Raw genomic sequence first — 144,179 nt, forward strand, 5'->3', positions numbered from 1 at the left:
TCCACAAATGGTGTCTTATCATAGAAGCTGCAACCAGCTGCTGCAGCTATGATGGTGTTGCAGAGATTGGGGGTCAGAGTGGGGGGAGAGTGTGTCCTCAACCACTCCAGCTCCCCCTTTGCCGCCCTTGCCGGGGTAGTCCTAAGACAGCCCTGGTCTCTGTCCCACATGGTGGCAGGAGGCAGAAGACCCCCAGCTCCCCTCAGGGATAGCGGCTGCTGCCTGAGATCCATAAGCTCTTAGACACAAGGGTGCCTTTATGGTAGCACTAGTCATGGAGTCTTCTCCTGGTCACTACACAAGTCATAGTGCTGGTGGGAAAGGTTGGACTTGGCAGCAGCCTCCCCGCAGGAAGGATTTTCTCCTCCGTGCTGTTTCCAATCAGCCGGGTGGAGTTATCTCTTAATGTGGCAGTTGTAGGAAGCTGTCCCCGGCCTGCTGCCATCTGCGGATACAGACCCAGCCTGTCCTCTGCAAACACAACCAGCCGAAGTCTGCTCTGAGAGCACTGACTTCAGACAGAAGCTGACTTGCCCTGCAAGGGAGGGGGAGCTGGCTGGTTTGCACAGAAGCACATTGGCCTTTATTCTCTGATCAGCTGAAGCCCTCAGAAGTGGCTGTTAACACACTATGTGCGCGAGCCTTGGCATACAGGAGGCAGGAGAGGGACACGAGGTCGCTAGCCCTTCATGCAAAAAGCCCATTCCTTCCTTTCCAGTTCTGTTGTGAAGTGGCTGAACAGACGATAAAACCCTCTCCCTGTCCCTCCGATGTCATGATGGGGTGTAAAGCAATAGGGAGCCCTGGAGACAGAGCCATTAATGAATGAAGTGTCTAACATCCTAAACCAAAGCTATGATTTGTACCCACTGAAGTGGACAAAAGCAGCTCATCTCTCTCCTCTCCACCTCCCCAAAAGAAAGCTAAAACAAAGGGGTCAGAGGGGTTGAGAATCAGGGAGGAAAGTAGCTGTTTGGGCTCAATTTTCACTTTGCACTAGAGCTTGCTTGACTTCAGAATCACGTATCATCTTCTCTGTGCCTAGCAAGACCTCAGTCATGTCTTCCATGTTGATATTCCTAACACACAAAAACTGAGAGGGAAAGACAGGGCCGAGTCAGTTTAAAGAGAGCCTGATGCCCCCGATATGCACCCACATCTCTCTGCTCGGCGAATCAGGCTGTCTGGAGACTGAATGAGAGCGTGTTCCTCTACCACAGAAGGTCAGTAAGATAAAAATAACCCCCAAAAGCCTACATTCAGCTTGGAAGCACAGTGCTGAGCCAGGGACAATGATAATAGGAAAACACAATAGTTCCTCAGAGCAGCCCTAAAATAATAGATTATAAATGGGCAGAGGGGGAGGAGAAGGGATGGACGGCTATTTTATCACTATTCTAAGAGCATTCAGAGGAAATAAATTGGGATTCATTTGACAGACAGTTCTCAAAAGCCAAAATGTGCTAAATATAATGCTGAATTTCCCTAAACATAAAACATGTCAGAAAAAGTCCCTTGGCCAGCAACTTTTTAATATCTGTGCTTTTTTGCCACCGTCCCCTTGTTTAGCCTTTGCCCCATGATGGTTATTTGCCTTTCTGGAGAGCTTAATCAGGAGCTATTAGACACAGTCACTCTCTAAGCTGTATAATGTTAAAAGTCCATTAGCTCACCCCAAGCAAGGCTGGCAGGAGGGAGATGATGTACTTGCTGAAGTTGAACAAGCTATTTGCATGCTGAATATTTCTAATCACTGAGCAATGCCTGGAGAATCTGACCATTATTGCACTCAGCTGCCCAGTGACCTTTCAAACACACTGGCTTTAATACAAAACAAAGTGGCAAAACGTATCCAGCACCAAACCTGCAAAAAGGGACAGATGGATGTTTTTAAGCAATTCTAGGCACCAACTATGCACACCTTTAAAAAAAAAATTTCGATAAATAATCATTATCACAGTCTATCTTTCCCTTTCCTTCTGCCACATTCACTTGCATTATGCATGGTTGCTTGTATTATGCATGGGTTAATAAAATATGACAGACGTCTGCTTACTTTTGGTCTGATCACAATCAGCTTGATCCAGCAAAGCGCACACACTGAGTTTCAAGCACGTTTTCAAGTCCCAATGGACTTTAATGGGATTTGGGTCCTGTGCTGTGACCCTCCAGCCCCAGCCACCACCTCCTGGACACTTTTGGTCCGATTATCCAGCTGCCATGTGCATTCATCACTATACAGCAAGCAGATTGGTGAGACACCTAAATAAACCTTTACAGAAATGTTTTCAGAGGCTGCAGCTGAGTGGAGCCGGGTCTAAGCACCAGTCTCTGAGGAGCAGAGCAATGTGACCGTCAGGAATCTCTGGCCTTCTAAGGCTTTTAAGTAGTCATTTTTCCCTGTAACCCCAGATTTACCAGAAAATGTAAACAACTGATTTGAGACCACTAGCTGCTGGTGGATGCTTGGCACCAGGACAGCATCTTGCATGAAGCCAGCCACCCTGTACTTGGTTTAGAGCACAGTGCCCACAGGGAGAGTTTGGGGATCATTTCATATGGCCCACAACACTGGCCAACAGAAGCTGAGCTGAGGGCACACCTCACGTCAAGAGTGACTGCCGTCTTTCAGTGCCTGTTTCAGTCACCGACCTGTCATTTTGTAGCAGACACAAGCCTGTCTCACAGCATACTATACCCTCCATGAGGAGACCAAGAAGTGGAAGGGCACAGAGCTTGGATGTCCCCGTTGAGCCCAGAACCATAGCTGCCAAAACAAGGTTGCTTTCCACTGGAACAAGGCAATCAGGGAAAGTCCAAAAATTTAGATCAAAGCCAGGGCTATTTCTCACAGTGACAGAAGGACAACAGAAAAGATAGACCTTTAAAAAAACAGCTCTTTCAATGGCTTTTGGGGACTGGCTTCTATTTTGGGCAGTGGATGGTTAAACTCCTGCTGGTATTTTGCTGAATCTCCTGCAAAGAGTGACTCTGATGCTCAGTTGTAGTTTTCTGGTTAGAGCACCAACATTTCTCCAGGCTAGAGTATTGGAAAATGTGGAGAAACCAATTTATCACAGCCAGCCAGAAGTGACTGAGGCTTCACATAACATGCTTGAAGGTGCAGAGACTGCAGGCTTTCACAAAGCTCCTGGGGCTGTTGTTCCCTTCTGCTCTAATTTGAGTACTCCCCCCCAACATAGCACAGAGAATAACCCCCCACTGGCTGGTGGTTTTGTCAGCTCTGCAGCAGCTCAGGTGTCCCCCACGAAGAAGTGACAGGTTCTTCAGGGTCTCCCAGAAGAAGTGACAACAACTGGAACCAGTCAAATTAGCTGCTCCTCCTGTTGTGCTACTTGCCAGCAGCCCTATAGAAAGAGCAAAGGCAAAAGCTTGTCCCAAGAGCAGGATCACAGCCAGGATGCTCAAGGAGGCTCATACTGTGAAATGAAAGTGGAGCCTCTGAAGGGCACTTTTTCTTCCTCCCCCCCTTTCTGATGCCTCAAGGCCAGACCCTCTTGGCTGGGACTCCCCTCCCTTTCAACAGTGTAGAAGGCAGTAATACGCAGACACATAAAGGAGACCTCCTACATTCTTACACATGCAGCCAGCCCCTCACTAATTGTCCCAGTCCTTTTGCAACATCACCCACCAACGGGGAAAAGCCAGCAGGAAGGTAGCTAATGGGCAAAAGCAAAAAAAAATCTTATCCCTCATAGCAGTGGGTGCAGAACTGAAGCTCCCATTGAGACACGGGCTCACAGCACAGACTTGTCTCCTCTTGATGTCAGTAGGGAAGATGACTACATTGCTAGTTTAAAGCAAATTCCCTCTTACTCCAGTGTTTGTTAGATTGGCCAAGCCTTTAACCCCATGGGGCTGGGTGCTCTAAAATGCTTGTGTGAAGGACTTTCAGGAACTCCCCAACAGCAAAAGCACTGCGGTCCCCTTGAAACTAGCAGGGGGTACTGAAGAATAATAGGTTGTTGGTATCTAAACCCACTCACTACTTTGAAATCCTGCATAGAGACCTATGCATTTTGCAAGTCTGTCCCAGCATATACTCAAAGGCAAGAGGGGACAATAGGAGAGGAAGGAAACAGAGCCTTCAGTGTTCTCTAATATACAAAGAACACATCACCTCTCTGGGCTGGCAACATGCTTCACTGAGCTATACTATATGGAAAGGAGCAAATACTAGACTGAGATTCAAAACCTACTGGAGATTAGGATTCTGCTTCCCTGGAAGACAGACGGTCCAGGCAGAGGATATAACGTTCTCTCAGACCCACCTGGGAAATTGCTTTCTAGTCCAGTAAAAAGCCAAGCCTCCTCTCTCCCACAAGAAAACCCAACACACACATATTTTCCTCATAATGCAGGACGAACAAGATGGATACTTTTCAAAATGTTTTTTAATTAAAACCAAAAAAAGGAGCACACACCAGAGCTTGACATGGGCTAGCCAAACTGCTGGTCATCGGGACATTGAACTGGCATGAGGAAGGCTGTGTTTCTGCATAACTCAGAAGCACCGACACGGACACTGGGACTCCTGGGAAAGTACTCTGCCTGCCAGGCTACTGCTGCTTTGTGCTGAGCAGATCTCTCTCACGTGGCGATGGGAAACTTCATCCTGGAGCCCAGACTTTTTTTCCAACAGACAGAAGTCCTGGAGACTGGGGAAAAGACCATTTCAATGAATCTGCATTTTCCAAGCACTTGTGGAGAGGATTCCCAGTCGGTTCTCCTGCCTCCCCCGGCAGGTGACACAGGTTTAAATGGAGACTCATCTTTGGCAATAGCCACACTGGTAGGACCCAGTTCTGCTTCCGCTGAAGTCAATACATGTCCTTCCCCGGACTATAACCGCAGCTGCACCGGGGCTCATTATCACTAGCCAATTGTGCTTTAAAGTTAAATCCTCATCCACTCCATCTAGCCAGCAATTTCTGAGAGCTTCTTCAGGCTCATGTAATTGTGTACCAGTAAATTCAGGTAAATGTGAACATCTTGGCTACAGCAATGGGGTGAAGTTTTCAAATATGCCCAAGAGATGGAGGAGTCGAAGTTTCATTTTAAGACATGACTTGGGCACTAGATCAGGTATTGAAACCTCCCTGCCATCTAATAAAGCAGTTTCCAAAGCTGCTGGTGTGTTGCCCCACCAGCCTGGTTTCTTTACCACAAAGGCTGGGCTAAAAAAGTGACACATTTTTCATACACAATTTTTATCTGTTAGAATTGACTAGATATGCGCCTCATTTGTCTGTCAAATATTTAAAAAATACTTCAACCTGCTCTAATAATCACATTTTAAAACATGCATCAAGTTTGGATCAGAAGAGCTTCTCTGGGATAATCAGTAAGCCCAAATTGCTGATTTAAGGCCTAGATATCAGTCACTGGCCAGCCAGCCACAAAAAGCCACTCTATCCTTGAACTCTTAGAATTATTTTTGGCTGAGACTAACCCTTGTCACCATACATCTTATCCTACGCAAAAAAGGAAAGCGTATGTGTTTTTCAAGGCTACTGTTGCACCACAAGTTTACATACAAACACAACTTCTGCAAACATGAGACCAAAGTAAGATCTCATGTGTCCCAGGGTAAGTCAGAAAGTCCACAGGAGTCAAGGGAATGGTAACTGCTGTAAAGGATCAAGCCTAATACATGCATTAGAGAAGCAAAGTAGCTCCTTTGCTTGAGGTCTGGCTGATTCACTTTGCACATACCACTGCTTTAGCATTACATCCTTATCTAATGGTAAACCTGTTTCAACAACATGCAATACATATTAATGCAATATGCACTGCAACACACAATACGCATCCAAAGAAATATGCCAATGCAAAAATCTGACTTCTCACACATAGCAGGGGTAACAAGGAAGAGCCTTTTACAAAAGACAATCAAGAAATCACCTGAAACCATGAGACCCAAGGGGCCTCAAGCAATCTGCAATACTGAGACCTAATAACAGATGCTAATTCATGAAAGAAACACAAACAGTGGGACTGAGGTAATGGCAGAGATTTCATTAGTGCAATTAACATTTATAATGGTATGTTCTTTAATAGAATTTAAATAAGGCTTTGAATAATTACACACGCTAAAACTAACATTCCATAACCTTATTCCGCATGGAAAAGCAGCAGAAACAACCCTCTGGACTGTACAAGGTCCAATTATGAACAAATACATTCAAAAAGTAGATCAAAACAGAAACAACTCTTTCCCCCAAAAGCTGCATCATCATCATTAAAGTCAACTTTCTCCCCTAGTGTGAGAAGCGTGAAGAACAGATGAACCAGGCTTCAGCCCAGTAGATTTGGCCTCGTCAAATTACCAGTAGTGCTTTCCAACCCAGAGTCTCTCCTCATTTCTTTAGGGTGATGGAAGCTCATGGAAAAAGAAGTGAATTTCCGAAGCAATGGAAGGTGAGCTGTCCCTTCCCCAGGCCCAACAATGTACATAAATTATGGAAGCTTGAAAAAAAAATCTACATTACACTGTGGCATGTGTGTTTACGATGCATGTTCTCCTTTAGAAACTACTCACAGACAATGGGGCTGGGTGGGTGAAAAAAATCAAAGCAGCATATGAAATAGTAATATACTGTTTCAAAATCTGCACTGTCCTGCAGAACCAGGAATTATAATTTATTTGGATTGTTCTCAAGAGATCCAATCTACGCTGGATATGTAAAAAACAAGAGGCTAAGTCATCAAGGAAAACCAAATGAAAAAACCTGCACACTGCAAGAGTTTTTAAAAATGAAACAAAAAAAAAATCCCAAGAAACATTGACGAAAGCTCAGAAAAATTTATCATCAATTCTAAAGTGGGGCCTTGTGACATCATCTGGGTTAATGAAGACAGAGATGGACTTCCCTGGGTTCTCAGTCACTAGCTGTTGCAACTTTTTGGCTAATCGGTCATCCGGCTGGTTGGTGTCCCCTCCGTCTGACTGTGGGGAGGGGATGCTGGTGGTGCTGCCCCGCCGTTGGAGCTCTAGTGTTAGTCGGTTTGCTGCTTTGACATGTTCGATGGCAGTTCGAAGGTGTTCGGCAGGGTCTGAGCGGACTGAGGACAGCTTCCGCGCATGCAGCATGACGGTTTCTTCAGAGAGGTGCTCCAGCATATTGCACTGGGGGATGAAGTAGTTAGGGCACATCTTATTGACCAAGCAGTGCTGGAGATCATCAATAAGACCCAGGAGAAAATGGGCTGCGTAATCCTCCTGGGCCAAGTAGTTGGCTGGTAGCCTGTCGCAAGCCCACAGCATCATGCTCCGCAAGTGATATGGACTAATGGCTTTGGGGCGGGACAGCAATTTGATGATGATAGCTTTGCAGGCCTGATAGGCTTGCATGAGGCTGCTGGAGATGCACTTTTTCAGCTGCACTTCACTTCTGGCAAATGACAGCCTCCATTCATTGTCCTTCTTCCCCTTGTAGGAACACGCAGGCACTAAGTAAAACCCACTTATGACTTCCTCCTCTGTGATCTTCCCATCCCAGAAGTGGTTCTCCATCAGCCAGCTCTGCGCCACAGCTGGCCAACCCTTGAAGGACACCACAGGGACAATGTCGTACAGCATGCGGCTGCTGCCCACTCCCAAAATGATGGATATGATAGTCCCATTCTTTTCTACCTTCTCCACCTTTGGCATCCCTCGCTGAGGCTTTTTCTGGATCTCAGAGAGGACAATGCTAATAGAGTCATAGAACCAGTCTGCAACTTTTGTTGGAGAGAAGAAATAATTGGTAGCTCCATTGATATGGTCCACGATTGTGCAGCAGTCCTTCCATTTGCTGATAGTTCCTTCATCAAACAGACGCAGGCTCAGCCAGGAGTGGCACAAAGCCGAGTGTCGCATGTCCAGCGTGACTGGTTGGTTACGGTCGTGCAGCTTCAGTGCGGGCACAAGCAGGGTGAAGTCCATGTCATAGTCTGTGCCTCGTGCATAAACATTCAGCTCATCGAGATCAATGTCCACCACACCTTCCCGCACACCACCTGAAAGCAGCAGGTACTCGTTGGCTACAGGCAGCTTCTGGTCAAGTTTCTGAACCATGCCTGCAAAAGAGAGAAAGAGAAGTCCTTTCAAGAGAAAGCAAACACATCTAGGATACAGGATTTAACCAGGATTAAAACCCAACCCATACCCAGCAGGAAAAAAAGCAACCAGAGGCATCCGTCACTGTGTGACACAAACGTACATCAGGCCCAGCACTCAGCCAACCTTTAGTCCCAACTGACTTAGGGCAGGGCCTTCCTTGCATTCCTGGGAATGGGTGAAGTCCATCCTAAACATCATACTGGGAGCAAAAAATCATACTGGAAAAAAGCAGAAGACTCTGGTAAAACACAGCAAAGCCACTTCCAGGACTAAATTTAACTTCTTAAACACCTTCTAAACCAGTTTGTCACCATGTTGTTGCTCATTTCCATGGTATCCAAATGCTTCCCCGACACTTCAAAAAGAAAAGAGAATATTAATTGACTCACTGTTCTTATTTTCTCTGTGGTATAAGAAAAAAGCTGGACCAGCATCAAGGGGTTGGTTTGTGCATGAATGAATGAATAGCTACAAATGTTAGTTCAAGCAGGTCTGATTTTATATTTTGCTTTACATTTACTGATGAACAAGGCAACATGAACGAAGGCAATATGTCCTTCTCTTATGGGGGAATGGAGACAGGTTAAGCTATCAGGCAATTACAGAAGCCAGCTCTGAAATTTGTTCTTCAAGCTGTAATGATGGTATCATGCCATAAAATATCTGATCAGCTCCCCAGAGCACAGACATGAAGACAGATTTCCATTTTCATCACCAAAACCAGACACTTTCCTTCACCCTGCACTGCTCACACCAGTTGCGCAAAGCGTTTTTCACTGTGTATTCTATATATACTACTATACTTTGTTCACAGAACACAAACATCAGACTGAGAAAAGACTCCCCAGTAGCTGAGATATTAGCATCTCATTCAATGTTCAAATTAGGCTTAAAATTGAGCTCTGCGCTTCAACTGCTCTGTAGTCTGCTTCTGCTATCTGGGCTGTTTCACTCCTGGTGTTCGTCTTGTGGTTAAACGCTCTTGATTCCTTCCCAGCCTCAGTTCAGACAACACACCTAGGCCATGAGAGAACTAAGGCCAGTGACTCTGAATAGAGATGCTGAATCTCTTATAAGCACTGCAAAAGGGATATATCATTATTTCTTACAAGCACAAATGTACTAGTTTTTGTTGGCACACATCACTTATTCTAGGTTTTGAAAGGCACTATAGTTGTTTATCAAGAGTGGTCAAATGGAGACCTTCCATTACAATGAAGCCAGTCTTAGAGAGACATCAGTGGGAATAACTAACCAGAGGCATGATGAGGTGAGCCAGAAAGCTGCCAATCACACTGCCAGCCCAGGAACCACAGACAGACACAATAGGAGTGCTTTTTACTGAAACACTAACAGAAATGATCAGCATTAGAGTCTGAGCACCTATCCTGGCATAGCCCCAGGTACTGCAGAGCCTTTCCTGAGTTAATGCACCTCCATGGGATCACAGATACTGCCTGAACAGAATGGCTCTCCCTAGCAGAGTGCAGCAGCAGCATCCCAAGGTGCAGAGTGCTGCATGAGGCTGAGTGGCACTGCAGTGCTTTTAGAGAGACCCACCTGTCCCTTCCTACATGCTAGGACAGGGGCAAGGAAACGCTATCTGCATGCACACAGGTAAGCCAGGACCAGAACAAAATCTAAAGCTATGCTGAGACTGATTCCTTGGAAGAGCCAAGGAGACTGTAGGAAGAGGCCTATGTGTGAAGGGAATGTGTCTTGCGGCAGTATTCAAGGTAACCGTGCAATCCCTCACGTGAAATTCCTTGTTAAATACACTTTACCTGTTTCATTGCTTCCAAGAGCACTGGACCCAGTCCATTTTGCTGCACTGAACTGGGATGATTTTCCTGCCAGGCAGGTAAGGACACAACCCTTTCCATTTCATGCAGCTCCAGAGGCTGCAAGAGAAGGAAATGGCTCTGGAGAGTGCTAAGAAACTCTTCCTGCTAAGTCCTGAGCTAATCCCATTCTGCGATCTTGCATATGCTGCCCCATTCATCCTTAAAGGGTAATAACCAAGAAAAGCTTCTGTCAACCTCAAAAACATTTTCTGAGGCTTAGATACACAGTGAGCTACGTTACCCTGATATATGGAGTGACAAAGCCTTGCACAGGCTTCTCTGTCCCTGAGGCCAAATAAGCAGCAGTCGCTCCTTCGTTGTACCCGGAAGAAGGGGGTTTCTAACGGGTGCCTAAATTGACGTGACTTCTGGAGACATGACTGACACACTGCTTCCAAATCCTGTCCTTGAAGCAGCACAAGCAGCCTTGGTGCTTTACATCCCAGTTGTAACTTGAGTCCAAGAGCCATGAAGCAGAGTCTGGGTCAATCACATCATAGGGACAGGGAGCAGTTGCTTTTTTGCGAGCATAAAAGTCAGTACTGACCCTTACAGTGGGGCAGCACAGCTATTCAAGTTATGCAGGGTACTGATGGCCCATCCTGCCCAAATTTTCCACTGACCCCAAATTTTCCACTCAGGACTGCTATCTGCAGCATCTGCCATGCAGATCTGCAGATGTTCCCGAGAGAGACAGACACAATGTAACTATCCTACAGAAGAAACTGTTCAAACCTATAGAATTCAATAAACGATGTATTTTTCTAAATATTTTTAAACTTGAAGGATGAAAAATGTCCTGTGAAGTTCTACAGTGTGCCCTTTGCACCAAAACTTCTATCCTATGGTACAGCCAGAACCTTTGACTGAAAAAGAAAATGATATGATTTTTCTAAAAGGTAGAGATTCTCCACTATGGAATGTACTGTGGGACAAGTTGTTCTTCTTGGCCTGAAGAGATTGTCTGTCCTTATGTGGGAGCAATAGAGTTGACAGTCTGACCACATTCAATCAACAGCAAGTGGGATTCAAACCCTGCTTTCTAAATGCCCCATGCTCATCTCCCTGGAAAATAACAGTGAACATGTATCATCAACCTCCAAAGCCAGACAAGAGCAGGAGCCACTCCTCCAATGTTAGTTCTGTACCATCTTACAGCGCTCCTGCCTTCACTAATACAAAGCAAAGCCTGAATTGGACAAAGCCTGCACAGCCTGCTTTACTTCTAGAGGGGTTAAAAAAGGCCAGCTAGTGAAGAGGAGGCTTCTGTTCCTGGTGGGTAGAAAACACTTCAGGAAGAACCATCCCGTAGAGTCAGAGACACAGCTCTCCATGCACTGTCATGTAGCTACTCCCACAGAAGAGACACTTCTCTTCCCTATAGCAGAGAAAGGAGAACACCAATTTCAAGCATCCTTGCAATAGGAAATGCTTTCTGCCCACAGGACACTCTTTACACTTCCTATAGAAAGAAAATGTTTTGTGCTCCCCATTAAGCCTAGTTTGCAAGGCTGAAGACACCTGAAAGGGAAAGGTGTCATACATTGCCAGTAAGTCACTTGGTTTTCTCCCTTCAGAACTCTAGACCCTCCAGCAGAGGAGGAATATTAAAAAAAAATAAAAATCAGGCAATGGCTACAGGAAATGATTCAATATATTATCACTATCTCTCTACTTGGCTGGCTGCAGAGACAAATCCAAACCCTTGAGCTCTGCCTGGCACAGAACTTCCCCTTCAAGGCCTGGACCAGCAACATCTGCAGCTCTGCCACAGAGCTAGAGAAGGAATTTTTGCTAACAGATCATAGCAGCATTGCTGATCCAATTTAAGCTGTGGAGCAGGGGGTTGAGATGAGGTCCCCTTGAGGAAAATATATTTAGAATAGGCATAGAGTGTTCTATAAATAGTTGAGATGGCCAAATTCAGGATTAACTAAGGCTTTAGGGGTTTGTAATGTGTTCAAACTGCCCCCCTCATTCATAAATCTATTTGAAATGTGAAAGGATTTCAAGGAATCCCATTAGCCAACATTGTATGGCATACGCTACCCTGGCACAAAGCTTTCATGCCAAGTTTCAACAGCCCAAACGCAAGTTGAGAGAAGCACGCATACGTACATTAGAAGTAGGCACTCCAGCTCAGTAAGCATGTAAGTGCAAATACAAAGAAGAAAAATATCAAGATTGGTACTTGACCCAAGTACTTAAGATAATAGCACCAGTGGGCCATTTAAGTTCTCTTCTTTCCATCTCACTACCAGGACCACCTGGGAGGAGAAGGGAGTATGGGTTACAGATAACCTGGTGACATTTTTAGAAGCCCTGTTGAGTTGTCTGTAAAGACTGAACCCAGAACTTGTAGGGTCAAACACAAAAAAAATTATTTTAGCTGAAGGACCAGCTCTCATGGCATCAAAGTAGGTTCAATGATACTTAAGAAGTGTCTTGCTGCTACCAGGCAAAACACACAATGTGCAGTCATATCTTGTGTGACACGTTCTTTTGAAAAGGTTGTTTGGCAAAGCTGGTATTTCGCTAAGTGCGAGATTGGTGTTCAGTCACCACTTCTGTCTAAAGCACCTTAACGGAGTTCTGTTTTCCTAGCTGTGTAACTAGTTTAAGACCTTCCCAAGCTATAAAACTTGGCATTGTAACAGGTAAGTATGCTTACAAGCATGAGAAAAGCAGGGAATGTGAGAATTAGGAGCAGCACCTGTAGGCCAAGCTTGCTGGTTAGTTTACTAAACAGTCAGTTATGAGTAACACAGGTGAGCAAATGAGTTCTACAGACTGAATTTCATTCCATTGTTGTTCCTTCAGTGGCAGGAAAATAGGATTTATTTCTACTCCAACCACTGTGATACAAGGAGAATAAAGACAGAGAAAAGAGATTTTACTTTTATGTAACACCTACATTTGGGAAACATCCTTGAATGAACTAGGACTCTGATGCACATGGCACGGAGATTGTTCTTCCCATTAAAAAAAAAGCAATGCAAAGATGCTCTCTATCCATTACAATTTCAGATGAACTGATTTCATGACTATTGCAGCGTGTGCTGGGATCTGCTGCTATTTCATGACCAGCTTTGTGTAAATAAGGAGGAACACACAGACTTGTCTTTGAAGAAACTGACCACAAGAAAAGATTACATAAAAACTTACTTTTAACATATGCATTTCCTAATTTTGGGTTCCTTCTTGAAGCCTTCCTTCCTGATGCCTTAGATACACAACCATTGCCACCAAAAGGGAAATGTAAGCAAAGAAAGATGCCATTCTGTTAGTCTAACTTGGTCTCATCAAACTGAATGGGATGATGTTCAGGGCAGTCACTGAATTAAGGGACACGTCTGCTGAGTGGGAAAAGAGGTCAAAAGAGCAGTGGGGTGCTCAGAAAGGCTCCAGAAAGGAGGATCGGCAGAACCTTGCACGCAGCAGAAGCATATAACGGGAGTTCTTCTGGGAGCCAAGCCAGACCCAGGCATTAGATCTGCACTGCTCCTGTTCTCCTGTTCTTCCTTGACCTGCATCACCCAACTCCTCCTGCACAGCCTGCAAGGCTGCCTGTAAGCTGCTGGGACCATGAGTGGCTGTTAACGCCTCTGTCCTTGCAGACTTTCTGTGCCAGGAAGGGTTTGCAAGCTGGCTCAGAAAGCTAATGTGGTCCCTCACAGAACATCTTCAACTTCTTAAGATCACAAACGTATTCTATACATCACCAGCACAGAAGGCAAGCAAGAGGCTACTAAACCATAAAGATACCACGGTCAGGCTGCCAAAAACCTTTAGGGGCATGATGATCTCCAGATGCATGTAAATGATGCACACAAGCTTATCTGTGGGGTATACAGCCAGGAGTTTGCCCCTTCTTTCCAGAAGGAAAAGACCCCAGGTTAATGGCAAGGGGCTGGCTGCAGCCCGCAGGCAGCTGTGCAGTACAATTCAGCAAGTAAAGGTGATGTTAGCTGCTGCTCATTACTGAGCTTCTCTGCTCACCTCTTGACTTTGCCATCTAATTGGAGAAGAAGCACAAGTCTGTATAACATCAGCTGTTAAAAATAGCTGTAGCACAGAATAAACATGCCTGGTACCTGCCCTTCAGCCCCACACTGGGGTTCAGAATATGCCAGAGTACCATCTCCAACCCTGCTCAAAGACCCAAAGCACCATGTGTTCAGCCTAGGGACGGAGTGCTCTCTGTGAAGGATCAGAAGAACTGGGACACTCAGATGCTTTACACACCTTAACACATGCACATGGACAGAAGGGAGGGAAAGGAGAACTGGACAAAATTAGAAGTGACCTTCTCCCAGCTGCTGTCTCTCCCTCACACACCAGGAGAAAGCCTACAGAATTAAAATTGAAATTTTCTCTAGAGAAATCCAACATCTGAGCTGGCATTCTCATTGATATCCTCTCCTGCCATTCCTTCTTATTTTACAGGTAACTTAATCGCCACAAAACAAAAGGTTTGGATGCTCATTTCCTCAATCAATAGCAATGATGTGGTGTTCTGACACTGATCATCATCTGACCTTGCATTTAAAGTGTGCCCTCTCCAAATCATTAGCTTGTGGTCTAGCAGAAGTCTCCTGTTACTTGCAGCCAGTCTTGCACAGACCTGACTACTGTCTTAAGCAACATTTTTTAGCAATCATACTGAAAGAAAGTGAGCATCATGCTGCTGTTACTGCACCCCCAGCACCTGGGAAGAAACATACGTATATATCCCTCATGAAAGAATCAGAAAGTCCCCACTGACATCAATAGGGCTGTATGTTTAAATTTCTCCATAGACTCATCTGAGGCCCTGGGGCAAGTGAACTCGCACACAGGGAAGCTCTCCAGGGGAGTTCCAGGAAGCAATCATGTCTCTGAGGAGACCAGAAATGCTGGGAATTGCTTTTGATTCAACAGATCTGATTTGCCCTCATTGGTTCAGAACTTCCAGCAAGAAGCAGCACAGAGCCCTTGTAGGGAAGCTTGCCCTGTAGCACTGCATGCCCCAGCTCCAGGCATGTTTTCTGGGATATGCAGAAATGTGTCACTGGGAAACTAAGCACACTTTGTGGGGATGCAGAGCCTGAGCCCAGCATCTAAGACAAGCTGAGCCTACCCAGGTTTGCTGGGAGCTGACATACCTGCTGTCGAAGGCAGGGGTAGCGCCCATTCATCTCACCAAGGCAGCCAAAAAACCACTATGCTGGGCGTATGCCCCCACAGCAGCCAAGGGAGAAGACATATAGAAGGGATCTTCCTTATATAGGTGATCTCTTCTATAGGGAAGGCTAGGGATCACCCACATATACCACTGCCTCCCTCCTTTCTACTGCTTAATCCTTCCACAGGACCCAGCATAGTCAGGGCTCTTGATTTTCCCTCCCACATCTACCCAGTTTGATGCATAACCTTGGGCATGCCTTTTTTCCTTCTGTATAAAATCATTACCTTCCTGTAAGACCGAAAAGCTAAGGAAGTTTGACCTCCTGGATGCTCAGAAAGTGCTTGGAATTGCTAATGGCACTAACCACATACCAGATGTTATTAGCAGAGAACCAATTTGTAAGCTCCTGATAAATCTCAGGATCCTCCGCTTTGGCCAGGCAATTCTTACCCTTGGCTGCTCTAAGAAATACATGAAACCCCAGGCTAGTCAAGAAACAAAAAGCTCTTGTCATTTTTCGTAAAGACACTAGACAGGCACTCTGTGGTTCCTTGACAATTCTGCTGCAAACAGCAGATCCTGCAGAAGAGGAATGTTGTTCAAAGGAAAGATCCCCGCAGAGGTCTCCCAGCTATGCCCGAGTGACGTGTGTTGAATTTCAGGGGCTTCTTTAAGCCAGGATGGGAGGCCGGCTCTGATGCAGCTGGGTTGCACTGATTCTTCTGTTTCCCTTGGTAATTGCAAATCTATTTATGAGCAGCACAAGTTTTTGTTAGGCAGAAGAACTGAAAGACTCAGCTCTTTAGGAGAGTCTTTAGTTACAAAGCACATTTTGAGAGGACTGTTGGTGGAAGCAGGCAGGAGGTGGGAGGGGAGCAGGGAGACTGAACCGATACCAGTTTAGTCAAATATGGGAGGCGAGCGAAGGAAGCTGCTCTTTGCAGACTGATATACCAGTGTCCTACTGATTCTGCTCCTTTTAGAAATCTTGTGACATGGTGACAGAACACACTGCAGGGAGCCACTACCTCCTCCTAAAAGAAATCAGCTTCTTTCTCCAAAGTCGTCTTTAAAAACAATCTTAAAAGTAGTGTCCCAGTTTTTTTCCAGTTCTCATGTGCTCTGGTGGAAGCCATCCAGCTAGCTGAAATCCTGTATGCCAACGGAGAGGGGTATTTCACGGTGCAAGGGGAAAAAAGCAAAAAAAAGAAAGGAAAAGCCCAGATTCAAAGGGTGTGCCTGTACAGCAAAGGGCAGCACTGTCACAAACACTCAAATCCACCCTGGCACCAAGACCAGCAGCAATGTTACTGCAGTGACCTGCTTGGCTAAAATACTCGGGTCTCAGAGACACAATAGCAGGGCTAGACCGCTTGCAGAGCTGGAACCAGCATTTTCAGAGGGAGCCCCTGCATCACTGTGCATCTCTGCTTTGGGTAGTCAAGAGTTTAAGAGTCACCCTCCAAACCGATGTTGAATTTCCAGCCTGCCAGTCTGCTTATCCAATGGACTTACTCCAGAGTCATATTAGCCAAACTAGATAAGAGTGTCTGAAAGCTGAAAGCCTACAAAGAATATGTAGTGCAAGTCAAAGAGGTGCTTTAGGGTCTGAAGAATATGGGTGATGAGGTCTGAGAGCAGCTGACAAGCAGAACAGAAGGAAGAGGGGACAGAAAGGGTACTTACAAGAACAGCTTGCTGCTACACCCTCCTCAACACTGTACACTGTGTCCATACAGTGTCCATATTTTTAAGTGAGTGTAACACATAAAATTCCCTTTGGAAATGGCACAAGGTGCCATTTATCCTGGAACTGCAATCCCAGAGATAAAATCTGCCAGGGCACAGCTTGCTTTATCAGTTCTAACCTCTGGGACTGAGAGTACACATTTGGCAAGGGCTACACAAGGTCTAGATGGGCCATTTCTGCTTACACCCTTACGGAGCACTGCTAAGTATTCAGCAAGATGTTACATTGAGGGAGACTCACCAGGACGCCTCTCTTGGATCTCCTTACAAGGTAACAACAAGGGGCACAAAACAGGTTGAGCTTCTTGAGTGCAAACATGCAGCTCCTTGCAGGAGAGGCGGTTCTGCCCTTGTTTTCCTAGTCACTTCACTGTTACTGTGCTCTTTACAAGAGCATGACAACCTCAGTGAGGTACATAACACATCCTTCTATCCTAGCATCCTGACTCAGGCAACTGCTGCTGACTGCTTTCAGGGGAAGAGCATAAGAGCAGGGAAAGTACAGCATAATAACTTTCCCTCTGCAACCTTTGAGCAGTTTCTGGCTTTGGGATTTCCCAAACCACAGGCAGTATTTGTAGCTTTGTCTTTAACAGCACTGATGGACTTACCTGTTGGGAATGTCTCTCATTGCTTTCTAAATCATTTATATTTTTGGTATAGTCAGTGCCTTGCAGCACTGTGTTTCACAAAGTACATGTTGTGTCAAAAAGGATTTCCTTTTGCTGGTTTGCTAGGAAATGAAGAAACTCACCTAACCATGGCATCTTCTACAGATCACTCAAGATTTTACATGGCTTAGTCATCTTATTTCCACGTTGAAAAGGACAACTTATTTAAGCTTCATATACCTGATTGTCCTTCTCAGCACTTGTGTAGGCCCTAGTACTGCTACGCTCTGTGTGAAATGAGGTGGTCAACACTGCATGTCACATGAAAAGGTGAATTCTGTGCGGATGTCTTCACAGTCTTCTGGGAAATACCTCAGCAGCCTTGCTTGCTAAATTAGCCCTATCCACTGCTGGTTTGCTCAATGTAATGGAGTCCTCCTCCCCAGAATTTAATTTCAGCTTCAGGATATTCCCCCCAAAGAAGCCAAAACAAATCCCACCACTTTACAAAGGGTGTTGATGACACTGAAAAAGAACAGTGGAAGTAGGCTAGGGGAAGGTTTTGGAGGCTGCACAAGAGAAAAAAGTCCCCAGCCTCCCTCAAGCTCTCATTGCAATCTGACTAGTCAGCGCCAGGTGCCTCTCACAGAAGACACGTGGCAGCTCTCCAGTGATGAGCAAAGCCATTCCCTTCCAGACCCAGGAACACATTCTCCTCTCACTTCAAGTCAGCCAGAGGGCCACGTGTACGTATCGGGCAGAACTTGACTCCAAGGTTGCAAAATCCCTTTGGGCTCCTCTGGGATGGTTTTTTGTTCTCAGTTATTGTCTGGTATCTGTTTGCCTGTCCTGAAAGGGCTAAGTTGCTACATGGCTTTATGTTCAGGTGCCAGCCAGAGGGCTATGCCCAGAAGAATGCCACCACACCCTCACATTCTCTAAGTAACACAAGATCCTCCATCATAAATGCCCTTTGAGCTGTTCTGCCAAGTCTCCTGCTTACAGTTACCCAATACGCTGGAAATTCTCTCCCCAGCTGCTTAACTACCAGCTTGTTTTCTGTTCCTCTAGCACAGTTGTTTTCTACAAAGGTAAGTCACAGCCAGAGCAAATCACAGCACTATTCCTCATGAACTGGGCCTGAACCAACACTGCCCATCCTCAGTGCCTGCCTATTCTGTAATAACAGCTTTACCTCACTGCAGAGCGGCAGGAGATTTGTCCTTGACTCAAAAATTCTTCACTAAATCATCCAGCAAAGCTAAAACTTACATGTGGAGTATACATGGCAACAAACAGCTGTCAGAGGGTTGGTGGATAACCACAGCTGTAATTCAATCTAATGTTCTTGATTTTCCCTTAAAATCTGTCAAACTTGGCTCCTGGGGTCAACGACATGACCCCCTTCAATCACTTTCATTCTCTTAATCTACCAGTGACTAAATCTATTTAGCTTTATACCATGGGGCCGGTAAGAAAAAGTGGGAATGAAGGATGATTCCAGGAAATGAGCCAAGCCCCAAAAGAGCACTGGACACAGGAGAAATCCGTTCTCTGAGTGCAGAAGGAAAGCAGGTTTCTTCAGAAGCCTTTCTGAGGCATCTGGTGGAGAAGACAACATGAAGCGAATCCTCCCTCCAGTCCCCAGAATCCATTGGACTCCATCCATACAGCCCTGGCCTGGCCCCTTTGACACATCCTATATCTAAACACTGGGGGAAACCAAGACAGTTAGGCCAAATACGGCTGAGACACCCAATGCCGGAACCACAATATCATTTTTCTCTGCCCTTGCAGATGAGCATGGAGTAGACCAGCAAGATGAGGCAGCGAATGCAGATCCTTGGTCAGAAAGTGCTGAAATAAAAAAGGCTTAAACAATACATCTGTGTCTGAGATCATGAAGCAAAGAGCAAGCTTTCCTGCCAATTTCCTCCTCCTCCAATTAACCAATTTCCCACCCATCAGCAAGAACATTGCCAAAGCCATGTGGAGCCACATCAAGTCACCTATATGAAACATATTTGTTAAGGCCCCATGTACAGCAACAGCTGTATGAAAAGTGCTGGCTGGCTTTGACATTCATGCAGAATCCTCTTTGTCCACATTGCCAGAAAAAGAAGTTATAGGCCAGATTTTCTGCTAGCAGAAAACAGAGCAGCTCCCCCAAAGTGAATGGGAACACTTGGCAGAAATTTCAAGGGCATTCCTCCTCCTTTTCCATGGGAGACAGACAGAGGAAAAACCAAGCCCTCCAAACCTGCCTGTCCATGTCCCATTGCTCCTACTGTCCTGCCCCAGCTTCATCTTGCAGAGGTCATATCTGACAGCGCACAAAAGCCAGAAGAAGTTTCTAACAGGGATTGTCAGCCCCTAAATTCTCAGATTTTATAGTCATTTATGTGCAGCTGAGCACTGTCCTCTGTTAAAGAGCATAGCAGGAAGCACTGTGCAGACTCCATCTCCATTGAGCGCCGAGCGCCAAGCGCATGGCCCCAGCAGCTGTCAAGGATCTCTTATCCCTGCAGCGCAGGCAGCAGCCAGGAAGCACAGGAGCTGGAACAGTTAGAGTAAAAGAGAAAGGGAAAAGCAACCACTGCAACAGCAAGGTAGAACCTGGGCCACCTTGCGTGAAGGCACGCAGTAAAATGCCACTGTCACTCTGGCACAGGACTCCAAAGGTGAAATGCACTGCAATCTTAGGAAAGCAACAGTAAGAAGTCATGTAGCCAGATGGTCCTGCAAGATCCAGGTATTGCAACTGCCCTCCTTCCTGTGTAAGGTGGGAATTCGCTGGTGGGAAGGAGGAGCTGGTGGAGCTCTGAGGCAGGCACTGGCAGTGCTCACAGCTAGCTGATGCCCTGTAGGCATTTGCAGTGAGATGAGGGCTGTATTTTTGGAGCAGTTCTCTATTACCAGGAACAGGGCTTGAAATGCTAGTAACAGTTCAGGAATGAAGCACTCATGGCCCTTTGCACAGGACTCTCATCCCATTTTGCCTGCTCTGCTCACTCAGGAGAAATTCCAGGAGACCAGCCCCACATGTGTTGCAAAGCCTTTTTGTGCTTACCTGGCATGAAACAAAGCCTCACACACATTTATTTAGAGCAGGCCTGGTGATCTCTCAGCTCATCAGGATGATAGTTACATTGTGAGATGAAGGAGAGAAGAGAAAGCAAAATTGTTGCTGATCAAATATAAAATTCACAAAGCATGTTCCAGGAAGCCATTCTCTCCAATAGCCTAGTCCCAAAGTCCTTTCTCATCTAAAAATCTAGTGGAACATGGACATAAGCAAGATTTGGGTCTGGAGAACTGTCAGAAACTTATGCAAAAGACCTCATGGAGTAGGATCTCAAAGTTCTCTTGTAATGGAAAGCTGATGACAATCAAAACTTATTCTTCAAATCTCATCTCCTACCAGGGCTGCTTCACACTGGTGACTCTGAAAAGCTTAGGGGAGCAGGATCCCGTTCACTAATCCCCCCAGGTTTTAGAAGGCAGTGTCCCCAACCCAAACATCATCCATGAAGTAAGAGACAGGCCATGAAATCATAGCAAGATCTTCAAGTTTCATTTTCTCTGTGCATTTTTGCAAGGAGGACAGAGGAAAGGCAGCTACCTCTGAAAATTCAAACCCAATAATGTAGTAAGTTCAGGTAGTTCACTTAGCTTTCCCCTGCAAATGTGAGAGCTAGAAATGCTCTGTTTATGCTCTGCTTTATTTAATAGAGAACCTCACATCACTCCAGTAATAAGCCTTAAGGAAAACCACCGTATACTGGTAGATTTTGTCCTAGCAGGTCTGTTGCATTTCAAGTTTCTCCCAAAAATTAAACTACCTTCCTTATTGTCTTACAGTGCATAATCTTGAATTTCAATCCTACAAATTCCCTAATGTATCTGTAGCAATAATGAAAAATGCTAAAAAGCTGTGTTCACAACTGCTGATAAAGAAGTTAGGCTTAGAAGAGGCAGGTACATGGACATGACAGACCCTTCAAATTAATTCAGTAATTAGAAATCTCACCTATATTTTATAGATATTGCTGTGAAAACACTTTGTAAAATTTCCCTGTGGATGCTCAGCTCCTGCAGGGCTAGCTATCCCTTGCATGAGAACACTTCCCAGCACAACAGGAATGGATATTGTCTGAATAGAGAGTCCTGCTACACAGAAAGGAATGACTAACACTGTCCTCACTAGTTTCCCACTGAGAGCTGGCCCCCCACGCTGTGATTAATGGACAAAGAAGATTACAGACCTCCTAAATTTGCTAACACAGTCTATAGAATTAATTGCACAAGGCAGAAGTGGGAATATGAGGGTGTGAGCTGGCCCTTTAACAAGGATGTTCGTCCCTGAAGTCAGACAAAGCTGATGCACAGTTCATACCCAGAAGCCATCTGAGAACAATACTACTTATTTGTTCCTGGCTGCACTTGGGGAAGGAGCTGGCAGAGGCAGAGACAGAGAAATACTGATTTGCAGCTGAAGCCAAACAGCAACAAAGCACAAGTCATATACTGAGCTGCACTGCCTTTTTGGCTGGGGTTGTTCCACTTGTGCCCATGTAGACCTACCTTGTATGACTGGCTGGGCCCAGACCTGAGGCCCCAGCAAGCTCTTCTACCCAAATACATGCTGCTCTGCTCTCCCTGGCTCACAAAACAACCCACCAGGAGGGGTAATGCCACCAGGCAAAAAGACCTCTCAGATTTGCTTCCCCACCAGGGATAGAAGGTGTCATGCTGAATAGGGTTTGGGGCACTTCCAAGCTAAGCTCAGACATCAAGCAGCCCTTATCCACAGGCATAGCCCAGAGGAGGGCAAAAATATGCCAATTCCCAAAGAGGCAACATTTGCTTGTGCTCCGACGTGTCATTGGCATTCTCTGCCTATAGACAGGGGCACGACTAGGAGGACCCCCTCATGTAGAACTGGTTGCTAAATCACAACTCCCTGCCCCAAATTATATTCTGAGTACTCAGAAATTAAGCAAGAAATATTCCACAGAACTTTGGCTTTGAGAAGAAAGCACCATTTTACCCCTTCCCAGAAAGATGGCTTATGAAATCATAATGCTACTAAAACATCTCTTTGCTTTCCCGAGCTTAGGACAGTCTACTTTGCTGCTGGTTCTTTAGATCATAATATCGAGCTTCAAATTGTATTTCAAACTTTACTGCCAGTTACCCATCCACCTTAACAAGAAGACAGGAAACATTCCCCCTTGCTATGAGCATGTTCATTGTCCTTCCCTGTATGAGATCCCCACAGAAGTTGTGAGGAACCAGCAAAACAGGTACATGCTATCATCTCTTCTGACAGCAGATGGCACGAATGCATCAGTGTACTGGGCTGCAGAGCTCAGCAGGCCTATGGGATTTGTGAGCAGAGAGAAAAAGAATCGTTGAAAACAAAAGGCGATAGAGTTTTCACACTGCAGTATGGGCAAGGGAAGAAGTCACATGCAGGCACACAAACATCTTTCCCCACCACCTGCTAGGGTTTACAGTGAAGAGGAAGCCAGCTCTGACACAATTATTGCTATGAGAGGAAAGAGACCTCCAGTACTAGGCTATCTTCTATGAAACCAGATTTGGTACATAATTTTCATTGAGTGTATGTCACAAGTCCTCTGATAGTATACAATGTACGGGGTGGGAGCGAGATGCAAGTTTAAGGGGGGATAAGCCAGAAGATAGACACCAAACCTTCTACAAATCCTATTTAATGCCAGATTTCCAGCTTGTGACGACTAAAGGCAAACGCCAGCATTTTGTCCAAACCATCTGTACAGGGCTCCTTTTGTGTCATTTCTCTTTGAGTATTTATGCCACTTTACACAGCAGTATAACTGAGCAGGCAGTGTGCATCATGGCTTCAAAGCAGAACAACTGCTGTTTATAGAAGCACTGTTAAGAATTTATTGCTAATGCATATTAGTAAGTTATGAAAAGAGCAGCGCTCTGAATGAATCATTGCAGGTAAATTTAGTTCAAAATTTAGATATTCTATTTCTTCATTGCAAAGCAAGCAAATTCACAGCAAGCAAACGCCTGCACACAGGCAGAGGAGCAGTTCCTATGTTCAATGGAAGCAGGTACTTTGGTTTAAGGACACGGCCTTCCGGTGATTCAGACTAAAGGCAAAGGTGAAATCAACACCTTACTAATCAGTTTCCCTTATTTATTTTCATCCTCAGAACACAGTGAACACAACAGAAGTAATCTAGGAGCATTCCAACTTAAATACAAAGGGAGAACGCACATACACCCATGCTATATATTTGAAGAGCAAGATTTTGGAGCTGTTTCAGGGCAATAAATTGAGTCTACCTGGAGGTGGGGGAAGGGAAGAAAGCATTAAGAAAAAGAAAAAAAAACCCACAGTGTTCTTGTAAAGTGGTATTTGCCTGTTTTAATCCCGTGTATAAAATTTCTTAAGTAAATAAATTTAAAATGGGCCTAAATAGCAGAGACATTTGGAAGTCAAAACTAGCTTCTTACTCAAAGACATTTTATTCCTATTTTGTCAGTGTGACTCCTCAGAGATTCAAGATACAGACCCTCTGATGTGAGCAATGTGCTGTAGAATAGGTAGGGGGTTACAGCATGACTCCACCAGTAGTACCAAGATCCATCAAACTGTCTGTGTGTTAGCTGAGTTATGGGCAAGCGAAGGAAGAAGTCCAGAGTGGTTAGCGGGTGCACTTAATGCAGCTTTAGATGTCTGTGCTCTACCACAGACAGTTGTGAACATCTGGCAATGTATAACACATCTGGAATGAGGGAGCATCAAAGGAACAAAACCAAGTATCCTTTGAGTTTACAGAAATAGCAAACTAGCTACCACAAGCAATATGTTAGTAACGCTGCCACCGCACGCACTGTAGCACCGTGCCAAGCAACAGCAATCAGCTCTCAGGGGATGCTGGGTATCTCCTACAAACACTTCTGAAGCTGCATTTAAATAGCTATTGTCACACCCACACTTTAGCTGTAAGCCAGCAGAAAACTTAATGGATGACACAAACACATATTTCTCATTAGCAGACGTACCCCAGAACACTCCCCACCCTGGAAACACTGCTCAGAGGCTCTCATGGGAAATACTGCTGGGATACCTCTCTTGCTGGCTCAAGACAAACATATCCAGAAGCAACACACCAGCGAGCCCGTTTCAAGCTCCAGAACTGTTTTCCAGGTATTGGAACATAACCCCTGGACAGCACTCCATATGGCATAGGTTCACTGATGCTCCAGGGCAGGATGCAGGGTGTCCTGTCATGTTCTTGTTCCCCTGCAACCCATCCTCAGTCAGGAGTCTGGAAAACGGGGAGGTGGATGGATAACTCTGAATATCCATACCCATTTTCCCATTCCACCCCAGTTAAAAGGAAAGGGCTGGTGTGCAGGGAATGTCTGCCCAGCCCCAGCAGTCAGACATTGTGAGGGGCAGATCACTTGTTGCAAGGGGGCTGGGTAGAGGAGTAGTTTACAGACCACAGGAGGAAATCCTCTCCTTTGGGGAAGTCAGGATAGCAGGGATGATAAAAGTCCTGAGGACAGCCACACATCCGCAAAATAGCAGAGGAATGAGAAGAAGTGAATGAAGTGGCAAACAGAGCCCCCACATGGCCACAAAGCTTGCAGATTCACTGGGGAATAATTGTTGAATCCAAGGGAGAGTGGTCTGAGTTTCAAGCAAAACTGTGGCAGTTCAGAAGACACACATGGGTTTTAAGCATTGAACAGCAACACCCACTAGCTTCCCGACTTTGTTGCTCACTCTACCAAGGGTAAGATGAGCTGGGCACGCAGCAGAGAGGAGCCAGAGACTCTGCAATTCAGAGACATGCTTTTGAAAGCCCAAAGTATTTCAGCTCAGAAGCCCGAGACCAGAGTTTGTGTAACAGAAGAAACAAATGTAGAAACAAGTGAAGCAAAGACTGCTTAAGGCAGGGAGGAAATGCAGGAATTGGGCTTCAGGGAGCCTGTGTGGCTGAAGAGCAATCGCTTGATTGCATGAAGGACAAATGCTGGGAGATGGCTGGCTCTCTTGCCTGCTTGAGATGCTCAGCATGTAAACAGCCCTGGTTCAGTGAGCCCCCAAACCACAGCTGCATTCCCCACACCAATGGCTAAGTGACAGCAGCCTCTCTCACTTACTTCCCCTTCTGCTCAGCTGAGCTGACCCGAATACGTGGCCATCACACAAGCCTTATATCCTGTGCAAGTCAAAGCACTCTTCCTGCTTTTCCCAACACGCCAGCTAGACCAGAAGCTGCTCTGCCAACCCTTGTGTTCAAAACCTCTAACAGGAGCTCATGTATGGACTTGGCCCATGGAAACATGGAAGGAACTCAGGGCTCGTTGCTACCTTTGCCCCCAGGCTACAAGGTGCCAGACTGCCTTTCTAGACTTCCTTCTCCTGCTCAGAAACAAAGCTGGGATTATCACAGCATCATTTACTGGCTCCAGAAGCTGGAGCTTTAATGAGAGCATAAAATTTAACATCACTCTTGATTAAAAACAGAAACAAAAAATGCAATCATGAGCTGGTATCATTGCAAGGCACTCAACTGTTATTTTGTCCCCTGCACTGGGGAATGGCAGGGGCATGACACAACCGTTAGAAATGTGACCAGCTCAGGTGTAAACCACCTTGGCCCCTGACTGCTCAGGGCAGAGTTGGTGTGTGATGGTGGAGAGCCAGCCCCTGTGCTGCCGTGCAGTGGAGTGGCATGCCAGCAGCCTCCAGGGTAACAGGGGAAGACATTTTTTACCTCTTCTCTGTTGCTTCAGATGTCTGTCTCCACACACCATCCCACTGACCGCCCTGTGGTCACTCGTGTGCACCCTGCAAGTCACACACGCGCGCCATCCAGGTGAGGGCTGGGACAGACAGCCACACGCTGTGGGCTGCATGCGTGTTCTTCCTCTGTTTTACTGTCTTTTAAAAGCTGTTAAGTTGAAGGGGGAAGAAAAAGAATCAATAGACAGAGGAGTTGCAATCTCTTGTGAGTATCTTGAGAGCCTGGCTTTCAGCTATTTTCAGCAAATTAGTATAGGGCTCTTACTTACTTTTGCTCTCTGTGAGGTGAAAGTAGGACCACCACCAGCTCCGTGACTCACACAAACACCGGGAAGCAAACATAAAACAAGCCGCCTCCTTGCTATTTCCAAAGGCTTATTCACACCCTTTGTAACTATTTGATCTGCCTGCTCCAGCGCATCCCAAGTTGGAGAATGAGAACAGGCAGGCCTGGGGCTGGTCTTAGACAGCTCTTGCACAGAATTTCTGGCAGAGATTGAGCCAGATCTCAAACTTCCCAGTGAAAAGAGAGAGGAAAATGGAGACCTGTTTGCATTTTTGAGACAGTAGCTATCAACAGCCCCTGCCAGCTGGGCAGTAATGACTATTATGTTTTGTTACAAACCATTTTTGGCTGTGACACAGAAGAAGATCCATCAGCCATATTGCCAATTCTTACTTGTCTTCTGTGTCTGTGTTTTTGCTGAATTCCACAGTTTCTGGAGTCCTAAGATGGGGCAAAAGTCTCAGCTTAAATTTATGAAAAGAAATGAGCAATTCCTATCCATCACAGCTGCAAATAACTGAAAATACCCTGAAGGAGATGAGGCTCAGAAAGATTTAAAAAGCGGAAGAAAACAGAACAGAAATAAAAATACACCAAGAGTTTTTATTTTTAGAGTCCAACTCATAGCTTCTGAGCGCCTCAAGTTTAGCAAACCAGCTCACTGCTTTTCCCTCTGAGGTTTCCCTTGGACGGCTGGCATCAGCTCTCTCTACAAATTTACCGGTTAAAACAATGGCAAAGTAAAACCCACTGGGCCTCATACAGGGAGGTGGAGAGGTGGCACCAGCTAGGAAAGGGATAGAAGGATTCCATGTATTGTTCCCTGGGACACTCATGCCGTGGGAAAACACTCCAAAAAGGGATCTGCCTGCAGCCTTAGGGATGGCAAGGGCAGGGCAGATTCTTCCCAGGTCAGAGAGCTCCCTTCTCTGGAGGGCACGGATGCAGTGCATCTTTTCCCAGCACCTAATGGTCTCTGCCTCGCTGTGATCTTCTAAGTGCCCACTTTCACACTGGGAACTCTGCTGGATTTTCTAATATCCCTTCACACATCTTCCACCCAGCCAAACTCTCTGCAGACTCAAAGCAAAACAGCAGCAACCAACACTTGTACTGGAGGAGTTAGAAATGCCAGAGAGAGCAGGAGCGAAAGGCTCTATTACAGGGACCACTGCCTGCCTGCCAGGTCCTGCAGTGCAGCACAACTTGGGTGCCTCTGCCAGGGACAGTAACAAGTGGCTTCCAGGGGCCTGGAGAGCCCTCAGTTGCTCACCAGCTTTACTGCTGTGCTCCTTGCTTGCTTCCCTGCTCAGTGTGAGACGATCATTCCCACCAGAGTGCCCCACTTGTCCCATTGGGGCACCTGGGAAGAAGCATTCAGACAAGGCAGAGTACTGTGGCTTGGTGCCAAGCGGGACAAAAATGCAAGTTGAGCTCAGCAGTTATTCTAAGGCAACACATACCAGCGTATCCAAATACCAGCTCCAGCAGCACACTGCCTTCCCTTCCAGCTACTGTCATAGGTATTACAACCCCACTCCACACCGGACAAGGCTCTGTCCAGGGCTCTGCACACCTCCAGGCTCCTCCACCTTCAGCTGAATGTCCCTGAACATCCCCTGGAACACTGGCCAAAGGAAGGGGACAAGCCCGTCAGCACCCCATTTCACCCAGCTCTCAGGGCTGGCAGACTTCTGCTGATACCCATAGCACAGCAGCAGAAAACCTCTGCAATGCCATGCTCTAACACCAACAGCTGCAGCCTTCATCGCCGCTTGAGGATTATCCTCCTCTGACCCCCCTTCAGCTCCTCTCTGTGATCTGTCCACCCCACTCCACAGGCTGGCGCGAGGCCAGGCTCCCCCGCCTCCAATCTCCATTACTCCATCTGTCCAACTCCTGGCCTTTTTCAGCACTCAGCTGATGCATCAGGGGCACAGTCACTCAGCCCCAGAGCCCAGAGTCTTCCACCCTTCAGACCCTCTCACAAAAGGCTCCCCCAGGGGCTCAGAGCCTGTGACAAAACAAAGTTTTGAACACAGTGCTCCTTGAGACCACTCCTTTTTCCTCCCCCCCCCATCCACGTGCACACAGGGAGCTAAGAGCCTCACTGCCTCGCTATTTCTGGATGCGGGCAGACCCTCCTCTGCCTTTGCCGTTGAAGATGTCTGCCATAGCAGACAGGCCAGCTCCTGGCATTTGGTTACCTTCCAGGCTCCCTGTTTAGCTTCCATCCAGTGATAACAGATCCCTGCCAAAAAACTTAGTTGTCAAGGAGACCTCTTTCAAACAACAGTTGGGTAGAAACTGTTATTATCTAGGGTAGCACATCTCCAAGGTAGGGCACTCAGGTTAACTGCCTGCTAGCTCTACTTCAGTTAAAATACAGGCTCAGAGACAGAGGCAAAAGCCAAAATGGAGTTGGCAGCATAACCAGGCCCTGGAATTCGTAATTTCACATGCATACAGGACGCTTTGGAGGCAATGCAGAGGTCACCAAAGAGGGCTGTGTTCCTCCTAGCGCCATGGCTCAGCCTCTCTCTCACTCTCCCACACTGATTTTATAATCCAAATTCAACCTAAAATGCAAAGAAACAGATCCTAGCCTTTCACTAACATTGACTGTGTCTCCTCTGGGAACTGCATATTTTAGGTGGCAATATTTAACCTAGACACAGACGAAAGCAGAAGCACCTATATGGAGAGACCATAAGACCAGACAGGTGGGTCGGGATCGGTGCTCAGCAGAGGGTTGGCAGGCACTTCCTAATGAAAGCTGAAGGGCATGCAAAGAGTCACTCTATCAATGCAATTCTCTAGCTCCTGCTGCATGTTTCCTCCCAGTCCTAGCAGAGGACAGATCTCTAGGGCAATAAAAGCTGCTTTTTTATTTGCCTCTGCCTTCAGCAATAACAACTCATGTTTTCTCTGTTTCCTTCTTCAGAGACTGGGTCAACTAGGAGGGAGAAATTTGCCACTTCCACCCCTCTTTTACACTACAAATAAAGCTACCGCACGGCAGCATTACTAGCTACCAAAAACTTCACCAGCAGTGAGAAAGCAGCCAGAAAATAGCAGGCAGAAAGAAACAAAGAGTGCATGTGGGTAATCAGGAAGAGTTACCCTGCATGTAATCTTCAAAAACCATCAGAAATGAAGCAGTTGCAGGAAAGCAACGTATTTGCAAAACTACCAGGCATCAGCTGATCTATTTCTAATTGCCTGAAATGACAGCTCCTGACAGCATAAAGCTAATCTTTCATCTCTCGAGAGGAGTTTCAAAGGTAGGAGACATTTCCTGGCATGAGTAAAAAGCTGAGCTGGGAATTCAGGTTAGAAGACACACAACAGAGTGGGAGCCATTTTGAAGTCCGCAAGCACTTACTACAACACGTAGCTTTATTTGGTGCAGCCTCTTCCATATAAAACACGTAAAAATAGCAACTAGTGAGACGTGAAAATCAGAGATAGTGAGCCTATGCCAGAGACATTTAAAGGAAATGATGATCTGATGTTACGGCTTCAAGCAGTGATTTAAGACTCTATAATTAATTATTTGCTCTACACTAGCCATGAATGAGGGGGGACGTACCAAGGCTTATAGCTCCATCCTCAAGATAAAGCAAGCCTGAAAATTCACTGGATGTAAAGGAACAAAACTCCGCAAAGAACCTGGAATGTGAAGTTGATTTTCATTCTCATACCAACTTTTTGGTCAGTCTCCTACCATCACAAAGACCTAGACAGTCTTAGGTCTGTCTAGGCAGTTTGTCTTGTAGATGAAATTCAGCACCCATTTATTGCATGGCAAGGTCTTCTCTGAAGAACCTTCCACTAAAGGAGAAGAAAGTACTAGCAGATAAATTGGTAAATCCTTTTTAATAGATACATTTACTGAAATCCAAGGGCTGAATTCAGCCTACAGGGTCAAACCAAAGAGGACAACAAAATTTTAAGCCAACAATTTCTTTCTCTTTTAGGAAAGACTGGTCACTACATCTTCACACTTTCCTCCCAGTAATGTGCATTTAGGATCTCTGCCAAATTGTATAAACTCTACAAGTTATCACACTGAGAGCCACTTTATGCTCTCAGCACCATGGTGAATGCATGGTGACTCCCTTAACCTAAGTGGCATGTTCTTATCCTGGAAAAACAGGTTCACAGCCTAGCAAAAAAACATTTGCTCCATTGGTGGGCCACTGGAGGCCCCAGAATTAGTGCTGAGTGGAGGGAGAAAGTAACCTTAGAGTGGAGAAAGCAATTCCAGAAACGTGATTCCAGTCAACTGGTGGGTCTTAGAAAAAAATTGGAAACAAAAGGTTAACTTTTTCCTTCTCTGTGCTAAATTCTGTGTTTGTTAAATATAAAAAAAAAATCTACAGAGCAGTACAGAAGACAGAAATCCATTATGACCAGGATTTAAACATTCTGAAATTTGACTTCCTTTTGAGTTGAAACAAAGGACATAAAACCTCCGAAATTATTCACAAGAGGAAGAATCTAAAAATATTTCAGATAGTTGGGTACAGGAACAGCAAATAGAAAATATGCAAAACATTTTAAAAAACCTCAAGTGTTCTGTTCCAGAAAAAAAACAGCAAATCTTGTTATTTTTCCTTTACAATGGAAAATTGAGGCAAAGTAGTTTTGTGAGTTACTCCCTTCAGATGGAAAATTATCAAAGGTTTTTGCAACAGCTCTGCTTATCAGGTGTTTAAAACAGCTCTGCTCATGGCCTTTGCCTTCCTGAGCAGGATGCTCTCTTCACTGAAAGGCCAAACAGTTGGCCATGAGCAGTAGAGGCAAGCTTTTCCCGCTTGCAAACCAGTGGAGGACACGTGTGTAGCTTCCTCTTCCCTCACTTTTACACAAGGGAGAGGTCGTGCCCATGCAGATGGACAGGAGCGGGATCCCATCCAGCAATACCGGAAACCCACAGCCAGGCTTGGCTGCCCCAACACACAGGGGACAAAGGCGAACAAGCTGGAACCCAGCCTGGAGCACTCTGCCAAAGCTGTTTGCCAGGGGGAAATCCCAAAAGACTATGGCCTGGAGCCAAGCATGTAGGGAGAGAGAATTAAAGAAGTCCATCTGAAGTTGACCGAATTTCCTTCTCCAATTGTCATGCAGTGTCCTCGGGACTGATGGGAAGTAGCTGCAGGTCTTTCTGTGAAACAGGTATCAGGACAAGGAGGGAAAACCCCAGGAGAATGGAGCAGAAATATTTGTGAGAGTGTCTTACCCTCAACACAAGCCACTCCCTGCTTTCATGCTGGAATGACCACACAAACCACCATTTCCACGTGAACAAACACATCAGTGTCTTGTGCACCTAAGCAACATATAATATGAGCAGGCAGCACCGCATAAAGACTTATGCAAGATTTGGTGCTGAGATAGACACCAGGCAGCTGGTTCAGGACCACAAAACAGGATTGGATTTTCCACAGAGCAGGAAAGGACTCAGGCAACCCAAGTAACTTCTAATCCTGGGAAGTGCAACAAAAAACAGAGAGTTCGGTATCCATAGCCCACACCAGGGCTTGGCCCTCTCTGCTCAAAAAAAGCGCTAGAGGTACTCAAAGAGAAAGAAATAAGTCAGGGAGACCAATCAAAACCAATGAGCAGACTCCAGCCAGAAGGCAGAATTATCCTAGCCATTACTGGCATGCTGAATTTCAGCTATAGGTGAAGGCTGCAAACTTTGACAGTAGGGGAAAATCAGCTTCAGGGCTTCCAACAGGCCAATCCCCGACCACAGTTAGGTTTATTTAACAAACAAAACACACTACAACTTAGCAGTCTTAACTGGGGATTTTCAGGGTTGGGGTTTTTTTTCACTATTTGTGGTTTCCTAAAAAATTCCAGGGGAGGCACTGCCTTTCTTAGTGAATTTATAGCCTCCAGTAAGCTTGTTTCTCCCAGCCACCTTTCACAAGCCCTGGAGGAGTTGAATATTCTTCTTTTAAGTTAATTGAGATGGGCTGAATAAGCAAAATGACAATCAGCAAAGCATCAGCATGTTCTCAGGGCTCAAAGATCCAGAGGGGCGGGGACAGAAATGAAGAGCTGAAAAGGATGCGGCATATGCATCCCCGGCACTCAACAGATCATTTTCATGAGATACCTCTGGCCTTTCTTTACATGTCCAGTTAGTTATCCATGCTCGTGTATGTGTGCAGGCAGATACCAATTCCCTTCCTCGGGATGCGGAGCAAGTAGTAATCTAAAAATAGCTCTACTGACATCCAAGAGATTTCTCCAAGAGTAAGGTACAACTCAGTGAGAGCAAGGACATCGAACATAGCCTATAGCAAGCCTGTAGCTCTCCTTCCCCGGATCAATGTATTAATTTCTTCTGTGCTGGTGATTATAAAGAGGGGGAAGGGGATGGGGAGACCGAGACAAGGCCCTTGTGTGCAATGAAATTAAATGCACAGCAGCAGCCATCATTAATGATGCATTATGGAGTAACAAAGGGATCCTGGTTGATTGACAGTCCCTAACAAGTTGTGTATAATAAACACTTCTCTCTAGACAGAACGTTCCTGATTATGGGATATGTTCCCCCTCATGTTACTGACGGATCCATTGTAATAGACGCACCCCACTTGAAAGGGCAGAGACACCCAAAACAAAAGGAGGATTGACTGGGAGATGCTTGACTGAAGGAGCCACAAGGCCACCTTGCTGAGGTCTGTACAGAGCAAAACGCACAAGGCTGAGAAGTCATCCAGGAAAATAAATGGCTGCAAAACAAGTATGAAGATCAGGGGGAAATATCATCCAGCAATACTAAAATAAACCCTTCAAATGCCACTACAGATGCTCTGGATTTAGCTTCCTCAAACAGGATCTGAACCATATTTTTATGATCTTCTCTAAATGGAGGAGTATTAGTCCAGATCCTTGGTTCCTCACATCCTGCGTCAGCTTCTATGTATAGCATGGAAGCTGCACAGGGTAGCCTGCTCGGGGATACAGGCAGCCCTGCATACCCACATGCTAAGAGGAGCACCCCAACAGAGGAGACTGGCTCCTCTCCTTCTCTCAGCACCAGCCTGGCTCCGGGGTTGATGGACCAGATCTGGAGCCTCAGCACTTAACCAGGACTGCCCACTCTGAACTGGTTATAAGTCCAGCCAGCTCATGCTGACATTTCTGGCCCCCAGGATCTCATTTGCCCTCAACAGCCCGAGTCCTTCTCTCCCCTGACAACTCTTAGTGTAGTCACTGTTATCTTCTTCCCGCACCCCTCTAGCAGTACTCTCCTACCCTTCCCACTTGACCCCAATGATTAGAGGCTGCATAGAGCTCATGAGGGTCCCATGGGTGACAGAGATGTCCTACAAGACACTACTGGTTGGGTTCAAGCCACAGCCCCTGAAGCAAGGTTTAAGCTGCACAGGCAGAGCCCATCAGCGGTGCAGTCCAAGCAGAGGGCTGTAGGGTCCTTGCAGGACTGCGATGGATCCCAGGCCACTCAAGCTGTGCAGAACTGCTCCAGTTCAGACTTCCCAAACCCTGTCCCACCAGCAGAGAGGCTATCTCCAACAGAACCAGGCTCATTTAGTGGTTCCTACACCAATTTCTCCACTACTAGTATTAAGGCTATAGCTCAGCTTAGCCGGAGAAATTGCATTTCCTAGAGGGGACAGAATTTCCTTAAAGGGAGAGGTAACATCACTGTGGGTTTTAAACATTTCTTACTCCTCAGGACTAAATCCAAAATGAAATGGGGTGGAAGGAGACAAGCTCAAGAGACGCAGAGGGAGCATTCCTAACCCAGAAGTGTTCGCATTCAGAAAGGCAACTGAGCAAGCACCCCAGTCAAGCCTATTTCCAGGTGTTGCTACAAGCCAGAGGTTAGGGCCTGTAGCATGTGATGAGGAAGTTTGCTGGCAGACTTTAAACAGAGGGTGTAAACTCTGAGTTTCCCAGAGAGCGATTAAAAGGGAAAGGCAGGAAATTTGCAGCTCTGTAATTAATGCCAGTGAGAAGTCAGAACGGAGGGTGACATCACCACAGCTAATTACAACTAGGGGGAAGGGTAGGACTAATCGTTATCCTGACCCTGTGATGCATATCTGACTTGCTCCAATTGTGCTCCTGGCCAGACTTCCCAGGAAGAGCATATTTCCCATGCTCAGAGGCATGTTTCTGGCTCTGTTCGTGCCAAGCACGTGTGAGGCCAGACCCCCACATATTTCACATGGATGTTAAAAAAGGAGAGTAGTTAGGAGTGAGTCTGGGGACAGATCACAGGGCTGCCCATGGGTATTGCAGCAGGACACCCAGCCCCTTAAGGCTTCTGCTGTAAGAAGATCCTGTAAAGCACTGAGGAGCAGCCAGGCCTGACCCCTCTTCCCCATCCTGCTTTTAACTGCCCAAATCCCTTTTTCCACACCCACCCCAGAGCTGGCATTACTCCAGTTGCCAGAAATAAGCAGACATCTGGCACCAAATGCGAGTAAAGCACTTCTGCACTCCTTGTGCCAAGACAATTCTCCCCAAGCTGTCACCATCAGTGGCCTGGAAGCTGCTATTTCCACATCCACACACAGGATGGATGGCAGGGCTCTACAGCTCATTGCCATTGCTGGGTAGATGGGTCTCAGAGCAACAAAAGCCAGAAAAACCAGGAATTGCTTAAGGAAGGTCTGCTCTCATCTGCCAGCAGGGCCTGGGAAGACACTATTGACACATCTTGTTGTCTTGATGCTATCAGCGTACTGGGATAAGCCTGCGAAAGGAGCTCTGCTTCTCCATAGAAAAAAGTCAAAGGTGGGTCCCCTTCTGAAAAACAATTATTGAAGTGCTGCACAAGGTCACTAAGACTTCAGGGTACCAAATTTTCAGCCAAGGGCTTCAGCTGCACCATTCAGCCATTGCAGCTGATCCTCACAATCTGTTTAACCTTCTGACTCAGTGGCATTTGGCTCTCCCACTGCCATGCAAAAGGATACAAGAAGGTTGACAAGTGGTCTGCAGAAATGCAACTGTACAGCAAAAAATCCCTCTGAAACAGGAACTAAAACAAGGCAGCCAGCATACTGTAGCTTGTGCCTTCCACGACCCCGAAGGGACATGCATCCACTCTGCCATGTAAAGGAAATGATTTGCAAAGTTGTTTCAGAGAAATGGCACATCAGTAGTGGAAGCTGTCAGTTCCAAGGAAAACTAAACAAGGTTAAAAGTTAACCAGCTTTTATGGACAGAAAAAGAAAAGCCATATCCAGAGGAAAGGGAAGAGGAAGTTGTATGGTCTTGGTTTTATTAAGATTGTTCTTTACAGAAATTGTGACGTTAGTATCTGCAGCCACTATTTTGGCACTGTATGAAAGCAACAGGCTCAATGCAGAAGCAGGGAAAGTAGCCAGTTTCTGATGAACTCTTCAGGATGAATCCAGTGCAGCAAGTTAAACCTGACAGCATAAAGAAAGAAAAACCCACCATATAGGATTCTACTTTGTGTCTCAATGTAGGAGGTGCTAGTAACACACAAAAATTATTTTTAAATTCTTTTCTAAATCTCTCTGTATATGCAGCACTCCTGCCAAAAATATTTAAATATTATATTGAAACATTGTCAGAGACCCCACTTATCTATAAGTCAGTGAAAACTTCTTGGTAGCATTTAGATATGCTTCAGTAATGCTACAAAGATTAAAAACATGATGGAAATCTACAGAATGGCTTCAAAGTAAGACATCAGTCAGTTTATACAGAAAACCACACTAACAGACCTATAATACCTAACTGTTTGTCTGCAAAGGTTCATTACAAATTCCTTTTAAAAATCTTTCTCATATCCTCCTCCCCTTTCCTTATCCTAGTTTTCAAAAAGACTGCAGGAATCCCCTGGATTAAGGGGGAACTCACAGTCCAGGAGCATGCAATATTCAATCAGTCCTAAGGCTATTACAGCACAGTGCTCCCATGCAGAGATAAGCAATGGTTTAGAAAAATATCTGAGCAGTTCCAAACATCAAGATGATTTCACACCCCGATGGAAAATATGCAGGCTAATATTGCAGCAGTCATTATGGCATTCAGCATACAGTCATGCTAAAATCCACAGAAGAATACAGCTACATTCCTTCATAGGATTAAAAGACTGATCCATATACCAGTGAAACCAGTAAGATTTTTTCCATTAAGTGGGAACTGGATTGGATCCTATAAAACATTTACTCTGTGAGCTTTCACGAGACATGAAGGCGCAGAGCAGCTACACAGTCAATGCTGAGATACACAAGCACGCTGGCAATTTGTAACACAAACTGCAGTATGTGCTTATTTTCTTTCCTGCTAGAAGGGAAGAACTGATTACAGAATGGGGTAAGCAATGAGGTTACATAGCTGGGCATTGCAAATAATAAACAAACACGAATAAATACATGAACTCGTGACTAGCTAGGGAATAAAGCTAAGGTAAAACCAATAGCACCTCTTTTGCATATGCCAGAAAGGCTACGCATGCAGCTTTTGAGAACAGTCACATTTTAATGTGCTGCTTTGAGAAGGGAGTTTAGATGAAACATACAAGTAGTCCTAAAGGAATGCAACAGTTCTACTTAATTAAAGAGCTTTAAGTTGCAAATTTTTGTGGCACATAGACTAGTATTGTATTATCTCTGAGCACACAGGCTCCCTAAAGTCACAGAAACACAGTAAGGTACCCTAACACATACGTATGGCCTTAAAAATCAACCCAGCCATCTGTCTCACCTGCTGTGGGAGGTGAAGAGGCTGACCCAGTGTGCGTTTGAAAGTCTCACCCAAAGCCCCATGGTGGGTGCTAAGGTGACAGGAGCAGAGCGAGAGCTGGGGAAAAGAGGTGCATGCATCAGAAGAAAACTGGAATAGAAACCCAGCAACATTAGTGTGCTGCGTGAAGAGTTTGGTAGGAAGAAAAAAGCTGGCACTGAACATTGTCAGGATGCCTTCGCCTAGCAGTCGAAGCCAAAAGGTAACCAACTGCAGCAGATAACAGGTCACAGACCAGCATTTCCAACATGGGAAGTCTCTCTCCACCCTGAAGTTTTGCAGGATGGACACCAAAGCCTGAACCCCCTGCCAGGAAGAAGCCATTTCAACAGAGGTCCAAAGCATCTAATGAATGGCTGACAATATTCCAGTCTACTAAGAAATATCAGATAAACTTGATGAAAAGCAATTAGCAGAGGGGTTAGCAGGTGAAGGACAGGAAGGTAGAAAAACACACAGCCAATCAGGCCCACAAACTAAGAGCTGTTCATGTTTGGTCATAACATTTGTTCCAGCAAGACGAGCTTTGTGAATTACATGTTTTGAATCAAAATCCTTAAGAAAGCCTGTGCTCCACAGTCTGCTACAGAGCACACCCCTGGCTGGTCCCAGAGAGAAGAACCTGTGGTGTACAAGCCATCAATCCAGACACTAGTCAAACACTTAGCAGCATCACCTTCCCAGTAGCAAAACTCAAGTTTCATATCCAGGCCCCTTGAAAAAGAGGGGCTGAAAAGGGGGTTGGATTATATACTTTATATTCCACTGCTATGAGTGAGGGTAGTGTAAGATCCCAGAAGACTGATGCATTTATCTCTTTAACATTTATCTCTTTAACATACTTTGAGATCCTTGTAGTCAAAGTGCCAGAAATAAGGGCTCAGCAAATGAAGGAGGAATGAGAAGGTATCAAGCTGCAAAATACAATGGCGGGCACATCAGAGAAGCTCACGCAGGTGAAAAAAGCAAAACAGCTGACCTGTCTGCACAATTGAACTGCTGTGCCATTTATTTTTAAACACCCTCATTGCTCATGATACTTGCGTCTGCCTTTCCTCTCTCACCCACACTGGAGCAGCTGCCCTACTTGTGTGAAAAGGGAACTTCTGAGCTCCAGTGCTCATTAGGACGATGCCTCACGCAAGCAGGCTCCGACTGGGATGCCTGCGTGACAAGTCTCTGTGCAAAAGGCAAAAATGACAGGGGTGGGAGAAAGATCGTGACAAAGCAACAGTCAGTGTTGAACAGTAGAAAAACAATCCTGGGTCAGTTCACCTACCACAGATTCTCTGACAGTGACAAGGAGTAGAAATTTCAGGGGAAAGTGTAAAAAGGCAGAGTAGCCTTCAGCAATACCTCCTCTGATACACCTTCGCCACCTTTCAGCAATGTGTGTCTTCAAGGTTTCTGCATGCAGACTTGTAAATGCTAAATAGCCACTGACAGACAAATTCTCTATGAATTTGCACAACTTCTTTTAAACCTGTTTGTATTTTGGCCTTCATGTCTCATGGGGCAGCATGCTCCATACTCTAACTATGGATCACGGGAAATGCTTGCATTTCAATGGCCACCTCTTAAGTTTATTGGTGCCTGTAATTCTTCTGCAGCATGGAAGTCAACCAGAATTCATATCATAATCACCCTTTCCAGCCCACTCGCTGCCATTCCCATTAGGGGAAAAAGGAAGTTAGCACAAAGAGGAGACTCGTCTTAAGACACAGTAGCAAATACCACAGGTCAGGAGTTCATTATTTTAAGCTGCTTCTTTCCTAGAGCATTATCTCACCAGTTTGGGCTGCTCTATGGCTGCTTTAGAAGGAAGAGAAAGATTATATTCTGGCCCAGGCCTGATGATCAAAAAAACCCTTCTCTCAGCCAACAACAGGTCTGGGCAGAGTGCTTCTGCAAGTGATATCAGTATTATCAGTCTGGACAAATCCCACTGCATAGTGGAGAATGGGGCAAAGAGAGGAAGGCACCAGGGCACACACATCCCTTCTAGCACTGCTGGCTAATAAATCCTGCTCCAGGGGAAAGAACTGACAAACTTTGTCTGGTTTGTGCACTGCTAAATTAAAGCTGATATATGGGAGATTAGCAAGAAGAGCTGTAATAGAAGAATGCTGTCAGGACAAAAGGGAAGATACGGGCATTTGTTAGCAAAAACCACTTTCTCTGTCCATCCCACCCTGCAGATAGCTATGCGTCAGTCAGACTAGAGCTACAACCACCTCAGAGCAGAATCAACTGCCTACTGAGTCCACCACCCTGCCTGTAAAACCAGCTGTCTGGTTGTTTCAGGAAAGGATGCAAGACCCTGAGGTTTCTTCTAACTGTACTACCCCAAGACACCAGAAAAGGCCTCCCCAGAGCCTGCCTCCGTCCTGGGTCCCAGGCAGCCGGACAGTAGCACTGAGCATCAACATCATCCAAAGCAGGGCCCGACAGCTCTGTGGTTCCCTCCACAGTGGCTGGGACCTCATGTTTTGTGGAAGACAGCAGCTGCTCACATTCCTGAGGAACTATCAGGGAAGCTGGGTGCAAGCTCCCAAGGGTGGGCTCTGCTCCAACTAGAGAGAAATCTGTGGTCAATAATCTGCACCCCAATAGGACATTCATAGCACATTTTTTTTTCTTTTTTGTTGAAGCAGAATCATAGATTTAAGGTCCATTTCTCAGGGTCCATTTCCCTGTCTCCTGACTGAGTCTACCTGCGCTGTAGCGCTTTCCTTGAACAGCTCAGGCCAAGCAAAGGGAAGCAATTCCAGAAACAACTCTAGACTCAATGCAACTCTCAGATTAGAAATAACCCATCCCCTGCACAGAGCTAGCCAAGTAGCAAGTAGGGTGCTGAGATGTCCCTCTGCCCATCACACCGTGGGTAGTGTGAACAGCAAAACTCACACCTGAGAGCACACTGAGCTTTAATGAATGGTTTCAGATCCCTGCCTTCAGCCTGCTGGACTATGGCAGGGCTAGGCAGTGGCTCCCAGGACACTATTGCAACCCTTTGTTTGCTCTTCCTAGCAGCACCACAGGGATCTGCACCAAACTCAGTCTTGAAAGGCAGGATGAAGAGAGAGCAGTGTTGCATAGAGATTTCATTTCCATGAAGCCAATAGCATTGTGGGTTATTAGAAACAATTTTTCCATCCAGGACATTTCAGGCCCAAGGCTAGCACTTCAAGAAAAGGACAAAGGAGAACAATACTTCACAGGTTCTGTTTTCCAGCCTTTTCCTTCAAGTGTCCTCTAAGTCCCAGCACACAGTGGAGTCCATACTTACCAGTGTTGCATACAAATCTTAACTACCAACTCAGTACTGGCTAGGGATTGACAGAGAAAAGAAAGAACAAGCCTGGTTTGTTCCAAGACAAACTCTCATTACAGCTTGCATTCCTGGTGCTCCTGTCATCTTAGAAGACCCCCACATGATCTGCTAACCAAGTCCATGGTGGCTCTTACTCTGCCTCTAGGATAGAATACAGTATGCTGTACAACCATGTTGCACAATGTTTGTGTTGCCAGAAAAGCTGCTTTAGCGAAGGGAACCAAATAATTTATTCAAGCTACCTTGCAGTGTAAAAACCTATTTTCCGTGAAGGTGGTTGGGCAGTATTATAACCTCTGCTAGGCAGTGTTGTAACCTCCTGTAAATATGGTTGTACTGCTCGCAACTAGTGCCCTGACAGATGAGTAAAATTGGCTAAGTTTTGCATTTTCGTGTTCACAGTTACTCCAGATAAGCAATGTGTTTCAAGGACGAGGAGAACTCCTGATGTTAGCACATATGATCAAACCTCTCCCAGACACCCCATTAAAGTCTATCAGCCTGAATTCCTACCCACTGGGTAGACAGAGTATCCCTTTTTATCTCACTTGTGTTCTTTGCTCTGCTCTATTTTCTCTCTCTGTTAAAACTAAAACTAACCCAGCCTAGTGAATGTGTTGCAACCTATTCCTGAGAGATCTGCCACTCCCCTTTAACCACCTTAATGCGTTTATTATAATGAAACTTACTTTGACCTTCATTTCCTTCCTTCCTGCTTGTGTCTGCTTATAGCTTTGCATGGAAACTAGGCAAACATACTGGTAGAGTAGCTATACGCATAATCAGATCAGCTTGTGGTACTATCACATATTTAATGACAGAGCAGCTCCATCCCTGACCTCACAAGGTCTCCTTGCAGCATCATTCTCCCACTTAGCTGCTCACTTCACCCACAGACTAGTACACACATGCCATTTTTGAGGGCTGCCTCCCGTCAGTTACATCCTTCACTTTGTGTTCCTCTGCTTTGATAAGCTCTTGCACGTATTACACCCTTTTGTGCTGGCATCAAGCAGTCGCCTGTTGTTTAGAGGCACTTGTTGCCTCCTCTGGAGCTTAGTGATGTATGAGTGCTGGGTTGTCCCTCCTATTCCTCTTGCTAAGGGAGAATTTGTCTCCAAAGGCTCTTCCCAGCACCTCAAGATTCTCCATCCCATAAGAGAGAGAAGGGGGATAAAAACATTGGGTGGAGAAACACAGGGTTCTTTCTGGTGATTTTTTTTTTCAGTCCTGCACTCAGAGGGTCCCTGAGGTGTGGGACAATTGTACCTAATAGGGACTCAGCATTTAACACCTTAGCAGTCTCCATCAGTTAGTATTTCAAGTGATTAATTCTGGAACAAACTATTAGATTAATTCAGTACCAGCCTCTCCTCTTGCCTATTGCTTTACCAGCCTCACTTACCTCTCTTCTGTCAGTGTTTGGCTCTCATTCTTTTTCCAGGCCACTGCAGCAGCTTAGCCCTGCTAGCTTGCTCAGCTTCATAGGCCACACTACATGCACTGTTATATTGTTGTGCCGTTCTCTTCCCTTCACATTATGTCACCCATTACAGTTTAGGGAGGTGGCTGGGGACTCCTGTACTCCTTTCTCACCTCTATAACATAATATGTCTGTCCCTATAGTTTACAGCCACAAATTAGAGAATCCCATAACTTTAAATCACATCATCACGCTCCAGTGCCACCTACAATAACAAAGTCCCTATTTCTCCTCCACTGTGTGGGTTCATCAAACTTGCACCTTGGGAGAGAAACTGAATGGCCAAAGAGATTTCTGACTGTTTCTATAAGGCTGTATGAGAATTTTTTCAGGGACTGTGTATCTGCAGCTCTCAGCTGTGCTGAGAGCCATAATCACTAGGCATGCATTCACAAAGAAGACATCAGCCATTTCACTCAGTGCCCTGGAACTTATCTCTCATCTTGAATGCCTCTGCTCAGCTCAGCCTTGGTTTCCATCCCATTCACTAATACAGAGATACCTCTGTGTCCATCACAACCCCAAGAGGCTTTTCCTGTCCAACCTAGTCAGGTCTGCAAATATCTACCAGCAGGCTCCTGGCTCATAGTTTTCACATCACTGCACAAAGCCATCTTTCTTCTCTGTAGCAGCTGCCTGCTTTTTACCTTTGGTTAAGGCAGAACCATTCCCACTCTGAACAAACATCCCAGGTCTATAGAATTTATACCGTCTCCCAGATGGCCATTTCGCTGACAGCTCCTCACTAGCTAAGGGAGAACGTCATGGAAGAACACACAGAAGACTCGAAATCCACAATTAAGAATGCCCCCCATCAACCTTACCTGCGCCACTGGGTGCCACAACCATTGGTTTATGCCTTAAGACACTTCTAAGAGCCTGGGAAAACTCTTAAGGGACCATCTGCCCCTGCATTCTGTGGCTGAGCTCATCAAAGGGTTGTCGGCCACATTTTATTAGTTTGAGATCAACGTATCACCCCCTTGGCATTTTTTAACATGCTGGTTACTACACAGCTTTTGTTTCCAGACATGATACTTTGAGGGAAACCTAATATTCATGCATGCACCTGCTGACACAACAGGAGGACTCTGAAGCAGTAGATGTGTGCAACCTGATCTCTTACTTACATCAACCATCCCAGGCTGAACATAAAGCACAACACACCCAGCCAGGAGCAGGGCCACTTAAACCCATTAAAGTGGTCTTTGCTGTGACTAAGCAGCACAATGAGATTAGGCAGGAGGAGTGGGGGGATGGGGACGACCCCGCAGCCCTGTGCTTATGGCCACAAGATTTTAAGCACTACACATAACAAGAGCAAAATGTGGATGGGAGGTAGGGCATGCTTTGCGTCCTGGGGGCTAGATACTTTTATTTTTTCTGCAGGACTCCTCTTTACTTTGCTGCAGCCCTGATTGTGGTCATATACTGGCAGTGAAGGGCTCATCCAGGAGAAGAGAGTGCAGCATCTGGGTCAATACAGCAGAGGCACCCACCCTGAGGCGGAGGGGAGAGCGTTGATACGACTGAGATTTGGCTCCTCTTTGAAAGGGGCACAAAGGGATTCTGAGTCTCCTGGATTTAAATCCTGGCAGAGGTCAGTGCCAGCTTCTTTTCAATATCCACTAAGAAGGTCAACATGATAAAAGCTCACCCCCTCAGTACTCAACAATCAGCGATTAGCAACCACTTGAACAGCAGCAATAGGTTCTCCTCCTCTCCCCCAGTTTTATTACCCAGCAAGTCTGTGAGTGGGTTCAAAGGAACAGATGTCTTCATTGTGTCTTCCCCCTCCTTTTGCTCACAGGAAGAGGTGGAGCAGAGAGAAATTAATTTCCTCCAAATTATGTTTTTAGCCTACCGTATTCTCTCCACTATTCAATGGTCATAGTGCTAGGGAGGGAACTGCAAACTTCTGATACTGCAGTAACTTACTCAGAGCGCAAGTGACTAAAACTTTTACACTTTGAATACACAAAACAGCCTCTTTATCTGATTAGCACCCACGCTTCCATTTAAAATCTTTGTGGTAAAAGTAAATAAAAGCTTGGTAAATGCATTTTACTTCATCTTTGCATCCACCTGGCCTTGGGCTTGTGTTTACTGGGTGGTTTTTAACCTACCAAGGCACACCTCAGTGCAAAATGCAGCATTTTACTGTTTAGTACCAAAGCATGCATGCAGTTCTGAGTGAAATTCAAGGGACCACAAAGTACTCTATCGTTAAAGAGAATTTGGTAGCAACACAAAAGCGTTATTAACCCAGCCTCGACTGCAAGCTCTTCTGTCAGCATTGCCAAAAAGTGTAAGAGATGCAACTCACGATTAGCAAAGTGTTGCCATTGAAACCCTGCAGCATGAGCCCAGTCTGTTTGCCACTTGGTGCCGCCTTTTGCTCAGACACAGGCAAAGGTAGGAAAGAGCCTTCCTGGCAAAAACTACAAGCATCTTTGCAAGATTTTGCTGACAGAGCCTGCCTTTACTAACCTGAAAGGACATCAAGCCTCCTGCTTTGAAAGCACCAGTCCCTGCACTTTGAGCTGCATGAAAATCTTCAGTGGCTGGGTAGAGAACAGAAGACACAACATCAAACACAAAAGAAACCAGAGAGGCACAGCTGGGACCCCAATTGCCTTATTTAATAATTACATATAAAGAGGCAAGCCAGACTGTGCAAACACTGTCCCCTCCCCAAGCAGCTGGACTCGACAGGCACAGAGCATGGGGAGCACCACCCACTGTGTAAATGACCACCATCTCCCATGGAACACGTTGGTTACATCCAAGAGTATGCAGTAGCCCAAGCATGCTACATTTGACTTCTCCCAAATTACCAGGAGATGTACCAGGGGCATTGAGTAGAGACTGCTTTTTCGGCTGCTCTGCTCACTGGCACAGGAGATCTGGTTTATAGACTACAGTCCAGAATCAAGCACCAAGAGGGAGATATCCTGATTTCTAATGGAAGGCAGGTAGGGCTGCTGAACCATAGAAAGAGCTCCCAAAGGACACATACTTAGAGGAACTATTGTGCCAAGGTGCGAACAGTTTTCCCATGGGAACAGAATGACAACCCTGCGTTTCTCATCTCCACCCCCTCCTGACTCAGCAGTCACAGAAACAAAACACAGCTCTTCCTATAGTTAGTTCTCTTTATTAAGGCAGTATCTAGTATAGATTTCAGCAGAAGACTGACAGAGCTTAAGGTTTTCTGGGAACAGGGAGGGGACACAATCCCCACCACCACCTGTAGACATTTCTTCCCTTCGATGCATCCATGAGTGAGGCTACCAGCACCCCGTGTTCTGGGTGCTGGAGGCAGCTGGTACCCTGCAATCATTTTGCATAAATGTGATTTCTGACAGTCATAGATGCAACACTGTAGACTCCACATCCTCCAGTGCCAAGACTTGCTACTCTGTATTCACCATTAATGCCCTCTGTGCAGTAAAAAACATGTCTGGTTCAGCTCTTCATCAGCTGAGATTAATACTTCCATATTACAGGTTACAAAACAGCCAGTTTCTGCTCTTTAGGCTGGATTCCCCAGGCACCAACAGCAGCACACTTCACTTGGACTTCACCCATGTATAAACGTTTAACCTGATTTAGGGTTAAAGTGCTCCAATTTACAACATCAGCCATAAAGTCCAAAGAGCTGGGCTGTTAAGACATATTGACTGAATTTGATCAAGCGCTTCTGCTCATTCTCCGCACTTCTCAGTCTACATATAAGCAAGTTTGAAACAAACAAATGTGCATTTACAGCACTAGACTTTCAGGCAGCAGTCCCACCTCTGGCATGAGTCTGTGTATATATCTAGTCTCAAAAAAGCTTATTCCAGTGGCTTTCTGGGAGACTGCCAAGTGTGACTGCAAAGGGAAAAATAGGTGAGCTAATCACATTCCTATTTATGAAAACAGAATTTCCTCCCATCTCAGCAGAAGGTGGAAGGAAATATATTTGGCCAAGAAGACCCCAGTGATCTCTATGCTGACGGTATTTGACAATAAAGGAACACTTGGAATGGGAGCAGCAGTGTGCAATTTGGGCACAGGCTGTATGTAAGCACCTCCACATATTAACCAAGCCTATTGCAATCGCATTTCTGTATTCCTTTCATGCTCCCGGGCTGGCAGCACCCAGTTCTGGACACATCTCCAGTGCCTCCCTGGCCTCATAGCACAAGACGTCTGTGTGCACCCCTCATCCCATCACTCTGTTAGACCTTTGCTGAATCAAAAGGAACTGTACCTGACATGGCTGCAGTTACAGACGTAGATGGCAGAGCCAGCCCAGCATTTCTATCAAGTTATTCCTTTTCTCAACTCAACAGCCAGTTGAGAGTTCTGGAAGATGTTCTGGCACCAGATTTAGCTGAATCATCTAGTAATATAAGCCACATCTGTTCCACACACATGATCTGGAAAGCATCTTTTCTTTAGCAATTTCACAGGAGGAGAAGGTAAAATTGATAGCAGCTTGGCTTGTGGCCTTGAGCGCGCAGCAGACCAAGGGAATCAGCTTTTCTAGTCCAAACTGCAAAAGGGAAATCAAATCAGTTTGTTCCCTGTAACTCACTAAACCAGCTCAATTATTGCCAGAGACAGTGAGCAAACCCCTGCCAAGCTCCTCAACAGGGGAACTTCCAGAAACAAGACAAACCCTGAAAGACGATCAGCAGGGATTTTTGCTGAGATGCAAAGAGGAGCAATCAAAAAACCGAGCAACTGCAAACAGTGCTATCAGTGGTTAAAACAACCCAATGAAAGTGAAAGTTAACAAAGTAGCAGAAGGCACAGGACTACTTGAAATGCTTCTGCTACTTATATCCTAAAGACATCTTCAAAGCAAAGATTGCTGTTTTCCATTAATCTCTGCACAGGCTTGAGTACTATAGGGCTCTGTCACCAACCAAGAACTCCTAGAGGTACTAGCAATATAAACCAAAAGCCTCTGTTTCAACATGACATGCTAGTTTAAGTATTACTGCCAACCATTAACCTGACACTTGTGGGATGGCTTTGCTGGATGTGTATCAGATGAAACAGTACTGCTGGCTCATTCCCTGTGAAGACCTCATCAGACAGTGTGGGTGCCTCTCTGGCCACAGCACCAGGAGCTATCTGAAGATGTCTGTCAGCAGAACATACTTCTGGGGCAGAAATCTTGGGTAGCAAAGCCAGCTATCATGTTGCCTCTTTTTTGAAGCCTGACATTTGGAAATCTGGCATGTACAACCTCATCCATGGTAATCCTAAGGTGCATGCATCTCCTGACATCCAGAAGAAAAGACTAAGAGATGGATGAATCCGAGCTCCTTGCAGAGTGCTCAGTACCACCAGGCACAGTACACCATTTCAGATCAGTGATTGAGCTCTCAGCTCTTCAAAAGGCTGATTAAAACTCCTTGCTGCATTGGGACAGAAAGAAAAACAAAGAAAAAAGAGAGAGATTTAATGGCTTTGCTCACTCACACTCCTCCTTAAAGAAAAGCTGCAAAGAGTTAAGCAGACACTGACCATAGCTTAAGTTTTGTCCTCATCAACCTTGGCCACATGCTTTCAATACCAATGAAGCCAAGAGTCAGAAGAAAAATAAAGTGAGAACAGGCAGATAAGGGGATTTCACAATGATCCAAGCCAAGCACTGCTGTCTTATGCTGTCCTTGAAAAGGGAAGTGAGAGATCTTTTCAGAGAGCACACTGGAAGTACAAAAGTGATATGTCTAGGGGCATTTTGGGTTGCAAAGGCCACATTATGACTTGAATAATAAAAAATTCCTCCTTCCATTTCTCTTGGGCACTAAAAACAACTAAGCAAACTTGCAAAAAAGAGTCAAACCTTCCATTTGCTTTCCTTCTCCCTCCTCAACCACCATTTTAGTGTCTCCTAGATCTAGTCTTCCCTCATGGAAAGCTAGCACAAAGAAGAGGGGTTTTTTACTTATATAGTGCTAAGGTATAGACAAAACTGAGCCAGTCTGGACAGGAAACAAAATGTGCTATAAACTGCTGTGGACCAAGTGATCAAAATTATTTCAAGAACGGTCTTAAAAACAAAATGGGGGGTGGGGAAGAGCAAACACCTTTCTAGGCAATTAGAAGGACATACAACAATTGGTTTCAGAGTTAAGCTGCAAATGAGAATCTCTAGTACCATCTTCAAGCTCAGTTCAAGGTGGCAAAGTTTCACATTAAGAAGACTGTGGTGACTTGGTCAGGCCCTCTGTTGTGGGCATCTGTCTTCCCGACTCTTCACTGTCATGTGCAGAGAGTTCAGTTTGTCTCCCTATTTTGAAAAGTGCACTTTAAAAATCTACAAACCTGTCAAGAAATGCAGGAACCATTGCTCCATTTACTATGGATCTTCCCTAGGAAGAACCTTGTATAAATCAAGATGCTGGGTACAGGAGAAGCTGAATCAAATATTGAAGAAACACTGTACATTACACTGATTTAGAAGAGGAAAAATTCCAATCCCGTCCTCAAAGACTACAGTGGAAAGAACTGCATCAGAACATGTGTGAAAGGAGACAAATGCTTTTCTGTTACAAATTGGAGTGAAACCTAAAGCACTGGAAAACCCTGAACTCCCTCCTTGTTTCCAAATAAATCTTCCTCTTTTGAATGTCTACCGTTGTTAGTTCAAGATTCTTCATATAATGGAAGGGGCTAGAAACTAATTTTATTTTTTCTTAAAAAAGTAAAAATAAAAATAAACCTCCCCAAAAGCCTCCAAGCTTACCTCCCTCCAGTAATTAGGAATTTGTACAAAGTGTCCTTGACCTGAAAAAAATCACAGTTTAGAAGAATGCTACACAGCAACAAAGAAAAGGTGGACAAAACCCAGCCTATATGCACATTATATGCCTTATGATACAGTGCCACGTACATACCATGAATCACAGTCAGGCAAATGTTTTCATAACTCGGCTTGTATATTTGTATCCAACCAGCGTGCACCAATTAGCTATCCTTTCCAAACAGCTAAATACAATAGTTATTTATGTCTAGAGACATTTTGTTTCAAAATAGCCCAAATGCAAAATTTGCAACATTGAAGCAAAACAACAAGATGTCAGTTTGCAAGTAATCCTGCTGGCCTAGGAGATCAGCTTTCCTGAATTATTATCATTTTATTATTGGAAAGAAAAGAGCTTTGCTTTTACAGAAAACAATCACCATGCAGTTTGGACAGAAAGCAATCACACCTCCAGATGGATGGAGAAAAAGAAGGAGGGAGGATGGGAGAGAGGGCAAAGCTTGAGTGCAAACCCAACCCTGCCCATGAAATGGAAACAACTGGTGTGTTTTCACCATAGGCTGGGGCTGGACAAGTAAATACACAACTCCTTGGTCTGTGCAGACAGATGCCACCACAGAAGATGAAGCTCTCCCTGTGTGGCAGAACACGCTTGCTGCGTGTTAGTCTGGTGGCCCTGTGAGGTATAAATGCACTTCAGGTGTTCACAGCACTTCACTACCAAAGCAGACTGTAGTCTGGGTTAGCACTGTGTGTGTACCTCATTTAGGAGCACTTCTGGCAATTTACAGGTAAGGAAAATGTGGGTGCTGGGAAAAAAAAGGTCATAAAAACCCAAGACTATTTAAATATAAAATAAAATGCAGCAAAGTGCACTCTGTGGCCACAGTAAGTCTCTTAGGAATCATGAGACACTTCTGACAGATCACTGGTAAGCACATACTATCTCTCCCTCCCTTAGACAGCTAACAGGATCCAGCCCTTCCCACCACTTAAAATTCAATACTGTAAGAGACTGCCGACTCCTCTGTACATCGGAAGCAATGGGGGAAGTGAACAAAGCTGCTTTACTTTCCTCTAATCTTTCTCCCTTGTGTGCCTGCACCAGATGGTGCCGAGCTGCAGGTTGGAGGGAGATAATAAACCCAGAGGAAAATAAATGGTAATATTAGGTTATAAAACAGCTGACCTTCAACTATGACGTCAGCTCCTGTTTAATTGATGGGACAGGTCCAGACAGACAGACGCACGCACACTGGGATGTCCATATTCAGCACCTTCCTTTCTAATATAGGAAGAAGCCATACGGCAGCGCCGTTAAAACGGTCTGTTCAAACTTTACAGGTGTGAGAATAAGCACAGAAAAAGCCAGAGCCTCCACTTATCTTGAGACAGGCAGACCCACTCAGGTGAAGCATTCTTGCTGAAAGTGGTTTTGCTTAAACCCCTGGTCCAGTATCACCAGTCTCTACTGATGATAGCCTGCCTCTCCCACTGTAAGCAAAGTGAAATAACCCCAGACTGAGAGTACGCAGATCTTCCAGAAGAGGAAAATTATCACATACAAGAAGGCTTTAAGCTCCTGGCTACTCTGGTCCAGAGCTTTGCTTCTATCTGCCATCATTGCAAACACTGCTATGAGCAGTGGTTTTAAACACTGCGTTGAGGACTGGGGTTATCCTGCTTCAGTCAAGCACAAGCCCTGGAAAACTCTGCCACAGCATACTGTAAAATTTTGCAGGCTTTTTTGATATGCTGATCTCAAACATCTCCCACCAGCCTAGTCTTGGATGACTATTTTGTATAACGTCCAGCTTTGGAATAAAGAAAGCAAAACATACTAAATAGTACTCCTGTTGATGAAAAGGAAAGCCCTGTGCCAGGCTACTGTGAGGAAGATGAAGCAGTGTGAAATGCATAGGCCTGAGAGTGGGAAGCCTGGGGTGGCTCTCTGCCTCCTCTGCAAACACATGCAACACAGAAGACAACATCTCCCTCTCTTGGCAAGGAAGTCATCTCCTGCCCACCAGCCACAGCTGTCTTTGCAAGTAGCTGAAATGGGCTTTAAGACTATTAAGTGGTTTGAGAAACATTGGATTCTGTTTTAGTGCTTTTAGTGCTCTCCAGGCAAAGGTGACAGAAAACAGCCTCAGCTAGAAGAGTGTGCATCTCATGTCATACTCAAGGAAGCAGCCTGCACTGTACACTGAGTCATAGGACTTCATGGCTATGTTTCACCTGTCTCAAGGGAAATCTATACATAGGCTGCCAGCAGCAAGGGACAAAGCCACACTGAGTGATAACACTGAACAGTCCAGTATTTATTAGATATGTACAAAAATGAAATAGCTTGCTGTAAGCAGCTCAGTGCTGAAACACTGAAATTCAGTTTTCTTGCTGCTTCGAAGATGCTTCAATCGGGGAGGAACAAAGCCAAGAGCAGAGCCACTCAATCACTCTGTCCCAGTGGAGTGTCTGCACCCAGACACCAATACAAACATCTCTCGTTCACATCGCAGCCGTATCAGGTCTGCCTGGCTCTGCTCTCTAGAGCCAGACAGATGCCTGGACGTTGGCCAGCATACAGGTCCCTCATCAAACTACTGTTTCCTTGTCCTGTGAACAGCCCTGTAACTTGTTGTTGTCCTTCTCAGAAACCAAAGGTTGCTGGCAGGGGAAATGCCTTCCTAAGAACTCAGAAATTTTGCACAGAGCTTGGAACTGGGACAGCAGTGATTTAACATCTACCATTAAAAGCAGTTTAAAATTTAATGGTCAGAGCATAATAAATTCTATCTAGACATTTTCAGCTTGCAAGCCAGGCCATCAGCAGGGCAGAAATAGATTTGCTGCAAGGTGACCAGGAATGATTTTAAGTGTATTTTGTAGAGAACACAAGCCCTGGATAGTCTCAAACCACATCTTTGTCCAGCACCTAGATGAGAAGACACAGGGTCAGGAAAGGAGGTCCTCAAGCAACCAACTTTTGCCAGTTAAAATAGATGGGACTGAGAAATGAGGAATAAGGCAGAACAATGCTGAACTGTAGTGCAAAACTGGAGCATTGGTGCAGAACAGAATAGCAACAACCCTAAAAATAACCTTACATTTTCCTCCAGAATCACACTGGGTTCTCATTTGGGTCTGGGTTGCTTCTAAGACTGCACTTAGCATCTCAAATAGCTTGAATCACTGCCTAGTTATCAAGTGTGGCACAGAACACCTGCATGTGTAGGAACTCCGTGCAAACAGAGTTTGGATGGGATGCCAAGATGCACTGTTGGGGTCTTTCAGAGATGTTGGTCACATGGTTGTTCTGCCATGCTGAGGACACAAATTGCTTTGCCTTCCTTTGTCAGCAGGTTTTCAAAGCAAACAGGAGGACCTTTTACCATCTACCAGAAGCAGAGACAGGGGCTAAGGAGTGCATTCCTTCACCCTTTGTTACCATACCTGCTACAAAACAAACCCACAGACTCAAGCTGCCTTGCTGTATGAGACACACAGAGCAAAGAAACACAGGACACATTGCTGTGGACAAAGCCAAGCAGGCAGTGGGGCCTGTATGACCAGCTTAGTTCCTACCTTCCTCCCATATGGGTCAACAGCAGACCTCCCACGTCCTCCGACAGGAGCAATTCAAGTAGCCGGAGGCTAAAGGTGGGGTTGCTTCAGCACAGAGAGGACATCAAAAGAGAGAGGTTTGCATCAGTGGTACCAGCTCCATCCCCCCAGAGACTTTCTCCTCTTACCTCCTTAGATCAATTGCCCCTGTAATTTGGGGCAATACGCCACTAACTACAGCCTCGTCGATATCCCAGTCAGTAAAGTTTTAATGCCTTAAAAACAAAGGGATTGGGAGAGGCCATGGTGAAGGGAGAGTAGTGAAGCTGTGCTGTGCCAGGGGAGGGAAGAGGCCTCTCTCCAGCTCTTTGATGTTGGCTCCTGCTGTTCTAATGGAACCTTACCCGGGAAAATAAATCTTTAGTTACAGAATGTTGCAAACAACCACAATGGGGCTTTACCGTGGCAATACCAACCTCACTGCAGCTTCTAAAGCTCTTGGTTGAACAGAGGGTGAGCAGCAGCAACCCCACACAGTGCTGAAGTCCACATTCCTAAAATTCCCCACGGAATGCAGGCATGCTCAGAGAAGGCGGCTTAGTGGCTGAGGGGTTATTAACTGAGAGTTCAGGTTCAGATGTGCCATGGGACAGAGGTCAGGGCATGGATACGGCTCCTTGTCTCTCCTGGACTTTCATTTGAAAATCTTCAAGCATTCTCAGCATAGCACCCTCAGCGTCCTCTCTCCACCCACTATTGCACAAAGCGGTTTTTGCTTATGTTCCTCCAGTCGTTACAGCCTGAGTAAGTGCTGTAAGGTGTCTGGGGCCAGAGTGCAGGAGATCCACACTGCACCAGCCTCCTGGGAGGTCTCATGAAAACAGCAGCAAGCAGCTTCCACCCTACCCCCCGATAACCACTACATCAGCGTGAGGGAGGAGGATAGCATTAATGCAGCAGGAATCAACAAGCCTGCTTGTTTCTTATTCCAAAGCAAAGACAAAGATGGGGTTTGTTCAGCTAGGCAGTACAGCCAAGCCTTGCAAGGAAGGCAGGAAAAAATGTGGGTATTTTTGACTTTGGTTTGGACTGAGTCCCTTGAAACAGGATGGGCATAAGAGTATTTTATAAAGAAAAAGTAAAAAATTGGAAATGCAGAAGAAAAATACTTGTAAATGCTCTACACCTGTCCAGCAACACTGCTCCTCTGGAGACAAAGGAGACTGGGAGGAGGGGACAAAAGAGGGGAAAAAAAATCCAATGCTTCAAGCTTATTTTATCCTAACTTCAGAACAGGAAGGAGTCACTAAACCTTTCCAAGTTTTACAGCAGAAGAGAAATGGAAACAAACATTTGATTTTTGGGTATATTTTAGAAAAAATATGGCACACTAATACTAAAAAAGCAGAGGTAAAAGGTAGCAGGGAAGTCTGGACATAAAACAACAAAACGTAAGAGTGAAAGAAGGTCCCTGAATTCCCTAGGCTTCCAGCATAGGAACACGTATAGCAATGGAAGAAAATGAACTGTGAAGGTAGAGATTTAATTCCTATTATTTGGTAGAAGTTCTCTGACAAATCAGTTTGCTAGTCAAATCACACAATCCTTTTTTTAAAGCTATTCATTTGCAGTGTTTAATAGGAACATTTTCAGCCTTAGACTCTGAGCTGTATTTGGCAGCTACGGTGCTAATAATAAACTTTAAAATGTCTTGCTCCTTCAGCTGACCAGCTCCCTTAAAATGTCTTGTAGCAGAAGCCGACCTGCTGTTTGACCAGGAAATTAGTTGTCTTGGAGACATCTTCACATACAACAGCAGCTCAGTCAGTCACTTTGAGTGACGCCACCTAGCAATCTGCACATTAACTTCAAACAGAAAATGAGGATATCAAAGCCACTGAAAGAGAAATCATCACCTGCAAGAAACATTCTCTTCTTCTCCCATGCACTGTTAGCTGAAGGGAAAGCTGTAGCAAGATGAGAGTTTTGATCTCAAAATGCACTGCTACCTCCCTGCGTAATTAGGTTACTAAGAGGCTAATGGTGTTCCTGTTCATACAACCATTTATATGAAAATTATAATCTGCTGTTCTTTCAGAATCAGTTTGAGGTCAAACCTGCAGGCATCACTTCTAAAAAAGAAAGTTACCAAAAGGTTAGACAAAGAGGCAATCCAGAAGTGCCACCACCTAGTGATAACTAAACCTTACGGATTAGAAAGACAGTTATAGCTACAAAGTATGCGGGCAGTTCTACAGCACCAGGCATCAGTTTACAAAGACTACCAAATAGTTATTTCCAAGGTAAACCACTAAATCCAGGTTATGTGACCTGATAAAAAAAGATGCTTATGCTAGTCAGCCTAATGGAATGCTAAAAAGAGATGCTCTTCTCACAAATGAAAAGTAGAACCAATCCTGCCCAGCTCAAAGATACAGAGAAAGATGCATCAAACTCCCTCTCACCAGCTTTACACACATACACAAAATGCCAAGGCAGAAAGTGAGTCAAATGCCAGACAAATTAAATTCATGCCAATGCATGTATTGCTCCATGTTTGGGATTCAGCATTATGAACAATAGGACATAATGTCTGTAATTGCCCTCAAAACACATCTCTTGCCTGGCAAGAGGCCTTCTGTTGGCCTTTCTTCTGCCCCAAAAGACAGACTGGTGCTCTAGCAGGTGCTGGATCTAGTGAGACATGGACCAAAGCCATCCACCAAGCATCCTTAATTCTCTTCAGCACATGGTCTCACGATCCAGTATAGTCAGAACTGACAGATGTTTATTCCCCTCCTGAGCTTGAGGTCCGCTGGAGATGTTGTTCCCCCAAGGCACCTTATGCAAGCACAGAAAGATGCACTTAATGCATCAACATCTTTGCTAACTCAATAGCTTCTGAAACCACAAATCTGTTAACTGTGGGTCTGCATATTTGCAGCACAAAATGTACAGGCAAGTCTCCTGCATAATTTTCTTAGTAGTACCACATATGACTTGGGAGTAGTCCAATTCCTGTGCAAACAGGGGTACATGCAAAGGCTTAAAAACTTCAGGAAGGTAGACCCTGTCCCTGTATAGAACATTCCTGCCAACAGCTCCCGTTAAGGGGGAAAAAAAAAGCTTGGTCCAGCTGTAACCAAAGGTTCCCCTGGGCAGCAAGAAGAGTAGCTTTGCTCACAGAATATTTGCATCTCAGCTGAATTAGTTAATGTGTGTTGAACACTCTGAAAATCGTGAAGTGGTGTATAAACGCTAAGGATTGTTATTTATTATTGTCTTGGTGCACAACAGCGGAAACTAGTGCCATTTACAGACGCGAATTAAGAACAACAGGAGGTCTATCAACATGCTGTGGGTCTGGGGATTTTGTTCATTTGTCTCCCTCGATCCTGTCTCACTCAGACAGAAACCTCTTCCATAGGGCTCCTACAATCCTCACCGAGTAGGGCTGGCCTCAGCCCAGTGAAGCCTGTCACAGTCGAACAGCTCTGCTGGGAAGGGATGAAACTTCCACCTGCAAACCTGGGTTATATCACTTCTCAACAGTGGTCTTCTACACTCCAAAGCACTGTCATCACTGCCCTTGAAAAGCAAATCTCCTTCACTGAAATTATTTGTTTGGGGCAAAGTAAGACAGAACGTAAACAAATTAAAGGCATGTACACATTTCAAGGTAAAGAAAGGGTTACTTTAAAAAAGTTGAGAACTCAGAGTGACATACACTAGCACAATAGAGTGATTCATATACACAAGCGATGTCTTACAAGACTGGTCTCAGCGTAAGAGCAGATTTTTAGACACCGATTTCTTTACCTGCATTGTTAAGAAGCAGCTTAGATAAAAAGATGATTCTAAACCTCCTGTCTGCAGCTTGGGTGAAGGAGTGAGAGGGATTGTCTAGTTTTTAAATTAACTCAGGGGTGCCCTGTGTTCCCAGAACCAGAATTTAGGTTTAAGAAGATCAAATAACTCTTTTTTTTAACTTTGATTTTCCAGACTAACTTGTAACTTAACTCTGCAGCTCTGATAATGTGCAAATAGCTTTGCTAAGTGATTATATGGCACATATGAATCCCTCCTGAAGACAACTAAAATAACTGCACAGACATAGCCATTCTTTGATAATACAAGCCTGTGTCAAAGTGGTTATTTTCAATATAACATTGCTGCCTAGACTGCATGCTTTGCACGTTCACAAAATTCACAGGATATTGGGAAGAACTGGGGGTACCGGGTCAAGCTTTTACAGACAACTTAGCACATAAAACAAGCCTCTGACATGCTCAGTCAAATTGTAATAGATCATTTTTCTCAATAATGCACTTAGGTGTGCACTACAGCTTTCACATTGGAAAAAAACCCGGGCATTTAATTCAGAAGGTGCAGCTTGTTCAGAGACATGCTGCACTTGCAGAGAGACTTGCATTCCTCTTATTTTCCTCAAGTTACTGATTGCTTAGCACACGGTTGCCCTACTGTCTATGAAATACAGACACTTCAGCAACTCAAGCTTTGAGGGCCTAGTATCAAGGGGCCAATATCAATACTTGATCTGCCATTCAGCACACTGTATGCAACTTTCAAAAGGCAAATTTCAGAGACAGAAGGCAACAGAGCCCCTGAAGTGTTGTTATAGTGACATTCCCTCCTCTATTTGCAGAGCTGCAAATTGTTTTATGAATACCATTCAACCAAAAGTTTAAAATAAACAGCAATTCACTGTCCGTGCTGCAACAGAGGGAGGCTCTGCTGGTTGTATCACAAGGACTAGCCACTGGAGAGTAGCTGCACAGCTATCCCTGTGTACAGATCTGCATCCATACCCAGGCTTCAGAATCATATATAACAAAGAGCAGTGGGTTTAGGCACCTCTGAATCAATATAACCACACCACTCTGAAAGCTGGCAAAGGAAGTGTATTTAAAAGGAGATTAGGGTATTTCCCCCCTCCTCCCAGGACAAGCCTTATTTCATTTGAATGCAGTCAGTTAGCTCCTTTGTTTGCACTCAACTCCAGATTCCTCAGTGCACCAGGCAATCCTATACAATCACATTCAAGAGTGGCAATGTACAAAAAAAGTTTACACGAATTGGCCGCAAAGTACCTACAAGAGCTTGCAAGCTCCTGCAAAATGCCCTCTAGAACAGGTTCCTGTCGCACTGAGCTAGGGACAGAGATTAGAGTTATCAGCTTTGACACTCAGCAGGAATGTGTCACAAAGGATTAAATCATTATATCATGAAGTGTCAGCAAACGCAGCTTTCCTGCCGTTCTACCACTAAGTTATACATTAATTAGTGAGGTACAAAACAAACATGAAATATCTCCAAGCATCTGCCTGTGGATCAGGCCCAGCCAGAGCTATTAGCACAGGATTCATTTCCAAGAGAAGTCACCCAAAGCATCACCAGCTCTTCAAGAGATCCATTAAAATGCAAAGAGTAGAAGTGCTGAAGGGAAAAGCACAGAAGCTAATTGCAATGTTTGTCTTTGCATTTTTGATAGCTGTTTAATACAACTCCTTCCTCACAACCTCAGCACCTGATTTTCTAAACAAGGTCATATATGCACCACTGACTGAAAACATCCTTCCCTGAGAAAGGTGTGGAACAGTGTCAAAAGATCCTACAACATCAACAGGAGAGTTGAGGTAAGACATTTTAGAACAGAAAAAGCACATGGCCTAACAGACTATGCAATAAAGCAAGAACTGCCTTTGCTATTTCTAGATGCAACTGCAAGCGTTCCCCAGCTGCTCAGCATAAATGATTTGGTCCAGAAGTGAACTCTCACTCCGTCAGTGGGTGGAAGAAATTCCGCATGGTCTGACTGCAAGCCACAGTAGAGAAGATCTAAGCAGACCAACAACATCCCACACATAAATCTCTACTTTTCATCTAAATCATGACCTTAGAAAGGTATCATTGGACAAAAAAAAAAAAAAAAAAAAATATTCTCTGCCAATTCCTTATGCCTATCCCAGCAGGATTTCTAGCTTCGGCCATGTCTTGTATCTTGCTTTCTGTCCCCAACTGCTGCCTTCTACTGCTTGGCATTGCCTTACTCTGTCAAATTACATCAGCATGCAGACTGTGGCCAGGGTGCATTCTTTAAACTAATTTGTCCCAGTTTTGCTTTGGGATCCCTTCAGTATAAAATAAGATTACTTGCTAGAACTGCCTAACTGGGTCAGGTTGTAATCTCTCTCTCAGAGGCTCGAAGCCACTAGATCAACACCCAATGACAAAGCAACTATTTGCCTTCACTATTTAAGTAACTTCTGAGGCTAGGCTCTCAAAAACAGACTTCCTTTTCTAGCTTCAGACTCAGAGGGTTGCATGGTTAAACCATCCTATCATGAAGAACAGCAACACCACAATGTTCCACTATTCTGGTACCATCCCACCTTTCACAGATTGCTGAAGCACAGGAGATGAGGAAGGCTTCTGGTAGTACCGAGGTCCCACTACATATCATTATATTCAGAAACCTGCGCAGGTCTGTGTAAATTTGGGGGCAGCTCAGAATGGAGCAAATGTCTAGGGTGTCCTGACTCAGTGTTTTACCTACAGAGTGATTTTCTTAGGGTGAAATGGATGCCACCCACCTCCTGTTCTACAAGCTGAAGCCACCCAGTGCTGTGCAACTTCTGCCCACAGCCCTAAACATGAGTGGGTGGAAGTAGTTACCCCTGCTGTTTCAAAGACAGGGATATTATGAACCTTAAAGTAATTAATCACCCCACTCAGTGATATGCAAATTATACTTTCGACACCAGCAGGCTCGTAACAAAATGCATTAACAATCTTCTAATTAAATGCTTTAAATTAGATTAAAATCATACTGTCTGACAGGTGAAATATAATGCATTAACAGGATTGTTGTAACTTCCTTAGCATCAAGTGTTTATTAAAAGCTCAAAAGTCAAACATGTTGGGAAGAAGGGAATCTATCTTCCTTAAACTGAATGCTACAGCACATGTTGATTCCCTTACAACCAGAAAATCACTGAAACAGTGCTTTGAAAGAACTGCAGAAAGTTTATCTAAGGCAGAAGTATATGATTCAGGGACCTGTCAGGTTGGCTGAAGTACCATGCGCAGACTAATCCACTCAGTCCAGGACAATTGCTATTTGCAGTTAAAGGGAATGCAACAGAATGGTAGAAATGAAAGCAAACAGTGGAGTTCTCTTTACTAGAGGAAGCAAAATCCATAGCAGCATCTGTCAATTGGAACATCAGCTGCTGCTCAAAGATTTATTTTTTAATGTCTCATAAGCTGCCTTCCAGTTGCATTAGCAAAAAAAGAAGCCAACCCTCATATTTTTGTTAGTCAGACAGTAAGACAGGTTTGTGCTAACAGAAGTCATAAACCTTCACTGGATATAAAATCCATAGTTAGGATGGGGAACATATGAAGTATGGTTGCACGTTCCAATAAAGCTACAGTTCAGTCTCCTAAACTCACATCACACTACTAGTGATCAGAACAAGACTTGGGCAAATAACCTGAGATATCCACCTAAAGGTCATTTTTCAGCTCTCTCACCCTTGCTCCCATGCAGGCACACTCCTCTTTTCTCAATAAGGGACGCTCTGTGAGTACAACATCCGAGGGACAAAGCAGAGCCTCTACCTGCAGCTGCCACCACAGGGTCTCACACAGACATGCCTGGAGGTGCAGTTGTCAACTCAACCACTGCTCACAGTGTCATGCTGAAGCAGCCCTTGCAACAGAAGCCCCCTTGACTGGAGGTGAGAGCTAATCTCTTGGCCTTAACAACATTTCTTCCTGGCACTTTCTCACCTAACCAATCTTGCAGAGTCAGCTAGGGTCTGGCTGGGACAGAGAAGGGAACACAGGGAAGGGTTGCAGAGATGTGCCTGGGAAAACCATCTTTGCAGCAAAAGGACGGGGATGTGCACAGGAGCAAGAGTGTACATGTCAAGGCCCAAGAAAAGATGCAAAAGTTTTAGCTGTACAGGAGGTGGTCAAAGCCAACAGGAACCTGGCACTTGTCAAATAAAAATTAAAAAAGACAATCCCAACTATCCAAAAAACTTGCACAGCTTGGAAATACCCTTTGAGAAGTCTGGGCAGGACTATTACATCCTGAGTCTCCTCTAGACTGGACTCTGCCTGTGGACTGCTCTGGGTCTCTGAGTACACATCCATCTTCTAAATTACGAAAGCTATAATAAAACAGGCCATCCAGCCTTCCTGAGCAATGTTGTAGTTGTCTTTAATTTAGCTTCACCTATAAAAATAGTCAGCTGCCTAAAAGAAAGTTGAACAACTGGTTTCTGACTAGAATTGCTCTGAATGTTTTAGCATTCATGCGAAGTCATGTGGAAGAAAAAAGGAAAAGTCAAAAACCCAACAACTCATGTATCCTGGTTACCATCCTCCACTATAATTATAAAATTGCCCTTAAAACATAATTGCATAATTGGGCTTGGCAAGTATTCACCCAAATCTTCTACAAATATTTCCACAGACTGAAGGAACAGGCGGTGAGCCTGCCATGAGAATTTGTGCCCTTAGGACATGTTCCTAGCTATTACACTAAATACTTTGCATCACACCCTAATGTTTCAAAACAGTAGTTGAGCAAGTGAAGTACCAGCATCTTAAAAAAAATTGAGAGATTTTCAAGCTATTTTCACTGCACGCATACATTGAGCAGCAATCCCTTTGAACAAAGAGACAGAGGAGGCTATCGATCCTTTTTAACTAGCTACACAGCAAGAATCCCCAGTTAGATGAAATTGGTTGACTTCAGGTAGCTATAACCAAACAAAAGCTACCAATGCCTTGCTAGGGTTACTTTACCAGCCTAGTACCCCGTCCCTTAAGAAAAAAACAACACAACCCCCCCCAACCTCAAATGCAAATACAGAAACATGTGGCCTGCAGGGAGAGGAGACCCAACAGAAGCCAGAAATGAAACCTGCAATACAGTAAGGTTGTTTTTAACAGCTGTGCATTATGCATTCAGCAGCACAGGGAATGCCAGCAGGGAGCCTTTATTAACATAGGCCTCAGAGTACAGTGAGCTCCTATCATGATTGGCCTCTCTTGAGAAAAGGCGCACACACACAAAAGACTTAACCCTAGAGAGATCGCTCCAATCCTGTTGCTATTTCATCAGCTCCACACCACAACAGAAACCAGGGAATTTCCATGATGTATCATAGACAAACAGGTAACACTTCCAACAATGCATGAAATCTAATCTACAATAGAAGGTTTCATCAGCAAGTTATGCCAGGTAGGGAAAGGGAGAAAAAATGCCACACAAACCCACACATCAGAGTCACACTACTAATGTTGTTCAGCTACACAGACCTCGGGAACAGGGGAGGACCGCAGAATGCTTCTCTTGTAGAAGATGCTAATAAGAGCAAGCTGTTGTCAGGACACCTGTGTTCTCAGCACAGCAATCTGCACCGCCACTGCACATATTTTAGGGGCCCATCAGTCCAAGAAACAGCTGGAAGCCTTGCTACAGATGCAGAGGCCCAGCAGGGTAACTCACTCCATTTGGGAAGCTGGTATTGGCAGCAGAAATCTTCTGCTGATGCCAGCTCTGCCTCTACTATGAGACATGCCTCTATCACAAACACTTGCTAGCACACCCAGCTCAGCACTGGGCAGACACCAGAGAAAAGGGAAATGCTCTCAGAAGAGGCTCACCATCACTCCTGTATCAGGTGCTGATACAAGCTCTCCAAAGGTCTTGTCAACAGCTCTAAGTTGCAGCTGGCTGCAAATCCTCAACGTGTGGCCTGTCCTGGTGGGCAGCTCCCACAGAAGTGAGATGCAACCACTGAAGTGACAAAAAGATACACTAGAGGCCTTAAAAATAATAAAAAGGCCACTTTAGCACCAATTTAAACCAGTCCTTCCCCTGATTTGGCGGGGAGAGGGCAATGAGAGGAAAGAGAATGGCATGAAATGTCCTGAGCATCCCTCTTCTGACTCTACAGAGAAGAAAAAGTCTCATGATAGGAAAGGGAAACAAAATACCAACCTGAAGAGCTTGAAAACTGCTCTAGATGATGGAACGCCAATGTGTGCCTGGAGTGGAGGAAATAGCTCTGTATAGTCTGTATTTATTCATATCACCTTCCTCTTTTCTCTTCTCTCATTAAGAAGTAAAATGCAAGAGTCAGTATCCCTAATAACATGAGCTGGTTTGAGGCAGCAGCAGCACTAGAAATTTCAAGGGGTTATTTAATATGCAATGTTCTAGTTCCCAAGAGCATAATATATGGCTTTTTTAAGCCTAGCACATCTGTGCATTAGAACACTTTTTTTACTTAGGTGCTGAACAGAAAGAGAAGGTAGAATTTATTAAAGAAGTTTCCTAGAAGTACTTGTACTGCAGGAACAATACTCTCTAGGTCAGGTACCCCTAAAAGGTTTTTAATATAAGTGCTATGCACCTCTCATCACAATAGCGGCAAGTGCTTTAAAATCAAAATATCACTGACTGTAATATCACTTGATAAAAATACTCCTTTATCACTCTTTAAGCACAAAAAACCAACCAAACAAAAAAAACGAGATGCAGGGAGAGTAAGTAATTAGCTCCTTTCACAACTGGCAGGCAGAGACTTGGTCTCTCCATCACTCCCAGCCATCCCGCTGCCCAGAACACAAGACTGTCTTTTCTCCACTCTTTTTCTTGATTAATACAGCCCTCCCCTCCTTTGAGGCTCAGTTATACCTGTGTCAAAGAGACAAGTAATTCTCAGGCACAGTTCAGTGTGAGTACAGGAAAGTTACCCAGCAAATGCACCAAAAGACACCTGTTGTTTCAGTGCAGGGTGTTAGCAAGACCATATGGTCTTGGTGACTATGAATGGGATGCCCAGGAATTGCCCACATTCAGAAAATACTCACTTCACCCACCAGATAGGTAGGTCATTTGCAGTCCTATTCTAATGCTTGGGCCACAAGACTTTGGACAAAGGCATGACAAGCAGTACCTCTCCCTAATTTTATCATAGTCCAACTCTTGAGATCTCCCAGAGTTCAGTTGCTAATAGCCAGGGCAAGACAACACAGATGAAAAAGAGTTAATATAAATAGAAAGCAAAGATCTGACCTAGAGGGCGAGCCATGCAGAGTACAAACATCTGAGAATCTGCACAAAGTCTCCTCGCCTATCATTCATCCACCAATTACACACCAATGTAATTAAATCAGGAAAGCTACGTTTAATTTTCCTATCATCACCCGAAGAGATAAGAGCTGTACGTATGGGAGGGATCAGGCACAGGGGAAAGAGCTATTTATTAATAAGTTAAATCCTTTTAGATTTAAGAGCCTCTCTGGCTAAGAAGGGTCTGATCCACAAACACAACTTCTGGGTCTAATCCGGACAAATCGGACAACCCACCTCCATTTCTGTACTGGGCTTGGTCCTCAAGTCTCTTTTATTCAGAAACAAGTCTCATTAAAAATTGCCAGGCATAACTTAACCAGAAATACAGCTTTTGTTTAAACCCCGTTCTTAGTCTATACATTTAAAACTGAAGAACGCTCATCTCCCACCCATTATATTAACAACGACAGCCACATTAATTTACATGATTTCTAAACAGCCTAAGGCTCCCTGTTTTCATGAACAGCAAGGCATTAGGGTACATTTGCAGAAATACAAGGCACGCTCCAGCCCATTCTTCTGTCTGTCTTCTATTGCCTTCTCCTGCATGAGGCAGGAAGAAATGCTGTGGTCCCTGTCCCCTGCAAAGACTAGTAATGCTTAAACAGGATCATATAAAGCTTTCTCTACTTGCTAGCCACACACCCAGAACTGCTGCTCTGGCTGTTTTCTCTCCACTCTTCTTTGCTTCATCCGATCCAGCCCTGCTTCCTCAGCCAGTTATTTAAAGCCCCGATTGAAAAATGTATCAGATCATAATAGTGGATGACTTCCACAGGATCAGGTTTTCAATAACAAAAATCCTGCAGGCTTTGATGCAACCATGGCTTCACCACATAATTTTTTTAAACGGGAAGGGAAAAATATTTATAACAGCAACTATAAATATACATGCTACTGACTTTTCAACTTGTTGTCCTTGTTCTCAAGCTAAATTTAGTCTGCTATATCCTGTCCAGCCCTTGGTGAAAAAGCAATACACACACAAAATTGTGCAAATCCTGCAGCAGGCAATTATACTTATCCAGGTACCTTACAAGATAACCAGCTGGACAGGTAGACTCTCATTTAGTGAGTGTAGGTATGTTCACGGCTATAGAGGAAGTGGTCTGTTACAGTAATTACCCCTCGATACAGAAAATAATTATTATTGCAATAGGATAGCTCTGTGCTTCTGAATGAGAAGTGATGTGGGTTATTCACAGTGTACATGTAGACCATCCACTTGGTTTGTGCCAAATGTGCTTCAAGGGTGTATATACACCTCTGAGCTACAAAGAACCATTCACTGGCCACACCTGCTGTTTACCAATGTTCTTATTTTACATGCAAAAATGTTTGAGATATTGATTCAAACTTGGGTGACTGATTTCAAGGTCCAACCTGCATATTAAAGAGCATCCTTTCGTATCCTGGAGGGTCTCATTCACGTGAGTGATTTCTTAGTCAAAACAATGTAAATATTTATCAGGAACTGACTAGCTAGAGAATCACAGTTGTTAGTCATTCCACTGTTAATCTTAAGAAGCCTTAGTCATGCCAGAGCCCAGGTGATTTCTGCAAGGGCCAACACATGTTTCACCCTGGTTTAAGGATCCCTGCCCGCGATCCAAAGTTTCACACAGATGAGGACTCCCCTGCCACAATCTGACTTGTTCCACTCGTAGCAAGTTTTGCAACCTAAGCAAGAAATGCAGTTCAGAGGATGCTCCTGTACAAGCATCAGCCGGTCTAATAACTAAAATAAGCGGTCCAGGAAAAAAAAAAAAAAAAAAAAAATCTGTGTTTCCTACAGCCTTGATAGTTGGGGGGAAACACAATAAAGGGTCGGGCTCGCCTCACCTCCAGCCCTGCCGGTTCGGCGTGTTTCTCGGGCACCGGCCAGCCCTGCGACCCAGCCTTTGCTCCGTGCTTCTAAATCCATCGCTGCTAAAGACTGGGTGGATAGGACAGGCAAAAATAGTTTCCTGGGGGTGAGACCCTCCCTGCGGCCGGGGACCCCCGAGCCCGGCGTGCCCGCGGCGCGGGGAAAGGGTCCGCCGGTGCCGCACCGCCTGGGAGCCCTGCCCCAGGGTCCCCGGCCGGCATCGCCACTGCCCCCGCCCCGCACGCTCCCTGCCCTACCCAGCATGGAGAAGATGAAGTCCTTCGCCGTGTGGATCTCCAGGGCTCGCTGGTCGTCGTACTCCCTCTGGTCGTGTTTGGTGAATTCCTGGATGAGTTTATTCAATTCCTCCACCCTGGCTCCCGATCGGAAATCCAGCTCCGGGAAGGGAGGCTTGCTGTTGGTGCCGGCGGACCCTGCCTTGCTGGCGAGAGGCGCCGCCATCTTCATGTAAAAAAAAAAAAAAAAAAAAAAAAAAAAAAGGGAAAGAACGGGAGAGAGAGAGAGGGGGGAGAGAAAAAAAAAAAGGAGGCGTTTGCAATGTTGCAATGGAAGAATGCAAGCGGCGCCGCAGCGCAGCGGCAAGCCCGGGCGCGGGGGCTGCCTGCGCGGCGCGGAGCGGGGCCCCGGAGGCGCGGAGCGGCGCCGGCCGCCGCGATCAACAAGCGGCCGCGCTGGCTGAGCCCCCGCCCGCGCCGCGCCCGCCCGCGGCACCGCGGAGCCGCCCGCCGCCGCCGCGCTCGGGGGGGGGGCCGGGCCGGAGCGGAGCGGGGGCCGCCTGCTGCCGGGGCCGGGGGCCGCGGGGGGGGCTTGCTTCTCTGCCGGCGTCACGGCGGGCGGGTGCGGAGGCTGGAGCCAGACCTCTGGCTCGGGATGAAATTGCGCCTTTTTTTTTTTTTTTTTAATTTAAATTTAATTTTAAACTTCAGCAAAAGCCTTGTCCTGCAAGTGGATTAATAACTGGCTGGGAACTCTGCTCCTCCCACATGCTCCCGAGGCGTTCTGCGTTTATTCCTTTTTTGCTCCATAAGCCATCCTGAAGATTGTTTTCATATATATATATATGAAGTAATTTTATCGTATGTCTTAGAAGCAATGACCAAGATAAAGTATCCTCACTGCTGCACTTGAGACCAACCCTGCCTAGAAGCTCCTGGGAGCTACATAGACAAAGGGTAGGAGGGGAAATGGGATCTCAGAAGACTTGCTGATGTCAAGCAGCCTGTGGCAAGGAGCCCAGACCTCTGATCTCCATCCATTCCCCCATCATCAAGACTACATGCTTTTCTTCTGCATGTATTTTTAATGCTTGCTAACTTTTCAACCTGCAGTGTTTTTCTCCCTTTAGACTATCTTCTGTGCCTTGTCCCATCATTGCACATTTACCTTAGTGCATCCACTGGAAGAACTGTTTGTCTTCCTGCCCAGGGAGCGTACAAATATATTGTGTTAGCCTTCCACGGGGCATTTCAGATGCTATGGCACTGATGCAAACTGCTTGGATATGTATTATCCTCTCAATATTCTTGGCAGGAAACAAAGCTTTCAGCTCAGTCCCAGACTACAGTAAAATGTGTCTACCAAAATTAGGCATGAGGCGTTCAGGGAAAAAACAGGAAGGTGAAACTAAGCTCAGTATGAAGAGGTTACAGGCTGGTTTCCCTGGTGCATTGTAAACACAGATGATAGTGTTTAGACCTGCGCTCAGGGATGTGGCTTGGTTGCTCTGTGCCACTAGTCTTGATCAGAAATGGGAGTTCAGCACCTCTTGCAGTGGGACCTTATCTGAAACAAGGATGAAAATCAAGGATAGGTTTGGACCCTGTAACAGAAACCACAGCCTATTTCAAGAACAGCTGATGCCTCTGGCTTTGTCCAGTAACTACTTAGGCAGCTTTTGAGGGCACTGATAATGCTCATTATCTAAGAAATGATGTCCCAAAGGTAAAGGTAGGAGTGCATGTGTCTGCATGCACATGCCCTCTGCTGGGTATACAGGCCCTATTGTGTTCAGATACTGCTCATAGCTGACTCTTACACACATAGACTTCATTCACCGCCTGAGCCTTGGTGATCAGCTGCATTGTCACATGAACCTCTGACCGGCACCATGTCTGACTTTGACCAAGCACCTTTCCTTCATCTCCCTCCCCAGCAAAACCTACAAATAAAAACAATTAACTGATCGCATTAACATAATGCCGGATCTGACTTGCAGAAGCGCAATTAGCAGTGTTCAGTGTTGGTGGCCTGCCCTGCAGGATTAGTTCTGCTAACCCAGCTCAGCCCATGCCCTCCCATGCTAGCCTGCTGTGGTAACTGCTTGTCTGAGCACTCAGGACCTCTTGCCTCCCGACCTTCTCAGGGTTTGAGAGCCCTGTTGCTATTTCTCTGCAGTGTGTTTTTGCGTGGGGTGACAATCTCATACAGGCGGACAGCTCCCTCTTGTGATAACACCGCTCCCACAGAAGTCACAGTAGCTCCTGAACCCCAAACCACTTCAGAACCTGCTGTTTTGCCCTGTCCAGCTCTGAACATCTGTAAGTCCCCTGTGTGCTTGCCATAACCATTTCCAGTTGTGTGGGTATCCTTGTTTCACTTTCGCGTGGTGCAACCTGCTAGCAGCTATGATGTATGCATCACTGGCACCACTTGGCAAAGTAGCTGGGCCTTTTGATACCAGCTACATTTTTCATCGCCAAGCCTCTTGCCTCATCTTTTTCAAGCTGATGTTCTCCACAAGCTTCATGGACTGGGTAGCTTGCTTTCCTAACTATATCTTATCTGCTGCATCATATTTCAATACTGGGTCTTCCAGTAGTTTCTTCAGAAGCATTTTGTCTCAGATTCCATCTTTCAGTAGGTCTCCAAATGGTCACGCTGACTCTCCAGCCACATCAATCACAGACTTACATTATCATTTTTCTCCCTCTTCATTTAAAATGTTTAAATCCCATTCAGTAACAGCTTCATAGCTAGCTTTGGTTGCCTGAATTCACTAAACACCTATCAGAAACATAAAGTGCTTCAGAAACAGCTAATGCCAGAAGCGATGGAGATTTCAGTTTGATTGCCTTTTTTAATGGCACCTCCGCTTGAAGTTATAGTCATGTTCATATTTGCCGAAAGTTTTTGTTAGAGCAGGGTGTTAACTGCTCTGTGCTTCTTGCTCATCTGGAGTTTGTTTTATTCCTGGTACCATGCATTATTCAGAAATTGCTCAGAACCAAATAATGTGCTTCATTTAGTGTCTAAGCTCAAACCAACACTGGTCACCAAGAGCAGCATCGAGCAAGCAGTTTTAATTTTCTTCAAGAGTCTCTGACAGGTACTGCACCTCTCTGCCCCACCTCAGTGCTAAGAGAAAATCTCCTTCATGAAAAGCAGTTGTACTTGCAAAAGAAGGAGCCTTTTTACCACCTTCTCTGGAAACCTTTGAATGGGCCTTGGTCCCTCAGTGGCAAGTGGGATCTACCGCACTGTCATATGCTTGTTAATAGCCTTGAAACTGCATCAGCTTGCAGTTTTACCTCGTCACATCAGTGCAATTTAAGATCTCTGAATAAATACACAGTTAATTCAAGTCTTACGTAAATCAAGCACTGGGGATTACTTGAGCAAATAAATGAGAATGAGATTGCAAGTATGGTTGGTCAGGAGTTTTTCTACCAAATCTTTTTTCTTTTTGAAATGGAAATCTCTGTGGAAACATTGCAGCATCCTCAAAGCTCCTCCTGTGAGCATTATTTGGGACGTAGGAGGAATCTATGGTCTCTGCCATACTGGGCCCAAGACTTACCAATGAGGACATTCACGTCGCTTGGGATAGGGATTGAACAATCTGACTACTAAACTGTTTCTCACCTGCACTGGAATCTGTGCCCTCCCTCTCACATGCACTCTTCCTTTCTCCCATGTGTTTTCTCTTTCCTTCAAAGTGTCTTCCTTTTTTTCTTCTGCAAAATAGACTCCTCTTCTTTTTCTCCTGCAGAACAGATATCGTCTTTTCTGCTCAGTGCCACTTTCAGCATTTAGAAATAGAACAGGCCACAGAGAAATGAAGCGAAAGAGGAGAAATAACTGTTCTCACTTCTGTAGCATGACCTGAGACCTCAAAATGCTTTTCACACTTGAATAGGCTGTGTCCAAAAACTGCTGGATAACACGTGAGTATTAATACCACCATCCTAAGACTGGCAAAACAGTTCTGCCGCAGCTTTGAAGAGCAATTGGCCTGGGATACCAAGGGAGAAAGACCAGGCAGCCCAGGGCCTGCCGTTCAGTGCATCTCATTTAAGTGCTGCAAACTGGTAGGGGGAATTAACTGGAACAAGATCCAGAAATAAGATGGAGCCTCAGATACATCATTTTAGGATATTTCACTGCAGCTGGTAATTAGACTATGATGCAGAATAAGCTAGATTCATCCCTCATTTCATGGAAATTGTACCCAGATTTTCTGAGGCTAAAAGTAGACTCAAGAAACATCTTCCTTTTCTGTACTTAGCACTGAAGGAGCTGTAGCTCAAAGATTCATGTGGCAAGGAGCTTCACCAGGAACAAAATTACTGACTGGAAGTGCTCTATTTTTCCAATCTGGTGGCAGAAATTTTTGCTTCATATTATTGCAGTACCTTCTAAGCTGTTCAAGGGTTCTTTGTGCCTTGTGTTGCAGAAATCTGGTCCTGGCCTATAAAACAGGCTGTCTGCACAGATAAGAAGCGTGACACAGAGCAGGAAAGTGAGCTGTGCACAGGGAGGGAGTCACTCAGCGGCAGACCAAGGATCCTGCTGTGCCATCCTCCTCCCTCTCCTTCACTAGCTCTGCACCCACCTCTGCTCTTCCCACTGATAGCTGAATACCAGCCAAGATTTCCCTCCTTTCCCTTTTCTCCTCCCTGCACACTCTCTCTGCGTGGCCTTAATTCCCATATTTGTGACAGACCCAGGAGGAAGGAGCCCAGAGTAGCACCACACCTAGTTTCACATTTATCAGGACCTCACTTTCATTAGGCTGCCCTGGTGATATCCTTATGTACTGCAGCTGCTTCACTGCTCTTCAGGTCTTTCTTTCCCTCCACTAGCAGTCCCTAGTCTCGTTCTGGAGTGAGGCATTTTGGGACTCCCAGACAGGATTGGAATGTCACAGCATGCCATGGCATCACCAAAGCACTCCTTGTGCTTCTCTGCATCAGGGCTTCCCTTCATCCTGGTGCCAGAAACTTTGCCTCTATTTCACACATCCCCAAAAATGTCTTCAAAACAGCAGTTACAGGTAACAGTCTTCAGGCTCCACAAGGCTGGGATCAACAAAGGCTGAGTTTAGTGCAGACTCAGGGCAAAGAGAGTCTTTCAGATGAAGTTTGGACTCATGTTCTTTCCCTGGCTCTGCTATTCAAGTTGTGTGCTTCAAAGGGGCAAGACTTGAAGGAACTGTAGCGAACATAAAGTCACACAGCCCCACCAGAGCACTCCCAGACTCTGGACATCTGGAGCTGGCAAGGAATTGGGCTCCTGCTCTGTACGCAGGGCTCCCCCTTGCCTTCCCCCATTTATAGAGGAAAGCCAGTCCCATTTTGGCCCATGAACCCCATTAATTTCACCACCTGGAGCTGTCTCCAGATGGGGACATGTGTGGTACCAGCTGCAAAATATGCCAGCCAAAGCAGCATGGATTATATTCAACTCCGTCCCCCACCAAACACCAAGTGTGTCTCAGCTCTTTCCTGGAGACTATGAGAAGCTCTGCCTGCCCTTGTTCTCCCTCCAGTCACCACAGACTTTGTCTAAGTTAGTGTCTGTAAATAAAAATATGGGTGATTTACAGGAACAATTTCCATATGCAAAGGATCATGACAGATCAACAGCACCCAGCACACACCACAGTTTTGAGGCAGTTTTAGAAAGGGGTGTGTTGCCTCCTTGACAGACTTAAACTTTTCCTCTAGATTAAAAAAAAAAAAAAAAAAAAAGCCTCCCCCTGTGAAGAGTTCTGATCTCCTACATCCTGTCAGCAGAACACAGCATCCAGCCATCCACGTGGCAGTGGAGCTGTGCTCATTAAAATCTTTTGAAACAATGGCATTGAATCTGTCGTAGCCAGCCTCAAAGTACCCATACTCAGGATGCTTAAAACGTTTTCTAAAAGAATAGCAGATGCTTAGTGCATATCCCAAGCTAGAAATATATCTAGCTTGTATATCCACCAAGGCTTTTGGAGTAAGGTTCTAAGAAGCAGACTCCTGATTCTCAGTCAGCTTCAGACACTAACTATTGAAAGATCCCAGCCAGATCATTTACTATTCTTGCCTCAGTGTCTTTTTCTGGGGGGTGAAAATATACTGGTGATCTGTTTATCTCATTGTTGTTAAGTGTAATTAGATTGTACACAGACACCTTCGAAGTTGATCTGATAAACTTCATAGTTTGTAAGTGGGTTGGCTCAGGGCTTCTGTAAGCAATGTTTGGAAATATTTCTGCTGCTCATTTCCTGGGCTTATGTCAATTTTCTGTCATTAGTTTTATTTTTAAATTGGGATTATCTCAAGTAGTAAAATTTGGATTCAGATCTGAGCACTGTTGAGCGTTGTAGTGCTGCACTGGAGATAACGCTCTGGTACAGGGATATGGCCAGAACATGAAATCCCTGATCTGTATGCAAATTCCCCCTACATGGAGAGGATACAGCTTTGGTGTTTGGGTTTGATTCCATATATAATAAATAAATTCTGGTGGGGCAGGTTGGAGAATACAAACAGCAAGACATGCTCCCTTACACATCTCCATGCATTACGTATGGCTTGACTACACACATTGCTGTTGTTCATTTGTAGCTAATTACTTGTATTACAGTAATATCAAAAGCCACAAATGAGAATCAGGGTCCTATTGTACTGGAAACCAGATATAAACATAATGAAGAACTGGTCATTAGCTCGTCTGTTTCATTTCACTGTATGCTCAGAGACCTCACTCGGCAACACTCTTCCTACCCAGGAGCTTAGAAAAGTTACCAGCGGGTCTGTGCCTGCAGTGATGTATAGACCTGGGGTGACAAGAACCAATTACACCATTTCTCCTGTGCCAGCCCTCTGCTCACAAGGTGGCTACCAGCAGCAGTTTAACCCCCACATCGTATTCTGCAGCACTTGAGCAGATATCAACACAGCACTTTTCACACAAACTCGGTAAAATAGCAACTGTCCTTGTGATTTAGACATATCTGCTACTTCTTTGGAGCCTCATAATGTACCAGTCCCAGCATAATTTGTTATTTAAAATCCCACATTGAGTACATAGGTGACTCAGTTGTCCAGACCATTGGGCAGTGGTTGTAGCTGTAAAAGATGGATATTTTTCCAGGTTTGAAAACAAGAAAGGCTCCAGCCCCCAGACTCTTTCCTGTGTCCCTGGAGAGCACACTTCTTACAAGTTGTCATAAAGCAGTGGGGAAAAGGAGGTTTGCAGGAAATGTTGCAATTCCCTGTGGCAGCATCCACACAAAGAGAAAGCACAGTCCTTTGGTCATGTGTTGAAAGCCAATAGTCCCTTTCCTTTGCCTTTCCCCACATTGTGCTTCCTGTTAGAATATCCCAATCTGTAACTGATTGTCAAACCACCGACTTCTGTATCAATTTCCCTTTCATTAGCATGAAGATCTAAGACCTAAGAGTGTCTTTCTATAAAAATACATTAACATAAAATGAAATCTAGGAGGCATGAGCTCTGTGCTGTATCTAACTGCCCTACTTCACTAAAAACCTTCCTGCATCTGGCCACTGCAGACAGATTTTTAAGAGCTTGTTTTTTGTGTTGCTGAGATGCAGCATTCAGCACAGCTCTGGCTAGTAGATTACGTTCATATCTGAAGAAGGGAAGACCTGAAATGGATAAACAAAAGGCAGCAACAATCTATAATGAAAAAAATATCCTGTAATGCTTGTGACAGACTGCAAATTTGTCAGATAGATAAAACATTTTACTGGTCTATAATAAGGAGTAGGAGTTTGTGTCCTGAACACAAGACTTGTCTGCCTGCCAAGACAGACAATTGCAAATGAAAAATAATGAAAAAATGGGAGGCGGGGGGGAAGGAAAGTTATGGAAAATCAAGGGAATTGTGCTTTTCACAAAAGAAAGGTATTAGTGAACCAGAGCTTGGTCAGAACTGCAGCACGCATGATTGTGTTTTTCTGGCTTTAGTTCAACTTATATATCTAATAAATAAAATAATTTATTTTCTACTTCCAGTTTTGGGCATGCTGTTTTCTGCTTGCTGGAATGATCTGTATTTACTGTTAAGTGTTTTGTGCTAGCAGCTGGCATACAAATACCTGAAATATAAATGCGTCCCTGAGAAATGAAAAACATCCTTTAGTCTGAGATTATCAAACACCTTTTGTCATGTGGACTTTCAATGCATGGGTATGCAATGTTGGGATACCTGCCACAGAAGGACCTTTGTAACATTTTCCCAATTTAATTTTTCTCAAAAAAAAAAAGCCACAATATCCTCTGTGCTAGAATCCCTCTGTGACTCCTGTTCTGAAAGCTTGGCATGTTGTCACCTAGGAAGAAAGTCACTGTGTTTCCTCTTCCCTCCTCAGCTATTTTGCAGACACAGGCAAATCCTGACATTGCTGCTGTCATCTTTCTTCCATTTTCTCTGTTGTGAACTTGCAAAAGGTGAATGAAGATAGATGCCTAGACATTTGCTATGACTTCTGTTCTCAGCTCTGCAAACACTTGCATCTGGCAGCCTTAGCTGTACTGCTTAAACTCAGGGGAACTCTGGCAGAAAGCGCTAGTGTCAGGCACTGTTCAGCGTGTCCCCCATCAGGTGGTGGAGTAACAAATCTGTTGAAAAGCATACAACTACACTCAGCAAGGTCTTTTTCTTCAAGGTTCTATAACAACAGAGCAAAAGCAGAGTTAGCATAAGCAGAAAAAGGAACAGAAATGCCCATCACAAAGGGAGAAGTTCCAAAGCAGATATTGCATAGCCATTACTCAAAGCCTCTTGACCAGGGAGTTTGGAAGGGGAGCTTAGCATCACCCCTAAATACACAAACTGCATGACAGCACCCCACCATGCTCTGAATGCAAGAATTCCTCAGAAGCTTAAGCATGTTAACTGTGAGACTGGATCTGTAGCAAATGACTGCACAACTAAGACCCACTTCTCCGTATAGTTATGTGACAGTATTCATGTCTGTGATGTGGGAGTGAGGGTGCAGAGCAAGGTTCGGGGAGTCCTATTCTGTTAGTGTGACAAGTACTAGGGGAGAAAGAAACAGGCTATGTACAGCAGAGTCTGCTCAGGAGGGATCTGTACTTGCAGTTGAAAGTCTAAGCTGCTCAGCTAAAGGAAGTAAACAAGGAATTGATCACTTATTGCTGCACTACACATGCAGTCATGATTTCTTGCATGCAAGCTTCCAGAGTGTGATCAAACTCCATTATCAATTTACAGTGTTAGTCTTTGAAGCTGTAATCCAAAGTAAAGCTCTTTGCACCTCCCTAGAGCTGCAGAGTTTAGGTGGGAACAAGTGTCTGCCAGCAGTAACTCCATGCCGGATCAAAACCTTAGCTTTTTTTTGCCTTTCTTGGCTATGTGATGCATTTTCATGGGGTTATGAGGATGGTCTTCTGTGATTTCACACCATCCTTTTTCCCAGAAACCAGGTCACTGGTCTCTGCTGTGTATTTTTGCTTTTCTTACTCTAATGAGTGTGCATTATAAACAGAGGTGTACAGCATAATAGAACCCCCTGGAAGTATTTGTAAATAAAAGGCTTTTAGAAACCTTTTATAGGGAAGCCCTATAGACATTAATAGATAGTGAACACTTTTCTATAGGCATTGTTTTTCCACTAGTCTATACAATTCAATAGCAAATTATATTCCTACTATCAAATCCCAAAGGATGATTCAGAAAACCATTAGAAAGGATCTAATTCTCTGTAATTTTCTGCAGTAATTAAGATAAAAGCCTTTCAGGGTCTCCTCTATTACAGTTCATGGGATTTTTCCACAGGAAAATAAATGATCAGTTTAAATTCTCCTTGGTTACTTAAGCAAAGTAAAGCCAGTAAATTCTAGAGGTTTATTCAGATAAAATTTCCTTTCATTTCTGTGGGAAATTTAATTCATTTCAGAAGACAGTGAGGGCCAAGGATTAGGCTCCCTGTTTGTGATTTTTATAACAGGACGTTAAACCCCACCTTCTGCTAGAGCCAAACAAGTTCAGTGATTTTGCTGCTTTTTTCCCTCTGGGCTGGCAGGGAACGTGTGCTTTGTGGAGGCATTGCACACAGCAGCAGGTCCCACTCCATTAACACATGAAGGCTCAGTGTTGTAGTGAACTCAGAGCTCTGAGAACCGTGGCAAGTCTGGAGAGCTGCAGAGTGCTAATTGAAACACCGCTGGTGTTTTTCCCGTCACATGCTTAGAAAACCATCTGAGGACGAACTCAGCTCTGTGCTTACCTGTATCTTCTCCAGGAAGCAGAGACAATGTTTCTAGAACGTTGTGCTGAGCTCCTGTGAAACCCAAATGTTTCTTTGCCCCTTGTCTCCGTGTTAGCTGCCCCAGGAGAGGTACTAATGACCTCTGCAGGGAACTCACTGTGGAGCTTTGGGAAGAGGTCACACATATGAGAGAAGAAGGGGTCATAAAAGCCATGGTGACATATCGAAGAGCTTAAAGGCAAAAATCACTCCTGTGCCATGCTTTGTGGGAGCTCCTCTTGTGAGGCTGTGACCTATACTTTGGACTACATAAAGCTGAGGGTCAGGCCTCTGTGAAATCCTGACCTTGCTGAGAACAATAAGAGCTTTTTTACTGACTTGCCTAGGTTTCTGGTATGAGACACTTGTCCATAGCCCTATCATAAGGCCGCTCCAGGCAGTGCCCTCTCTGCCCATCCTAATGGTTTTTCCTCCAGCCTCATCTGCTCCATGCTTTTCCTCCAGCACTCTTTGAGGCTGAGAGAAAACTGCCCACAGCAAAATGACAACAGTAATAGCTTCTACTGTGTGGCATTTCTCATTCCCAGATCTTTTCAGAGCCAAGTGTTTTAGTATCACTGGCCTTTTACATGCAGCTTATAGCTAGCTCTTCCTTGGAGAAGCCAGAGCTAAAGTTGGGTACAAAATACAGCACTTTGGATTTAGTTGTCTTCACTGATTCTTGTACCTGTATCTTTCCCTATCTCATTATCTGCCTCCCAGACACAGTGTGAAAGGTAGGTGTTCCTATTTCCAGGAGCTGTAGATGGCAGATCCCAGCTGATGGTACAAGAAGGTCAGTAGAGTCTAGGAGGGCTGTGAGAAGCTATCCCTTGCCTTAGCAAAGAATGGAAGCCCGCAGAAAATGGCTTATCAAAGATGTTCACCACCTCTGCTTCCCGGGGAGGGTTTGGAGGTGTTAGATACACTCACCAGTAACAAGACTTCCTGCTGGAATTACTGCATCAATTAGCCACATGAAAAATGTCATCCTGCTCTCTCCGCTTCAAACCGATCCTTCCTCTCAGTGCATGGTGCCCTCTTCATTTTTACTTCAGAGTGATTTATTTCATCTGGTGGCACATTGCAAAATTTCCTGGCCTAGCATTGATACCAATGACCTATTTTTCCTCCATGTACCAAAGTGTGATTTTGATTACATCACTGTCCCAGCCACTCTAAATCCCAGCCACTTAGCAGCAAACTTAAAGTAGGTCGCAATGAGTTCAGAAACAAATGGCTCACAAAACTAAATCTTCACTCCAACCATCAATGCAAGTACTGTACAAGCAAGTAAACCATAAATCCTCACAGCACCACTACAAAATGTCATTGTAATACTCCAGAGACCAAAGAAGAACAGAGCACTCTCTGAATTAGCTGTTTCTGTTTTTATTAATTTTAATGGCTTTTGCTTGATGCTTTGTGAAATTACCATAACTCATGAATGGTGCTCCTTCTTCATTTGACACTGGAAGGGTCAGGGAAAGGGCACAACATGAGAGTTTTTCATTTTACTGCAGACTAAATTGTTCTGTGACCTTAGGCAAGCCACCACACTGTGTGTGCCTGTTTCCCCACTTACCAAGCAGAAGCATTGTTTGCTATCCAGGTGAGTTGAGTGCTGCTGACACTAATTCATCAAGTCCCTTGACAGTCTGCCTACCTTTGAGCTCTTGTGGAAGTCCTTTGGGGAACCTTGGTGTGGCTGTTGACCACAGTGGACTTTATGATGCTCTGAACTCCCCTGCTAAACTGGAGGATTCAGAGCATCAGAAAGTTTGCAGTGGCCAACAACCACCACTAGTAATTTCTTCTCTACATTCATTTTGATTAGGAGTTTGCACATGGCTACAAAGTCCTCATTTCACAATGATATTTTTCTGTGTTTGGAGTGACAGAACTCAGACTGCACCAGTGTGTTTTTTCCAGAGTTTCCGAGGGCCTTGTTTTAGCTAGCTGTACAAATATCCATTCAGCTGTAGCCAAACCATCATAAATCATTTCCTGATATTTTTATGGACGGGTGTTTTATTCCTATGTGACAGTGAGTCCCCACATTTTCAAAAGCCTTCTGCCCAAAGCTGATGTTTGCCTTAGTGCACAGTGTAAGCATACAAGATCTCCCACAGTACTTTTTGGTGAAATTTTTGCTGCACACATGTCTTTCAGCAACCCCTTTATATGAATGAATTTCATCCACAAAAAAAACCTAGTTTCAATATTTTGAGCTGAAAAGCACTGTGTGAGTGCCTAAGGTTATTTTCAATTAACAATATCTAATTCCAAGCACACCATGAATCACATTTTTCTTCTCTCTTTAGAGCCAACTTATTAATCCTTTGAAACAAAAATGGCTGCATTTTAATGAGAGTTTAAAAGGGTGAAAGTTCTGCTCTAGTACACTGAGCATAATAGATTATTTTTGTGATGTATATCTTCCATCCACTCACTTTAATTTTCAGAATAATATCTGGAGAGCAGCCTGTTTTATCTCTGGTCTCTCCTCATTCACTCCACTTAGCTTTCAGTGTGTGTATCACAGTTAATTTGAAGTTCATATTTGTTATTCCTTATGGGCAATATGTTACAATAACACCAAAAAGATTACAGTGTTGTCCTCTCCAGGTTGGCTTGCACAACATATCTCAGAGAAGTATTCATTTTCATTGTGTTTTTCTACATTACTTCCTCGCATTAGAACATAAAGAATCCCTTGTTAGATGAAGTCCTCAGCTGACAACATGGGGCACTAGCACAGGAAAGCCTTCCACTGCCTGGCACAGACCCCATGCAGGTTTGCAGTGGATCGGCCCATGCCTGTCCTTCTCCAGTCACAGCTCAAGTCATATGATGTGGTTTGGAGGGGAAGGGATAACCTTGTCCACCAGTGAAACACAGTAAGGCAGCAGGCAATGCTAGCAGTAAGGGTAGGAGAGAAGTTGCAAACTAAGAAGGAAATTTCCTATCCCACTCATAAAGACACCAAGCCTGACACCTTGTCTATATGCCTTGCCTGCATATGGTTGTATACACCTCCTCTCCAGTACGATTTTGTCCCTCTCATAGCCTAGTTTTCTGTTGCTTTAGCCAGTATTCAGGCCAGGAGTGTAGGGAAGAACAAGGTGTCTAACAATACCTCTGTGTGTGCCCTTTTTCCCTATTGTGCTCTGCTCTAAAGCTGAGAAGCCTAGGTAGGTGTTTATGTTGCAGATGGGGAGGGGTGGAGGTGCCCATGGAGGAGGTATTTCCAAAGACTTGTTTTGGCATACATGGTCAGAGTAGGAGAAAGCCACAAGAAACTGGTCCACTGTGCTGTCTGTGTCCTGCAAACAGACTAGATGATAGAAAATAAACAGGAACAAATGGATACAGAACCTCACAAAACTCTCTGGTACAGGACAATGCACACTGGAGGCTGGGAGCTGTTGCCTGAAAAATAGCAAATAATTTAATCTGTCAGTCCTAGCTGCTAGCTCCTAGAGATGTAGCTAAGTGCCAAGATTTCAATCCTGATCCAGGTCAGCATCCCAGCCCACTCACCAGCCTGAATTTCATAAATTTGGGGGCCCAACAGACCTTCCTACAGCATTCATTCACTCTCCTTCATTGTGTGACTATGTGCAGCTTAGAGGAAATCCAAAGTGGGGCAGGAGTCCTGAAAGTGCATTAGGAGTAACTACAGAGCAATGGCTAGCTGATATATTCCAGAAGGCATCCCAGAGCTGAGAAATTGCCTCCTTTCACCTGAGAAAATAATGAGGAAAGATGTCCACCGGACTGCTTCCCAATCTATTTGCCAAGGAGGAATGCTACTGCTTACAAAGGACCTTGGAAGGTACCCATGGTTTCATCTTGGCCCACTTGTGACTAAAACAATAGTATGCATGCATGTTTGATTAAACATGATAGGCTTGCTTGCCCATCTGCATTATGAAACTAGATGTGCACAACGACATGTCCTAATGTGGGCATTATGTTGCGTGGCCAGAGGTCACCAACACGTTCCCTCCTTCCACCATGTACTTTTCAAGTGGCTGTATGCTGAAACAAGGGCATGGCAGGGAAACTGGCTCAGACTTAGAATTGTCTTTGTCACAGTGCAGAGATGCTTTTATACAGCTGTAACAAAAGCTCTGCCAAAACATCAGCTTCAACATCAGGAAATCCACTGGAACAGGTTTAGATACCTCAGCACCTTAGCTGTAAATTGTACTGTGTTTTTATGGTTTGTATTAGATTAATGTATGGCAGCTAGACCCTATGTATGCAGGAAATAAAAAGAGTTCCTCACAGATCCACAGAGCTCTGAACTGAAGTAGATGAAGCAGCTGGATGAAACTAGACAGTGGCAATGAGACCAGTGTGATAGCAATTCAGTGCATATGTTTGCATTTGCCACTGATGTATAGACAGCTACAATCTGACTTAGAATGTCACCTTGAACTGGGCGAAACTGGCTTCTTCATTTTGTGGGAAAAGGGAGATTTGAGGAAGCCTATATAACATTACTCCGAGGTTTAAAGGAAGTGCCTACCTTTACGCAGAAAATCAAACTGAATGAACCAGCCATCTCTCAAGTTCCTTTGATTACTCCAATCAGGGCATGTAAACAACATGCTGCTAGAGGAGAAGAAAATAAAGACTTTAAGTTTGCAGAAGAAAGAGTCTCACAGCTGCTCATGGAAGAGTAAAACAGAGACACAAGAACAGTTTGCAAAATATTATGGATAAAACTACAACAAATCATGCCTTCAGCCAGGCCAGCCCAGGTATATTATAAGCAAAATTTATTGAGTCATTGATACCCACTGCATTGTGTGTAACAGGCAAGCAGAGATGGGCAGATCCATGATGCAGAGCTGTTATGGAGGTGGATAGGTGGCTGGCTGACCAATATTTTGGCTGTAATACGCAGTGACTGGAGACTATGGTACTGTCTGATCTCTGTATCTCTATCTATCTATGCTCTCCGCAGGTAATTTAGCTCCTGACTCCTTGATCTATCCTGTTCTTCCTTTCTCAGTTATTGTTAATGGACTGTGACTTTTTAGTTTGCTTTGTTTTAAGTATATTTACTCAATTTCCAGCAGGAAAGCTGTAATCAAAACTGTGCCTTGCAGCATGTTGGGGAGTTGACACTGATAACAGTGTATTGAAGACAAAAGGTTGGTCAGCCAGTCAGTTGTCTGTCTATCTCCATAACACCAGCGTGATTTACTGTAAAATTTGGGTAGCTGTCACCAGTTCTCCCCATATAGCCCCCTACAATGAAGGTGTCAGGGGTAAGTTAAATCACATTTTCTTGCTGGCAGGTTTCTCTAACTACATCAGGTTGCCTTTTCTAACCAGCCTGCATTGTGTTGGGACATTCCACTGCAGTGTGGCTTCCTCAAGCAGATCTGTGTGAGCCTGCCAGAGTAAAGAAGTTTCAAAGTTGTTTATCTGCTGACTTGAGGGTCCTCCACACCAGAAGGAAACATAGTCGGCAACTGTGCACTCTCCTGTGAAAGCAGAGGGTGAAAAGAGGCCTCCAAATGTAAAATACAGTTTTGCGTGTGCAAATCCTTGCAGATGCAAGAATTTGTACCTGCTCGGTTACCAAAATTAAGGATGGGATGGAACTGTAGCTATAATGATGAGGCAGACAACGACAACACAAGAGCACCTGCCAATTTTATTCATACCCGGGAGCCATCAGATGTTCTGTAGTTATGTGTGAGGTAAGAGCATGAGGTAAGTGGACACATCCTCCGTCAACCGTCTGCTGAAATTTTTAGTCCACTCCGGATTATAGATGAATTTACAGTCTCTTACATTACAAGTCATGCCATAAAATCACATCCTTTCTTCCCTTAGATTTGCAGATGTGCACAGTCCTCTCCTGGACTGATTTGTGGCAGTGTCTCCCTGCTTCTCTGCTGGGTCAGGTCCTCCTGCAATTTCCTTTCTCTGCCACATCCACTTACCCTGGCTGCAATCACTCCGGAAGCAACTGATGTCACTTGTGTCCAAATCAAGTCAGGACAGGAGAGAAGCAGTAGACAGGAAAGGACAATGCTACCAGTGTTAGTATGCTTATTTGTAATGATGGCTGGATTCTCTTGGCTCATTTAGACAGAAGCAAATGAAAATTAATTTGCTAATGGCAATTAACCCTACAGGCATAAAAGAGAGCTTGCAAGACCTGATCCTGTTATCACTGAGCGATTTCAGATGCAATTTTCACTGAGTTCAATAGAATTTCTCTGGATTTAGCAAGGAAGATCAGTCCTTGCTTTCAGCACGCGGTTTAAAATATACATGAGAAATCTCCTCTCCATTGTGGCAGAACAAAAGCCATTCTCACAGCTCTAGCTGGAGAGGATTTGGGGCAAAATGCATGTCAGTGTGTTACCTCAACTGACTGATTTCTTTGCTGCACAGATGAGCAAACTAGGAGTCATCAACTTCAGCTCATCACAGGAAGCAGAGCACCTGTCCCCTTGCACTCTGTGCTCTGCATGAGATGAAAGAAAAAGAAAGTAGATCAGTGGTAGTGAAGCAGAGCAGCTAAGTGTAGCACTGAAACAGAGTCTTGCAACACCCCTGGCCTGGCCTGACCTGACCAGTCCCTGTTGACCCAGATTTGCACCTCTGCCAATTCAGGTAATGAGCATCAGTTCAGTGCTCATACTCTCTCCTAACCAACATCTCCCCTAAGAGCAGAGACAGCTGGCTCTTAATAAGTGGATAGGAGGTTTTATTACCTTAATGGGGTGAAAGAGAAACTGGAAGGAAGACAAGAATTCAGAGCATCACATCCAGACCGTGTTTCAGCATATCAAGCATTAAGCAGCCATACTGGCTCCCACAGTCAACCCAGTACTACTGCTGGTTCCCATTCACTTGCTGCAATGAACTCCCTTGGTTGTAGAGAGTCGGAGACTTTGCTTAGTGGGCCAGCAGTGAATATACAGTTTCATTCTTTAGCCTTTTTCTTCTTCATAAAGCCAGATCAATTTCTTATTCTGATTCTTAGCATGGGCCTCAGAACCAGTTGCACTGATAAAACGAAGTGGGTAGGTGGGGTGAGATGTAGGGCATGAGAATTCCCTAAATCATTGCCTCTACCACACCTTCAGAGCATGAAGCCCTGCCCCATAATGAGATCTCAGAGGATAGAGTTCACCTGTACACATAAGCCTAACGCAAGAGCAACATGTGGTTTTAGAAGTCTGATTTGTTCTTAAATAGTGCTCATGTCAGAAATGTTTTATGCTAGCATACAAGAGCTGGTTATGAATGCAAACCCTACTGTGTCAGATGCTGTGCCAAAAAAAAAAAAAAAAAGGAGGATCTCTGCCTCAGAGAACTCTTACACAAGCATAAGTCTGTGAAGAAACACAGAAACAAGGCAATATTGGCCAGCATGACAGATGGAGAGTCCTGCACCCACATTCACCCAGCATTACATTTCTGTTGGTGTTGCAGGAAAGGAGACTTTCAAGGAAGTCAAAATCACAAGTTTGTTTTATTTTTCTGCCTTCATGTGGAAGGCCTGTAGAAATCTCAGATATGTATCATCTGTCACAGGTTGATTGGCATGGTTTCAGTGGAGCCTTCAACCTATCTAAACCTTTTGTTGTGAAACTCAAGGCATCAGGGACATGGTAGGCATTGTCCTGCATTGTCACCATATTTGAGTCTGATTACCCTTGACCAAGCTGGATAACTGCAGACATTTTTCTCATAGAATCATAGAATGGTTTGGGTTGGAAGGGACCGTAAAGATCACCTAGTTCCAACCCCCTGCCATGGGCAGGGACACCTTCCACCAGACCAGGTTGCTCATAGCCCCATCCAACCCGGCCTTGAACACTTCCAGGGATGGGGCATCCACAGCCTCTCTGGGCAACCTGTTCCAGTGCCTCACCATCCTCGCAGTAAAGAACTTATTCCTTACATCTAATCTAAATCTACCCTCTTTCAGTTTAAAGCCATGACTCCTTGTCCTACCACTACATGCCCTTGTAAGAAGTCCCTCTCCAGGTTTATTGTAGGCCCCCTTTAGGTACTGGAGGCTGCTATAAGCTGTCCCCGGAGCGTTCTCTTCTCCAGGCTGAACAACCCCAACTCTCTCAGCCTGTCTTCATAGGAGAGGTGCTCCAGCCCTCTGGTCATTTTTATGGCCCTCCTCTGGACTCGCTCCAACAGGTCCATGTCCTTCTCATGTTGGGGGCCCCAGAGCTGAATGCAGTACTCCAGGTGGGGTCTCATGAGAGTAGAGGGGGAGAATCATCTCTTTTCAAAGTGAAATACTGAAAGCTACGGAAACAGAGTCAGTCTTTGGCCACAGCCCGTGAAAACACACACATACACACAGAGTGAAAGACCTAGGAGCTTTCCAGAGTCTCAAAAGGCCAATATTTGCCTTGCCATATTTCTGACTGTCATGAAATGCTTCACTTTTATTGTAGAGCAGAAGTAAGTGTTGGGATTATGGGCACTAATGATGTATTTATTCACAGGTCTATCACCCATAAATAAAATACAACCTTTCCTTGTACTACAGACAACAAACTTCATAGCAAAACTCTGTTCCTGCTGCACACAAATTCAGCCCAACAGTTTCCTGCTCCAAACAAAATGTGTATTTTGACATGTTGGAGATGTGGCTGCAGTGTCACTAATGTCAGTCAGCTAAAGCTCTCAGAAGGCTCTGGCGCTTCAGCCAGATGCTGAAAGGAGGGTTTAGAAGGTTAGCTTTAAGCAGAGACACTTGGAAAGGTTGCCTGGCAAAGTTAAGACACATGCTGTTTAGGAAGAGCCACCAGTACACTTTGGAGCTGATCTAACACCCACTGAATATCTCAAGGTAAATCCATTTATTGACTGCACTCTGCCATGGATGGGATGTCATGAGGCAGAACCCAGGATGAAGTAACAGAGTGTTGTGATCGAGAGAGCATAACAGAAGGGGATACATGGGGCTCCTGGCAAAGCACTGCAGGCAGGATGTAGATGAGACTGGAGTTGCTTGGAGATGAAAATTGGGCTCTAACCAATAGCTTTGAGCAATGTGGCAGCCATTTCCTACTGCCTCATGGCCAAGCGGTTTCACAGGACTCTTCCCCCGCTCTGGGTCTTTGCCCTTGCTCTGGTAATGATGTAATGTATGACCTCAGGGACTGCTAGTCAGTGAGATTTTGAAAGGCAGGCTGCAAGACGGTAAATTGCAGGGTGAAAGTGGAAAAGCCATTCTTGATTCATTCCAGGAGGAAGTGCTGGTAACCCAAAAGCAGAGTGTCTCCCTCTGGGCAACCCTGATCCATTTTATGAAGCCAAATCAAAGGAAGTTCATACTTGGATACCTACTTACACCACCTGAATTTCAAGAGGTGCTGCTCCCATGGACAGCCAAAGAGTAGTGAATTGTAGAAGGTAAATGTCAGTACATCTTGGGTGAGCAGAAATGCCTAGGCTCAGAGACAGGCTATGGTGAAGCATGAATTCAGCACAGAAACATCGATATTTCAGTCCCTCAACCATCAAGAATGCTCCTGCCTCTCTTTCCAACTGATTAGGCAACGAGGTGAAATACTGGACTCAGGGGTAGCTATTATTCACAGCTGTATCTTATGTATCTTTGCATTCAGAAGCAATTTTATTCATCTGTCAAGAGAAACAGGTCCAGATAAATTTCAAAGCTGTGTGGGAGCATGCAGCCACAAAGCACACAGCAACAAGACCCTCAGTGCAGCAGCCTGGGTGCTGGCCTAAAAAGATGGCAAATGGGGAGCTGAGTACTGGGTACTGGCTGGACAGGAGCCCCACTTTTTTCCCTGCACCAGGACCCATATCAATCGTGCTGCAACACTGGCTGTAGAGATTTAATTTGGGGAATTTCGCCCACAAGTCTGACCTAATGAGATATAGCAACGTCTGTGTGCTGCTTCTGCTGCTGTCTCGCCATTAGAGGTGCTCATTTCCCAGGTAAGCATGTGATTTCCCATTTCCCTGGGTTAGAAAAACAATTATACACTGAATTTAAACCTGCTCTGTTTTAGGGAGAGGCAGTGTCTGATACGCATAATTTGTAAATGGACATCACATTGCCATTGCATAGGCAACACTATTCATTTCTCCTCTGAATGAATTTTTTTTTTCACCATTTCAAGAGTCACTTCCTTTTTTTTTTATGATTAAAGCCCAGAATTAATCAGTGCTGGCATGAACTTTGCAAAAAAAGGTATCCCCAGTAGAAATGAAGACATAAGTGATCATCTAGCTTACTAACTTCTATCCAAGGAGACAAGACTAGTTGCACTGGTGACCACAGGAACCTAACTGTAATCTGTCAACAGATTTTCACCGTCATGCAGGTATTTTTTTCATTTAATTTTCATTTTCTTTTCACTTTTTCATTTTCTCACCTTGTACTTGACTGTGATTTTACACAGCGGATATCTCATATTTAAAACATAAATGTGTGATTTTACTGTAAAACCGTGCAGAACCCTCTTCTTTCTATGGCTCACCCATTAAAATTTCACAGATGGGAAATTCAAACACTAGACTCATGCAGACCTGAGCTATAAACAAACTCTCTGGATTGGAAAGGCCCTGATTTTCACAGACACGTTACTCAGAAAGGCTTTGGGCTTAAAATGCCCATAGTTGAGAAATGGAAATTAGGTTGTAAATTGCTGGTTGGAGATATGCCAGCTCTGTTCTGCTTTGCTTCCATTTTGCTGGGCTAGAGGATCACTGACCCAGGGTGGACTTGAATTTGGATCAAGAGCTCACTTTAGCACTTCACTGTGGCCTGCTGCTCATGTGAAAGGGTACTATGTTTTAGGGATGCATAGTAGTCCAAACCATATGCAAAGGTTGAAGAGTACCCCCTTTTTGAGGACCAGGTCCCATTTGAGATGGCAGGGTGAGGTCCAAGACTCACACTCATCTCTCCAAATTCTGCTTACATCCCAGGCAAGCTCCTTTCCTTCCCTATTCCCTCAGGGCAGCCCTCACTGCTTTTCCGACCTCCAGAAAGCAGACTATGTCCTCTTCCCAGGAGCACCCCACACTCCTGCCCCATATGCCTGTGCAAGAATGTTCTGATTGCCTCCTTAATTAAGCAACTGTGAAAGTCTCCTCCCTGTGCCCTAGAAACAGTGAGTCCCTGCTGGCCTTACAGGCTGCCATGATGCCGAGTACCATCAGTCCTGCTAGCTCTGTGGGTGACAGAGCTCTGCAGACATCCCCTAAGGCCTTTCCTGCTGTCCCCTCTATGCTAATATGGTATGTGGACTCCTCTAGCTCTAAGTGGATCATTTCCTCTCTAATTTGTCTCATCTCACAGAACCCTGGAGGTCTGCTCACATTTGTTTTAGGTGCTGGTGGAGCCTATTTCCCCATTTCAGTTTGATTTACCTTCATTCCCAGACAACTATGTTTCTCCTTCTTAGGGAGGCCAGTTCTTGAATTAAATAAAACCAACTTGTTCTTACTGGTATTATTTTTGTTATTAGCACTTTATTCCTCATTCACTGGGATGTTGGATAGCCTGCCTACATCAGTAAACGGACAACCAACTGAAAGGGTATCCTAACTATGCAGGATACCCTAACACATGCTGTGAGGACAGCTCCCTTTGCAGCTGAGGTCTGGATTGTAGGCTTCTACAGAGCTTGAGCTGGAGGATGGATTTCAAGCATCAGCAAAGCCAACAGCTCTGCCTTCAACTAGGGAGCAGACAGTGTGGCCAAGGGATATTTGCCCTGGCACACAAAGAGTGCCTGGAAAGCCACTGAGGGTGGTTCCCCTGGGAGTGCAAGGTGGTACTGAGACACACTCCACACAGAACAATTTGACGGCTCCTGTGTGAATAAAACACTCTCTTGTCTCCTGCCTAATCTGGTTCCTTTGACAACCCAATATAGCAACTAGTTTAGTGAATTTCCAGACCACTCCCATAGCCCTACAGGAGCAGAAACCCATAGGGTTTCTCCTTTGAAGAGCTCAGCTTCTAGCTTTTTGTGCTATAGGCCTGTCATTCCCTACATGGCACTGGATGTGCTTTGCTGCTGGTAGCAGTTGGGTAATGGGAGCTGCATACTGCTGAAAAGTCTTGGAGAAGGGCATGTGCTTATGAGGGTGGAACTGCCTAGGGGTAGGCAGTCAGCACAGACCAGCACAACCTTCTCTCCCTGCTCTCTGTGCATGGCCTGAGCCCTTTGGAGAGAAGTTCACTGGATGCGGGTGCAAGGAATGGGAAATCAAATGTATCTTAGAGGGTGAGGGATAATGTTAAACCATGACACATACACCTTCACCCTCTAAGATACATCTCTAGGATCCATGGACTGGGCTGACAAGAACATTACAAGGCTTATTTATTGGTGGGGGGTAATACACTTTGCTCCCATAGGTGGAAGGCACAGCTCAGGCCCTGCGGACAGAAATACTGAGCAGGATATTATTCCCTAAATCCAGCTGTAATTGAAAGAGCAAGGGAGAGCTGCTCCCTCCCCCTTCCCATGCTTCAGGACAGGGATTATGGTGTCTAAGGAACCATGAAGGAGAAACTCTCTCGACAGTATTGCTAGTCTTCTCTGCAGCCTATTCTTGCCACTGTCCTGACAAGTGTAAATCATGTTTCGGTGTAAATCTGGACCCAGTACATCTGTCATATCTGGGTGGCAGTGTTGGCTATGCTGTTTGTAAATCCACTGAGAATAATGTATTTGTGCTGTGGGATGACATCCCATAATGAGATTGTGATATTCCATGGCCCGAGATTTGCTATTTGTGACAAAGACAGATTTCATGAACAGCAAGGCTGCTGGGAGACCTCCTGGACTTAGGGGACATTCATAAGCTGGGGATCTTTCTAACCTACTCAGCTATAACTCAGATACAGGGGAGACAGTTTCTAGTGTTTTTTAGACCAATCATTAAACACCATTAGCTACATATCTGGCCATATAGTTGCATTCAAAGCACCGCACAGCACAAAATAACTAAATGTAGAAAAGCACAGTCAAGTACTGCATATATGTACAAGACAGCCTATCGTATTGATCCAACTACACTTAATATAGCAAGTACAATAATAAAAAAAATTCATTTCCATTCCTAGAACAACTCCATTTATTCTCCTCAGAGATTTAGAAAATTAATCCTTTTTATAATGAAATTCTGCTTTTTTCTTTGCTCCCAGTTGTAGTTTATTTATGGAAAGCTTAAAAAAATTCCATCATGCTTATTTGTGGAAATACACATATGGCACATCCTTCCCTTCTGTGCTGTGAGCAGAAGTTGTATATGTGTGTATTTATGCGTATGTACAAATCTGCATGTAAATTCATGCCACTCTAACCCTCTTAGCTAGTAAAACAACTTACACCTAACTTGTTTCCTCTATCTCATTGGGAATTAATCAGTCTGGACTTAGTAAAGTAAGTGAATTATTACATTTACCTCATTTTATAAAAGCAGCCTCAAAAATGCTGTCTTGTTCAAGGCCAGACAGTAAGAGGAAAATTGTTGAAACGCAGCCTCTGTATAGAGCCCAGCAGAATTAGGAACAGCCTAAGTCTCTTGAGTCTCAGTCTTGTTTCTCTAGCACTGAGACCAGCTGTCTTGTCTTTATTTAAATGCACAGTCCTTTGAAATTACTCTTTTATCCTACTAGACTTCTTGTTCTTCACTTACATCAACACCTGTACAGACATGGAAGAGTTTCATGTAAGTTAATAAAATAAAAGAGAAGCCAGGGTATAACACAAACTCTAAATTCCCTGTCCATGCACAGCCCAGGGCAAGGCAAGTGCATGGAGTGATGGCTAGGTTACTGGAAGCTGAAGGCCTCCTTACTCATCTGAACTGGAAGTTGAGTTAAAGTCAGTATGAAGCTAATGCTGCCTGCTCTACTGGAGAGTTGTACTCAGTGACTCGGGGCATGCTCCTAGCCCTAATTTCCTACAAGTGGATCACAGACATCCCATTTTACAGGTGGGTAAAAATATGAAAAAGCAAAGTGAAGCAATCTGTCTGTGGTCATACAACATGTCTGTGACAATGCAGAACAGATCTCAGTGTCTCTCAAGCCTGTTCTATCAGTCCCTGCAGGTGAAGCTGCATGCACTCCACCTGTGGTGGGTACTGTATGTTCACATGTGTAAGCAAATGTATTTCTGTTGTTTATTTGCTCTGCTGCTCACCTCCACATGTCTCCTAGCATAACAGCTGACCAGGGCTGCAGATTGATAAGAGAGGTACTTACGCATGAATCAGTATATCTTTGAAAGCTGCCGCCTCCCAGAACCGTCCTACATATGTGGACATTCAGGGCCAAATCCTGCACTGGGCGGACTGGACAGGGTTTCCCTGACATCAGCAGTGTTGTGTCTCCTGAGCCACAGTGCGTGCTTGGCTCACTCTCTATGGCTTCAATCAGGCAAAGGGCTTGTAAAGTGGCGTAAAAGAAGCATTGATGGATTTAACATAAAAGGTAGAATCAGGCCACTAAAGCTGACCATTTAAATCCAGCAGGTCACTGATTCTTTTGTGTTGATCTGAACTGGCATAATCAAAACCTGGCTGGGTTCCACTTGCGGTCTCTCCATCACATGTTACTTACCATCTGAATTTCCCTGCATTCAGAGAACACTCCCACCCCCTCCTGCCCTGCTCTCTGAAGGAACAGTTAGTTTGAATAATAAGATCCCTTTTTAACAACATTCTCTTAGAAATCCCAAATGCCAGAGACTGCACATCAGCATGTACAAATCTCAGCCATTCACAAGCACACATCAGTGATTTTTCCCATCTCTGATATGTCAATGCTGTTTACAAATTAATACTTACATATATTTCTGCCCTTTTAAAAACTGTAGCATAGTGTGACTGCAATGTCAGCCCTGCACAACTGCAGAGGTTCTATTCCAGAGATACTACTGCCAAGGAGTGAGCTTGCAGGTAAACAAGAGGCTCATACAGCCCATGGGCATGGTTTCTAGCCAGTGTTTGCATGAGAAGTCCCTTAGGTTTTGTAAAGCAGGTAATGGAAGGGCTTTTTTGTGTGTTTTGTGACACATGTTTCAGGCTTATTATTACCAAAGGACAGAAACCTCCCCTTGCATTACTACTAATCTTCAGCAAAATGTCATGGCCACCACCACTAAAACCACTAATATCAAATTTACTGCTGGAGTCTGGAAAAATGCCATTCCAGTGGTATCTTCATTTCTACCACATCTGTCCAGACATTTGCCTGGAGCTGGTTTCTGCTGCCTCAGGAGAGGCGGTGCAGTTGTGCTGGTATACATTAGGCGACAGATATCCTGCAGTGAGGTTGGTTCTTCTGACCATTTGGCCTCAGACAGTGTTTTGCAAAAGAGAATAAAATCAAGGAAAAATCTTAGAAAATAATCCTGGAAGACAATCTCCAAAAACCTGGGATACTGCTGAGGACGTCTTGGAGTACTTTGAGTATCTATTTTGCAGCCAGGCCCTCTGATTTCTACATATGACCAATGCAGCAGCCTGAAAACTTAGTAGCAGACATCTTTGAAAACTGGAGGTTTCTCCTCTGTAAGTGGTTACCACAAATGATGCAATGTTCAGAGAAGTGTCTGTGCTATTTTTTTTCATTTATTTATTTTAAATCAGATTTCACGTGTTCTGATCTCCATGCTGATAGCTCAGCATGGGGCTGCAGAAGCTGTCCCAGGTGGAGACAGTGGGAACAGTGGGAAGGGAAGGCAATGAGCACTAGCCAGACTGCCACAGAAGGCAATTTGGGATGATAAGTAAATTAGCTGGATGCTTCTGTAATATGATCGGTGGCAAAACAGAACTGACAAATGCACTGCCATGGTAGTAACACTAGTAACTTCGTTGTGATAACTGCATGTGGATGTCTCAAAACTAGTTTTCTACACTGTTTGCAGTACTAGGAAAATAGTATTTTATCAGTGACATATATCCTCTTAGTTATCTGAAGTTTTCTCCACAGCTATAAGCACTTGTAATACTTGTCCTTAATGATATCTCCTCCTGCAGAGGAATGTCACGTGGCAAAAACGATTTGGCTTGTCCCTAGAGCAGGGCAGCACAGAATAGGCAGGCCTGAGTCTCTTAAGACTGCTGCCAACCACAGTGGGACCTGCGCCTGCTTGCATCAACACTTAATTCATCCTGCAGAAAAGCCTAATGATGGGCTGGATTTGTTCTTAGTACAAGTCTCTTGACTTCAGTGGAGTTTCACTTGCAGTGAACTTGTCCTGACACACTCACATTGTGCAGTCAAGCAGAGCAGCAGAGGCTCTGGCTGGCAGGCCATAATCAAATCCCGCTTCAAGTAACCCAGCCAGCCTGCTGCCAGGGGTTTGGAGCGAGGAGAGAGGCAGCATGCCAAAGGCATCTCCTGCAGAACTGTATTCTTCCCTATTATTTAGTTATACTGATGATGACAAATGTATTTTGAATCTTTAATTTCTACTATTTGGGGCTACCTCACCAGTGTTCGAAGCTCAGGGTGGCTTCCAACTAAACAGCCAGATCACCGTCCATGGAGCTCAACACTCAGTCTCCTGCAGTGTTTGCTGTGGTCACAACCAGCACCAGGACTGCTGTGAAGGACATTGTGCTGGCTCCTCTCTGGGTGCCATTTGCACCAGTAGCTTTAGGAGGCACTACTGCTCTCCTCTGCACAGCAAGACGTATGTGTCTGGTCCTGAGTGTGGCAGTTCCTGCCTTAGCAACATGAGAAGGACAAGCAGAGTCTGTTCCAGTTTGTCAAGCAGATGATGAGTAAGAGATGTAAAGTCATTTACTTCTCTAGAAAATTCCAGCATGAGGAAGAAAAATGAACATAAGCCCTTCTGGGATGAGCACACTTACTTCCCGGAGGAGTGACTAGAATCATTAGCTCTTTGTACCTCAAATTCCTGTAGCATATTGCTGGGAAGAAGTAAATGTATACTGCATGATGTTATGCCTTATGACAGGAGTTTCTGTGTAGAAACTGTTGGGAACAGACAGGCATGAATCTACCGTAGGCCTGGTATGAATTTCCCTATTTCTTGTACAATGCTGAAATGAATCACCTCACTGTGATTTGTTAGAACTGAGGAACAAGACGACTTCTCTTCACTTTCCCGCAGAAATCCCTTTCAGAATTTCCCATGAATAAGGTTCTTCCTTTTCTCTGAAAAACTGTGACAAGCTCTCCCTTTACCCTTAAGAAAAGGAAGCTGGCCATTGCCCAAGTACAAAATGCTGGACTTCGCTTGTGGCCTTTTGATGAAAAAAAGGAATATTTTTCACTGGAAGATAAGCACTTCCATACACTGAAGATACTTGTGGGAGCTTTTACCTTCCCCCTGCCCAGGAAGAAGCCTTCCCCTGTTGCTTCTCCCTCCCCTCTGCCAGTTAATACCAATGGCAAAAATTAGCAACAATGTACCATGGCATTCTCTTAGCAGCCCAGCTGATGCCGGAGTCGGAGGAGACAGACGTGGTCAAGTTAGGTTTCCCTTTGGTAAAAGAGTGATTCCTTGTCTTCTCTGTTTCATAACAGAGACGGACTCAGAGACTGTGTATCTCAATGGTTGCCTAGTTGCTGTAATTGCAGAGGGACTGGGTTTGGTCACTTTGGGGCTCCCTCCAGGTCTGTGGTCCTTTTTCTGTTACTGAGAAATAACAAGATTGGCAAAACTGAGCCTAGACTTCCCAAATTGTAGCAGTGGGTGTCTAAAACCTACTCCTGAATTCTTGGCAGCATTCTACAAATACTCTACCTTGCATGAACCACAAGTCTTGACTAAGACACCATTCAATCTGCTCTGCTGTGTCTGATTTGCATTCAGATTTTCTGTGCTCTGTTTGTTTCTCATGAATGCATCAGAGCAGTCAGTGTGCATCCTAAGGTGGTGTACTGGAAGCTGTATCTTGGAGCCTGTGATTTAGAAAAAGCCAGTAAAATACTTTTTGATCACTGGGCTGAGTTCGGATGTGTTTTGCTCTAATAAAGGGTCCTTCATTTTTTTGTGCATTTTCATTTTTCATATTTAAAATTAAATTTAGCTGTGGTTGAATAGACTGACTTTATAACTGGTAAAAATGTCACTCTCCCTTTTTGCAGGTACAAAGATAAAGCTATATAGTAGCTTAGTAATAACTCTGTGCTTTTAGATAAACACAATTGTGATTTACAAGTTTGTAAAGCTTGAAAGTTCTCAACATAACAAGCTAACTGTGAAATGTTAGCAGTAAGGGCCAGCGAAGGAGGGCAAGAAGCAGAAAGCCTGCTCTACTGAGTCTGTTCACCCTGTCTCCAGCCAGGTCTGACCCTGGCATTTCCAGATAGGTCCCAAACGGTCACAAGCCACATCAAAGGCAAGTCCCTTTTACAACATAAATGCTGAACTGTGGCAGGAAATAGTAATGGTAACACCTCAGACAAAGCAGGTGTTATTTCACTGTGGGACTATTGTACTAAGAACTGATAAGACAAGTAAAATAATGACTCTGGAAATGCATGGAAGAACTAAGAACTGATCAGACTAGTAGGATCACAAATCTGGAGATATGTGAAGGCAGAAGTAATCCTCACAGGTGGGGTCTTAGCCTGAATGGAAGCATGCACCTCTCTAGGCAGACACCAACCAGAAAACCTGCCTAACAGACACCACCGCCAGCAAGGGCACTGGCTGATGAGAGAGCTAATGGCTGATACAAGTAGCAACATGCAGAGACACAGCAAGGCTTCTGTCGGGAGAAGAAAAAATTGTTGCCCTCTGCATCCCATGGACCAGAAAGAATGGGAATATGTTAAAATCCAAACAGATTGGTTTTGTTGTTGTTGTTGTTGTTGTTCTGGGAGTGGCCTTTCAGAAGATATGAACTCCAGGGCTAGCTATTTCTCATGGCAGTCCCATCGCCCCTGCCGATTGCCGCCGGCTAGTCCCAGCCCAGTTAGTAGGGTTAACACACCGCCACCTCCCGGTGCAACTGAGCAAGATCAGTGATTTCATTGCTGCTGTAAGTCCTGGGGTAAAGACTTCACCAGACCTTAAATTAAAATCATAGATGGTGGAGGCAAACAAGTCTGCACTAGAACATTAAAAGCAGCTTGGCTAAATGAGCTCCAGTGGAAAGGAAAAATATTTTATTTCTCTAAAATTACAATCAGAACGAGAAATGGCAACAGGCTTTTCAGGATAACGAATGTGCTTAGTTGCAGTCTGAGGCAAATAGAAATGATGGCTACATCTGTCTGGTGAATGGTCTCCCACAAGTGATCCCTGAGCATTCATGCAGGTTTGAGCTGTTGGAAAACATGCTGGCCTGCTACAGACTGTCAACAGTTTGGACTCCTTTCTGTTACCATCCCTCCATCAGCATTTTCGAGAGAGATTCCCATTGGGCCAGTCAGGGGATGTGGGGAGACCACAACCTAGTTGGAATTGGGCTGAGTTCGTGAATCCATTTCACATCATTGTTACTGTAAGACTTCACCTACTGATGCAGAGGAGGTTGCTGGTTCAGTGAATCCCCAGTTCTCTGCTGAGAGTGAATGAATCCCGCTGGCCTTTTATCCTCCACAGTGATACAGAGGAAGCTATCCACCACCATGCATCTGCACTGCAGCATCAGCAGGCCCAGCTGAGGTTGGGATGGTCACATGCCATATTTAAATAGCGGCTTGCTTTTGCTATCTCATTATTATGTAAGAGTCATTAATTGGAAGGCTGTAGAATGGAGGTTATTTGAGAGCGCTGACGTCTCCCACTAGGGATCCAAGAGATAGAAGATTTCCTGACTACACATGTGCATCCTCTGCCAAAGGCTTATACAGCCAGCACTTTCTTATGATTACAACTTTCTTTGAGAGAAAAATATATTCTAACAAGCAGCCCTTAATCCTTCAACTACTGCTACAAAGAAGCCTCAGAATAAGAGTTCCAGCAGTATAACACTTTTGAAATGTATGTGCCAGGAGCGATAAAAAACCTCTTTTATACTTGGAAAACAAATCTGTTTCAGTTGGGTGCACTCAGACATTCCTTCTGATTTGTTTAACATGCATCTTCTGTCCAGTCTGTCTGAACAGAGACCAACTTAATGAAGCCCAAAGATGTAAGGCTTTTAGATCTTTTTATGATGTAGTGGATGAAGTAAAAGCAAAACTGCTGTGGGGTGGCGAGCATCAGACAACAGAAATAACATCGATATGTGCCTTGATTTATTGTATAGCAGACATATGGCAAGGTTTGTAGTTTCTGAATAGACAGCAGAATTCTCTCAGAAGTTCCCACACAGGAAATCTATGAGGAATCGTTAGAGCAGAGACAGGTGGCCAAGAGCTGCCCCACCACACCTGCTGCTGTCAGAATAGAAATACACCCATAACCAAGCTGCAGCTCTCTGCCCCACAGTAGCAACCAGTTCCTGCTTGCCTCATCTGGCATCCCTTCCTTTAGCAAAGAGCTGCTCTTTCTGCTGTGCATTCCTGCTCTCTGACTTGGGTCATCTTCAGGGCAGAGAGGAATTTGTGGAAGCTGGCAACACCTTCAGCTGCAAGCACTGAGTACCTTCTTCATCTTTAGGCAGAGTTTTGTCATCTCCTCCTTCCCTGTTGACATAATTTCTTGATAGGCAGTGAAACTTTGTTTATTGAGTCATCTTGTGGGTTGAACATTTTCATGTTCACAGAACAAGATAAACCCAACTTACATATTCACATTTATTTGGCTGCAAAAATAAGCTTTTCACACCTGACACCTGTGCTCTTCCCCACCCTCAGACAGAAGCCTCACCCAAAATATTATTCATGTTCATTGTCCTGCCAATCTACACAGTCTTGTTGGACTGAGGGAAGATTTGATGGTCAAAGGCAGGGTTCTCAGTAATTCTTTTGGTTCCCCAATGGGCAGGTCTAGTGGAGACACTCTGCTTGATCTCTGCTGTGATGACATTGGCAGAGAGGGACCCTGTAAGGCAGAATGGGTCAGGTCCTAAAGGTTTCTTAGGTCAAAGTCAGTGAGTAAACTGCTAGCAAACTGGAAACCAGTGCATTTTATTGAGTCATGACAGGCTGCAGCAAAATTGCATTTGTCAGACAAGGCTTTATTGCCACCCACAGACTGCGTCTGCTGAGATCAGGCTTCACATCAGGAAAGGTGTAGTACAAAAGTAATTTGACAGATGGGCAGTGCCTGAAAGACCTTGCAGTCCTAACAGATGAAGATGAGAGAAAGAAAGGATTTTTGTCTCTATGCTATAGACAAACAATGGAGTAGGTGTACCTCCAAACTGTACACTGCTGCTCAGGGCCCTAAGCCACCTGATAATGCTTGGTGTTGCTAAAAATCACCATTTGGACAGGCAAGGGCAGTACCCTACAACATTGCCTTGAGCTAGCACACCTCTCATCCTGACTTACCAGATCTGTGCTCTGTGAGTATGGCTAGAATGCTTCCAGACTGAGACTGGTGATTACACAGCCAGTCTGGCTCTCCACCCCCCAGTTTATCTGAATTTCTTTGCATCAGACTTAGCACGGCCAAGTCAACATCTGAATGTACACTAGAACATCTGCCCATCACTATGTGAATAGGCTGTAAGAACCAGGATTTAACCCTGGGTCTTCTGTCTGGTATGTAACTGAAGGTAAACTTTCAAGTTGGCCTCCAGTAAAGTTGAAGATTTGACAGAAGGGAATACCTAGTTGCAATCATTTCACCATCAACTTGTTTTAGTCTGAGGGAGATTAACATTTCCTGCTGGCAATAGTTGGGCAATAAAACTGCGATGCTTCTTTAGCAATCACTGCAATAATATTAGATAAATAGATTTCGTTGTTCAGCGTCATCCATCACCACAGAAGTCACTCAAAGAATCCTGATATAAAGAGATGAAGAAATAACCTCAGAGAAAAAGTTAATTTTCCTTGAAGTTTAAAACTCTTTCAGAAATTTGAGGGAGTTTCCTAGATGGTCTTTCATAGACTCCTTTTATATTCCTAAAGAACCTTTTACACACAATCTTTCATCCCTATGTGCCTCAGATTATACCTCTTCCATACTGAGACTAGTTTTCACCCACAGGTTTCAGGAAGTGCTAATGATTTGGGATGCTCCCATGCTAAGGACCCTACCTTCACATACCTGGAAATGTTGAAAAATATTTAAGCTGCCTAAACTGCACCATCCATCACTTTCAAATTTGAATGACTACAGGACCCCTGTTCAGCCCCCACTCTGCTCCATTAACCTGAGAACCAGACAGCTCCTAAGCTTTCATTTACACCATGCTCTCAGTCATGGAATGTCAAAGGGCACCATTTAAGATGGTCATGCTACTGTGAAGGATTCCTTTCATCTTTGTACTTTCTACAGCTGCAATTTGAGGCAATTAAAGAACAGGACTCAGGACATGTCTACACAATGCAGTGATTTTCAGCTACCACTGATTCATCCCATAGTGGAAGTTGCCCTGACTCACAGGAGTCATTACAAAAAATGAGATTACATACAGCTTCCAGAGCTGAGACTTCTGTTACAATAGTTTGGTTCTTTCAGTGCCTTCAAAGTACCAGAAATTACATTAGCTAACTGGGAAGAGTTAAAATATTTTCATACATGGACAAACATTTAAAAGACACCCTTTTGTAGTTGCTACTTAAAGGCTACTAAAAGACCAACAGATACCTGGTAGAAATTGAAAACCTTCCATTTTAATGTGCCAGGTGATCAGGACACTTCACTTCTCCTGCCCAGCTTAAAATTACCCTGAAGAAGCTTGGTTTTCAGAGGCCATCAGGAGCTCAGCACTTGAATGTCTTGAAATGGAGGCAGTCATATTAACTACTTACTTTTGAGAATTTGAGCAATTAAAAGTAGAACTCTGCTGCTGTCTTCCATTACTAATGATATAGCCAAACTGAACAGTTTGGGACAACATTTTCCATAGGATTATGAGCCTCAGGTTTGGTTTTCCTTGTGTACTCTGAGCAGAACACTGGTCATTTAAAATAAACTCCCCCCAAATGAGACAAACATTCTATTTGGTCTGCATTTTAAAACTCTAGTGACCTTTTCCTCATTAGAGGCTAGTACTCTTTCCATTTAAAAAAGGGGGCTTATAATTTGCTGGGCGGGAAGTGCATTTATCAAAACTGTGCTTTATGACACCATGTCTGTTTAACCTCACAGAGAATCAGACTTCTGGCCAGAAGGCAGTTTGGCCGGATCCCTGTAACTGAACTTCTTATTCTGGTTGCATTAAGTGCACGCAGCAAGATCTAGACCAACTGTATGTGAGCAAAGCCTCATTTACCCAGCACCAAAGTGCTGCTAGGGATTAAACAGGTAACTTATGAGGAACCAGATCTGGCATCCTGCTTCCTCTTCACTGTCAAGCTGCTGTCCCAATACCACTGGGTGCAGACAGGTAGGAGAATGACAGCATCCAGTTCAGATCTGGGCATAGAGCCATGTGAAAGGCATATTGGAAAAGAGACCAGTGTGGCAGTAGGAGAGGAAACCAAGTTGCAAGCAGCAGGAGTTGGAAATATGATTGTGGAGAAACTGCAAAGACAGAACCAGGTGAGGTAGGCAGATCCTGAGGAGAGAGCAAGAAAAATGCATGTGGGGATAGAAGTCCAAGAAGTGAGGGCAGGATCTGGGAGAGGAGTCTGGAACTGGTAAGATGACAGGAAGGAGCAGCCTGGGGCAGAGTGAAGGGAAGGGCAGGATGGCTCAGGTACACAGAACGTGGGAGAAGGTACCATGCTCTGCTCCTAGAAAGCAGTGGCAAAAGCAATATCAGAGCAAATGGATCATTTGCAAGTACTGAAACAGCCAAAGTGTGAGGAACTAACAAAAGCCACTGGTAATGCCATGAGTCAGCAAAGCTAATGAGCCCCAGCTCACTGGCAACTGTAAGGTATTACAAACCTGAGGAAGTACTTCTCTTTGTAGCATGCTCTAACAAGAGAGGAAATTATAACACACAAGAAAATTATTCCACCACATGCAGAACTGTGTTAAAAAACAAAAACAAACCAAAGAAACCTCACACCTTTATACAATTTATAGAATCCAAGACTCAGTAATTTCATAATGACAGAATTTAAAACCACCTTTTCTACTTCCTCATTCTCTGTAGGCATTATGATATTTAAGTGCATTTTTGCATATTATTTATCCAACAGTATAATGTTTTTCAATATTCTACGCTTCTTCTACCTGTTCTCTTCCATATAATTTCAATATGTTCTGCAGGTTTCTTGAACCTTTGACTCCAGACTAAAATAACATATTCCAAATGCAAAAATGCTTAGTTGACTATAGCTCCCATAGCTGACTCAGCATTCCCCCCCAAAATCAGATCAGCCCTTCTGTTTATGATATTGAATTTTGCTGATTGTACACGGTGAACACCCAATCTTTTGGAAAACTTCTTTTGCCCTGTCACCTTCAAGTATAGCCTGTGTTTTGCTAACAGATGTACAACTGTATATTTTCCTTAGGTGAATGTGCGTGCATATTACAAATGCTACAGATCTCTGTACCACTGTTATATAAGCTTCCTTATCTAATATATCCATAAATCTGTGTCACCTGCACTCTTCATCAGTCATGATTTTATGGCTTCTTTGACATCATTGCTCAGAATATTAAACAGCATACGCCCAAGAACTGAGCCTAAGCTATACACCCAGACTGTGATAATCACTTGTTTATAGTTAGCCTCTGGGGTTCAGCAAATAATAGAGCTGGAAAAGGAACTCTTCAAGAATTAAAACTTGTTCTTATAAAAACATTTTGCATAGCGCACAGAATGTGGCTTTGCTAGAGGATTGCATTTACTTAAAACTCTATTGGCTGCCAGGTAGGGACCATATAAAAGTATCTATACTTACAATGTTAATTCAGGTATTCACAGCGTGTGAATGATCATGCAAAGAAATATTAGATGTCAGACCTACAGAAGCAGGGTGTCTCTTTGAAAACATCCTTAGATACCTAAGGCATCAGCAAGTCTTTAATTAAAGGACCACAGCACAGTTCGACAGTGGCTGTCATCTGGGATTATCCAGGCGTTAGTGCAGACTAGCCCTAATGGATGCCCCTCCCCAGGCTCTTACCCTTGTTTCATTTTTAGCAGCGTCCTCGGTGTCTGGTGGTCTCCGGAGATAGCAGAGGTGACAAAAATTAGCAGGAATAGCATCAAACAAGTAGACTAAAGAAATTATTGCCTTTCCTCCGTTACTGTCCGCAGTTTTGATGCCAGGGTGTTTGACTCCATGTATTTTGCTTCAGTCTATTAAAGAGAGAAAGTTATTTGTGAAATTCAGCCCTAAAGTTTGGAGGAAAAAGAAGAGAGGACTGTGCCTAAGGTTATACACAAGTGCAGGGACAAAAATGTTTGTCAAACATTAAGGAGGTTTATCCTCAGTTTCATAGCACTCCAGGGCTGGAGTCTGCAAAATGTCTGAGAAAGCTCAAAAGCACTTGAGGCCTCAGCTAGGCTCACTGAGATCCATAGGGCAAAACACAGGCCTGCCAGAAGATGTTCTTAAATGTCTCATTGAACCGGGTCTGAAAGACAAAACATTGGACCCAATCTTACCCAGTCTTAGGAAATTAATCAAAAGGCAATGGTCGTGATAGCTGGCTGTTTGACTTATCCTTTGAAAACTACCCAAGCTTTTCAGGCCTATGCAAACCTAATACCAACATTAAAATCTAGAGGGATAACCAAAACAATAGTTCTTTTGTTGTTTTACTCATTTCGTCTGCAGATATCAAAGCAGTTGACAACTTTGCACAAACGTCAAGATGAAGTGGCTTGCGATGAAGAGCTAATTCAGCACGTCTACAAACAGGAGCAGATACCAGACTCCAGCCAGCTATGCACTGGGCCATGCTGTCACAGTGCATATCAAAGCTCACTCTTTTAAACACCAGGTGTGCTGAAGATGGAGTTTGGACTCAAGGAAGAAATCACCACCATGGTGCTTGCACAACAACTGACTTCCCCACAGATCAAAATCAGACCAGACACCAGAAACAAAACTAAAGAGGGACTCTAGCAGGAATGGAAAATTGCTACGGCGTTACTGCACAATCCCCTGATCATGTACACCCCATAGGGGACTGTGTAAGGGGTAAAACAATCTCAACGTAGAGAACATCCTCCTGTGAGGAGACATTGGGGTCCTGCCCGCCATGGCTTCCATCCGCGTACCAGTCTCTTCCTCTGGCCTGTCAGCGGGCGCACCACACCACCAGCCCCCCTGACCAGCTGTAGCAGGAGCCCCTCAAGCACCAGCTCCTGAGCCAGCTGGATCCAGCTCTGACCAGCCCAGGGCAGCTCCTGACCCCCCAGCCAGAGGCATGAGCCTACATGTGGGGGTCAGGATGAGGCCCCGTGAGAGGAACCAGGGTCAGGCACAGCCCAGGATGGCTGGGGCGACGGGGATGAGCCGGGATGTCAGCCCGCAGGGCCTACAGCCAGGCAGGGCAGGGCAGGGCAGGGGCAAGGCCCCGGGCCGGGCTGAAATGGGGCTGCTGTGCCCGTGGGCAGAGCGAGTGGGTGGAGGCCCCACGTGAGGCTGGTCAGGGCACCGACCTTATGCTTAACGCAGATTGTCTTGCTTTTTAGTTCAGGTTTTAAGTACCTAGACTTAACTCCCTACTTACCACCAGCTTCTCCGGCACGTGTCTCAGCCCGCTGACAGGCACAGGGGAGTGTCCTTACCAAGGCCAGTTGTCCAAGTGGTTTACCATGGCAACTCCCAAAAGCGATTTACCGTCATCTCTCCAAAAGTGCATTTGCATTTACAAAAGCCAGGGGAAGTTCGGCCATGTCTCAGCTACTTGCCTTCCAGGGAGAAGCCTCACCCTTCACTACACTTTTCAATGCACAGTTTTTTCTTTCCTAGGTGGCTGACACAATGCAATTGGACCGCCTTCATGTCTTAAGGGTTGGCTCATCTGCTCGTGTACCCATAGCCTCCATCATTGCCACTGTTTCACTTTAGTGAAACTTTGATGTTTCACAAATCGGGTGAGTGCTCTAGTCCCTGAGCTAACTGGTTAATTTCACTCATGTTTTTCTTCTTTGGACCTGCTCATTTTCTGTAAAAAATTAAATACCTCCTGAGCCAGAAAGACAGGCTGACTCATGTAGGATGTGGGAGACCAAGGTACAAAAGCTCAACAGCAGAACAGACATTTGAGATAAAGGAAAGGCCTGGTTTCCTTTACACTCTGTGACCTCTGGCAAGTCCTGTCATTTCATACTGTTACACCCTGGGAAATGGGAACAAACCAGCAGCTCTGAAACCTGAGCCTGGGGAAAAATTTTGAGAAATAAGGAGCAAACCCATGTGGCTTCACTGAGTGAATGGAAGTAGAGTAATTTATTGCACCTGGTCCTTTGAGCAGAGCAGTCTTGAAACCTGTTCCCAGCTGTCTGTGTGCAAAGAGGGCCTAGAGCAATGCTTTACAGTCTATGGTTGCTTAAAAGATTTTTCTAAGTATATTATCATGTTATTTTTTTCATTTTATTCCTCTTCTGGATTTACATGTTAACACAAGGCAATAGAAGAACTGTGGGATAAAAAGAGAGCTATTTTCTGTAGTAAAATCTTAACTGATTAGTCTACTTAATTTTATTTAGCGTTTTTTCATAAAGCTTTTCTCACAGATTATCCTCTGGTATACTACTTGTATAGCAGGCGTAGAATAAAGAGAATTTGCCAGGACTTGGGGGTGTCACATGCTACATCTCTAGAAGACTTATTCAAAACTACAGGGAAGATTTACAGGTTTGTTTCTTTTGGAAGCCCTGTACTTAAAACATGAACAGTGTGAAGGGAATTGTTTCTGCTTCTGTTTCCCAGCTTTACTCAGATGTTTCTCTATCACTGCTAATTCTCCCATTTTGATCCTAGTCTTAAGAAATTGTTTTCATAAACCTAAACTTGTGGAGTTAAGTTGATATTTTTGACTCACAGATGGTGTTTTGCTTAAAAACAAACAAGGGAGAGTAGCATTCTACTTCTTTGAAAATCTGAAAACATAACCTGATGGTGACCTGGAGGCTCAGAGCATTTCAGGCAGCGAAGAAAAAGCAGAGATGGGAGCTTTATGATTATTAAGCCATCACAAGATCATTTCTGAAGCCTAACATGAATTTTTGACACTTACAGTTTTAAGTCCTGCTCATGGCCCAGATGCACCGTGTACTATCCAGGTAAATCATATGTTCTCTCTTGTCTGGTTTGGCTATCAAAGAAAGGTCTGTCTGCTCTGTATTGTGTTATTCCTGGTTAGAGCACATTTACAGGCACTCTGCATGCATTCTTGAATGCAGGTGTGAAGCAAAGCTCATTCCATAATGGGTATATATTAATAATTATATTAAAAAGTCTTCACAATGGAGATGGTCAAACACAGGAATCAGAGAGGGACATGGACAGGTCATGGTATTTCCATAATGATTGGAGAAGGCCTAGACCAACTTAATATAATTTTGAAGTCACTTAGGTGTTAAGCAGGGCGTGAACCAGGTGACTTTCGGAGTTCCCTTCCTCCTTTAATTATTTTGTATGATTCTGCAGTTTGTATGCATTGCCATGGGCCTGTCCAGCTGGGGAATGTTGGCTGATATAATTCCAGATGAATCAAAACATTGCCATAGTTTTACTCATACAATTACACATGTGGGCATACTATCCCGAAATAAGGGTAGAGTATTCTGATATTATTGATCTGCTTTGGAAACTATGGTATTATTATTCAATTTCCCTATGCACAAGAAAAGAGGGAAGAAGGAAGATTGTATGTGGCAGATATATCTGTTCTCAATGAGGTGTCACTGCAGGGGTCTAGTGAAAGTGTTTTCCTGCTCTGCATTGTTAAGTATGCAAAGGTTGCTTATTTCTGTAGAAGCTTCTAGATTTTGGGGGTCATATACGATTTTAGTATAATGGCAATATATTATATCTTTCTGAATCATGTTAATAGCCACTCATCTCCTTACTCTTATCAGTGTAACGCAAATCAGAGAAGCTCAGCAAGAACTGAATATCTAATAAATCACTGACTTGTCTGACAATGGCTTTGGCATCACTGTCTCCAAGAACTATTTGCTTCCTAGGTTTGGTGTTCATTTCCCACGTCACAGCCTGCACTCAGGTTCGTTCTTTCAGCAGTGAGGGGCTACATTGCCACCCCCTTCTACCTACTAAACTCTAAAATAACATATCCAGAGGCTTTCCTCTTGGGTCCATATCCGCTGCTATGGGCACCTATTCTCAACAGATTATATCATATTTAAAGGTTGAAAGATTATTTCTTAATTTAGATCATAAAAGCAATTTATATGCATGTGTTCTGTTTGATAATCAGCATTTCACTTTATAGCAGCATGGTTGTTGGTATTCTTCATCTTTTATCTATATATGTTTGACTTTTTGATTATCCATGATTTTAAGATTCAGTGGCAAACAGGGAAGCTTGGAGGTCTGAAATATGTAAAGTTTGAATTTTGACCAGCAGAACCTAAACCAAAGCATTTTAGTTTGATCAAAACACAATTATGATTTCTAGAATGTCATACTTTGAGGGGACTCAATCTGATAGAAAATGCTATCCATGTGGCTTTAGTTTCTGGAAAAGGAAATCACAGTCATACACTAAAAACAAACCCTGTGGTCAGCTGTATTTCCTAAACTTTGTTGACACAAATTTTTATGTATATATCAGTATGCAAACACACTCAGATGTCATCTAGAGTCCTAAATGCTTTGCTGGTAAGGAACCCTGCTTACCTTCTGAGACATAAGCCTTGTTTTCCTGCATAGCTCAAAACTTGAGTATTCTTTTATAAATACAGTTCACTCCAAAGCAAACAGCAGAATGCTGATCACTCACTCTGAACCCATCAATGACACAAGTGATCTCCGTTTCAGTCTAGTTCATTTCAGATGTAGAGCTTGTAGAACAAAATACAAATAGCAATGCATTTCACAAGCTTCATAATTTGCTAGGGTCCGGAGTGGGTTTAGTTTGTGATCTAGGGAGAGACTGAGCAACAGGCTAACTTTCCTGTCTCTCTCCACTTGCAAAAGTGGCAGGACCTGCCAGACTGAGACTTTTTTTAGCTCGATTCACTCACACCTCAGTGGGTTTTCCTGTAGACTGGGCAGGGAGGTGTCTGTGATCTAGGTAATGGAGAGTAGTACATAGCTCCACTAGTCATGGGAAGTGTAGGATTTAGATCAGAAAAGGCCATATGAATAGATGTTGACAAGTTTCTTCATTTTTAAGTAATTTATAATTGTACATCCCTATATATTTACATAAAAAGGAAATTGTACTAGGAATTTTTGTGAAGCAACTTTAATAACAAGGTTTAATAGCTTAATTGCAGGAGCCATTGGATATCCAGAGGGCTCTCTTGCTGTAAGAAGTGGCCATACCTTTGGACTATACCTTGAGAGGAAACAGCCTTATCCAGGAGGTAACAGATGGGAGAAGTCACCCTTCCTGAAACAACCAGGAAGAGGTAAGAGGTTTGCAGGATTACTCAGGACATGAGGAATCTGGTTGAAAGGCAAAGAACTGCACAAATTAATTGAGGATCTGTAGAAAAAATCAACCAGGCACAAACAGCTGTTTAAAATGTGGTTCAAGTAAGTGAAAGGCTTGCTAATATCAGAGTGCTGAGGACAGGAGGGACAATGCAGGCTTCATCAGCGTCAAAGGAGCATGCAATGGTGAGCTGAAAATTCAAACAAACAGCAGCATTCATTAAGCCACGTCTGAGATTTCTAATTTTAGACACGGCTGCATCTGTAATACCAGCTACGTTATAGAGTGAGCCAGGTGTCCCTTTCATTTACGCTAGAATGAACTAGGACCAGCACCACCAACTTCTACAGTAAAATATTGGAATAAAAACAGTCCAAGAGCAGAATCAGACCTTTGCAGTAGTCTAAATCCTTTATCTCTGTAGGTAGCTTAATTTCACAAATCCATTGATGGAACTAAAAAGCACCACTGACTCTGAAAGAAACTACTGTTAGAGAATGGTCTTTACACACCACAGGTTTGTTCTGTATTGTAGATCCAAGCCAATAAATGTAAAATACATCAAGGTGCAGATATGAAAATGCTGAATTCCAGTGAGCTGGATGCAGTTGATTAGATTATCACTGAATTAAAAAAACAACCCTACATAAAGAAGGCAGTTAGAGATAAATATCAGAGGTTTCATCCTGCCAGAGGTCTGCTCCCAAAATACATATTCAAAGTTGTCTTTTGTATCTCATCTATTATTAATAGACAGACTTGGAAAAATTTATGGTCTTTTATGAACTGACTTACTAATCTCATGATTGCAAGTGTAGCACCCCAAAATTAAGAAGAAAGTAGTTACCTATGATGGTCTTTTCTTTATTCAAATTCAAATATCCATTGGAATGACAGAAAAAACTCTTTATTGCATTAATCAGGAGGAATAAGAAAGGCCTTAATAGTTACAATTTTAGTAATACACATTTGTAAGCACCTAATAAAGTCATGAACATTACCTTGAAAATCCATTTCTTTTAGGTCACAGTATAAGAGTACTATTTGTACACAGGAAATTTGTCCATAGGCAACTGACAGCTGAGAATACTGACTGAAAAGTTGCTATGTTTTTATTTGTGTTAGCTCTGCACTGTTCAAAACATAAGAAAGAGAATTAAATTTTAATCTGACACCTGCACTCTAATAAGAATGCTTACATTCCGTTTTCAAAACCATTACAGCTCTCAGACCAGGAAAAAGACAGCTTGAATTTCAAATTGAAACTTTGGTTTGGAGAGCCAGCAGTTAGAAAAACAACCTCAGCTTTTGCTCAACAGAACACAAGTACACTTTACTCATCAAAGAAACATCCATTTATTTTCTAGCAACACAGATTTTTTTTGTGTGTACTTCCTCCTCAGCCTACCAAAGCATGTTACTCAACAGAGCAAAGGTGGGATTAGTTGTACTTATGTACAATCTAAATTTACCTGATTATGGATTTATGGGTGCTGATTGTTTGTTTCATAACTCCTTAGTGAAGGTTTACCAGAGCAGTGACTTGGGGGTAGCTCCAACAGGAATCCAGCATAAAGAGATTTCTAAAGGGAAGAAGATCTGGCAGTACCTTCTCATACACAATGTCAGTAAAGGCAGAATGAAGCCCAGAGGGCACTGGGAGTTCCAGAAACAGTGGCAGAGTTATTACATGCTGCAAAAGCTGACTCAGTCATTTGTTAGGACAGAGGAAGAACTTAATTATTATCTGAATAGAAACAACAGAGGGATCCTTTTATTCATGCAAATGGGATCAATTTAACTATAATTGATGCAAAAACACAATGCAGTTAAATCTGTGCACAACCCAATGAGATACATTCATATTGCCTGAAAATCAGATAAAGATGTTTAGTTTTTATGTGCAAATTTACTGAACCTGATGTATTCCAAATTAAGAGAATCTGCACAGAATTCTGCCATTTAAGAACAGCCATTTAGTTATCCAATTAAAATTTCTTCTAGATATATCCTCCAACAGAATAGGCCCTGGGATATACATGTGCTGCAAGTGCATCCCAACAAGACATCAGCATTTCATATCAGCCAGTGAAGACTCTGCTTTGTGCTAGGTAGCAGTGTAGCAGTCTCCTGTAGCGTCATATGAGGCTCAACTAGCCCCAAACCTATGGCTTAGGTGAAAGAACTTTTGTATAATTTTCCCCTTTCTTTAAGCTTGCCAAGCTCCCTAGCTTGCTACTGATTACACCACCACAGTCTGAGCATGCAACACGGTGAAGTGCAATTGCTAGTCATCAGAGAACACTTGGATTCAAGAAAATGGAGTAACCAGATTTAGATACTTGAGGACATTTACATATGCTAGAATAACTGTGCAGCAAAAACTGCACGAGGCAGCACTCACTAGAATGGATGAACTGCTGAGTTTGCTTCTTTTACGGTTTGATTTATTGTGCTTGGGACAATTTTTTTTTGCTTGTGTCTTCATTGTGCTGTCCCTTTGTGGGAGTATCAGGATGATTCTGTCTCCTGGGAAACATAACTTCATCCTGCAAAAATTATGATAGTGTCTTTAAGAGCCCCTTTCTGACCACCAGCCAGAAATAAAGTTGTACACAGTATTATCTCTGTCCTTTTGAGGATGTCAGATGTTATGCTATACATTGACAAGCCCTACTATTGGCATCTTCTTCTGCAGATTTTATGTGGGAAATCTGTTTGTGTCACCTAAGGGCAACTAGTTCCCATGAGGAGCCCCAGTGTGCTTTGGCAACACACAGCAGGTGAGGAGAATTTCTAGTGCTGGGTGCAGATGGGGTGAAATCTGGTGTCTGATTTCAAAAAGAGACATATCAGTACAGAGCACTAGGAAGCCAGTCATAGGGATTAGCTGCCAGGTGTGCATCACTTGCATCCATGGTTTAAGGCAGAAGTAAAACAAAACTTGTTTGTAAGATTGTCTGCAAATGCACTTCTTTGGAAAGAATTTTAGCTTTATTGTATTAGAAATGAAGAACTGGTGTTCTTCTTCCTCAGGTTGCTGTGCAGTCCAAACCAGTATTTTTATACAAATGGCAGTGTCTCCCATGTGCCTTTCAGAGATACAAAGCATGCAGGTGGAGAAGAGAAATTGTAGGCCTTCAAGGTGATCAGTTTGACTCTCAGGAATGCAGCATACTGTCACATCCCACTGGGATCAAATGGCAAGCCATTTCCTTGTCAACCTTCCCATATATAAAAGAGGTTACTAATATTTGTCCCTCACTGAAAAGCCCTGATCTACTGAACTCCAGTTCACCTTTCGCAGAGTACCTGAGCTGGCATTAAACAGGAGTGACAAAGTGACAGAAAAGGTCACACGGCATGGCTGGAGAGCATGCCATTTTCTGTTGACAGGAGTGTTCATGGTGCTGCAGTGCCTCATATTTGCTGTGGGTGGGGAGGAGTCAAAGACAGTGCATCATCTGAATGGACAGGTTTACCAGAGTGTTGCTTTCTTTCCTAGATGGACGTACATCATCTTGTCAGAATCATACAGAGCAGCATCAGATTCATGAGGAATCTCTAAACTGTCTGCAGAAGGAAAACATGTGCGTACATGGAGGGTCCCTTGCTACCCTTTACAGTGCTAAGCACAGCTAATGCCCAGATTACCACTTGCTGGACCAGCATCTCAGCAGCCCTGCTGAAAATGCAGTGTGCTCACTGCAACTCTTATCTGAAGGTCACTTGTATTCTCCCCCTCACACTGAACTCTCTTCAACTGAACTGGAAAAGTGTGGTCAATGGTTTTGTGCAGGGAATGAGTCTCTTTTGTCTCTAAATCACAGAAATCATTTTTCCTGTTTACCAATTGGCAAAAATACACACATTTTCCTAGGAAAGGGTTTTCATTGGAGGGGGATGATTACCAGTCAAGTGAACATCCACCCTCTGGCTTTGGAGGGACTTGTGTGGGGCATGAGCCTGTGGCAGAAAGCAGCCCCAGGCCCATTGTCAACACATCAGTGAACATCTAACTTGAAATATGTTTGTGTTTCTGCTTAGCCTCCCTTGATCCTTCCTTATTTCCCTCAGTTCTTTGTTAATGGCAACTGAAAATACTTTATGCTGAGCAGGTAGAAAGGGAGTTGAAGAAATTCCAGACTTAAATTATGAAGCCTTAATGACCTTAGTGATCGGAATATAATCACAAAGGGAAAGTGGTTGTAACTAAGAGGCCACTTTTCCAGAATGCCCCACTCCCAGAGACATCCTCCTTTTAGACAAAAAAAGAGCCATGGTCTGGGGTTTCCAGGCAATGCAAGGAAACACTGTATACTTCCTGATACTCCTTTGATTCTTATCATTTACGAAATCCAGGTGAAGGAGGGAATTTTGCTGCCTTTGAGCCATTCCTTTGCAGACCCCAATGCAAGGAATGCTGCAAAAGAAGAGAACAGCAAAGGCCCAAGCAGCACTGGGAATGATCTGCCTGCTTTTTCTGTGCCAGCAACCAACAGAGACTTCATTGCAGCCCAGAAAATCATCCATTTATTTTTAAGCAGGGGCAATATGGTGTAATAATATTTCAGCAAGTTCCTGAATTGTGCCCACGACAACATGACTGTTGTGAGTAAATTGAAAGTTTGTTATCTGCTCTGCTGAATTCTAGTTTCAGAAAGGGAGAAAATTCAGTCAATATGAGAAATCTCACTTATACTAGCAGTGAAAGCTAGGCAGGATTTTTAAAATGAAGAAAGTTGTCTTGCTATCAATGTGAGAAAAAATCCCTTTAAAATTGCAGACTTTTAAAATATACAACAGCAGCAACAAAAATTGCCAAAATCAAATCAGTTTCTCCAGCAAACAGCTAAGGGCATCAAAGCAAGTGACACAGAATATGAGCTTTCCATTCATATGTGCTTTTCTCAAGGTAGATTACCCAGGGAACATAACTGATATATGGTTAGACAGGTTTTTATAGTCGCCTCCACCCTCTGGTCAATATATTCCTCTGTTTCACTGTAGGTAGTCCTCATTTCCTCCTTGCTGAGTACAGCTGGTGGATTACTATGCAGACTGTACTACCCAGAAGACTTAACACTGTCTTCTAGCATGGGGACCCTCTGGCACTTACAATACACTTTGATTTTATTCTGTATTTCAGTGCTGAATACCACAGGGTAAGTAGCGCAGTACTGAATGAAGCTTAGCTCAGGAAGCTCAGCTGTTAATGATAAATATCCTTCCTTCACTTTTAAAATGTGGAATGTTTCTTCACTTTTTAAATGTGGATGTTGTACAATTGAACCTTGTCATTTTGAAAAAGAAGAAATAATTTAATTTTGTTGTTGCCTAATTCTGCACTGGCTCCTGTCTGTGAGAAAAACCTGTAACACGTGGACTCCTAATGGCACATCTGAAGAGGAGAGATCTTGACAAAATAACCACAATAGTTATAAAACACTTTTGTCTCTGAATATACCTATAGTAACCTTTGCCTTCGGACTTGCCTGATGTGTAACAGTTTAAAGATAGCACTGAATAGAGACCAAGTGGCAACTTGTCACAGCTTTCCCTTTCTCATGGAAGAAGAAATCCAGGAAGGAGCAGAAGAAAATTTTCTTACTTTATCTGTCTTAACATATTCTCTTTCCTCCTTAGCCTTAGCTCAGTTTGTTTTCCAGTTGCTTGCTGCATTTTGCCAATGAACTGATTGCATGATATTTGCTCCTAATCTCCCTAGTTTCTCTGAATGTCATTGCTTAGTTTTTGAGGGGCAGTGGGGTCATTCTCTGTGATGCATTCACTTAAGGACAGATTCTCTATGCCGTGTCAAGTACAATAAGGATAAATAAGGAGGGGGACCACACAGGCTGGAACTGAACCCTGCCTCCTGAAACTGTGGACTACCATCAGAGTATGTCAAGAACTACTATTGTTGCCTTGCAGTCCTGGAAATCTCTTCCCTATGCAAAACACCCAAAGAGCAGAGCCATTTATGCTGTTATCTGTTGTGGGATTTTGGTCTTGTGTCAGCTCATCTCTGCAGGACTTTGTAGCAGCACAAGGACTATACATTTGTAACTGCTTTTTTTCTGCAGTATTTTCAGGGTAAATTAAAAGAGCTGAATGAGATGACAGCTTTGTTTCATGAGAGATTTGCAGGAGTTAAAGGAAATATATAGGCTTCCAACAAATAAGAGTTACACAGTACACTAGTTTACTGGCATTTACACACTTTGCTTTGCAACAGCGGTGATGACAGTGCCATGAGCAAGTTAATAGCAAGTCTTTGCTATTATCCTGGTATTGTCGGAGCTGAGCTGCATCTATCCATCCCTTCCATAGCTCCCTGTGTGTAGGAGAGCTGGTGTCCTTTCAGTTTGGTGGGATACAGAGCAGAGGATCCTTCCACACTAGATGAAGTGAACGTATCCCACCTTTTGACTCACTCTCAGAACTATATCATGAAGGAGTAAGTACATATGGGAAGAGAAAGAATCGGACAGGGATGAAACCCTGAATCTATCCAGTTATTCAGTGAAACACCCAAAGACTTATGTTGAGGTCCCAATATTCTTTCTTAAACAGTTTCTGAGTCACTAATTCCACAAGGGCTTCACTGTGTTATTTTTCTTGGCAGGATCAAGCAAAGACCAACTGGTGGCTTGAGAACATGGGATTCTGAAACAGGTAACTGCATGTCATTAGTGCTGTTAACATCCAAGGCAGATTTTGAACATATTATCCCCTCTTCCTTACTTTAATGTATTTCAGCTTACCTCACGAGATGTGATTTTAACAACAACTCAAGACCATTTTGTGACTGGACCCAACCTTGCAATGCCAACCAGGGAGTGTGGATACGAACCAAGCATGACACTCCGACTGATGGAACGGGTCCTACTGGAGACTATCCTGATGGAAGTAGGTGCTCAATTGTGGCATTGTTGATTTTCTTTTGAAGACAGCTTGACTACCTTTATTCATCTTTCTTTAAGAGAAATGAGATTGATGGAGCCCTTTGAAATGTGTCAGTTTTGTTTCATGCTGACACCTGTCTTCGACTTTTCGCTGTGTCAGTTACAAGTAAATTAAACTGGGTTGCCCCATCGTGGGTTGGAAATCTTTAGCAATGCATGGAAGTAGAAGAAAGCTAATTATGTCATGCTTAAGGCCTCACAGAGAATTCAGTGATGTGCAACAGATCATTATTCAAGAGAGCTCTTGTGGCCAAATTACACTGATATCAGTTAATGGCAGTAAATGTAATGATTGCTGTACTGGTACTAGATAATGTTAATGCTAGCAAAGTGTTATAAGATCAAGTCTGAAATTAAATAATATCTTTTAAAAGCTTGTCCTCAGCTACATGTGATTGAAAAACTGGGGCCTAATGTGGTCATATCATCAGACGAGTGCTTAGTATGGCTCCATCTCTATCTGTTTGAACCGCTACCCTTGCACTAGCAGATCCATTTATTGGGGATCAGTCTGCAGTCATATTGTTTTCTGTAATTATCCCGAGACTGAAAGGTCAGCTACTGTCAGATTCTGTAAGCGGATTAGGACAGTATTAGACTGGATTTTTGCTAAATAATTTTCTGCATTTTTAGTATTTTGATAATAACAATTAAAATTGCCTGTTGAAAGAAGAAATGAAATATTTTTAATTTTTATTCACACACACAAAAAAATGTTTTGCTTTTTGACTTGACACAGACCATGTAACTTTAAATATGACTTATACTTTCTTGCGAGCTAAAACATGTGACTGAATGTTAGATGCTATGTATGGAGCCATACTTTACATATAGAAATGAAATGGTCATTCATTTCTTTTTGATTCCTTTCCATAGTCAGATGGGAGAGACTTGACTTTAACTGCACTGGGGAAATGTATCTTTGATCTTAGCCCATGGGAAGCAAAAACCTTCAGCCCTAGTAAAGCAAAATGTGATCTCATATTGAACCAATTCAGACTAAAGCATTTCAAATCCTAAAAGAAACACTGTGAGTTTCTGAATTTTGAAAAGTTTCCTTCCTTTTCATAATGTCAAACCTAAATATTTTGATGGAAATATCTGCACTGCTTTCTATCCTTTCCATTTTGAGACAAAACCAAATGCTGACAGGTTAGGATTTTCCTTGTGCTAGGGATTTGCTTATCTTGAGACCAAAATCTTTAGGAAAAAAATATATCCCACAAGAGAAGGTGTATAGCAGATTGCATTATTTTCCTTTGAGGAGAGACGAAACTGAACATGGATCAGTGGGGCTGTGTGTCTGGAGGTGCTGCCTCTTGAAAGAGCCCTACATCTTTATTTGTGATCCCAAAATAACTGTTCATGTGAGATGGGATATATTTGCTTTGCTCACTAGCTCACATTCTAGCTTGGAATACTACATGGTGCTAACCATTGCAATGTAAATTCCAAACACTCTCTACTTTGCTTCTTTGCACTGCTAATGATGCCCTTGATTTTTTCCAGAGTTGGGTTGTACTTCAGTTTTAAATAACACCTAACAAGTTATAAAGATCCAACAATATTTTATTTTTTTTACTCCGCAGAAGGCTATTTCATCTACCAAGAAGCAAGTAATCTGATCCCATTCGACACTAACAGGCTTGAGAGCCCAGATACTGTAGTTTCTGAAAAAATATGCATAGACTTCTGGTACTATATGTTTGGGTCAGAAGACATGAATGAGCTGAGAGTGCTTATCAAAGACAGCACAGGGGAGTCTGTGGTGTGGAGTCGGAAGGGAAACCAGAGTTCCTTGTGGACCTATGGTGCCATCACTCATACTTTTCCAACACAAAGAAAGATAAAGGTAATATATTTTCAGAATAAACTTCTTTGTACAGTGTCAGCATTTGTTCTCCCCTTGCAGGCAAAAGGTTGGCATGTAAGCTAGAAAATATAACCAAGATTTGCTTGGTTTATATTTTGTAAATATAATGGCCTTATGCTCTGTGCCAATGAACTAAGAGAAGAAACGAACAACCCCCTGAGTTTTATTGGTGCTGTTAATTAGGGCATAAGACATATTTAGTTCTCCTTCTTTTTCCTTCCTTCCCTCCTTTATTTTACCATGAAGTCAAGGACTTTAGGTGCCTTAATTAAATGCAGGTTTGTCTGCTGTGAGTTAAGGTTTGAACTTTGGGATGCTGCCTACATTGGACTCCCCTGTAGAATCCAGCAGACTAATTCTCATAAATCATTTATCAGTCAGCAAAATCAAGGACAATGTTTCTTGAAGTCCTTACCTTATAACAGAATATATATTTTAGGCTTCTGAGGGTAGCTAGGAAAAATGTTAGAGCCTCAGCTTACTTGATGCCTTTAGAGATACACCAGAAAGCATGTTTTCAAAATGTTCTAAGGGAACTGGTCTCATATTTGCCTAAACAACTCTGATTCAGTGATTCACTTTGTGTCCTGCCTAGGTAATTTTTGAGGCTGTCCGAGGACTGACAGAGTATGGGGATACAGCACTGGACAATGTTAGAGTAAGGGATGGATCCTGTGGTAAGTCTGTGTTTGCATCTCAGTGTATACTCCTTCCTCAGCTCTGTTTAAGGTGTTGACCATTACTCAATTCCATATACAATATAGAAACTCCTCATAACTTTGAACCACAAAAGAGAAATGGCAAAAACTTTACAGCGTGCTTCATTGGAATGTTACCTGTTTTGTTGTAGTTTCTTCCTAAATCTTTCCTCACCACCTCAAACATCCAGAATAAGCTATCCCCTTCCCTGAAAATGTGACCGTTTCCACAAGGTCCAGCAAACTTGCACTTCAGACTTTAAGTGAAGGTACTCTCTTAAACCCAGCCAAGGCTATGCACATTGGTCTTGGATTCCAGATTAAATGCTCTAATCAGCATTTTACAGCAAATCACAGTTCATACAAGTTCAGCAAATACACAGCACTGCCATATGTCACAAAAAAGAAGTAATGGTGAGTCAATAAACCTGACTTGTGCTCCCAGCTCTGACTATGAATCAGCAATTTGAGCTTGATCCCTGACCCTGTAATAAATCAGCCAAGACTGGCACAAGCTATGGATGACTAGGATCTGGAACTGACTTAGAGTTTCATCCCATCTTCACTGACAAGCATGCAATACTTACAAAATGTGAATTGAACAAGAAACTTGCTGAAAAACATATAGAAAGTGTCATTAGGCCTTAATAGGCTTCGCTCTCTGTGAAATACTGCTTACATAATGACAATAAAATGTTTCAAATTTATGGTAGCCAGGACAAAGATTTCCATTCAGGTCCACACTGTCAGAACATATAATTTTCTTTAAAATTCTGTGAAAATACTTGTAGCCTTTTTTTTAGAAGGCTAGGGAGAGCCAGTTCTTCATTTTCCCAGGAGTATTAGCACATGATTCAGCCACTGGATGGTGCACTAATGTAACTCCAAGAGGCAAGAAGAGTGCTCCTGTCTCTGTTCAACTGTATGGCTACTAATATGATGAAAGTTAAGTGAATTATTAGGTCTGGTAAAAGTCAAAGTCCTCCCAATCTTTTTGTTTCTACCAGAATGTTTGATTGAATAGACATTTTAATCAAACTCATGAAAAACTAAATATATGTTCATTTGTCACATGAAAAATTAGCTTCCAAGGCAACTTTAGCAAGCAGTCTTTAGGTTATGAAGTTTGAATGTTCATATTGTCATTTGCAGAACTTCTTCACCTTAGATCTCAAAGGACAATAAACTTAGGAAGAAGTTTTCTTCTGTTTTTTTTCCTCAGCTCTACAACAAAGTTAACTTAAAGCTTGTTTGGAAGTACCCATTGTGGGAATACACCTATTATCAGGATTCCTGTAATTTTTCACCAATGTTGAAAGAGAAAAAAGAGCAGTTCTGGGCTATATATGCAAAAACTGCATTGACACTGGAGTAGGGAGCTGGATGTGAAGAAATGGGCATATAAGAAACAGGTGTACAAGAAACAAGTGCATGCAAAGGAGATGATCCTATTTTGCAGGCAGGTTATTACAAAATATCTTCAGCTATGAAGTTATTGCTCCTTAAGTGAATGGCATCATTTTGTGCAGAGATTTATCACTATACACTAGACTTCAGATTAGGTGAACTCTATGGGCTGCTTCTAAATTATAATCATAAGTATCTTGCAAAACTCCCACATCCAGCTGAGTTTGGATCACATGGTTAGCACAAAAGCAGTAACATCATAGTATGTAGTTACTGCATCATTATTCAAAAATCTCTAACTTGTTCTCATGTGACTTGTTTTCTATATTACAACTTAATCCCTATAAATAATGTCGTTAGCAGTGTCAGTAATATGGAAGACCAACTGCCTTAGCTGTGGATTCATTTGGATGATTATATACTTATAGTGCATTTATAAGTAGGTTGGAAAGCATTGTTCTCCATGAATCAATTCATCCCTTGGTTATCTTCTTGTACACTGACTGTTATCGCGCACTCAGTGCACAGTGGAGGGCTCACAAGGGCGCAATAGGAGAGTACCTGAATGGGGAGAGTTGTTCTTTGTTCTGCAAAGGGGCAGGAGTGAATGGGTGTGTGCTCTGAAGGTTTTAGTCAGTCTGTTGTACTTCCAGATATTCAGATCCATCACTCATTCTCATGTCATCAGGTGAATGAATGTGACATCAGGAGAATACTCAACCTGGTGTTGCTATCTCACACATAAAAGTACACCAAGAGGACCACTTCTTTTAGAAGATATCTTTGTCATGGATGAAGAATAGGTGGAGAAGATGCTAATATTTGTTAGCAAGCAGAAGTAGGCGGGAGGGAAGACTCTACAAGAAGACTGTTTGTTTTGTCTGTCAGTACAAAGGTCTTAGAGCTGTCACATTCCTAAGAAATAAATATCATTTTGAAGAAACAACAAAACTCTCTGATTAGAAACCACCAGTGCCCTGAGAGTTATTTGTTTCTGCTATATGGCATCTGCTGGCAGGCCACTCGCTCCCAGACCTGCCAACACTTGCAGACAGTATGACCTTCATGCCTTAACATACATGCCAGAGGAGTCACATGCAATTGTAAATACACTTCCAGTTCCAGAGAAGCATGGTGGCACAAGCTCAGTCACTGTCACCAAGCTAACGATCAGACGAGCTTTCCTAAGTGCTCAAAAGACCCACACATCCTTGTTTTTATATATAGGTAGTTTCACTTACTTCAATTAAAAACTTCTAACTTTATGCTGGTGAAGAATAAGTGGAAATTCATGTATGTTGGTGTGTAAGTAGCATTCACCCTGTAATGTTATGACTCATGGTATTGCCTTGTCTTTTCTACTAACAGAAGCTGTCCCTACCCCTGTACCACCAACACCTACACCAACAGAATCTACACCACCTCCAGTGATAGGTAATTTTAGCCAATAACATATGCTAGTCAATGGGTTGTAGAAGGGCATCTAAATTTTTTACTACCAGTGCTGCTTATTTGCTTCAGCTAATTTCTTTGGGTATGTCTCTATGGCATTGCCCTATGCCATATAGATCTGGCTTTTCTGTTTCATTTCTTCCATATGTAATCTATAAAATGGGGATGATTGTGTTTTCCCACTGCACAATGAAGTGGCTTTTCTGGATGTATCCATATGTTAATGAGAACATATTCCCTTTTCCCGTTTCCAGAAGCAATTTGCAGTATATACGGGGATCCTCACTATTACACATTTGACAAACAACGTCATGACTTTATGGGTACCTGCACCTACACCCTCTCCAAGCTGTGTGAGAGCAACAGCTCACTGCCCTATTTCAACGTGGAAGCAGCCAATGAGCACAGGGGAAGCAACACTCGTGTGTCCTATGTCCGATATGTGGACATCGATGTGTATGGCTACAGGCTCAATCTGGGTAAAAACAGAGTTGTTAAGGTAAGGTTGGAGCCCACTATCCATCACCAGTAACTCATAGTGTGAATGAAGAAACTGTTGTACAACGACTACAAATTTCCAGCATATATGCAGTAGTTTTTAGAGGGCAGTCAGATATTTAGGAGTAGGAGTAGTGTGGAGTTCTTAAACATTGCAATTTCAGGACTGAAAAAATAGTCTAAAATTTTGTGTTGTGTTGCTAAAAAGTGGGATTGGAGCTGACACTCCAGATGGGGTTGGTGGGCTAGCTTACCTTTCTAGCTTGCCCCCCATGCTCAAGCTTGGTCTGCGTCAAGGAATAAAAAGGCCCTGCATTAACCACGTCCACACTAGTGGTTATTTCCCGATCCTGTATGGTAGCCTGTAAAGCTGCATGCTCTTCCCTGATTTCTAGTTATTCCACATCACCGCTAACTTCGCTTAACACCTGGCATTTGCCATAAAGCAGGGCCAGATGAGAGAGTCCTAGAGTGACAATCGGATGACTCCTCACACTGATTGTGTCACTTGGCCAGCTACTGTATTTTAAGGCTTTCTATGGCTCCTTTCCATAAAGGGCCAAGACAGCAGACATGTTTGATCCAAACCCCCACTAAATGAATAGGTCACCTTACTTCATTACCACCCTTCTTGTAAGAAAATAGTACAGTGATTTCTGTGACAGGAGATAAAGGTTTAAATGTACACCAAGACCTTTCCCATCCAATCTTAGAAACATATTGAACTCATATATCCACATTTGTCCAACAGCTTCTCCTTTATACCTTTCCCCTGTATTTACTGTTTTTATTATATCTATGTTGCTAAGTAAACCAAACTTTCTTACATATGTAATAAGAAGAAATGTTCAAAGTAGATGCTAATTTTCATAAATTTTAAATAAATTGAAAATTTTACTTGGACTATTACTTTCTATTGTCTGGCATTTCAAATGTGAGAATTAAAAGAGAAAGAGAAAGAAATAAAAGGAAGCTTTTTCAAGATTTGTCCAATCCTGAAAATTTTTTGAGAACGCATTCTAACTACATTTTTTTAATCTTATTTGATCCAAAATAAAAGATAGGTCTGTAAGCAGTTACTGCTGACAGACCATGCTAAGTCCTGGGACTTTTGCCAGCTGGGTGTGGTTCACCAAGCTCATTTTGACTGCACTTGGAAGCTATGTAGCTACATTATTATGGCCTCAAGGCCCTAGTTTATGTGCCCATACACAACATTCATGTTAAATAATACTTAACAAAATGTGAGTTCTTATTGCTCACTGTGCAAGTCCTATGCTCAACATAGGGATGTGATCTAAAAAGGTCACCATTAAAAATATTTCTTTTAAAGTGATTATAATGAATGTCCTTCTCTGTGCCTGCAGGTTGATGGAGTCAGCCAGGTGCTCCCTCTGACCTTGGCGCAGGGTGTCAGTATTTCCTTCAGTGGGCAGTATGTTGTGGTTACTACTGACTTTGGGCTGAATATCAAGTTTGATGGAAATCACAGAGCAGAAATCATTCTTCCCAGTACCTATATGTCTAAAGTCTGTGGAATATGTGGAAATTATAATGGGAACAAAGCAGATGACTTTCTTAACCCAGATGGAGAGATGGAAACAAACTCGGCCAGCCTTGGCAACAGTTGGCAGGTTTACAATGACTCCAGGTAGGACTCCAGAGGGGATATTAGGCCTTAGCTGTTGATTATGTGATGACCAGTATTTTAAGCAAATGTTGTGTGGGGGCCAAAAATGTCAGGCACATGGAATAAAATATATTCTTGTCAGTGTAATTACTTTATCTATCTGGGTAAAGTTTCACAGCAAATTTAACTGTGCTTAAAAAGAGAAAATTTGAATAAAACACTGCAGATGCCCACTAAGATTTCAGTTATTGTTATAGTGTATTAATGCTAACACCTGAAGATCTTGTTTGAACTCTTCTGAGACACTTTATATTTATTTTATGATTTCACAATATATTGATAGTAGAGGTTTAACTTCAAATGCTTTTACTCTTTGTTTTCCCTTCCTAGGTATCTTCCATGTAGAAAGCTTGACTTAAAAGAAAGTAAAATAAATATTTGGGTTTCTTCCAGGCCTCTCCAAGGTTATAAGGTTGAGATCATATTAAAATCTGAATTTCTATCCTAAGTGTTTGAAATGTAGAGCTGTAAAATATGTTATGCTTAGCCTGGGGACAGCCCTGTAGTTTTGTTAGATGTGATTTGAAAAGCGTCTTAGGTGCTAGTGCATCCAAAGTTCATTGGTGAATTTTTTCACATCTTTTTTTTTTCCACACTAGGTGCTTGCCAGGTGAGGGCCATACTCCAAATTGCACTACTGATGAAAAACATATGATCCAAAGCAATGAATACTGTGGTCTGATCACAGATCCCAATGGTCCATTCCGGAACTGCCAATCAGTAGTTGATCCACAAAGTTATTCTGAAGCCTGCCAGTATGATCTCTGTGAACTTCATTTGAACAATGCAGCCCTCTGTCAAAACCTGCAGGCTTATGCAGATGTGTGCCAAGCTGCAGAAGTCCAGCTGACACCATGGAGAAATGCAACCTTCTGCCGTATGTATCAAAGATTACTGGAAATTACCACTTGTCAGGAGGATATAATTAGGACTTCCTGAAGACAGAGCACTACAAGACACTGTTTTGAATTCATATAACATTGTGAAACTTGACTGATCAGGCTAAAGATTTCAGGGTTACATATAGTCCTCAGTTTGATTCCTTTGGGAAGATTCTAGTGACAATATTTAAGCTGCTTCCGATGAAGGGAGAAAATACTGTCTAGTCCATCTTAAAATATAATTGGAGGCTTTTCCTTTGAATTCCTCTACTGTCCCTATATTTTTGTTCAGGGGTATTAAGTGTATCAGGGACATTTGACTTAGAGGGTTTTTTACCTTCTGAAGAAGCTATACCTAAACTTAAGTGTCTTCTTTGAGAAAAAAAAAAAATCTCATTTTGCACATGCTTAGTAGATATGTAGGAGTTTTACTCACCCTCCCTGCTGAGAGCCTGAGCTGCCTTCTCCCATGCTCCCAGCCTCTCTACCCTGCAGAGTGGCCAGGCACCCAGTTAACGGAAAGGAAGCTGTGTTTTCTCCTCCTGCAGCAACCTCAGCAAAAACACATCAAGGTGGATGCCTTATATGAACATAGAAGGGACATAAGCCAGAGCAGATGAAAGGCAGAGCTGTAGATGGGGATAAGGAATCCAGGCAGTCTGGGACAGTGAGAAAGGAATTTTGACTAGGAACTGGAGAGGACTAATGAATAGGCTAAGTGGAAGGCCCTGGATTTAGAGAAAGCAAGTAGGAGCTAGAAAGGAAAATGAGAATTTGCTTAGAAGTCTACAGAAAAGAGGAAGGACAGATGGAAGCTGGCTAGGTAGAGAGCCAAGGACAAGGAAGCACAGACTAGGTAGCCGGTCCAGGGGTCAGAGCTTGTTGCTCTTACAGGAATAATGAAATCAGAGCTGATGGGAGGAATAAACCTGAGATCAAACAGAGAAAATATCTGAAACTCATAGTTTGTAGCAGTGCAAAGAGAGCAGGATGAAGGAGGAACACAACTCATGAGCTGAGCAGGAGATCTGGGAAAAAGGGAGAAGGAGAGTATTGGAAACACTATCATCAGTGGCACAAACTGTCATATGTATGAGAGGAAGGAGCACTGGCCATTCATCCCTACGGATGTGGAGGAAAGCATCAGAGTGTCGTGTACAGGCATAGTGATTCATGGTTTCAGATGGGAGAGGAGGCAACACAGGTAGGCAGCCTGGAATTAAAGGCCAGGACTGAGGTAAGAAGCCTGTGCAATAGAGACTGTAACCACGCTAATGGAAGGGGAGAAGGTAGTGAGGGTGGGCAAGAGACAAAAACACAGAGGCACAAGACAAAGGGTGTCAAGTATTGAAGTAATAGACAGAAGTCTGTGCTGGAGATTAAATGGGAATAATGACCTTTCTTCTGTTGGTAAAGATTAAGTAAAGAACATTTCTCAAGCATTCAGATATATAATATAGAAATAATACCCTATCTTTAGAACAGGGTTTAAATACTGTCTGAAAGTCCTGAGCAGATCTGCTCCCACCAGAAGCAATGTAAGGAACTTGAAATAGTGATCCAGTGCCCTATGTGCCTTCTGCACTGAAGGAGATTGGGAGACTAAAGAAAGAGACTTGTCTGTAAACAGTGGAATGACTGAAGCCTGACTTCTTTTTGACTTTTGTTTCACATTTGACTGAAGTCTCTAGCCAGAGCATGTTCTCTGCTGGGGACATTACCAAGGATTTCTCTCACATAGATTCTAGGGTTTCTAAGCAGGAGTGAACCCTCTCCATAACTGTTCTTTCTACTGAAGGAGCTTGCAGGATCTCTCTTCTTTGCCTTGCACCTATATTTCATTTAATGGACCTGAATATCTTTTTGTCCTCTACCAACCTCACCAACTTATTTCCAATAAGTCAGCTGGGTCAAATTTAGTAAGTGGGAGGATGAGCAGAGAAATGTACAATGTAATTGTGTGATCTCTGTCTCCTTAGGAAAGCAGACTAAAAATAGAGTGAGAACATATATCATTAAAAATTGAACTGCATCACATAAACATATAGAAACTGAAAAAAGATTGTAGGGAACTTCAGTTCTGGCACATTCTCACCTGAAAATGTCAGTGTTTAAAACATCTAATTAGCTTGGGTATCTACATGTCGCCTATGTAACAAGATGTAAAAATAGAATAGAGCGCTTGTACATCCTGATTATTTAACAAACATTAAAGACCTTGGTGAAGTGAAAAAATATGATTAGAATTAAATATCAGGACTATAACCTAAATATGGCACATGCCTAGGACAAATAACTAATGTGACACCAATATCCTGAGCCCAAAGCAAGAATTCCAAGCAATCATCTTCAGGAATAAGAGGTCTCCTAGGAAATTCTCTCCATGAATGAAAATTTAAATAGCTTAAACCTTAAAAGAAATTAAAGGGTGGTAAGAGAGCAAAGGCATGCATCAAACTGTATCAGAACTCCAAGATGTCCCCAAATACTTCAAAACAAACCAGAATATGATATTAAACAAAACCCAATACTTCAGTAGTTAAAAAAAAGATTAATAAATAGGTTTATCTTTTATTAAACAGCATTAGACTGCTCTGCCAACAGTCACTATGAGCCCTGCGCTGCAGCCTGCCCTGCCACCTGTGTTGACCCAATAGCACCCTACAGCTGCAGCCTGCCGTGCGTGGAGGGCTGTGTGTGCGACAGCGGGTACCTGCTCTACAATGACCGATGCGTGCCCAGCCAGCAGTGTGGGTGCTGGCACAACGGGCAGCACTACCCCGTGGGCTCGGAGTTCTGGACGGACAACACCTGCTCCTCCAAGTGCACGTGTCCCGCGCGGGGAAGCAAAGTCCAGTGCTCCGATGCCTCGTGCCCTGCGGGCCAGTACTGCGGGGTGCAGAACGGCAAACCTGAGTGCCTCGAACAATCCTACGGCATCTGCCACGTCCACGGTGACCCTCACTACAACAGCTTTGACAAGGTGACGCACAACTTCATGGGCAACTGCACCTACACCCTGGCCAAAGTGTGCTCCAACACCACCTCCCTGCCCTACTTCAATGTTGAGGCCACGAACGAGCATCGTGGGAACACCAGAGTGTCCTATGTGCGCGAAGTCCTGGTTGAGGTGTATGGAGTGCGCATTGCCATTGTCAAGAGGGAGAAGAGCCAAGTGCTGGTAGGCAGCGGGGCTGGCGCGAGCGTGGCGCGGCCGCGAGGCAGGGCTGGCTGTTCTTGTCGGGGCCTGGCAGGTACCAGGCACGTCCATTGCCCCAGGCCCGGGTGGGTTCCCCCAAAGCCACTGGGTTGCTTTGTTTTTCCTTTCCGGAGGGGTTGGGGGAGGAAGAGGCAAGTGGGGAACGTGGCCCGTGTTGTAGCGAGGACCCTGCGGAGCGCAGAACACAGACATGGCTCTGCAAGCCACAGGGGCGTCTGGGTGCGAGGGCATCACGGGCAGCGGTTTGCCGTGCCTGGCCTGGCAGCTGTTTCCCCTGGGGCAGAAGCCAAGTCCAGGGCCCACTGTGGTGTGTCTGCCCTAGGTGAACAACGTGCGCCAGACCTTGCCGGTGAGCGCAGCAGGAGGTGCCATCACGGTGAGCAGGAGCGGCCGCTACATCGTCCTGGAGACAGACTTCAACCTCAGAGTGTCCTACGACGCTGACCACTCGGTGGAGGTGAAGGTGCCCACCACCTACTTCAACCTGACCTGTGGCATGTGCGGGAACTTCAACAACCGGAGAGAGGACGACTACATGATGCCCAACGGGCAGCAAGCCGCAGACTCCAATGCGCTGGGGGAGAGCTGGCAGGTCCCAGACAATGACTCCTCTTGCGGTGTCCCCGTCGCCCCCAGACCCTGCAGTGAGGAAGAGGAGAAGCTCTACCGATCGGACCAGTTCTGTGGCATGCTGACTGCCAGGCCTGGCTCTTTTGAGAGGTGCCACGCTGTGATCAACCCCCAGAGCTACTTTGACACCTGCTTCTATGACCTTTGTGCCCTGAATGGTGGCCAGGAGTTCCTGTGTGCTGCTCTGGAGGCCTACGCTGACGCATGCCAGGCAGCCGGCGTGACTCTTCTTCCCTGGAGGAATGCCACCTTCTGCCGTGAGTTTCTGTAGAGAACTGAATCTTTGAGTCACTCCCATATTATCTGAAGATGCCAATTTTGGCCAATAACTGACATACCTTAGACATCCTAAATTCTTCATATAATTAAATACAAAATATTGAGAGATAAAATTCTGTAAAATTCTCCCCATTATTGTTTTCTGCCACAGAGCAGAGGAGAATTTTGTTCATTATCTCAAGAATCTGTGTGAAACCAGTAGCAGTAAGTCCCTGATAATGTGGAATCACCTCTGAGTTTTATATGATGTTTTGCCTTTAATAGGTTTGTTCATTTCCAGACTACGTCTAATGACTTTTGTGATCTGTGTACTTGTAGAAATGTACTAGCTAAGTACTAAATCTAATGTAGCGAGCCATAGTTTTTACCTGGATTTGGAGATGCTTAACATCCAGGATATATGTGTTAAACATTCATGCTATTTTCTTGTAGAATGTTTTCTTTTTTGCTTTCTGATATAAAAACAGGAATGGAATTTCAGGCTTCAGAAAAAAACCTCACTGTCACTAGTTCAAAATAATCACATTTTTGGACTGTGATTTCATGTGAGTTGTGGTTGTCAGTTCAGTGCCTTTTATTGTTTTTCAGCTGTTGCATGCCCTCCCAATAGTCGTTACAATCCATGCACCAGTGCTTGTCCAGCAACCTGCACTGACCCTCTTGCACCAAAGAACTGCAGCAGACCTTGTTTAGAAGGATGTGAATGCAACAATGGTTTTGTCATCAGCGGGGGACAGTGTGTATCCATGAGCAACTGTGGCTGCCTTCAGAATGGCAAATATTATCAGGTTTGTTCTGGCACATAGTTCAGGGGCTGATTTCACAGTTCATCATTACCGTTAACTCTTTTAATTTAATTTTATTTTGTGTTTCTAACAGAAAGGAGAAGCTTTTTGGCAAGCAGACTGTGCAGGCCAATGTGTATGTGCTGGAAATGGGACTGTAGTTTGCAATTCAGACACGTGTGAAGTAAGCGAAGTTTGCAAGGTGCAGAATGGACTCCTGGGATGTTATCCATTGCATCCCAGCACCTGCCACATTTTTGGGGATCCACATTATATAACCTTTGATGGGAGACTGTACCATTTCCAAGGAGACTGCAATTATACTGTTGTTAAGACATGCACAAATTCTTCTGAAAGATTTTCGGTGACAACCAGAAATGAACATAGAGGGAACCCAAACTGGACAGCCTTGAACTCAGTTGCTGTCACACTGAAAAATCTTCATATTGTTTTGAAGAAAAACAAGGAGACCTATGTAAGTGTTCTACTTTAAGCATGAACAATCTATCACATCTATTCACTTTACATTTCTGTCCAAAAGAACAGAATCAGGCTTCTCTGCTTTATTCACCTCGAAGACTGCAGATGCTAAAAGTCACAGAATTTTTTTTATTTTTTCAAAAAAAGGCAGAAATCAGCATAGCTTCATTCTGTCCATTCAAATCTTTTCTAAATGAGGTGTAGGGGAGAAAACAGCTTCATCCATAGTTTCTTCTATAATAGAAAGATTTTGCTGAACTAAATCTCAGTCTGAATTTTATAGATCTGGTCTTTAAAATAGAAATAGTATTTTTACTATACACTCTCAGACTCATACATACCAGAGCTAGCTTTAAACTAGCTATTCCAAGTATTGCTATGTGTGTAGTTGTGACAGCAAAGAGCTCTATTTGTGCTACAAAGCACTATTTGAGATGTGGGGTAACTATACAGCCCATTAGCCTCTGTTATGCTTCAAAGTTCTGTGTCTACATTATTCATTAGAATAAGGCTGACTTGGTGAAGAAAGCTATAGTGGTGGCAGTGTAGACCTCCCCTTTGTTCCTGGGAGCTTTATTGACTTACCTGATTGTGTGGGTTTTGTTTTCTTTAGGTGAATGGAGTTCAGCTTTATCTTCCTGTGGATTTGAACCATGGAGCCAGAGTAGCTATAAAAGGACACTATGTGGTCGTTGATACCTCTCTAGGGATCCAGGTTAAGTTCGATGGTGACCAGGAGCTTTTCATTCTGGTTGATGAAAGTCTCAAAGGACAGCTGTGTGGTCTGTGTGGGACATTCAATGACAACCAACTGGATGATTTTCTAAAACCAGATAAAGTCCTAGAACAGGATCCAAATAAATTTGGTGACAGCTGGCTAGTGAAGGATGACAACAGGACGTAAGTATCTGATAATACTTTAGGAAAGAGCAAAATGCCTGAAACATACATCACCTAGTTATAGGATTAACATACATTACTTACATTCCATAGTCACCCTTCTTTGATATTACTTGTTTGCTAGCTTTTTCACCTTTGAATAACTCCACTTTTCAATAGAAAGCATTGAAATTTTAAAACCACCCTTCAGAGGTTTTCCACATGAACTTTGTAGATTTTATTTGAAATTGGGCTCTTCTTTGCATATGTGTTGTGGTTTAATCCCAGCCAGCAACTAAGCACCACGCAGCCGCCCACTCACTCCCCCCCACCCAGTGGGATGGGGGAGAAAATCGGGGAAAGAAGTAAAACTTGTGGGTTGAGATAAGAATGGATTAATAGAACAGAAAAGAAGAAACTAATAATGACAATGATCACAGTAACAAAGTGACAGCAGTAATGATAAAAGGATTGGAATATACAAATGATGCACAGTGCAATTGCTCACCATCCGCCAATCAACGCTCAGTTAGTCCCCGAGAGGTGATCCCTCCACCCCCACTCCCCCCAGTTTCTATACTAGATGGGACGTCACATGGTATGGAATTCACCGTTGACCACTTTGGGTCAGCTGCCCTGGCTGTGTCCTGTGCCAACTTCTTGTGCCCCTCCAGCTTTCTGGCTGGCTGGACACGAGAAGCTGGAAAATCCTTGACCTTAGACTAAACATTACTTAGCAACAGCTGAAGACATCAGCGTTATCAACATTCTTCTTATACTGAACTGAAAACACAGTACTGTACCAGCTGCTAGGAAGACAATTAACTCTATCCCAGCTGAAACCAGGACAATATGACAATGTTTTTTCTTACTTCTCTATTCTAAAATATCTCCTTTATATTATCTTACTAAAAGAAGTCTAAATACATCTCTCAGATTCAGCTCCTAAGATAACTCCATATTGATTAACATAGGCATGGGGCATTTATCTGTCTATTAATGCTTTCACATACAAATTACTGCTCTTACCATATGCAATAGTGAATTGAAATTATCTTGCTTGCACTAGATAGCTGATTTGTTGGTTTCTTCTGGACTTCATTCCGTGGATAGACACCCATACATCAACAATTCGCAATTATATTCTTAATGAGGAATTATCAGTCAAATTGTAATATTTCTTACTTTTGGGTTTGACACACTAAAGATGACTATACACAGCAAATCCACAGAATTTGGCGTAGGGTTCTATTATTGTTGAGGTATGCCTTGCACGATAGAACAAAATATAAAGATTTATTATATAACCATGCTGCTGTTTATTTTTGATGCAGGTGTAATCCAGTTGCAGTTGTACCACCCACTTGTGACATGGCAAAAGAGAAAGAATATGAAGAACTTTGCAAAATTATTTTGAAAAATAGTGGGCCTTTTCAGGTCTGCCATTGGCACATTCCCCCACAGCTGTACTTCGAAAGCTGTGTCTATGACCTGTGTGCCACAGAGGGGAATTATGATCAGTTTTGCAAGATTTTAGAGGCATACGCTGCTGCCTGTGAACTTGGAGGTGTAAATCTGGGTGAATGGAGGAAAGATACCATCTGCAGTAAGTCGTTAGGTCATTTAGCAAATAACCATCCAATTAAGTCCTCGTGCTACAAATATAAATTCAAGTAACTAAGAAGTTGAGCAGAATTTCAGAAAGGGGGATTCAAGGACACACAGGAAACTTTCAACTGCTTAGCATTGCTGAAAATCAGGCTTCTAATCTAAGCTTCTAATGGGCTTCCAGTATTCACTTTAGAACGTGATGTTTGAACACTTTTGACCTAAGACCATTGTTCCGAATTGAGTCATGAAAGACAACGTACATTGTCAGTTAAGGGCTCAGCCAGGGACAGTTGAGCACTTGTCTAACAAATCACCACTTTGGCTTTAATAAAATATTTTATTATTTTGAAAATTGTTAATACATCACGTACCCAACCTGTCTACATCTCCAGGTTTTTACCAAGTATGTGAAATAAATTCAGAAGTGTATAAACCAGGGCTTTAAAATTAATAAAGGAGAATCCTGCAGCTTGAGGTCCATTCAGCCTTCCAGTCATAACACTATTAGGCCCTTATTATCTAGGTAGACTAGTTAACATAGAGGTAAAGCTAAAGGCAAGAAATTTATTCTTCTAAAACTACCAGAGGTGATTACCAAACCCAGCAGAAATGGCAGCCTAAGTATGAGGCTATGACATGAAAATGTATTCCATAACCTCTTTCCAATTCTGAGACAATACTTCTCATCCCAGTTTATAAGCAGTAAAAAGAAATGTCAGACCACTCTCATTATGATGTCTAGATTTCCACCTAAGCAGGACTTTGAGAACCAGCTGAATACTTCTGTGCCAAATAGGACAGCTTTGAGCAATTTGCAGTGACCAAGGATAATGACTGTGTCACAGTGTGAAAATATAGGATATCAGTGCATTATGATGACAATTGAGGAAGGGACTTGTAAAATAAAACACATTCTCAAGCACTTAAAATTTCACACTTTATAGTAAATTTTTCAGTACTGGTCACTTCTACTCATTCCATTATAACATCTTCAAATTTTTCATGAACCTAGAAGGGCATTGTAAGAACAGAGAGAAGATTCCAAACCTCATTGTGGAAACTTTGTTTTTCTTTCTGCACCATATACAGCTGCACCAACAGCCTGCAATATGTCCTGCACGTTTGATGTCGACTTCTGTGAGTGGGAACAGGCAAGCAGTGACAACTTTGACTGGATAAGGCACAAGGGGCCGACACCCACACCAAATACTGGACCTTCCCATGACCACACGACTGGAGGTAGGAACAGCAAACAGTATCTAGCTGTGCTTCTCTTGGAAGAGGGCAAGAAGCCTATTTTAAAAGCAAATCCAGGACATGTATTCCCTAGGCTCAATCCAGAGCCTTTTGCAGCAGTCGGGAATCTGTTGTGGGGTGGATGAACAGTGCAGGACGTTGATGATCATGTGACCTATTAGCATAAGTTCTTGTAAAGAGGCTTCAGCAAAGGTAAATCCAGGCTGAGACTGGATTACTGTGGCACTCGTCCTTCCCTTTAGAAGGCTTTCCTTTCCCTAAGTAGACCAGTGTAATCTGCTGGAAATCCATTTGAGAACTGAAAGTTTAATGCAGGTGCTGGGTGAAGAAATGTTGTACTATACACAAAGTGTAAATGAAATACTTTATCTTGTCCTGGACCGTTAATGTGGAAAATTGAAACTCTACTGTTTCCAGAAGGCTATTGTACCTACCTGGAAGGAAATAAGCAAGAGCAAAGTGAGGTAGCCCCATTTGCTTTGTCTAGATTTGATATGCGTGCAACAGTGTGGCTCACACTTTGTTTCAGACGGCTACTACATCTATCTGCAAGGGAGCAATGCCCTCCCCGGCTTTGTGGCTCAACTGGTCAGTCCAGTGTGCAGTTCAGAAGGACCGCACTGCTTCCGCTTCTGGTATCACATGTACGGAGTAGCTGAAACAATGGCCCTGCGCGTGTACGTAGTTCAAAATGAAACATCAACACTGGAATGGAAAGATGCGGGAAGCAAAGGGGACAGATGGAACTTGGGAGAGATCACGGTGCACAGCACAGGAAACATGCAGGTAAGGGCACAGGCTCTCAGTGCCACCTGAGAGGAACCGTGCTCTGTAATGGCACTTCGCACATGTGGCCGGAGCTAATGCTGGGAACTGTCCATTCCCTTAGATTGTCCTGGAGGGCATGATAGGTGAAGACTTCCGGAGCGACGTAGCATTGGATGATCTGTCCATTGAAAAGGGATCCTGCACAGGTACAAGGGTCGGCTTGGGGAAGGGCATCTTGATGAATGTTACGCTTCTTGTGGCAGTCAGTGTGGTTTCTGTCTTGAACAAGAGCTGCTCAGGGAGGATTGATTTGCTTGTACCATTGTCTGTTTCATAGGTGATGTGACTCCGACAACACCAGGCACCACCATCACTACACCTTCAGAAGAGGAAACCACGTCAGCACCCGTGCTGGCCTCAGGTGAGTCGAGTAGAATAGTCATGGGGCTGCAGTCCTTTGTGCAGTGTAGGCTGGGGAGCGGAGGCGGCAGGAGGTGCTTAACTGAACACTTCCTCTGGTCTTTCCACTGTCAGGGACCTGTGTGGTGGAAGGAGACCCTCACTACCACACGTTCGACAAGCAGCTACACCACTTCATGGGCACCTGCACCTACACGCTCTCCAAGCTGTGCGAGAGCAACAGCTCGCTGCCCTACTTCAACGTGGAAGCTGCCAATGAGCACAGGGGAGGCAACACTCGCGTGTCCTATGTCCAATACGTGGATGTCGATGTGGCTGGCCAGCGGATAAGGCTGGGGAAGGGTGGAAGGGTGACGGTAAGCAGAAGGGGGAGAGGCGGTGGGGCTGTGCAAGAGGAGAGAGCTGTGCCAGATGGGTTGCTCCAACCCTGTCTTGGTTTCCGTCCTTCCAGGTCAACGGAGTGGCAGAGGTCCTGCCCTGCACCCCATCCATGGGCGTGCAGGTCTCGTCCAGCGGGTTCTACACTGTGGTCACGACAGACTTTGGCTTGAGAGTGAAGTTTGATGGGAACCATCGGGTGGAGGTGACGCTTCCAAGCACCTTTGGGCAGAAGGTTTGTGGCATGTGTGGGAACTACAACGGGATGGCAGCAGATGACTTCCTGAACCCAGAAGGGGTGCTGGAGCCAGATTCTACCAGCCTGGGCAACAGCTGGCAGGTGTCCAATGACAGCAGGTGTGTGTGGCCCCCCAGCAGGTCTGGGGACGTGTCGGGCAAGGGGAGGGGGAGGCACCGGGAGAAGCCCACAGGTGACCCAGGGGCCCTTCTCCCTGTCTTTCCACAGCTGCTCAGCCGGACCACTGCCCACCCCAGCCTGCAATGAAACGGACAAGCAAGTCATTGCCAGCAGCCACTTCTGCGGGCTCCTCACCGACACCAGCGGCCCGTTTCAGATGTGCCACGCTGTGCTGAGCCCCAGCGGTTACTTTGACACCTGCCTTTATGACCTGTGTGAGCTGGGGCTGGACCGCGAGGCCCTGTGCAACAGCTTGCAGTCCTACGCAGACGCCTGCCGGTCGCTTGGCATCAAGATACCTGTGTGGAGGAACGCAACATTCTGCCGTAAGTCCACACACGGTACCACGGATCGTTACTCTCAGGAAAACACAGAATAGAAATGAAAGAGTGGCGTGGGGAATAAGAAATATTTTTATTACGTGCTGTGGGGATTTCCAGGTAGTTGTCAGTATTAGAGGCACCATTTTCTGTTTCATTTGACCAGGTATGACTTAGAATACCCGTGGGGCCAAGCAGACCGCAGACAAAGGATAGACTCTTAATTTTTCAAAGGGGAAAATACAGCACAAAGAAGTGTTATGTTCACCAAGTAACGGCCATGTCTTCTGTCTCGGCAGCCATCACCTGTCCAGCCAACAGTCACTATGAGCCCTGCGCTGCAGCCTGCCCTGCCACCTGTGTTGACCCAATGGCTCCTGCTACCTGCAGCCTGCCGTGCGTGGAGGGCTGTGTGTGCGACAGCGGGTACCTGCTCTACAATGACCGATGCGTGCCCAGCCAGCAGTGCGGGTGCTGGCACAACGGGCAGCACTACCCCCGTGGGCTCGGAGTTCTGGACGGACAACACCTGCTCCTCCAAGTGCACGTGTCCCGCGCGGGGAAGCAAAGTCCAGTGCTCCGATGCCTCGTGCCCTGCGGGCCAGTACTGCGGGGTGCAGAACGGCAAACCTGAGTGCCTCGAACAATCCTACGGCATCTGCCACGTCCACAGTGACCCTCACTACAACACCTTTGACAAGGTGACGCACAGCTTCATGGGCAACTGCACCTACACCCTGGCCAAAGTGTGCTCCAACACCACCTCCCTGCCCTACTTCAATGTTGAGGCCACGAACGAGCATCGTGGGAACACCAGAGTGTCCTATGTGCGCGAAGTCCTGGTTGAGGTGTATGGAGTGCGCATTGCCATTGTCAAGAGGGAGAAGAGCCAAGTGCTGGTAGGCAGCGGGGCTGGCGCGAGCGTGGCGCGGCCGCGAGGCAGGGCTGGCTGTTCTTGTCGGGGCCTGGCAGGTACCAGGCACGTCCATTGCCCCAGGCCCGGGTGGGTTCCCCCAAAGCCACTGGGTTGCTTTGTTTTTCCTTTCCGGAGGGGTTGGGGGAGGAAGAGGCAAGTGGGGAACGTGGCCCGTGTTGTAGCGAGGACCCTGCGGAGCGCAGAACACAGACATGGCTCTGCAAGCCACAGGGGCGTCTGGGTGCGAGGGCATCACGGGCAGCGGTTTGCCGTGCCTGGCCTGGCAGCTGTTTCCCCTGGGGCAGAAGCCAAGTCCAGGGCCCACTGTGGTGTGTCTGCCCTAGGTGAACAACGTGCGCCAGACCTTGCCGGTGAGCGCAGCAGGAGGTGCCATCACGGTGAGCAGGAGCGGCCGCTACATCGTCCTGGAGACAGACTTCAACCTCAGAGTGTCCTACGACGCTGACCACTCGGTGGAGGTGAAGGTGCCCACCACCTACTTCAACCTGACCTGTGGCATGTGCGGGAACTTCAACAACCGGAGAGAGGACGACTACATGATGCCCAACGGGCAGCAAGCCGCAGACTCCAATGCGCTGGGGGAGAGCTGGCAGGTCCCAGACAATGACTCCTCTTGCGGTGTCCCCGTCACCCCCAGACCCTGCAGTGAGGAAGAGGAGAAGCTCTACCGATCGGACCAGTTCTGTGGCATGCTGACTGCCAGGCCTGGCTCTTTTGAGAGGTGCCACGCTGTGATCAACCCCCAGAGCTACTTTGACACCTGCTTCTATGACCTTTGTGCCCTGAATGGTGGCCAGGAGTTCCTGTGTGCTGCTCTGGAGGCCTACGCTGACGCATGCCAGGCAGCCGGCGTGACTCTTCTTCCCTGGAGGAATGCCACCTTCTGCCGTGAGTACCTGCCTTGCAGTTGCCGGAGGGGAAATGTGCCACTCCCTGTGCCCAGAACCTCTGGCCAAAGCAAGTCTTTGCTCTTCCCCTTCCTTGGAGGCTTGCTGGTCCTAATTGTCCCCTTCCCATTGCAGCCCTGCTGTGCCCTGCCAACAGCTACTATGACCCTTGCATGACCGGCTGTCCTGCCACCTGTGTTGACCGACAAGCCCCGCAGAACTGCTCCAAGCCCTGCGTGGAGGGCTGTGCATGTACCTCTGGCTTCCTTCTCAGCGGAGACACCTGTGTGCCCGAGGCCCACTGTGGCTGCCTCTTTGAGGGCAACTACTACAGCGTGAGTGAAAACCCTGCCCTGGCCTGCACCCCTCCCAGGGCACCCCCTTGCCTCTACGTTCCTGCCTGATATGCTGACGTTCGGTGTTTCTCTGCTTGCAGGAAGGCGAGTACTCTGTGAGCGAGAACTGCACTCGCCAGTGCCGGTGTGAAGCCAACGGCCAGATGGTTTGCTCTGCATTGTCCTGTGGTGAAGATGAGGTCTGCAAGATCCAGGATGGCCAGCGGGGCTGTTACCCAGCCAGCACTGCTCTCTGCCACATCTATGGCGACCCGCATTACAGCACCTTCGATGGGAAGCTTCACCACTTCCAGGGCTCCTGCAACTACACCGTGGTGACGGGCTGCGACAACTCCTCCGTTGGGTTCAGTGTCACCACCCGCAACAAACATCGCGGCAGCCAGAGCTGGACAGCTCTGAACTCTGTGGCACTGTCCATGGAAGGCCTCCACATTGCACTGCGCAAGAAGAAGGCGGTCTACGTAAGACCCTCATTTTTACACCTGGCAACAACAGATGCCCTAAGTATCTGTTGTGTCACCATTAAGTGTCACTCTGTCCCCAAGAAGAGCCTGATATTCCCGGAGCCTGCTGGCGTGCTCACAGCAGAGCGCGGTGAGGCTCTGAGCGGGGCAGATATGGCTGCTTGCGCAGCAGCAGATCTTCGGCTTGGTTTCCTGAGCTTTCGGTGTGCCGCATGTAGAGCCGCTGCTGTTCTCATACTCGCAGGCCTGGGCAGGGTTTCTCATGCCATCAGTGCTTCTGACTCACTGGGCCCTGGCACCACCGCAGTGAAGAACAGTGACTTCTCAGTGGAGGGCATCTCTTCACGCTTCTGTCTCCCTCTCTCCCCCTTATTCAGATCAATGGTGCTCTGGCCTCCCTGCCTGCTTCTCCTGCCCCTGGCGTGACCATTTCCCTGAGTGGCTCCTACGTGCGGGTTGCTACCAAGCTGGGCCTGCAGCTGCAGTTCAATGGGGACCAGGAGCTCCTAGTGAGGGTGTCTGAGAAGCACAAGGGCAAGCTGTGTGGGCTGTGTGGCACGTACACTGGGAGCCAGCAGGACGACTTCATGCGACCCGATGGCGTTGTCGTGCCCGACTTCAATGACTTTGGAGCCAGCTGGATGGTGCCGGACGATGAGTGGCCGTGAGTCCTTGTTCCGTCGCGTAGATGACGGACAAAAGGGAGCGTGGGAGAGGGGAGCTGTGAGGGGCACAAGGAGGGAGGGTTGGTAATGGCAGGCATGGGGCAAGGGAGAGGAGGCAGGCAGTTGTGGGAAAGTGTGTGAGAGCACGTAGAGGCTCCACAGCAGCAGATGTATCGTCCTTGCGTCTCTCCTCTCTGCTCCACCCACCGGTGGGGTGTCGAGTCTGCAACTGGGTGCCAGATGTGTGGCCGTGCCCCTTTCCCCTCAAGGCTGCCTTGCTTGTGGCAGCGTCCGCGTGGTCCCTCCATGTGGTCGGGGTGCACGGTGCTCTCTCCCCATAGGCGCTCTGCTCTGGGGTCCTCGGTGACCCACGTGCCGGGCCCTGCCATCCCACTCCATGTGCTGCATCTCACTGTTCCTGACCCCAGAGAGAGTGAGCCAGGGCCTTGGCACGATGCTTTTCCCAAGCTGTTGGGATCGCAACTGCCTCCTCCGTTTGTCTCTGTCCACCTGATGCCACGGAGGGGAATGGTGACTGTGGGCCGTGTTGCCCACCCTTGCAAGTGACAGCCGTGAGTGCCTTGTCTTAGCGAGGGATCTGGACTGCAGAAGCTGAGGTTTTGGCTGGGGAGGAGGTCAGGAAATGGTGTGGCTGGGGTCCACAGGCTGCTGTGAGCTCAGGGCTGGCCGTCCGCTTTGTAGGTGTGACCCAGCCATCAGCCCTCCTGCGTCCTGCTCCCCCTCCGAGGAGGAGGCAGCTAGCAAGCAGTGTGCGATCCTCACGCAACTCGGTGGCCCCTTCCAGCCATGCCATGCAGTTCTGCCGCCCAGGACGTACTTTGAGAGCTGTGTCTATGACCAGTGTGCCACGGGTGGCAGCACGGAGCAGCTCTGCAATGACCTGGGGGCTTATGCTGCAGCGTGTGCTGAGGCAGGAGTTGCTCTGGGAGACTGGAGTGCTGGCACTGTCTGTGGTAAGTGTTCTGTTGACCCCCTTTGTGGCCCAGATTCGAGGAATGGGGCAGCTGTGGTGGAGCTTTCTCCATGTGTCACCTAACCGCCCTGGTGGACCAGCCCTTGGGTGAAGAGGTTCTTTGTGACAGGGATACCGTGGAATTCCTGTCCTGCGCTCCTTTTGCCATGGTGTGGGGGTGTTTGGGAAGGGTGCAACATCCCCATTTGGGAACAAATCCCCATCATGAGAAACATCTTCTCCACCTCTGTTTCACTGTACATGCAGCAGCTCCTACAACCTCGGCCCCCCTGCCAGACACCTCAACGCCACCTCCACATACAACAACGTCACCAGCACCTGGGACAAGCACAGGTACCGTTGTCTCCCACCCATGTTTTTTACTGGCGGTGCTAGGCGCTCAGCTCGCGCACTTCCACTTGGTTGGCCATCCTCACCTGGCCGCGAGCGTGCCAGGGATGTAGGCGTGCCCTGTGGGACACAAGAAAAGGTGGCCCCACCCTCACTGTAGAAACTCTGCTTTCCTTTCCGCACCATCTCCAGCTCCCCCGACAGACTGCAATTTCACCTGCACATTCGAAAATGACTTCTGTGAGTGGGTCCAGGCAGATCACAGCAGCATTGACTGGAAAAGGAAAAAGGGTCCAACGCCCACGCCAGATACCGGCCCCTCCTTTGACCACACGACAGGAGGTAGGAACAGCAATCGGTACACAGCGGTCCTGCAGGCACAGGGGTGTCCCTGGGAAGATGGCGACAAACCTCTTCTAACAGCAAATAGAGGCCACAAGTTTCCTGGCCTTGAGCCAGAGCTGCTTTTGGCCAGAGCCCTCCTTCAGGAAGATTTCCAGCCCTTGGAATCAGTCTGTGGTACTCGCAGGGCAGGCAGCGACCTGCCATGCAAGGGGGAAAGTAATGCAAAGCTTGATGACCCAGCTGCCTCGGGGGAACAGGAACGGGCCTCTCTTTTAGGAGGCGCTGGCTTCTCCAGAAGCCAATGATGAGCGGGCCCCAGAGCTGCAGAGCCATGCGAGGATTGCGGCGACGCTTTGGAGGCGGTGCCGTTGCCCGCTCCAGGCCATACAGCTGCCATGGCCCAGAGAGGACGGTTCACAGGGGGACTCAGGGCTGGGGAGAGTTGTGGCTAGCAAAGGACCTGGGTTTGCTCTCCTCTCCTTTTGCCTGCCTTGAACTGCAGCAGGGGGTGCTCCCAGGACTGTGCTTGGGTTGCCCCTGGCTGCTTTGTCTAGCTTTGATATGCGTGCGACAGAGTGGCTCACACTTTGTTTCAGACGGCTACTACATCTATCTGCAAGGGAGCAATGCCCTCCCCGGCTTTGTGGCTCAGCTGGTCAGTCCAGTGTGCAGTTCAGAAGGACCGCACTGCTTCCGCTTCTGGTATCACATGTACGGAGTAGCTGAAACAATGGCCCTGCGCGTGTATGTGGCTAAGGGCGAAGAGCTAGTGCTGGTCTGGAACAGCACTGGGAACCACGGGGACAGATGGAACTTGGGAGAGATCACGGTGCACAGCACAGGAAACATGCAGGTAAGGGCACAGGCTCTCAGTGCCACCTGAGAGGAACCGTGCTCTGTAATGGCACTTCGCACATGTGGCCGGAGCTAATGCTGGGAACTGTCCATTCCCTTAGATCGTCCTGGAGGGAGAATGGGGTGAAGACTTCCGGAGCGACGTAGCATTGGATGATCTGTCCATTGAAAAGGGATCCTGCACAGGTACAAGGGTCGGCTTGGGGAAGGGCATCTTGATGAATGTTACGCTTCTTGTGGCAGTCAGTGTGGTTTCTGTCTTGAACAAGAGCTGCTCAGGGAGGATTGATTTGCTTGTACCATTGTCTGTTTCATAGGTGATGTGACTCCGACAACACCAGGCACCACCATCACTACACCTTCAGAAGAGGAAACCACGTCAGCACCCGTGCTGGCCTCAGGTGAGTCGAGTAGAATAGTCATGGGGCTGCAGTCCTTTGTGCAGTGTAGGCTGGGGAGCGGAGGCGGCAGGAGGTGCTTAACTGAACACTTCCTCTGGTCTTTCCACTGTCAGGGACCTGTGTGGTGGAAGGAGACCCTCACTACCACACGTTCGACAAGCAGCTACACCACTTCATGGGCACCTGCACCTACACGCTCTCCAAGCTGTGCGAGAGCAACAGCTCGCTGCCCTACTTCAACGTGGAAGCTGCCAATGAGCACAGGGGAGGCAACACTCGCGTGTCCTATGTCCAATACGTGGATGTCGATGTGGCTGGCCAGCGGATAAGGCTGGGGAAGGGTGGAAGGGTGACGGTAAGCAGAAGGGGGAGAGGCGGTGGGGCTGTGCAAGAGGAGAGAGCTGTGCCAGATGGGTTGCTCCAACCCTGTCTTGGTTTCCGTCCTTCCAGGTCAACGGAGTGGCAGAGGTCCTGCCCTGCACCCCATCCATGGGCGTGCAGGTCTCGTCCAGCGGGTTCTACACTGTGGTCACGACAGACTTTGGCTTGAGAGTGAAGTTTGATGGGAACCATCGGGTGGAGGTGACGCTTCCAAGCACCTTTGGGCAGAAGGTTTGTGGCATGTGTGGGAACTACAACGGGATGGCAGCAGATGACTTCCTGAACCCAGAAGGGGTGCTGGAGCCAGATTCTACCAGCCTGGGCAACAGCTGGCAGGTGTCCAATGACAGCAGGTGTGTGTGGCCCCCCAGCAGGTCTGGGGACGTGTCGGGCAAGGGGAGGGGGAGGCACCGGGAGAAGCCCACAGGTGACCCAGGGGCCCTTCTCCCTGTCTTTCCACAGCTGCTCAGCCGGACCACTGCCCACCCCAGCCTGCAATGAAACGGACAAGCAAGTCATTGCCAGCAGCCACTTCTGCGGGCTCCTCACCGACACCAGCGGCCCGTTTCAGATGTGCCACGCTGTGCTGAGCCCCAGCGGTTACTTTGACACCTGCCTTTATGACCTGTGTGAGCTGGGGCTGGACCGCGAGGCCCTGTGCAACAGCTTGCAGTCCTACGCAGACGCCTGCCGGTCGCTTGGCATCAAGATACCTGTGTGGAGGAACGCAACATTCTGCCGTAAGTCCACACACGGTACCACGGATCGTTACTCTCAGGAAAACACAGAATAGAAATGAAAGAGTGGCGTGGGGAATAAGAAATATTTTTATTACGTGCTGTGGGGATTTCCAGGTAGTTGTCAGTATTAGAGGCACCATTTTCTGTTTCATTTGACCAGGTATGACTTAGAATACCCGTGGGGCCAAGCAGACCGCAGACAAAGGATAGACTCTTAATTTTTCAAAGGGGAAAATACAGCACAAAGAAGTGTTATGTTCACCAAGTAACGGCCATGTCTTCTGTCTCGGCAGCCATCACCTGTCCAGCCAACAGTCACTATGAGCCCTGCGCTGCAGCCTGCCCTGCCACCTGTGTTGACCCAATGGCTCCTGCTACCTGCAGCCTGCCGTGCGTGGAGGGCTGTGTGTGCGACAGCGGGTACCTGCTCTACAATGACCGATGCGTGCCCAGCCAGCAGTGCGGGTGCTGGCACAACGGGCAGCACTACCCCGTGGGCTCGGAGTTCTGGACGGACAACACCTGCTCCTCCAAGTGCACGTGTCCCGCGCGGGGAAGCAAAGTCCAGTGCTCCGATGCCTCGTGCCCTGCGGGCCAGTACTGCGGGGTGCAGAACGGCAAACCTGAGTGCCTCGAACAATCCTACGGCATCTGCCACGTCCACAGTGACCCTCACTACAACACCTTTGACAAGGTGACGCACAGCTTCATGGGCAACTGCACCTACACCCTGGCCAAAGTGTGCTCCAACACCACCTCCCTGCCCTACTTCAATGTTGAGGCCACGAACGAGCATCGTGGGAACACCAGAGTGTCCTATGTGCGCGAAGTCCTGGTTGAGGTGTATGGAGTGCGCATTGCCATTGTCAAGAGGGAGAAGAGCCAAGTGCTGGTAGGCAGCGGGGCTGGCGCGAGCGTGGCGCGGCCGCGAGGCAGGGCTGGCTGTTCTTGTCGGGGCCTGGCAGGTACCAGGCACGTCCATTGCCCCAGGCCCGGGTGGGTTCCCCCAAAGCCACTGGGTTGCTTTGTTTTTCCTTTCCGGAGGGGTTGGGGGAGGAAGAGGCAAGTGGGGAACGTGGCCCGTGTTGTAGCGAGGACCCTGCGGAGCGCAGAACACAGACATGGCTCTGCAAGCCACAGGGGCGTCTGGGTGCGAGGGCATCACGGGCAGCGGTTTGCCGTGCCTGGCCTGGCAGCTGTTTCCCCTGGGGCAGAAGCCAAGTCCAGGGCCCACTGTGGTGTGTCTGCCCTAGGTGAACAACGTGCGCCAGACCTTGCCGGTGAGCGCAGCAGGAGGTGCCATCACGGTGAGCAGGAGCGGCCGCTACATCGTCCTGGAGACAGACTTCAACCTCAGAGTGTCCTACGACGCTGACCACTCGGTGGAGGTGAAGGTGCCCACCACCTACTTCAACCTGACCTGTGGCATGTGCGGGAACTTCAACAACCGGAGAGAGGACGACTACATGATGCCCAACGGGCAGCAAGCCGCAGACTCCAATGCGCTGGGGGAGAGCTGGCAGGTCCCAGACAATGACTCCTCTTGCGGTGTCCCCGTCGCCCCCAGACCCTGCAGTGAGGAAGAGGAGAAGCTCTACCGATCGGACCAGTTCTGTGGCATGCTGACTGCCAGGCCTGGCTCTTTTGAGAGGTGCCACGCTGTGATCAACCCCCAGAGCTACTTTGACACCTGCTTCTATGACCTTTGTGCCCTGAATGGTGGCCAGGAGTTCCTGTGTGCTGCTCTGGAGGCCTACGCTGACGCATGCCAGGCAGCCGGCGTGACTCTTCTTCCCTGGAGGAATGCCACCTTCTGCCGTGAGTACCTGCCTTGCAGTTGCCGGAGGGGAAATGTGCCACTCCCTGTGCCCAGAACCTCTGGCCAAAGCAAGTCTTTGCTCTTCCCCTTCCTTGGAGGCTTGCTGGTCCTAATTGTCCCCTTCCCATTGCAGCCCTGCTGTGCCCTGCCAACAGCTACTATGACCCTTGCATGACCGGCTGTCCTGCCACCTGTGTTGACCGACAAGCCCCGCAGAACTGCTCCAAGCCCTGCGTGGAGGGCTGTGCATGTACCTCTGGCTTCCTTCTCAGCGGAGACACCTGTGTGCCCGAGGCCCACTGTGGCTGCCTCTTTGAGGGCAACTACTACAGCGTGAGTGAAAACCCTGCCCTGGCCTGCACCCCTCCCAGGGCACCCCCTTGCCTCTACGTTCCTGCCTGATATGCTGACGTTCGGTGTTTCTCTGCTTGCAGGAAGGCGAGTACTCTGTGAGCGAGAACTGCACTCGCCAGTGCCGGTGTGAAGCCAACGGCCAGATGGTTTGCTCTGCATTGTCCTGTGGTGAAGATGAGGTCTGCAAGATCCAGGATGGCCAGCGGGGCTGTTACCCAGCCAGCACTGCTCTCTGCCACATCTATGGCGACCCGCATTACAGCACCTTCGATGGGAAGCTTCACCACTTCCAGGGCTCCTGCAACTACACCGTGGTGACGGGCTGCGACAACTCCTCCGTTGGGTTCAGTGTCACCACCCGCAACAAACATCGCGGCAGCCAGAGCTGGACAGCTCTGAACTCTGTGGCACTGTCCATGGAAGGCCTCCACATCGCACTGCGCAAGAAGAAGGCGGTCTACGTAAGACCCTCATTTTTACACCTGGCAACAACAGATGCCCTAAGTATCTGTTGTGTCACCATTAAGTGTCACTCTGTCCCCAAGAAGAGCCTGATATTCCCGGAGCCTGCTGGCGTGCTCACAGCAGAGCGCGGTGAGGCTCTGAGCGGGGCAGATATGGCTGCTTGCGCAGCAGCAGATCTTCGGCTTGGTTTCCTGAGCTTTCGGTGTGCTGCATGTAGAGCCGCTGCTGTTCTCATACTCGCAGGCCTGGGCAGGGTTTCTCATGCCATCAGTGCTTCTGACTCACTGGGCCCTGGCACCATCGCAGTGAAGAACAGTGACTTCTCAGTGGAGGGCATCTCTTCACGCTTCTGTCTCCCTCTCTCCCCCTTATTCAGATCAATGGTGCTCTGGCCTCCCTGCCTGCTTCTCCTGCCCCTGGCGTGACCATTTCCCTGAGTGGCTCCTACGTGCGGGTTGCTACCAAGCTGGGCCTGCAGCTGCAGTTCAATGGGGACCAGGAGCTCCTAGTGAGGGTGTCTGAGAAGCACAAGGGCAAGCTGTGTGGGCTGTGTGGCACGTACACTGGGAGC

The 144,179-nt window shown here is 45.1% G+C and overlaps 1 protein-coding gene across 6 annotated transcripts; it reads right to left on the reverse strand.

The window, feature by feature from the left end:
* Positions 1 to 4,397: 4,397 nt before the first annotated feature.
* MB21D2 (Mab-21 domain containing 2) lies at positions 4,398 to 66,276 on the reverse strand. Of its 6 annotated transcripts, XM_041126892.1 has the most exons (4): positions 11,193 to 11,341; positions 9,910 to 10,026; positions 8,249 to 8,343; positions 4,398 to 8,082 (listed from the first exon to the last, which is right to left on the reverse strand). In XM_041126892.1, exons 3-4 carry the CDS (start codon positions 8,286 to 8,288, stop codon positions 6,818 to 6,820), a joined length of 1,305 nt encoding a protein of 434 aa, XP_040982826.1. In that variant the 5' UTR covers positions 8,289 to 8,343; positions 9,910 to 10,026; positions 11,193 to 11,341; the 3' UTR covers positions 4,398 to 6,817. The 6 variants fall into 6 exon arrangements, with proteins under 6 accessions (XP_040982826.1, XP_040982825.1, XP_040982829.1 ...); XM_041126891.1 differs by lacking the exons at positions 8,249 to 8,343; positions 9,910 to 10,026; positions 11,193 to 11,341 and adding exons at positions 11,460 to 12,236; positions 65,833 to 65,904; XM_041126895.1 differs by lacking the exon at positions 8,249 to 8,343 and having other exon boundaries at positions 11,193 to 11,340.
* Positions 66,277 to 144,179: the final 77,903 nt, after the last annotated feature.

This window comes from Aquila chrysaetos, chromosome 10, assembly GCF_900496995.4.
Source record: "Aquila chrysaetos chrysaetos chromosome 10, bAquChr1.4, whole genome shotgun sequence".
NCBI classification, from domain to species: Eukaryota; Metazoa; Chordata; class Aves; order Accipitriformes; family Accipitridae; genus Aquila; species Aquila chrysaetos.

Excerpts from the sequence above, each read along its gene's own strand:
- MB21D2 (XM_030029110.1), bottom strand. The coding sequence starts at position 66,043 with ATGAAGATGGCGGCGCCTCTCGCCAGCAAGGCAGGGTCCGCCGGCACC. Across the intron at positions 8,083-65,832 it reads CTTCATCTTCTCCATGCTGG|GCATGGTTCAGAAACTTGAC; the intron begins GTAGGGCAGGGA and ends TCTCTTTTGCAG.